General features: G+C 43.1%; 1 protein-coding gene across 3 annotated transcripts; it reads left to right on the forward strand.

Moving 5' to 3' along the window:
* Positions 1–17230: 17230 nt before the first annotated feature.
* ACD11 (Glycolipid transfer protein (GLTP) family protein) lies at positions 17231–64726 on the forward strand. Of its 3 annotated transcripts, XR_015189985.1 has the most exons (6): positions 17231–17548; positions 20798–20970; positions 21062–21207; positions 28219–28332; positions 63911–64005; positions 64357–64726. XR_015189985.1 is itself a non-coding variant. In XM_086526611.1 (5 exons), exons 1-4 carry the CDS (start codon positions 17327–17329, stop codon positions 28323–28325), a joined length of 648 nt encoding a protein of 215 aa, XP_086382737.1. In that variant the 5' UTR covers positions 17231–17326; the 3' UTR covers positions 28326–28332; positions 63911–64185. The 3 variants fall into 3 exon arrangements, 2 of the variants coding, with proteins under 2 accessions (XP_086382737.1, XP_086382738.1); XM_086526611.1 differs by lacking the exon at positions 64357–64726 and having other exon boundaries at positions 63911–64185; XM_086526612.1 differs by lacking the exon at positions 63911–64005 and having other exon boundaries at positions 17232–17548.
* Positions 64727–144179: the final 79453 nt, after the last annotated feature.

Consider the following 144179-nt stretch of genomic DNA (forward strand, 5'->3'; position numbering starts at 1 on the left):
AAAAGAAAGATTTAAATTTAACTGCAAAGCGCATTGACGATTTCACACATGTTAGACTATCAAAATATCAAGGTAAAGACATGTAACACTTAAAAAATCTATCTCAAACCATAAGACATCAATTCAGATCTTGATTGCTAACACTAGTTTGCACAAACCATAATGATAACGCAAATGAAATACATCAATCGTCCGGACCATAGGACATTAGTTCACATTTTGATTGTTAACACTTTTACTAAACTAGGTTACAATTAGGTGAGATGAATGGAAAAATCTAGAACTAGACTTTATTTTAAGACTAATCTTTGATAAATAAAAATTAAGAATTACAACATGCACAGTTTGTGGGATGTGGCAAATTTAGATGAATTAAATGTTTCATGTAGACATCAAGATTGAATTCATAAATTTCACATATTTAATCCCAACAACTTTCTATATTTATGTTAGTCACAAAGAAAAAAATTCATGAGACAATTGCAAGAATGTTTTTTAAAAAAAGTAGTTACAATGGAGTATGCATTATCAATTGCTATCTTGCGTAGGTGGTTCTCATGAGTGTAGTTATTATTGAGGTTGCGTACAAAAGTAATGGATTATTATGAGTAATTTGGATAACATTTTATAAGTTTACAAAAGAATTTCTTGAGATGTTTTCTAGATTTCATGTATCATTTTATTTAAATTTGTGTCACAACACTAAAATGTCCTTCTTGGTACCAAACTAGTGTTAACATAATAAAGATAGTTGACAAATAATTTAAGAGATATTGTTGCATAATTATAATTTTCTTTTGTTTTTTTTATAGATACGTTATGATTTGATATGAGATACTTTGACAAAAACACTCAAAAACACTCAACACAAATATTTATAGACATTATGAAAATTTATATACAAAATATTTTTCACGACCGTGTTACCGACCAAGTTTTTCATCTACATAATACTCAAACAAAGACTATATATACATGCACATACAATTTATACGGCATTCATAAAGTAGGGTCAACGACCTGAACACTGCATTATGCATAAATACATGCTTCTAACAAACAACACACATTAGCTTTTTTACCGACCAAGTGCCACTCGAATCCAAAGAGTAAAAATAGTTTAAATACAAGCATCATATGGCCGTGTTATTGACCGATGCCTGAATGTTTCTTTTGCATGTGGAAGGGAAGTTGACTCACCATAATGATACTCGTATCGCTGCATTACCAACGTAGTACCCATGCGATGAGCCAATATTTACCACAATGACATCATATTCTTTGTGTAATCGAGGTGGTGCCCCCGTGGTAAGCACCATTATGTAGAACGACTAACGCAGGCATGCACATTGTGTGGTAAGGTACCTTGCTATTGTCGTACAATATGACACAAGGCATGCTACCACACAACACACACACACACACACACACACACACACACACACAACACAAACACATGAGTCGTGGCTAGGTACTATGCTCTACTGCCGCGCATTGTGATGCAAAGCACGCTCCCACACGACCCCCTCACTCCCCTCTCTTCTTCACGTTGCCGTGATGCTCCACATCCATAATGAGAAATTCAAAGAGAGAGTCATTTTTTGAACAGTATTAACACTTAGATGAATTACTGGTATACTTTTAATCTACTTGGATGCATGCTACTGAAAGAAATTGACATGATTATTGATGTAGTTGTTTATGCTTTGGTAAATGTGGTGCTCTTGCAAAAGCATTAAGAGTTCTTGATGAGCACGGGAATGAGAATTTTCTTCTGAAGGTCATTACTTGGAGTACAGTGATTGAGAGTTTAGATTGTGTAGAGTTTAAGCTCCTCCTACTTCTCAATAGTAATGGAGCATTGCAACTGGGTTGAGCCTCATTGGCCCCCAGATGATCACTTTATGAGATATCAGTACATTTAAGACTTTTTCAATGCATTGGCATATTTCTCTATACCCTTGGAGCTTAACCGTCTTTCCATACAAATGGGTATCAATACAATTTGGGACCAATGTTGTTCTGTGTGTTACTATACATCTTATAAGTCTATGAAATTTTACTATTCATTCTCGTATAGTTGCTTTGGTGATAATGGTTACAAAAGCTTTGACTGCAGTTGTTTCATGTGCAATTGTGCTTATGCTTGTTCATATAATTCCTAATTTTCTAAGTGTCAAGACAAGGGAACTGTTTTTGAAGAACAAAGCAGTAGAGTTTGATTGCAAGATGGGACTCATTTGAACACATGGGAGTCACATGTGAATGCCCACTCATTGTTATAAAGAAGCCAAGTTATTTTTGTGGGGGGAAAAAGTGACGAGTTGCTAAAATAACAAAATGCGGATGATTTTATAAGAGGGGAATGAGTTGATTGCAGGACAGCATCGCTTGCAAGCGCACCATGTGAGAGCAGAGTGCTGACATGCTGGAGTTTCCTACACGGATGACACTGGAGATTTCAACTGAGGACTTCATGCTTCATGCATGCCAAAGACGAGAGAAGAATCTAGGCAAAACTCCACAAGGTCTTTCGAGAAGGGCTTCCCTTACACAACGTGGAACAATATAGTTAGACCTCAAAAGACTCCAATAACAAGCTATGCTTAGATTCTACGAGTTACTCGAGAAGGCGACACACTATACTTCTTACTCTTGGTTGCATTCTTCTTATCATAGGTTGTGATGTCTAAGGTCTTGTCTCTACTTGTTTTGTAGTGCTTGGCACAACATTTGCTTTTTGTGATAAAAGTCGATGACCAATAGTGAAAGGTCAAAGGCTAGAGAGGTTAAGTGTCACTCTCATGAATGACGCACTGTTGCAAAGAACGCGAAGGGATTCAATCAAGCCATATACCATCCTATCTTTCAATGTGCAATCAGAGAAATACATTTGGTGGTTGGGTGCTATTGAGGTGCCCAAAGAGTCCAATGGAGTACTTTCATGGATTTTTGAGAGAACTCCATGGATTACAGAAGTAATACACTCCTAACTTTTGGATGAGAAGTTGGAGGTTGGGGGTTTAGGTAGCTTTGATGCGGAGTGGCACCTCGACGGGGACTTAAAGACCGTAAAGTGTTTTCTTGGCTACAAACAAGGGGATTCTTAACTATATCCTCGTCCATTTTGCACTCGAGGGATACAAACCTAACAGACAAAAAGTACAAAACAACTCTGTAAAGGGTAGTTCAATGCTTCCATGATAAGAGGATGGACACAAAGCATTGGAAAATTTTGTTGTCAGAGATGAAGGCAGGGAACGAGAAGCCTCTGTTTTGAAATGCGCCAAACCATGCACCAAAGGACACGGCCTGGAACCCCATCTTTCCATTTCTCTATCTATATGTGAATTTATGTATTACATGCATTCATGCACATTTTTTATAGGCTATTGAATCTCCACATTGACTATGCTTTCACAATGAAGCTGTTGTAGAAGTCCCAAGAGGCGATCACCAGGGTGAAGACATCACTCAATTCCATTTGCTATCACAGTGGACCTGTATCCATTGTTGCTGCAAAGAACACATGGGAGGCCCATGAGATCGTCCAACAAGTGTCAATGAGTGGACAAAAGGCAAGACATTTCTCGAAGAAAGAAACTCTGGGAAACCCATGCCAAGATGATGCTTAAAATAGCTCCGACAGCAAGGCAACTAACCTTTGGGAGCTCTAGAAGGAATTATGCAAAGCCACTACTAACAATGACTCAAATGGCGAGCTTAAAAACAAGTGCAAGTAAGTTTGGGTAACTATGGGTCTTACCAGCATAATAGAGGAGCAACACCAATCATTTCAAGTGGTATTGGCAAATTTCACCAAGGTCTTCACCCTTGCTTGGGGTGAGAATAACATCACACATTACATGGTAAGACATATCGCATACTGAAAGTATTATAAAAGGTTTTTTTCATTTCATAACTTCTATCATTTTCTTGCATGAACAATATATCTTATTTGTGCATGGAGCATTTTTTATGCACAAATACGGTTTGCTTGAGATTTTTAGGATGCAAAGCATGGAAAAGTCCCATTATCGAGCTAGTGAGGTGTACTTTAAAAATACTTGACATGGTGGTGGTGTGCTATAGTTTAATTATTTGGAAGGGATGTTCAACTGGTTCTTCGCACGACATTTTCACATAGGCTCACCATGGAGTATGTAGGACAATCCAAGATTGCAAGGGAAGTGTGCAAATTGAGTCAGTACATCAACACGTAGCGAATGTCATAAAGCCCCGCCAAACATGCAACATGGCACCAACGCAAGGTCCTACAAAGGTTGAGGTGGATTCAATGGCGCCTATGACTATGAGCCATGTTTGTAGATATACTTTTATTAAAGTTTGGGAGCACCCTTAAAAAAAATAAAGAATTAAAGAAATTTACAATGTGAAAGGGCCCTTCAAAAATCGGCCCTTATAAATATAAGATCAAACTCACTTGTCACTTGGTTTTTCTCTCATTATCGTAAGTGAGCTTCCACCATACCCCATGGCGCCAAGCACCAAAGAGCATCCACCTGCCAACATGAACACTCTCTAAGGTTGCAAGAAGCCGATGTGTCTTAGAAACACAAGAAAACGCCTGTAAACACCTGACCATTCTTGGTGCTCTTGAAGGTCTATGCCAGGTAGTCAGGGAGAGGCCTCATCATAGACTCATGGGTAGCAAGCTCAAGAGAACCATACGTAAGAGTAGGAAGTGCAGGAGCAGGAAGCGCAACAGTCAAAACGCAAAAGATAGAAGGCCCACACCGAGTGATGGAGCCACCATGCCAACAAGCGCAAGTAGGAAGGTCACAAGCATGAGGGTGAATATGGATAGTGAGTCATGCCCATGGTAGCATGCAGAGCCACCATGTGAGCATGCTCAGATAGCATGCACATAGTGGGTGCCAGTGGTGGGGAAGACACTAACCCATGGCTAGAACCTCTTTCTACACCACGAGATCGAGAGCCAAGGAGAGAGGAGGAAAATGGTGGAACCACTAGTGGAAAAGCATTTAAACCGTTGTAAACCCAAGTTCTTTGAGAAGCACAAGTGCCTCCCACCAACAAATGTGCAAGTTCCCCCCCTCAACAACCCCAACGTCATCGCAAAATTGCAAGGGCATTTGCAAAAATCTAGCACTATTAGAAGACAACAAACTTGCTCGTTTGACGAGCCCCCTTTGCTCGCACGGGGAAGGAGGTGCTTCAAAGCTATGGAAATCAATATAGAATGCAAGCAATGGCACCGGAGGCAATTCAAGAATTTGTTGAGGCCCACATCATTTTCCTATTAGAGGATATTACCAACCTCTATGCCATACATGCAAAAGAGAGTGACTATACAACCAGAGGACATGCAACTTGCATGCCAATTGAGGCGAGACTTTGAAAATCAGCCAAGTGGAAATTATGTTTTTGTATTAGGCACCCTAATTTTGTATCTCAATATTTTGTTGATGATTAAAGCAATGGAATCAAAGCTTTATATCGTCTATGTCCAAAATCATTTAAGTTCTTCAACTTCCTAATGTTAAGAAGTTAAATAATGTGTGTTTGTTGCACAGCCTTTGGGTCCACTAATCTCAGGTGCAAGGGGGTGATGGGATGCATGGACACTTGAATTTAAGCACAATTTGTGTTTTTCTGGTGTCCTAGGGTGCACATAAGGCCAATCAAGGCAAAAGAGGGGGGGGGGGGGGGGGGGGGGCACAAGCGCACGTAGAACTACCAAATAAGGATCCTTGCTTAGCAGTTTTGTGCGCCCTTGGGGCCACCTCCCTTTTTACCTTTTTTGGCCTTGTGTGGACCCCAAGCCACCACGTTTAGGGTTCTTTAAAACTTCGAAGCGTTATTGAATAGAATGCACAAGATAGAGAGATAGCTACATATATTTCATTAATACTTAGAAGGAGGGATACTACATCATTCATTTGGGGTTCCCATAATTTTCTTAGCCATTCCTTGGCGTCTCTCTTGTGCACAAGGCAACTCCCCACCCAAGAGGGTGTGCATTGTCACCTTAGGGTCATTCAAGACAACAGAGTTATTTATACCTATCTAGGCAAGCACCTTGCCATGGAAGCCAGTGCCAAATGTAGTGCATGTATGGAATCTACGCACTAGGAATAAAAGATGAGCATTTTGGACAATGATGCTTACGCAAAAGACTTTTCTCATGGCTTTCAAATACCATGTCATGAAATGACCTTGGGAAGTGAATTCATTGTGTACAATGGCAACATCACCAGAGGGGGATTTTTGCTATGTAATATGCAAGGGAGGACTGTGGTCCAAAGGCCTTTCACTTGCAGCCCATCCGCACTATAAACTCATCAAGCTCCAGGACATCCTATCAAAAACTAATCAAGTGTAATAAAAGGAAAATTAAGGTAAGAACAAAAAACTTTAAAATTAGGATAGAATTTACCTCTTGGTCCTTGTCCTCCTTCTCTCTATTGCCCTTGGCATCCAAGTCGATGCATGACTTCACTGCATCCACTATCTTTGGCTCATTAGAGGGGGAGTTTGCACTAGAGTAGACATCCTTGTAGCCACAACCTTGGCTTGCATGGCTTGAAAATATTCCTCTGCCACACACCATTTCTCTGATGCCAGAACCTCCCCACATGACACAATTGCGATAGTTTCAGGGATAGAGTCATTGAGTTGCAGGAGCTTGCTCTCAAGGACATTTTGCATGGAGTCTAGGGAAAGTTGGGCGTTGGTGCATATCCCACTCACACACTCATCCATGCATAGACCAAACACTTTCTCCAAGCCATGCAAAAAAAAAGCTCCTCCCCATCCACTACCATTGACGATCATATGTCATTAGTGGAGCATCCTCTGGAGTGGCACTAGTGCTAGCCACAATGATGAGTTTTTTCACCACTTTCTTGAGTCCCTTGGGGTACTCAAGATGAAGTACCTAGCCTTTGGCTGAAGGGTTCATGGGGACACCTTGTGGCTCCTTGGCATCCTTGATGATGGAGCCAACCTGCAGGTGTGACAGTGGCACCTCCTCCAAATCGGGTTTCTCTTGCTGACAAGGAAGATGAAAGCAGTCAAGTGTGAAAGGTACTCCACCCCCAATTTGCGCTTCTTTAGCGTTAGCACCCTTGTGGCCTGCTTGTCCAAGAAATCGCCTCCATTGATGGCAATTTCCTAGAATCGTCTCAACCGCTTAGACAACGGGTGTTATCCTTTTTGGATGTAGCACAAGATTTTGCAAGGCACCTATATCCCTGTATGTGGGGGGGTAGTTACAACATGATATGCTCCTTTATAAATGCCAAAATATTTGCAAACGCATCCATGTAGATGGAAATTGGGGCAATAAGGTAGGGGAGACCAATGAAAAGTTTCAACTTTCCCTTGTAGTTGGTGTCCTTAAGGAAGAGGGTGAAGCGTGACAAAAGGGTGGATGTGGGTACATAGATAGAGGTTGTGGATGCATCCATATATGGTTTGGAGTGTCGATAGACAGTGGAAGAGCTCAAGGGTTGCAAAGGTGAAAAGTGAGAATGAGTTATTAAGCCCCCCCTCTTTTATAATGGTGGCCTTTTAAACAATTAGGAACTTTTTCCAAACATAGCTCAACAAAATTCCTTTTTTAATGTGGAAGCCAAATCACACTATAACAATGGACTTTTGCCTCATTGTGATGCCAAGTTTTTGAAAAATACATAAAAATGGTAATGAAACAAATTATACACAAGACCACTATTGTTGAATGAAAAATTATATTCAAATTCCAAAATGTTCCAAAGGTAAGTAAATTGATTACAGAGGGGAGTTTTTTCAAAAATGTAAGAGTAACAAAGCTATAACAATGATAGCAGAGTTCCATCTATGCGCCCCAATCATCTTGGACCTTTGTTTTGTCTTCCATTCTCTTTACAATCTGCAAACATTCAACATTAAGTGAAGCAATAAACGTTAAACATTGATGGACTAGAACTTTGGTGAAAACATTCTCACCTTGTGACCTTGGAGAATAAATTGAGCTCTTTGAAGCTTGGCATCTATAAAAAAGAGCTTCTAGCTGTCTTACATGCCTTGGATACGTGGAAGCATTACTTACTGGGACACCCTTCATCATTCAAACAAATCACCAGAGTGTCAAGTACTTCATGACACAAACCAAGCTTTCTGATAAACAAATGAGGTGGGCAAATTTCCTTCGTAATTTTATTTTCACATTGTTCGCATTTGTGAAATTCACAATCAAGTAGCCGATGCACTCTCACATAGACCTCGATGCAATGATGTGTCAATAGCCTCTCACAATGATCTAACCTCTATGGTAGATGAGTATGCTACCGAACCAAATTTTTGAGATGTTATGTCCGGTATAGCACTAGGGAAGATGCAAGAGCCATATGTGGTTCAAGATGGCTATCTTCTTTATGGCTCTTGGCTATGTGTAACTAAAATTTTAAGAGATAAGGTCATGTATGAATTGCATGTCCCACACCATATGTTGGGCATAGAGGGATTCGAGCAACAATGAATGCAATTGAGACATATTTATTTTGGCCTACAATGAAAAAGGGCATACAAGAATACGTAACTCAATGTATTACTTACCAAAATACCAAGTATGATTCTGGGAAGCAACTTGGTTTGCTCCAGCCCCTCCCAATTTGTGATTCTCCATGGAAGAGTATTGCTATGGATTTTATCGTTGGCTTACCAAAGTCTATCCATGGAAATATAGGGTTATGGACAATAGTAGATAGGTTTAACAAGCAAACTCATTTTATACCTGTCAAAAAGACTATTAAGGCTCCACATATGGCATAACTATTCATCTCTCAAATATTTAAGTATCATGGTTTTCCAACAAGTATTGTTTCCTATAGAGATCTTAGAATGACCAATAATTTTTGGAAGGGACTCTTTGAGAATCTTGGAACAAAGCTCAATTTCTCGTCAACCTATCATCCTCAAACGATGGGCAAAGTGAAATTGTGAGCTCTATTGTGATTGATTTACTCAAAGCTTGTGTAATGGAAGTAGACCAATGGAACAGATGGGAGAAGTACCTCCCTTTAGTAGAATATGCATACAACAATATTGTGCATTCTTCTATAGGTAAAGCACCTTTTGAGGTAATCGAAGGAAGGTCAAAAGATTCCTCCATTTTGAAAATGCATGGGAAGATCTTTGTTGCTAATGAGTATAGTCGTGAATTACACGATGCTTTTGCTAAGACTAAAGAAGCTATCTATATCATACAATAAAAGCACAAGGCTAGCGCTGAACAAACATAGAAGAAATCTTCAGTTCAAAGAGAATGATTGGGTTCCCTTAAAGTTTCCCAAAGCTTGCTTAAGGGAGTTTTACAATGGTAAGAGCAAACACAAAAATCGAGCAAATCCAAGTGGAACAAGAAAGAGAGAGAGAGAGAGAGAGAGAGAGAGAGAGAGAGAGAGAGACCATAGGAGAAGAAATTAGTTGTTACCATATCCAAGTCCACAATAACACTTCAGTGAACACTAACTAACATAATTTCTTAACATCACATTTCAAAACGTGATACTTTACCATGAAACACATTATTCATTGATGAAGGCATATCTTTTATCTGGAAAACAAGAGAGAGAGAGAGAGAAAGAGAGAGAGAGAGAGAGAGAGAGAGCATACGAGAATAAATTATTTGTTAAAATATCCAAGTCAAGAGTAACACTTTAGTCAACAATAACTAAAATCATTCCTTAACAACAAAGTAATTCTCACATTTGGTGTCATCAAGTATAAAACATGATACTTTAGCATGACTCATTTGTCATTGATAAAGGCATGTCCTTTACATGATTTGATGCAAGTTGGAACATTGTACAGTAGATCCCACACCATCCTTTTGTTGGGTTTTTTTCAAGCCCATTACCCATGGGAATACTCTCCTATGGCATGCAGATATAGTCCATTTCTTTGTAATCTATTGATCAATTTCAATCCATTTATATCATGTATAAGCTCATAAAAAATAATAGAATAATGTGGCTCTTTTGTGTCGAAGACTCTCTCTCTCTCTCTCTCTCTCTCTCTCTCACACACACACACACACACACACACACACACACACACACACACACCGCTTTTCAATTGCACACCCTTCTTCTCATCATGGCTCCTCATAGGCTCCACCCACCAGAGCGCTGCTCCTTTCACTTTTGGCCTCCACCTCAATGTACACTCGCAATGCACTTCAATGAAGCAAAAATTAACACATAAAAGTAAATCAACCAACCTTAAATAGTGCAAACAAAGTTTTTTCAAAATCATTCAAAACCACATCAATTTGGCTAACCACCAATAGTACTTGCTATCCATGGTGTCAGCACAAACCCATGATCGTGCAAGCAAAGTGATGATTGGAATATGTTGAATCCTCAACAAATGATAGAAGTATATTTAAAAATATTGTAGCAAATTTTTAGAACGTCACAATGAAACTCAAAAAATATAAAAATAAATATATGTAGAAGTTCAAATCAGGTTGCTCTTTGCTTCCACCAAAACAAATAAATAGAAAAAACCATAACAATTTTAAAACAATAAACTTGCACATCAAGGTTCTAATTATCTGACAAAGAGAGGGTGGTAAGAATCAAAGAGCTGAGAAGAGTTTCATACTCTTATAAAGTATACACCCATATGTTTTAGATGATCGCCGGCACAATGAGATAGATGCATTTTTTATGATGGGCAAGATTCATATGCCCATTGGAACATGGCCCTTGACCATCCCCTATATGGCCTTTAACTATCTTGTGCTGGCATGGAAACATTAAGGGTAGTGTCCAATTCTAGTGAGATTGGACATTGCTAAATACGTTAATCCACTAAAGCATGATGTACATTACATTTCTGCACCTATGCATTGCCATTAGCCATCCTATGTCAACACGAAAGAATTAAGGGGAGTGTCCCAAATCTGTTAAGATAAGACATTCACATAAAAATTTATAAATAAGGTTGTGATGCCCATTTCATGTCTGCTCCCGTTCTTGGTCCTTCAACATCCTGCACCGACGCGGAAGGATTTGGAGAAGAGTCCGGAGTCTTTTAGATTGACTCCTTGCTGAGGCTATGTTTAGTGGCAAAATGCCCAATAACCATAAAGTTATGCACTTGGACATGGTCCTTAAAGATACCGCGTCGGCGCGGAAGGTTTTATGATAGAGTCATCACCCCCGGCGAGCCAGCGCAACGAGATAAAGAGAAAACGAGCATGTATTAAACAGGCCACCAAGCTGGTTGCGCATTGCAAACATTCCTCCTATTTGGGACATTCCCTAAATCTATGCCGCGTCGGCGCGGAAGGCTCTAGGCCAGAAATGGGGCCTCGGTCCAAGGATGACCGATTAGCTCGCATCTCAGGAAATGATTAGTAGAGTCGACATTACTCTTTGAGTTTTTGTAGAACCAATCGCTCCTTTTTGTTGTATACCCTGCTGTTGCTAGTTATTGTGTAACCTGTGTTGCCAAGAACGGGTGCATACATTCAACGTGAATTTTTGGATGATTCTTTGATGAGGAAGGATCTCAGAAGACTTCGGACTTTGTTTCTTGCCCTCTAGCTCTGCCGCGGGATGTTGGAGGGCCAAGAATGGGTGCATACATTCAACGTGAATTTTTGGATGATTCCTTGATGAGACAGGTCCTCAGGAGACTTCGAACTCTGCTGCTTGGGCTTCACACCGACGGGAGATGTTGCAGGGCTAAGAACGGGTGAACGTGAATCGTATGCATTTTTTGTCAACCACGATGATGCTATAATGCACAGTCTACAACTGCTGGAGGAGTGCATGTCTGAGCATTTGCTGATGCGGCTGCTCCACTCTAGTTGTAGTAGATTTGCTTAATTTCCATTTTGTGAGTTGCAGCATGCCTAATACTAGGTTCCTAGATTTATTAGGATACTCGACATGTAGGCGCCGAGTACAACTTGGAGCAACCGAGGAGCTTCAATTGCAATGGCTATGGAGGGGACAACTAAGGACGACATGATTAGACTCCGTAGTGAAAGTGAGTGAAGGTGTATTGGCATTGTAACAAGCAATGAAGGAGACGGAATGGAGCAGAGCGGGCATCGGTAGAGCAGGGCATTAGAAAATCATAAGTTGCGAGGCTGCGATCCAAAACTTATGGTTGAGCTGGATTAGAGCAACACTACGCGAAGCAAACCTATCAACCTAATTCCCTATAATTCCTACTCTCCATGCCAACAGCTGGTTTAGAGCATTGCTAGTAGACGTTGGATTCGCTCATGATGTGCAGGTAGCAACAACAACTACAAGTATAAAAATGAGGTCACACGCATGGGTTGGGGAGGCTGATTGTGACGAGAAGATGCAAGAAGAAGAAGAAGAAGAAGAGGAAGGTGGGTAGAAGTGTACGAAGCCAATTCATGTGAGAATGCCAATGGCTGGAGTGGTTACATTATGTGTGAGTCTATACGAGGGTGACGGTGATACACACAGTCTCTCTCTCTCTCTCTCTCTCTCTCTCTCTCTCTCTCTCTCTCTCTCGCTCTCACACACACACACACACACACACACACACATTCAGTCTTCAATTTCATGTGGGCCCAATCCCTCTCCTCCCCTTCACACCAATCAACACAACACCCCCTCCCCTCAAAATAATGCAAGAGATTCCAGTTGTGTGACTAATGCTCGCTTGCTCATGAACGAGACCTTGATTTCCGCCTCCTGAGCCCTCGCACTTCAACAACACAACAACAAGGCTCTATCATACAAGTGTTCAAGTAGAGAGAGAGAGAGAGAGAGAGAGAGAGAGAGAGAGAGAGAGAGAGAGAGAGAGAGAGAGAGAGAGAGAGAGAGAGAGAGAGAGAGAGAGAGTTTAAAGCACATTTAATTTATTTTAGGGAAATATCCTTATAATTTGTGAAAATTCTTAAAATACCCCTCAAATTTGTAAATTCCCAAAGTACCCCTCATATTTGGCCAAAATTAATTCCCAAAATGCCCTTCAATTCTGCTAAAATTCCCAAAATACCCCTAATGAACCTCACAAACATCTCTAAAAAGATTGTTTTTCCAAATCCTCATAGGAAGATTGGTTTTCTCAATAGAAGATGATAGAAGTAGGATTTTAGATGGTGTTAAGGGCTCTTCAGATGAAATTGTTCATCATTTCTGAACACAGATGCCTCTATTTGTGAGCTCTAAGATGCTAAAATATAGATCTCCGTTGTCATAAACATTAGACTACACAGAAAATGGGGCAAATCTATCCCAAAGTAATGCAAGGGTAAATTGGCCGGAACTTTTCAAATTTCATGGGTATTTTGGAAATTTTCACAAATTAAAGGGGGTATTTTGGCAATTTTTCCTTTATTTTATTACCCCGCATGTTCAAGTGAAAACACGGTTTTCTCATGCGTGTCTTCTCACGTGCACCCCCAACGGTGCTTCTTAGTGCCAATGGAGGGATGTAGCGAGGAGGTGGGGCAACAATGTTGTAACAACAACATCAATCGTCCATGACCGTGTTCACACCTAGTCCGCTCCTAGAGTTGCAGCTCCACACGGTGATCTACAAAAACATGGTTTGCGGTCTGAATGTGCCCTCAGAGCTCGTTCTTCTCGTACGTACAAGCGTGGCCTCTCTAGCTAGCATGAGGATAATTGTTTTTTGGTTCCAAGGATTTGGTGAGCTGAGAGTTTCAACATAGCATCGACTTTACGAGATAAGGTTTATGGTCCTCTATGCATTGGCATTTTTTTGGATTCCCTGCAATTGCAATTGCCATTGCATGAGGGGTGCTTGGAATTTTGATAGGTTGTGTTACTTAATCAAATACAAATTTATATTGTAGCAGCAATCATCTACGGATTGACCATATTGTTGGAATTCTTGCACTTGGCATTATGGCAAGGTTAATAAAAAAAGCAATTTGTGTTACAATTCTTTTTACTTTTATTTGGAAAAATGGCATGCTTGGTTTTTTTGCTCGGTGTATGGATTTCCTCGCTTAAGGCACACTACGGGCAAAAGTTAGCATGGAGAACTCACATGTCATCAAAAGAACTATTCAAAATTAGCACGCAAATATTATGGACCATTCCACATTCCACAACCAATCAAGGAAACGACTTATCAACTTAAGTTCCCCTCTCATTGGCCAATCCATAATGCATTCCACGTAAGTCTACTAAAGGGCTATAAGGGTGATCCACCATAAGAGCCGCTAGCAATGGCAAGGTACGACGTAAAGTATCTCATTAAATTTAAAAACTACCCTTTTGAAGCTGGTAAATGGATGCAAGAGCCACATTTGAAGGATAGTATGTCACTTGTAGCTACCTCAACAAATTGCATGAAATCCTAATGTTTTTAAATCAACGTATTCGATGAAAATGCAATGAAGAAAAACATTATTCTCACTATTGAACTCTGTTTCTCAAGTTCTTCATTAATGTTTGTATGTAATGTGTGTGCATACCAAATGTTGCACACTCGCGGCATAGTTTCTCCCGAGTATCGAGTAGAATTACAATCTACTACCGGAAGGTGTTAGTGCTACTAAGGTAGACATACTTGCGACAAATTTTCTCCCAAGTACCAACTAAATTGGTTATCTGCTTTCGAACAATGTCGAATGTGTTAAAAGTGGATCTGAGCAAAAAGCCAATGGACCAAAGATATCTCTCTTAAATAGAAGCATAGGCGAGGACGACTATGATTTCAAGGGTGGGGTAATGTCACCAAATTTCATTTTCCATCTACTTAAATGAATTTTCTCTCACTAGAATTGGCCGTTCTATTGAGAGAAAATAAAAATAGTAGAAGGGTCAATTATGTACAACGGACAAATGAATGTGTTTGTGAACTAAAACTTCCAAAATTTGAATGCATTCTTCACAATTGCCAATGGAATTCAATATATAAGGATTCAATCGGGATCTTGCGGGGCAAAGATGGGATTTAGTGAGTCCAAAAGAGTCCAAAACGGATCCCGAAAGCCTCCAAAAGTAAGAAGGATAACCAAAAGCTGGGAATGCAAGCCAAGGTGTTATTATCCTCACTTGTCAGCCTAAAGCTATGTGGAGATAAAGGATGTGGTCCATAAGCCTCCCATGCAAAAGAGAAGGTGAGAAGAGTAGCTCTAAAAATTAAGAACTGCTTTTTCAAGACCTAAAGTGAGTATTTTTTGAATGACTAAAAAAAAGTGTTTTTGCCAAAAGGGCGCACAAGCTTATTGGAAACGACGAGATGAATAGCTTTGTAGTTCAGTGTTTTTTCATTTGAGGACTGCAAGAGGGAGTTTTCTTCGTTTTTTAGCGGGGCTGTACTAGAGAGAGCAGAGAAACTTCTGTCTTCCTGTCTCATGAAGCTGCATTCAATCCTCAGCCAAAAGAAGCTCTCCATGCTCTTCTCAAGGCTCATCCTCTCTCTCTCTCTCTCTCTCTCTCACACACACACACACACACACACACACACACACACACACAGAGTTGCACGAGCTGTTTTAAGTGAAAAATGTAATCACAAACTCCGTCAAATTTTAGAGCTTTCATCTCTTCAAGTTGTGTAGTTAAAACTGTGATTAGTTAATTGTATTGATCAAAAGCTCTTCTGATAAAGAAGAATTTATTAATCCAAAGTCCTTTCGGAGGAGGGGTCGGCTTCAAAAAGTCCGGCCCTCAACTAATGTCGAATTCTTCTTCTTCTTCTTCTTCTCTCTCTCTCTCTCTCCTCTCTCTCTCTCTCTCTCTCTCTCTCTCTCGCAGTTTCGGTACATGTGTGCGATATGTGATCGAATCTAAGTTAATTCATGCTCTGCAATTGTCATGCTCAAATATGCTCACTGTTAAAAAATTGATTGATTACTCTAGTTAATCTATAATTTTGTTGCACCTTGATTCCAATTCTCTGACATGAAATAAGTATTTTTCAAGCAAGAGAAATTGTACTTTGTATACACTTACTCCATGAGAAATCTCTTAGCATAGCTTAGCATAATAAAGTAGTAGAAGATGATGATGAAGAAGGAGATCTTTCAAAAGTTTGCTTTGCCACTCTTAGCACTTGAGAGCATGTGAATGAGGAAGAAGAGAGCAAAAAATCAACGAGCCCTTGCCTTAATATTCATGTAAACTTGCCACTAGTCTTCAAATGGAATGGCTACAATTTGACCAACTAGAAATGAACACTCCAAAGTGCAACTCATTCATGATTATACACTTGTCCACACTTTCTAAGATTAACCTCCCCTCCCCCCCCCTTGGATTTTTCTTTTTCTTGGCAAGTGTACAGACCGCACACTTGCTAACTTCACATAAAGTATGTGCTACTTTGGACATGTGGTCTAGCCAAGCTTAGAAAGGAAGGACTAGAGTCAACTTTACTAACAAGGAAGAGCCACTTTGATTTTAGACTTTAGATTTTCCTTTCATTTATTAAAAACCATAAACTTACCCTTTAATTTAACTAGCTCGGGTGCAAGACCTTTGTACAAACCTTTAGAGGCTTTATGAAGTTGAGTCAAGTAAAGCCTACCTGCTAAATTATGGTGGGCTTTGGTAAAAATAAAACTCATCCTTGGGCTTTAAAACTTCACCTCGTGTGCAAAACCTTAACACAATGCTTTGGAGGTGCCACCAAGCTGCTCCCAAAACCGATAAGTTAGAAATATATCTTAAGACTTCCTAAACTCCATACTTGGAGTCTAAAGAATTATTTTAATGACTTGAACTTAGCATAGCTACTTTCTTTTTTTAAACTCCTATAATTGTTCTAAGTCATCTTAACATAATTTCTGTGTTGTCATCTACTTAATTCAAGAAAGTTTGATAGTGGAGTAAGCTTGCCCAAATATGCTAATGCCTTCTCTTTCCCACGTATCCAAACCTTTATTTTAAGTGATTCAATTAATGGAATGGATCTCTAGCATGGATGGCTATGATGGATAAGTGGCTCTCATTCGTAAACAACCTTTATTTTCTATATTTAGCACAAGAGGGCCGCCTGATAAAGTGGATAACTTTTGTCATCTGTCACTCTGTCGATAAACCTCACACTCATGAATATATGAAATAAAAGAAGATATCTGCCCCCCCCCCCCCCCCCCCCCCCCCTCCCCCACGGAAATGGAAGAGATTGGAAGAGGGACGCCGCCCACTCAATAGCAATGTGTTATCTTGTGACTACGCCCATGTTAGCCAAATTGGGGTTATTTTTCTGCTAAAAAATAGACGTAGCTGCCGGCTGGCAGCAGGTAGCTTATGTGCTACGTGTATCATCAAACCGGCAGCGGATTTGCACGCATGAATGAGGTGGAGAGGAGAAGAGGAGTATGGGACAGACCAGAGAAGGAAGTGAGCGGCCGCTCCAGCAGATCGCCATTGCCTTCTCGGAGCTGGCCACTCATATCAAAAGCCAGCATCAGCTGAAGCACGATGAGCAAGAGAACAATGTGCTGGTTGCCTCCTTTGCTGGCGCATCTTCACATGTCTCTGTTCTTTTTGGCTGCCTTGGTATCGCATTCAAGTTTGCAGAGAGGGACTACGTTGCCAAAGTAAGTGTTCTGTTGGCTGCTCCGTGTAACATGTGTCTGCAACATGTTTTTGTCTCAATTTGCCTGCCCGTGTCTCTTTGTGTACTTGAACTTAGCGAAATCAGCGTTGAACTCCTCATAAGGAAAGTGCCAACCTCCGTTCCTGCTGCTCCTCCATGCTATCAAAGGCTCCTCCATGCTATGATCCACCTTCATTGCAGCAAAGAAGGCGAGAGTGTGGGTCATGGTGAATGTGGAAGGTTGATCTGGCTCATGTTGCAATGTATTCCAGTTAGCCGCATGCTTATAAGAAAGTTTTAGACTCGCATTCTTTGGTATAATTGTTTTGGGGAAATCTTTGCTGGTGTCACTTCCATTGCCGCTGTCACTTCTTTAAAAACTTGCTTTTACACTGGGCATTGATGCTTCCCTAGGTTTGTCGGACCCTTGGACAAACTATCATCTGATTCCCTCTCATCTTAGGAATCCTCTGATGAACTTCATCTGGTTCGCCTGATCTATTCTCGTCACTAGAAGACTCTTGCCTTGTAGAGGTGGACACTGTCCTGTCTGTAGGATAAGTCAATGAGCCGGCATGCCTTCCAAAACCTTGCTTGGATGTCTCATAAGTCTCTCAATAGAGTCAGACTTCTGTTGCAGACAATATTGTTGGATCTCTTTTGGCAAACCACAACAAAACCTTGCAATCTGATTTCTCAAAGTGATCCTCTGAAACAAGGACACTGGCAAAAAGGTCATCCAATGTATCTTTCTTAGTCATTCCAAGATGATACCAGGTTGTGATGACATCTTCTTCATATTCTTCTAATATCTAGGTTGACGTGAATTTTTTTTTAAATTTTACCCACGTCGTAGGTGCTTCTCTACGTACCAACAGATTAGACCACCATGTGTGTGCATTTCCTTTCAAGTAAGATGCCGCCCTTTGCACCTTGGAGCTTTTCGAGAACCGACCTCTCAAGAAGGCGACATCGAACTGCTGTATAAACTCAAGGGCTCGATGGGCGTCCTTGTAGCCCGAAAATGTGTCAAACCTGATGGCCTGATCCCCTTCCTTGAACTCCTTGCTCATCTACTCACTGTCAGAAGAGGACGAGCTCTCCTCCTCTAACTGCTAGATGGCCTCCCATGCCTTCTAGACTTTTTTTTTAGAAATCTAGTTTTCTTGCTTTTTCTTCGCTTCTTTCGCCTTTTCTCATCCTCACTGGAACTAGAAGACGACGAACTGTCGGAACTTTCTAAAGACGAAGAAAAATCTAGGTCATCCTCAAAAGTCGACTTCTGACCCAAATAATCGGGGAAATCCGCCGATTCTTATCGTGAGAGTGCTTTAAGCCTTTCTTTAACTAGTTTATCTTCTTTTCAAGAGCTTTGTCCAGCTCTCTCTAAGAGTAAGAGTACAATTTCTCTTTTCTGTACTCATCTGTCCTTTCAACTTTCTTCCCGACGTGAGTGGAGAGTCTATGGCCTCACGCCATCTCGAGTGAATCTCATCAATCGGATAGCTCTTCAAGTGTTTTTGCAAATTTCGGGTCCCTGGAGTACTTGATCAATCTTTTCACACGGGTATCAACTTGTAGTTGATGTTTGTACTCCACTCTGGCAAACTCCCCCGCTGGAAATTTGCTCAAATCTTCATTGGTTTCTGAGAGCCAACAGAGCAGCCATTACAGCAGATCTCAGAACCTACTCATACTAGAGGTACACTACTTGACCGAGCCACTGAGCTTGGCAGATCGAGACGTCCACGACCTAGGGGTCTCCCACTACCGACGAAGGCTGCAACAGAAGATACAGATCACTCTAGCTCGACATGCAAGACGCCCAACCAGAGTACTGACCATGGAGGAGGTCGATGCGATCCGACAACGACCGATGAGAGATTTCATCTGAACCCACAAAACCCCCCCTCCCTCAAAAGGGTTTTTTAGTGTCTTAGTGTTAGTTCTTTGTAACTTTGTAATTTCCGTACTCAGACATGGTATCAGATTCACCAATTGTAACTTTTTGGTCTCATAGGTCATTTTGGCCTCTTGAAGACGTTAATATAACATTTCATTTCATTTCATTTCTCTCTCTCTCTCTCTCTCTCTGCCTCTTTCTTTCATTGTGTTCAGTTCAGTTCAATTCAATTTTCTCAAGTGAAGTAAAGTAACCTTGTGTTTGTGGGAAGTACTAGATTTGAGTTAAAATCCTGCACATGACATTGCAGTGAAAGGTTGGGTTTTGTGTCAAATGAATGTGAAGAATACGTTCTTGCATGTTGACTTGAAAGAAGAGGCGAATATGGAGCAGCCACAAGGATATGAGGATACGAGACATCTCGAGTATATATGTAAGCTAAGGAAAGCACTTTTATGGGCTGAAGGAAGCACCTAGACTTTGGCATGAGAGGATTGCAGTCTATTTGATTACTATTGGTTTTTTAATGGGGGCTGATATGGATCATTGCTTGTGTGTGTGTGGGGGCTGGTGTGGCTTAGAGGCAGCTCATACAGCTTGCAGCAAAGGTGGCAGCCGTAAAACAGTACTTGGTGGATTGGTCTCCCCTTGTTGATAGAGAGTGTCACATTGTGCTGCTGGCAGTACAGCCACCGATTCAGCTCTTCTCATTTCCCATTTTATGATATTGCCTTCTGAGTGCATTGCTGTATTTGATGAGGTAGCTCAGACAGTGTGCAGCAACAGCGGTGGCCTTTATCAGTACCTAGCGGGTTGTTCCCTTTTTCTCAACGGAGGCTGGCACATTACTTGCAGGTCAGGCTGCCAGTGTGGCTCCACACCCCTCATTGCATGATATAGAGTTCTCATGCTCATTGTAGTAACTGACTGCTGTATTATAGAAGTCTCCAAGGCCCCCTTATATAAGAACATAATTTTTTCCCTTTCAGAGTCTGATCAATGAATAGAAGTAACCTTTGCTTTAAAAGAAAAACCTTCGGATTACTTGCGTAAGCATTCAAAAGATGAAATGTTTTATTTGGATTTTTCATGATAGTTGATAAGAAAGCAGGTAAACGCTAAATTTTAATTGGAGTGTTGTGTGTGTTATTGATTTCTCTAACGGACTTTTCCTGTTACTGTCTCTCTGTTACAATTGCGTTTTGTGAAAGGAAAATTTTGCTCTCAATTGGTTGTTGTTTAGTCCATAATCTCTGTTTTTGCAGCTCATGAGCACGTCTTTGTAGCTTTATAGGCGGACTTGGTGTGAATCAGAACTTTACCTGTGTATACCTGCCTTGTGTGCAGGTCCACGATCTAACAAAAGTGGCAAGTAATATACCCACTTTGCAATCGCTACTCGAGTTTGATCTTGAAAGAGATTCTGTAAAAGTTCGTGGTAGTCATTCGCGCAATCTTTTGAGAGTGAAACGTGGATTGGACATGGTGAGAGTACTGTTTCAAGGCATCTTGAACTCAAAGTAAGGTCTACTCACCGAGCTCCATATATCTTTCTGCAGGTACCTGCTCTATAAATTTTATTAAGTACTTTCACAAATGTATTATTTTCAGTGAGGAATCATTGAGAGACTGTGCCTCGCAAGCATATGCAGAAGTCTTTGCTCCCCACCACAGTTTCCCTATCAGAGCAGCAGTGACTGCAGGGTTTTATGCTCTTCCAACAAGATCACAGCTAATGAACAAGCTTAATGAGGATGGTATGCTCTATTTAATGCACTTTCGCTGAGTTCTTTATAAAGAGCAAGATGAAACAGCTTTTATGCTCGATGGTATGCATTGGCTAGCTGAGAGACTTTCAGAGAGTCATTTGCATCTGTTGGTCGGTTCGTTCATGCTGGTCTTTGTGGTTATGTATTTATTTCAAGGATAGAGCCGCTATTTTAATAGGCAGGCTGATGAGGTTGACCCTTAATATCTTGTGATAAAGGCTTAACAGATACTATTTGAAGGAAAGCTGCCCTGATCATGTGGGAAATCAGCAGAGAAATGTGGAGGTGCATAAAAAATAGGTGGTGGTGATGAAAAAATATAAACAGTGCGGAGCTTGTGTATGCAGGGTATAGGACTAGTGCGTAGCAAAAGTGCATCTGGTTTAAGTGAGCTGATTCCATTAGACCAGCTCATTTTTTGCTTCACATACTTGGTAGCAGATGAGAGTGGGGTCAGGGAATCATGACTGTTGGTTATTAAGATAGTGATGGTGAAGGAGTACGAGCGGAAGTGCGACGCGAGAGAGAGTGCGAGAAGAAGAGCACGACGATATGGTGAACTCGCTCTACTATAATGTGTAGAGCATAGTGAGTTCTTATTAGGTTTTTACAAAAGAATATGTGTACATACCTGGCGGCCCGCCCACTCACCTGGGCGACCACATTGGGCTTTATACCCCAACAACCTCCCACTTAAAGTCCAATGTGGTACTTTAAGTGTGAGAGAAGCTACTATACAAGCTAATATACAAGAGATGTAGAGAAGTGATGTACTACCCTACACCTAACTGCTTGCGAAAATGCGCAAAGCTCTCTGAGGGAAGTCCTTTTGTAAGTAGATCAGTAGGATTTTCTGTGGTGTGAACTTTGACAAGCTGAAGTTGCTTATCCTCGAGCATTTTCCTAATGAAATGATACTTCACATCCACATGCTTTGTCTTTGAGTGATAAACTGGATTGCGAGCCAATTGTATAGCACTTTGACTATCACAATATAACACAGGCATCTCTTCTTTGATTCCCAAATCTATTAATAGTCGATTAAGCCAAATTGATTCTTTGCATGCCTTTGATGCTGCAACATATTCAGCCTCTGTAGTAGACTGAGTAACACAATCTTGTAATCTAGAACGCCATGATACTGCTCCACCAGCCAATGTAAAGACATACCCTGACGTAGACCTTCGGTTGTCTAAGTCACCTGCATAATCTGAGTCTGTAAAACCCTTTACACTTAGCTCCTGACTCCCATAGCATATACGCATACTCTTTGTAGCTTTCAGGTATCTCAATATTCCTTTCACTACCTCCCAATGTTTCTTGCCTGGGTTTGACATGTATCGACTTACTACTCCCACTGCAAATGCAATGTCTGGGCGAGTATAATCATTGCATACATCAAACTACCCACTGCAGACGCATATGGAATCTTATCCATTTCAGCGTGTTCTTCCTCAGACACAGGATAATCTTGTTTGCTAAGTTTCACATATGGTGGCAATGGAACACTCAATGCCTTTCCCTTCTCCATATTGAAACGTTGCAAAACCTTGTCAATATACTCTGTTTGAGACAACCAAATCAACTTCTTTGATCTATCTCTTTCAATGCGCATACCAAGTATATGACTTGCCTCACCCATGTCTTTCATGTCAAACGATTTTGCCATCTTTGACTTCAAAGCTGAAATTTCTTCCAAGTGCTTGCCAGCAATCAACATGTCATCCACATACAAAATAAGGATCAGCCAACTGCCATCCTTAGCCTTCTTTGTATATAGACAGTGATCGAACTCACTACGTTTGTAGCCTTGAGAAAGCATAAACTTGTGGAACTTATGGTACCATGCCCTCGGTGATTGTTTTAAGCCATAAAGACTCTTTAACATTTGGCATACCCAATCTTCCTTGCCTTTCTCAACAAACCCTTCTGGCTGCTGCATGTAAATTTCCACATCTAAATCACCATGCAAGAACGTTGTCTTGACATCCATTTGGTGCAACACCAAATCTAATATGGCAACCAATGCAAGAAAGCATCTCAATGTAGTCATCTTGACCACCAGAGAGAAGACTTCATCAAAGTCAATGCCTTGTTCTTGCTTAAAGCCCTTGGCAACAAGCCTTGCTTTGTACTTTGGCTGACTATCATGAGCGGTGATCTTATGTAAACCCATTTACAATATAGAGCCTTTTTGCCTTGTGGTAATTTAACTAGCTTCCATGTCTGGTTTTTATGCAGAGCTGTCATCTCTGACTGCATGGCCAATTGCCAATTCCCGGAGTCCTTCATTTGCACTGCTTCCTTGTAACATGAAGGCTCATTGCAATCAGTCAACATGACATAGTTCATAGATGGAACAAACCTATCAGGAGGTCGCGTGATACGTCCAGATCTACGCACAATAGGTGGCTCAGGCTCAGTCACAACCTGTGGTTCCAATCTATCCTGTCGTTGCTCCTCTTGAGCCCTGACATTTTGTCTTGCACGTGCAGGTCCATCTTCTTGGAAGACAACTCTTCTAATCTCCTCAACCCTCTTTGGTTTAGAATGATATTTGGATTCATTAAAGTGAACATCATTGCTGCGGACAACCTTTCTGGATTCGGGATCCCAAAGTCTGTACCCCATCTCACCAGAATTACCATAGCCTAGAAAGATGCACTTTCTACTCTTTGGCTCAAGTTTGTTCCTAAATTCCTTTGGAACGTGAGTATATGTCTCACAGCCAAAGACTCTGAGATGCTTGTATGAGGGCATTTTGCCTGACCATACCATCTCTGGCAGTGAATCCTTCTGCAAAACCTTGCTAGGAGATCTATTTACAAGATGAACAGCTGTTGATATAGCTTCAGCCCAAAACCCATTTGGCAGCTGTGCATTAGACAACATACTTCTGACCTTCTCTTGTATGGTCCTATTCATCCTCTCAGCAACACCATTTTGAGGAGGATTGTAAGGAGCAGTAAGTTCACGTTTTATACCTTTTGACTCACAAAAGTCCTGAAAGGCCTTTGAAACATACTCTCCACCATTGTCAGTGCGTAAGCATTTAAGCTTCTTGCCACTCTGATTCTCCACAAGTGTCACAAACGTTTTGAAAACACTAAACGCTTCATCTTTGTGCTTGAGAAAGTAAACCCATACTTTCCTCGAGTAATCATCTATAAATGTCATAAAGTAAGAAGCTCCCCCTAGAGATAGGTTAGGCATAGGTCCACACAAATCACTATGAACAAGTGCCAACTGTGTATCTCTTCTGCTGCTTCTATGCTTATGTGGCTGCTGTGTTTGCTTACCGTATAGACAATGTTCACAGAATTCAAAATCATTAAATGAAAAGCCAAGCAAATAACCAGAACGAGACAAGATTTCCATTCCCTTCTTGGACATATGTCCTAACCGGCTATGCCACAAAGAAACGTTCGGCTGCTCGGTTACATTGATTACATTTTTAGAGACATTTGATACATAAATCATGTAAAGTCCTCCAGACTTTACTCCATGTGCTACTGTCATAGAACCCTTGGATATCTTCCACATGTTCTGTCCAAAAGTGGTGACGTAGCCAACATCATCAAGTAAACCTGTGCTGATCAAGCTCTTTGTAATTGCGGGAACATGTCTCACATTCTTCAGCGTGAAAGAAGAGCCATTCTGAAACTTCAATTGAACATCTCCAACACCTAAGATCTCACATGTCTGCCCATTGCCTAGCCGAACATGATCTTTAGTGGTCACATAAGAGGTAAACCACTCCTTGTTTGGAGACACATGAAGTGATGCCCCTGAGTCTATAATCCAGTCACTCAGTGCATTTCCATTAGATGCTGTAAGAAGAGCTGAGTCCATAGTATTCTTCAAAAAATAGATGTCTCCTGACACTAGACTGTCATCCTCTGCAACAGTGTTTGTCACATTTATTTCTTGAATCTTCACTGAGGATTTGTTCTTCTCACCATGGTCTTCAGCTTTCTCTTTGCCTTTTTCTGCTTTCCATTCTCTGCAGTCTCTTTTCATGTGACCCTTCTTGCCACAATGGTAGCATTCTATGTCACTCTTACCTTTAGCACTGCGGGACTTGCTACGAGACTGATTCCTCTTTCCACCTTTGTACTTTTCTTTGGTCCTTCCCCTGACAACTAAGGCTGGTCCTTTGCCTTTGTCCATTGTCTTTCTATTGGTTTCTTCAGTAAGCAGACTTCCTTCTACACCTGCTATGTTCAAACCATCTGGAGGTGCAGAATTACTCAAAGCTGTGCGAAAAGTGTCCCAACTTTCCGGCAATGTGATCAACAGGAACATAGCTCTAACAGGTTCATCAAGCTTGACACCTTGAGCTGACAACTGACTATAGATTGTGTTGAATTCATTCAGATGATTGGACATAGGTGTCCCTTCTTTCATCTTCAAGTCAACAAGCTTCTTAAGCCAGTATACCTGTGAAGCTGCACTCTGCTTCTCATAAAGATCACTTAGCTTTAACCATGCTTGATAAGCCGACATCTCATCTGCTACATTGAAGTAAACGCTTTCTGCCAAAGTCAGCATAATGGTAGAAAGTGCCAATTCATCCATTTCGTTCCATTCATCTTCGTCCATATCTTCTGGTTTTATCCCCTTGAGCTTTATAGGTTTTATCTGCTTCTTTTGTACCAACACGTGCCAAATCTGCTTCTTCCACAATGGGAAATTGGTTCCATCCAGCTTCTTGATATTGTAAAGAGTAGTGTTCTGTGATCCAGTCATAGCTACGCTTCACAGTAGTTTACTTTCCTGGGAAAAATTCTGCAGAGTTTCGCCTGTAAACTGACCTCTGCTTTCCTGGGAAAAATTCTGCAGAGTTTCGCCTGTAAACTGACCTCTGAACCAATATCAACCTGTCAAATGAACCAAGAAAGCTTCAGATTCTGCAGAAATTTTGGCAGAGTCTCCTTTGTAAAATGGCTCTGGTGTACTCAAAAACAGACCAAAAACAGCTCAAAAAACACTGTCTCTTTGACACTGTAAGCTACGGGTAAACCTGTCCTGCACCTGCACTGTCTCTCACTGTCCTGTCACTGTCCTGTAAGCATAGACTGTGACAATGCCTCAACGGCAGTAAAGCAAAGATGCAATCCCAATTGTCTAACTCACAGTCAATACATCCTAGCTGCCTATCTAAGGGTGCTCGAGGGGTCGCTCCAAGACCTGTATCACCAAAAGGATCTCAACATTCGAGAATCCCCCAGCTCAATAAAACCTCACTCGACCCTCCACAGCCAGCAAACCCTCAACAGACATACATCATCTCTGACAATACATCCCATGTGACATCCCATGTGGAAGTACCTGCAATGTCAGGATGAAATCTGGAATATCAAGCAGCAAACACAAGCTACCTGATGAACTAGTGAATGTCGCCTACAGTCCGTGTATAGATGCGCCCGTGTCGTATGTGACACGCCTCCAAGAACTGTGAGCCGTCCTTCGATGTGTAGACAGCCACAAATCAACACTTTGGGAGTGTCGATATCCTCAGCACCTGCAATCGTAGGCCGAAAATCCCAAATTTGCAGAGTCAAATCTGCACCTGCTGAGACCACGTAGTCGAAAATGGCCTGCGCAGAACTTTGTCGAAGCCGAACGGTGGCCGAGATGACCTCAGAATGAAATTCTGAGCCTCAGAATGAAATTCTGAGCACACCAAGCCCTTCCGGATCTCACACAAGATTTGGGGCCGTGTCTTTGCCTGTCGAATTTCACTCCAATCTGAGTTGGTGACTCTAGCCTCCTGCAGTGCTGCCCCGAGCCTCAATCTGAGCGCTGATACCAGTTGAAGGAGTACGAGCTGAAGTGCGACGCGAGAGAGAGTGCGAGAAGAAGAGCACGACGATATGGTGAGCTCGCTCTACTGTAATGTGTAGAGCATAGTGAGTTCTTATTAGGTTTTTACAAAAGAATATGTGTACATACCTGGCGGCCCGCCCACTCACCTGGGCGACCACATTGGGCTTTATACCCCAACAGATGGCAGAGGGTTGCACTAGGCGTCGTAAGTTAGAGACAACGGCAGTTGGTGAAGGTTTAACAGCTACTGTTTGAAGGAGAGCTGCCTTATTCATGGGGGGAACCAGCACATCTGTAGCTGCATAAAATTAGTTGGTCTTGTTGAAAATGCAAGTGGTGAGGATATGGGACGCAATAGTGTTTCTGTATTATCTGAGTTGATTTCATTAGCCCAGCTCAATTTAATGCTTCACTTACTTGTTAGCAAACGAAAGTGGGGTTCGGGGAAAATGGCAGTTGGTTACTAATTGATAGGAGAAGATTGTGCTATGCATCAGAAGACAAAGACAATGGCAGCTGGTTGCTATGGCAGAGGATTGCCAAGGGGTCATAAGTTAGATACGATAGCAGTTGGTTGCTATCTGAGAGGATCGCTTCCAGGCATGCAAGACCACCCAATTTATCAAGGGAAAAATTCAGCAGAATCTTTCGTCGTCAGACATCAGATATTTCTCATAGGACTTGACTGGCACGAGTATTGTGCTGCACATCTGTCATTATGAATTTGGTGCCGTTGGCATTATAATATGCCTTTAGCTATCTTGGGAGCCTTGCATATGCTTGTATATAGGTACTTAGCATACTGGCTAGTTTTAGTAGCATTTGGTGCATGTGCTGTGCCTGATGAAATGAGCTTTGGTCAGCCTAGAGGACAGTATACACCTACATGGTGGCTTTGATCAAACATTCCTAGGCTCTCCCATATGATGCTTGTACTGACTGAAGTGCGATGTGCTTTTACACGGTTTTGGATTGTGCTCAGAAATGTTCCCTTTCTAAACTTGTAGAGTGTTTCCGTGACTTTTTGCGACTTGCTTATATTTAGACCATGAGAAGAAGAGAACTTGTTTCTCATGCATTTTCTTGTTTAGTGTGGTCTTAATTTGACAAGGTATCCTTTTTCTACAAAATGGTTTATTTGTTAAATGCTTTTTTTGTTATTTCCTACAGAAATTTCAGCACGAGAACTTATGCAGGAATACATTACTGCTGTGGATCCTGTGATTAATTATGTAGAGGGGATTTTCTTATCAAGAGGCTTGGGCATTGACTGGTAAAAGGCAGGTGAGATTGTGCAGCTTGCGCACCTTCAAACCTTCGAACATGTTTTATGGATGGCAATCATCTCTCTCTCTCTCTCTCTCTCTCTCTCTCTCTCTCTCTCTCTCTCTCTCTCTCTCTCTGACTTTGTATCAGATTCACCACATTGTAACTTTCTGGTCTCATAGGTCATTCTGGCCTTCTGAAGACGTTAATATAACATTTCATTTTATTTCATTTCATGTCTCTCTCTCTCTCTCTCTCTCTCTCTCTCTCTCTCTCTCTCTCTCTCTCTCTAATTTGTTGTCTATCCAATCACGAAAAAGTTATGTAACAATGGTTTGAGTACCAACATGAAACACACAAAGCAGATGTAAGAGACAACTACGGAGCAATAGATCTGGCTCACTCTAGATTATGCAGAGAATCATGAAATCATTAAGAATCCTTGGGTCCTTTGCTTGTAAGGTTTGGTAAGTTTAAGGAATGAGGCGAAAAAATGAATAAGTACACAGGGAAATCATGACATCATTAAGAATCCTTGGGTCCTTGGCTTGTAAGGTTTGATAATTTCAAGGAATGAGGGGCTAATTGTTGTCAATCAAGGGGAGAAAGTGAATAAGTACACTGTATCTCTTACCTTTTTACTAGCCCTCCTTGCTAAGAACACTAGCCCTCTAGGCGAAGAATGTTAGACATGACATGGGTTATAAGTACCGACTTGCCAACTAAGCAAAAACCTAGGTGAAGGGGACCTAAAAATTGACACTTCTTCAAAATTACTATTGAAGATATCATCGATAGGAATCTTGTATGGTTGCAAAAACGTTTTTTTTGAAACACTTCGTGGAGTATTAAAGCTTGTGTGCACTATTGACGGGAGTGAGAATAGCTCTTACCATTCTCGTTTGACAACCAAAATGACCAACAGAGAAATACCATAGAGCAACAAAACTTGTCAGCACGCTGCACTACCATTCGGTAGCTAGAACAATTGAAGAGCATGGCCGAATCATGAACTACCATACGATATAAGAAACCAACCCTAAAGTTTGAGATAGACAAAACAAAGGGTAGATATACACACACGTGCGCGCGCACACACACACACACAGAGAGAGAGAGAGAGAGAGAGAGAGAGAGAGAGAGAGAGAGAGAGAGAGAGAGAGAGAGAGAGAGAGAGAGAGAGAGAGAGAGAGAGAGAGAGAGAAAAGAAAGAAAGAAAGAAAGATTTTTAACGTCTATGTCAGGCCGAAATCGGCCTATGAGACAAATCAAATGTACATTGTGTGTATGTCATCCGTCTATCGGAAAGACAAATGAAACAAAATTGATACAAAACTGAACTGAATGTAGGTAGTGGAGTATCTGAGGAGGGATGGAGCTCTATCTCTAGGGGTATATGCATGTTTGTATGCTCAAGGTAGTACAATCATGAGAATGCATCAAGCTATCTAGCTCCATCCTGTACTAATGGGGGGATGTAAGATGTGGTACATGGGTGGGTCTGGTGCCAAGGCTACCCGGATGAAAGCTGTCGGGTCAGCCCTCATCTGAGCCACTCGCTCCTCAGTGGCACGGCGCTCTTGGGCTCGGATCTCCTCGATCTGTCGGTGGTGGGAGCTCGCGCCCCTGTAGCCTGTGACTCGTGGTCGTCATCTAGCTCGGTTCACCTCCGCCTGTGGGAGTGTCACTCCCCTCTGAGTGTCTGGTGAGGGGGGGGCGGAAATCCTCTGAAAGAAGTCTGTGAGCTGCGATTGTCTCCCCTCTGTCTGTGTAGCTGTGTGTGGCTGTAGTAGTGTGTCCCGGTGGCTCTGTATCTCTAGTAAGAAACGTCCGAGCTATCTCTGATCTCGAGATTCCATGATCTCTCGGAGAGTGGGCTGTCCTCTAAATAGGGCCTCATACCTGCCTCTGATCTCAGTGTATGCTCTGCATCTACATACAAAGTGCTCCTCACTCTCCACCTCCTCTGTGCAGGCTCTACAGATTCGCTCCTCCCTGGGAACACCAGTATGTCTCCCGATCTCAATCTCTAACCTGTGTGAAGCCACTCTCAGCTGACCAATCGCCACCCGTGAGCTATGTGGCATATATGTGTCCATGTAGCGTGGTCTCTGTATGAACCCCCCAGACAATATGGTGAGAAACTGGTCTCTGTAATCTGACATCCTCGTCCCCAAGCTAGGTGCCTCCCAGACTCTCCTAGTGTATAGCTGCCACAGATCCTGTCTCAATACCAAGTTCCTCTCACTGCGAGAGAGGTGAACATATGGTGAGTGGGGGTCGTACTGGAATGGTGGTAGGCTCTCCATGTCAAGACGTGTCCCTCAAACCATGCTCTGACCTGTGAGTACCATGCTCTCTCATGCCCACTCTCTGATAGCTGTATAGTTGCCTCAAATGCTCTACGGGTAAGTCTGTCAGGAGGTAGCTCTCTCATCCTCTGGATGAAGCAAACTGTCTAGAATAGTGCCTCTACAACCATAGGTGGTGTGGCGAGCTCGGCTCTAATAATGTCATGTGGCACTGTCTTCTTGCTGCGGAGCAAGCGTGAGATCATATATACCTGTGGTCTCTCAAGTTGTGTCCACTGGTCAGCTGTCAATTCTGGTGCCCATACTGCCGCCGAGTACATCAAGGCCGGGGTGACTAAGGTGTCGAAAAGCCACCCCTTCGTGCGGGGCTCCTGAAAGTATGCCTGGTGGCACGTCCGCTCTAGCATGGCCAGAGCTGCATATCCTCGGGTGAGCCTGTCAACAGCAGCCTGCCTCATAGTGAAGGGTCTTGGTAGGTTGGTGAATGTGATGCCAAGGTAGACATAGGAGGTGACTACATCAACCTGTCCTCCTGCTGCTGTGAAGGTGGCGGCGCTCCTCACTGCACTGGATGTGTGAAAGATCATAACCTTGGTTTTGCCAAGGTTCACAGTCAACCCCCTGTGTGTGCTGAATTCGTCCAAGGCCTCAAGATGGCGTTGCAAGCCCTCGGGTGACTCTGAAATCAACACAATATCATCAGCATATAACATGATGTGGACCGGAGTACTTGCCAAGTCGCTCCCCTCTCCCCCTGCTCGCAGTATGTAGTCGGAGATCTCGTCGATGTATAGCCCAAAGAGTGTCGGGGAGAGTGGGCATCCTTGCTTAACACCAATGGCGCTAGCAATGGTCTCTGAAAAACCGCCTGGGCAGCGAACCCGACCCGTCACCCTCTCATAGAGAGCATATATGGCCCAAATCATCTCTGTTGGTACCCCAATGCTGTGAAGGCGCTGGAAGAGTCTCTCGCGTGGGACTGTGTCAAAGGCCTTGCGGAAGTCCACAAAGCAGCAGTAAAGCCTCTTCTTCCGCGCCTTTGCCCCATCAATGAGGCAGCGCAGAACGAAGATGTGGTCAATGGTGGAGAAAGCTCGTCTGAAACCTGCCTGGCCTGGAGCTCGTAAACCCTCGATCTCCGCGTAGCAGCTGAGCTGTGCCTCAAGTACTGCTCCATATAGCTTGGCCATCGTGTGGCCAATCATGATAGTCCTGTAGTTCCCTGGGTCCAGGGTGTCGCCAGATTTGTGGATAGGCACTATGGTGTGCTGTGTCCACTCCTCTGGGAAGCCCTCCCCTATAGCTCGGTTGAAGACATGTGCAATCAACGGGGCTATAGTGGAGGCCGCATAAATGATGTGCTCACTCTGTAATCCAGTATGGTCAGCTGATCGTCTGTGCTGCATGCGACGTATGGCCCTCTCTACCATCTCTGCTGTAAAGAAGGAGGAGCACGTGGGGCGAGGCTCGTGTGGTTGTGGAATAGGAGGCTGCCCTGGCACTTCATAAAGTCGCTTTGCATAATCATGCCATATCTGTGGATCCTCAATAGCTGTAGTCGGATGTGGCTCGCGCAGGGTGCGCCATGCCGTCGCGCTATCCATGCTCATGAATAGGTGGTATAGCTCAAGCTCCTGTGCCTCTTCGAATGCTCGCCGCTTTTGGCGTGTCAGTGTCTTCATATGCCGTCTGGCCTCTCTCTCTGTGATCTCTCCTAAGGCTCGCCGTGCATGGAGGCGTCGGTATAGCTCTCTGCACTCATCATCATACCAACGGTTCTGAGGCATAGCCCCGGGGGGGGGGAGTGCGTCCTGTGTGAGTGGTGTGTGGAAAAGAGCTAATAGCTGAAGTGTGGAGAACGGAAGAGATATGTGATGTGAGAATTGAGAGTGGTGTGGATGGGTGGAGGAGACATAGGCCATGTTCGACCTTGGCCGAGTAAATAGAGGCTAGCTCATGTGTGAAATGGATGGTGGTGTGTGGAGTGTGTGTAGTGGAGCTGGGTGTGATGGTATCTCCGGTGATGGAGAAAGAGAGGTATGTGTGGTCGGCTCCGATGGGTATGGGTGGAATGGTGAAGGATGTGATAAGGTGTGTAGCCTCCCTGGGTCCCAGAATATAGTCGACTGTACTCCCCCCTCCCTCTGCAACTCCATGTGGTATGCAAGTCAGGCCCCCTGAGGTGGGCCACTGGACCATCCCGTTATAGATAATGAGACGGTGCTGGGAGCCAAGTCGAAGTAGATGTCGGCCGTAAGCTGTGACTGGAGCTCTGTCTGCTGTGTCTCTCATAGTAGCCTCCTCATCTAGAGTGTGTAGTGTCTCTGGGTCCTCATGGTCATATGTCTCACACTGCTCACTGCGTGTACGAGCATTGAAGTCTCCCATAAGGAAGACTTCACCCAGTGTGGAGTACTCCATAATCTCCTCCGTGAGGCATGCGTACGGTGACTCCTGCTCAATAGGGGCGAATCTGGAGCCTGTGGGAGCAAAGTAGCAAAGGGCAATGTAGACGATCCTGTCTCGTGAGAGCTCGAGGCGAATCCACATGTAGCGGGCCTGTGGGTCCCGGGCAACAATCTGTAGTCTGCTGTGAAGCCCCTGTCTAAAGAGTATGGCCACTCCTCCTGAGCCGCGAGTGGTGTGCTGGCGCATACATCCTCGATGTAGAGAAGATGGGCCTCGTCACAAAACCGTTTTCCGTAAGCTGGAGAAGATGCTCTTTGTAGAAAGCCATCTTCGTGTCTAGCTCCTATACTGGCTGTATCCATGTCCTTGTGTCTAGCTGAGTCAAGTCCTGGCGGATGAGCCCTGTGATCTCGGACTGTGTAAGAGTCAGAGAGGGTGCATCCAGTGAGTACTGGAAGGGGGGCAATCTGTCTATGCTGAACCCATGCGCCTGAAACCATGAGAGAGAGAGAGAGAGAGAGAGAGAGAGAGAGAGAGAGAGAGAGAGAGAGAGAGAGAGAGAGAGAGAGAGAGAGAAATGAAATGAAATGATATATTAACGTCTACAAAAGGCCAAAATGACCTATGAGACCAACTGATTACAATGATGAGTCTAGTACCAAGTCTGGGTACAAACAAAGAAAACTACAAACAAAAGAAATTGATAGGAGTGCTACCGACTCCTATGGGTGGCTGGTAGGCTGATCAATGGTATCATGCCATAAAGGTACAAAGTGGGGATAAGTGTCACCATGATACAATATAGCAGTAGCATGAAGCCTATCCTGATCGACACTCTGGGTGTCGTGCTAGAATCCTGTGGATCCTCTGCCGCAATCTCCGCCGGTGCTGCGTGGCTCCCCTCCTCAGTCGCGGTCGTCTCGATCTCCCTAACTCTATAGCTCGATCAATGAGAGTACCGCTGGTGTGTGTATGGGTGGGAACCGAGCTCTGTGATGGTGGTGTCCCCTCCGCCTCTGTGGTACTTAGGCTGAAGAAATCTGAGATGCGTCTCTGGGAGTGTCTCTGTCTTTGCCCACTCAATAGAGCGTCTCTATGTCTCTGTATCTCAAGTAGGAATAATCCAAGACATCTTTGATCCTGATATCTCATGACTCTATCTAACGAGTCAAAACCATCTTTGAATAAACAATGAAAGCGTCCCCGTATCTCATAGTAGACTGTGCAGCGACATATGTAGTGAAACTCTGTCTCTGGCTCTGCATGGCATAACTGACATATCCTACTGTCTGCTGGGATGCCTCTGAATCTACCTGCCTCAATCCCAAGCTGGTGTGAAGATGTGCGAATCTGGCCTATAGCACATCGTAACCCATGAGATAGATGTGTGTCCATGTAACTGGGCCGTGTGACAAATCCGTTTGTCGTGAGTTGGAGAAGATGCTCTCTATAGAAAACCCTCTTCGTACCCAACTCCCGTGATGGCTCTATCCATGTCCTCTTGCTATCAAGCTGGATAAGATCGTGCCGAATAAGTCTAGTAGTCTCCATCCGTGTAAGAGCCAAAGATGGTGCATCAAGAGAATACTGGAAAGGGGGTAGCCTGTCCATGCTGAAACCATGCCTCTGAAACCATGAGCTCATCTGTGCATACCAACATGATGTATCTCCCTGTAATGCCAGCTGTCTAGATGACTCAAGAGCAAGCCTGGCATACCTGTCCCTGGTGGTGTCCCATAAGCTGTGTACAAATGATACTGATCTGGTGAGAGCCTCAACCTCCATAGGTGAGGCAGCCAGCTCCGCTCGTATGATGTCATGTGGGACTGAGGCCTTGGCTCTAATCAGCCTAGAAATCATAGATATCAAGGGTCTCTCCATATTACTCCATCCAGCACTGTCAACAGACGGTCCCCAAACCTGAACCCCGTAGTGCATAACTGAAGCGACCAAAGTGTCGAAAAGCCAGAGCTTTGTTCGAGGTTCCTGGAACTGAACCTGCGAACAAATCCTCTCTAAACCGCCTAGGGCTGCATAGGCACGAGTCAATCTAGTGTTTGCTGCCACTTTCAGTGTGAACCTCGGTCCACTAAAGACCACCCCAAGATATGTGTATGCATTAGTGTACTCCATATTGTCCTCCACTCGCGCAAACTGCACCCTCCCTCACGCTGCGCATCCGCTCCCCCCCGCCTGCTGCTGTGATTCACGCATACAACCCTCCTCACGCTGCGCATCCTCCCCTCCCTCCCCACCTGCTACTGTGACAGCGAGCCCAACTTCCCCCCCCCCCCCTCCCCCGCCTATTGCTGTGACATAGCGCCCGTAGGTACATACATCAAACCCCCCATTCCCCCCCCCCCCCCTTCAGCCCGCAGGTACATACACCCGGCAAAATTCAAAAAATTCCAGGAGGAATTTCCACAGTCTCGGCTTTTCCGGATTTTCCAAACTTTCGAATTTTCAAAATCCTGCATTTTTCAGACCTGCAGGGATTTTTACAAGGAATTTGGAAACTGCAGAACTCACAGAAATTGCACAGTGACACGTACAGAAAGAAAATATATGCCATGTAGGCTGAATGTGGAAATACATGTATGCATAATGCGGTGCGTATAGGTCGCTCTCTCCTCTCTCTTAGAAAGTGAATCAGATAAGTGAAACAAATAAGGCAAGAAGGATGGCGGCGCACTACATGGTCACAAGCAAGAGGATGACAGCCATTGAAAAGGAGTTGAAAGAATGCAAAGCCCACATGGATGAGTGGAAGAAAGAGAAGAATTTAATTCTTGAATGGAAAAAGAAGGAGGAACAGGCGAGGGAACTAGAACGCAAGGAGTTCCGGGATGAAATTCAAGCTTTAAAAGGTAGCATCTCAGCCCTTAGGAAGGAACTCGACGAAACCAAAGAGGGAGGACGCCTTGAAGATGGAGAAATTCAGCCATCAATGATCAATGAGCTGAATAGTATACGAGCACAAGTCAAAGAAATAAAGGAGGAAGGAGAAAAGAAGACCTCATGGGTGGAGGTTCTCTCCAAAACGCAAAAGAAAATGGATGAGGTTGAAAAACGGATTGAAGTTGTCAAGAAGGGAAAGGGCAAGGAAATCCCGACTACACCCGACATCATCAACAAGACACTTGAAGAGGAACAACGAAGAACGGTGCGTGCTCTACACGTGAGAGTGACCGGCCTAAAAGATTCAGATAAGGTGGACCAAGAGGTGAAGAGCCTCATGTCCATGATGGGGGTGGAGAAGCCCTCGCACACACAAGCTTGGAGAGTGGGCAAGAAGAGTGAAGGTAATGGGGGAGTTCAAAAGAACGGGCTCTCATTGTGCGCTTTCCCTCCATGGAAGAAAAGAAAGACTTTTTAAAGAAGAGGCCAACCCTCAAGAAAACAGGTATCTTTTTAGGAGATGATCTTACGCTCTCACAGCTTGCACATATGAGAGAGGTCATGCCAAAGATTACAGCAGCAAGGGAGAAGGGAAAGTTAGCTTTCTACAGAAACGGACGAGTAGGGATTACATAGCACCGCTCTACATGACGGTGCGAGACCTATGGGACCTCTCTCAGGATGGCGGTTTGGAACTGTAATGGTTCGTATAGACTTGATGTGGGGGCCTTTGAGGACAGCTTTAGAGACAGAGACATTGTTTTCTACTCAGAGACTCATCAAGCTCCAGGATAGTTGATGCCGCACATATCAGGATACAGATGGGAGACAGCTTGCCGGACATGCACCAGATCTGCGCATGGGACTAGAGGATCAGGAGGTGTAGCAGTTCTTTTCAGAGAGTAGCTCCAACCACTACTGCACATAGTTCGAAGAGATGATCAGGCCAGATACTTGTGGGTGAGGCTGAGGCAGATGCTTAGAGAGTTAGAGCCAGAGGAGATGGGACTTGAGAGATGCTCACACGATAGAGAGCATACAGAGTATGGGAGATACCTGAGGGAGATGACGACTACTCACAGTTTAGCCATACTGAATGGCTTACCGACCTTCCCATTGTCTACAGGTTTTACTTGTTTTCCACATAGACATGGGTCCAACACTGTGGACTATGTTCTGACACATCCGAGCTTTATCTCTCACATTCAGGATTTCACAGTGGGGCCCAGGCCTGTAGGGATAGCAGTAGATCATGCACTTTTGACATTATCAGGCTCCTATGAGTACAGTACATCTCAGGCCTCACGGGGTGGTAGACATCCACGCTATACTTTTACACCAGAGACTGACTCAGTCTATGCAGAGGAGATACGTAGGCTTTTATGCACATCAGAGCCAGTATACACAGTGGAGGGGAGAGAGAGAGAGAGAGAAATGAAATGAAAATGAAATGTTATATTAACGTCTTCAAAAGGCCAAAATGACCTATGAGACCAATCAGTTACAAAATAGTGAATCTAATACCATGTCTGGGTACAAAAGAACTAGAAAAGAACTAGAAGTGGAACAAAATACTACTACTACTACTACAATCTAAAACTACGTGGGTGTAGCAGCTGATACAATAGGTACCCGGTAAACTGGATGTAACAGTGTGTGAAACAAAGATGGAAGAAATGGTGAGGATCCATCCTCATCTGCACTCTGGATGTCGAGAGAGTATGGCTCGAATCTTCTGTTGTAGTCTCCGTCGATGCTGTGTAGCTCCTCTCCTCAGTCGCGGTCGTCTGCATCTCTGTAGCTCCAATGCTCGGTCGATGAGAGTGCCAGTAGTGGTCGAATGAGTGTGGGACGAGCTCTGCAGTGGTGGCTGCTCCTCTGGCTGTCCCATATCTAGTGAAAAGAAATCTGTAATGTGTCTCTGGGACTGCCTCTCTCTAGCTCTCCCTAGTAAAGTGTCTCTATACCTGTGTAACTCAAGTAGATATAGTCCAAGACATCTCTGATCCTCATAACTCATGACCCTAGATAGAGGACCAAAACCCTCTCTGAATAAGCAGTGGAAACGCCCCCGTATCTCATAGAACACTGTGCAATGACATATGTAGTGCAACTCTGTCTCTGGCTCTCTCTGGCATAATCGGCATATCCTGCTGTCTGCTGGTATCCCTCTGAATCTACCAGTCTCAATCTCGAGCTGATGTGAGGATGTGCGTATCTGACCAATGGCACAACGCAAACCATGAGACATATGTGTGTCCATGTAGCTGGGTCGAATCACAAACCCATCTCCTGTGAGGTGGAGAAGATGCTCTCTATAGAAAGCCATCTTCGTGCTCAACTCCTGAGGCGGCTCTATCCATGTCCTCCTGGTGTCGAGCTGGATCAGGTCCTGACGAATGAGTCTAGTGATCTCCACCCGTGTAAGAGACAGCGAGGGTGCCTGAAGAGAATACTGGAAAGGGGGCAACCTGTCCATGGTGAAGCCATGCGTCTGAAACCATGAAGTCATCTGTGCATACCAGCATGAAGTGTCCCCCTGTAGAGCTAACTGTCTGGAAGACTCAAGGGCCAGTCTAGCATATCTGTCTCTAGTAGTATCCCATAGGCTGTGCACAAAGGACACTGATCTGGTAAGCGCCTCAATCTCCATGGGGGGGGCAGCTAGCTCTGCTCGAATGATCGCGTGAGGTACGGAGGCCTTGGCTCTAATCAATCGGGAGATCATAGATACCAAGGGCCTCTCCATACGTCTCCAACCATCCTGGCCTACAGAAGGTCCCCAAACCTGTACCCCATACATCATAGCTGAGGCTACTAAAGTATCAAAGAGCCATAACTTTGTCCGAGGTTCCTGGAACTGAATCTGCGAACACATCCTCTCCAAGCCTCCCAAGGCCGCATAAGCTCTGGTCAGTCTAGTCTCTGCTGCTCTCCCCAAAGAAAACCTCGGCCCAGTGAAGACTATCCCAAGGTAAGTGTATGCATCTGTATACTCCACAATCTCTTGACCATACATGAAGGTCGGTGCCGATCTCCTGATCCACTGCGGTGTGGTGTTAAACACCATGACCTTGGTTTTACCAAGGTTTACAGACAATCCACTATCCTCTGCAAAACTGTGTAATGCATCCAACTGTCGCTGCATACCCTCTGGTGAGTCAGAGATCAAGACAATATCATCAGCATATAACAACAATGGGATCCACGTCCCTGCCAGCTGGGCACCTCTATCACCCTCTCTGTCAATGTAATCAGACACCTCATCAACATACATACCAAATAGAGTAGGAGACAATGGGCAACCCTGTTTCACCCCGATAGTGGAGTGAACTAAGTCAGATATCCCCTCTGGGGTGCGTACATGTCCCATCACTGATCTGTATAAAGCCATAATCCCCCAAATCAACACTGTGGGCACCCCCATCTCCTGCAGTCTGCGCATCAGTCGAGCTCTCGGTACCATGTCAAATGCTTTGCGGAAATCCACAAAGCTACAATAAATCCGTCTCCCATGTGACCTGCCCTCCTCAATGATAGCTCTGAGTGCCAGAATATGGTCAAGAGTGGAGAAACCCCTCCTGAAACCTGCCTGTCCCTTTGCCCGTACACCCTCACCCTCTGCCCAGTTACTCAACTGCTGCTCAATAATGGATGCATACAATCGTGCCAGTGTGTGTCCAACCATAATAGTGCGGTAATTTCCAGGCTCTGTAGGATCACCTGCCTTGAATATAGGCACAATAGTAGACAACCTCCAAGTCTCAGGTAATCCCTCACACATGGCACGATTGAACAACACTGCAAGAACCTCCATCAGCATATCCCTAGCATGTATAAAGTGCTCCGCTACTAGACCGTCATGATCGTAAGCCCTCCTGGTCCTCATCCTGTCAATGGCTCTCTTTACCATCTCAGTGGTAAAGAAGGTGCTCGTAGGTGGACATGGCTCTGTAGGATCTGGAAGGGGATCCTGCCCAGGAACCGTATATAACGATGTCGCATACTGGCCCCACACATCAGGAGAAGTAATCACTGGGGGAGGGGAGTGCTCATGGAAGAGTCGCCATGCCTCGCCTGAGTCTCTACTCAAGAACAACTGATACAAGTCTCGCTCCATCTGGGCCAGGTAAGCTCGTTTCTTCTTTCGCACAAGGCGCCGGGAAGCAATCCGCGATTGTCTGTAGGTGATGACTCCTAAATGAAGATCCCTCTGAAGCTGGGCTCTCATCTCTCTGCACTCCTCATCATACCAACTATTCTGGGGCATGCTCCCAGAATGTCGCCTCCGATCCGGTTGAGTGTGTGGGTATGCCTCTGATGCTGCATCATGTAGTGTCTCAGTCAGTAAAGTAGTGCACTCCTCTACTGAGAGGCCTGGAGCAACTGTGCATAGACGATCCCAGATCGCCTCTGTATAAACCGAGTCAGTCTCTGGTGTAAATGTATAACGGGTGTGTGACCTGCCTCCTGATTTCTGGGCTGTACTAAACTGAAAAGATACGGACAGTGTCAAGAGAGCATGATCCACTGCTACGCCCACTGGTCTGGCTCCCACTGTGAAATCCTGAATACAAGGAATAAAGCTCGGCTGTGTCATAACATAGTCCACTGTACTGGCCCCATGTCTGTGTGGAAAGCATGTGAAGCCTGCTGCTCCAGGAAACCGCTGTAAGCCATTAAGTATGGCTAGCCCATGTGTAGTCGTCATCTCCGTGAGGTATCTCCCATACTCAGTCTGCTCTCTGTCATGTGAACATCTGTCAAACCCCAGCTCACCCACATCCAACTCTCTAAGCATCTCATCTGAAGTGTCGTAGAAGACTGTCTGACAGTTGCCCGTTCGAGCATTGAAGTCTCCTAGGAGGATGATATCACCATCCCTAGAAAACTCCCATATATCATCATCTAGAATTGAGAAAGGCGACTGCCCTCTGGATACAGCATATACTGACGTACTGGGGGGGAAGTAACATATAGCAATATATAGAAATCGACCTGTGTCAGCTCTCAGCCTCACCCACATGTATCTAGCCTGATCATCTCTCCGTACAATATGTAGTAGTGGCTGTAGCTCCTCCCTAAACAACACCGCTACTCCTCCTGAACCTCTACTCCCATGCTCAGATCTCGTGACTGTTCTGTGGGCTGTCTCCCATTTGTAATCCACCACATGTGGCAACAGTTGGCCAGGGGCCTGGTGAGTCTCTGAAAAGAAAACAATGTCCTTGTCTCTGAAACTGTCCTCAAAGGCACCAACATCCAACCTCATAGACCCATTACAATTCCAAGTCGCCATCCTCAATGTGGTCCCATAGGTCTCGCACCGTCATGTAGAGCGCCGCTCTACAATCACCACCCGACCATCTCTGTAAAAGGCCATCTTCCCCTTCTCCCTTGCCGCTTGAATCTCGGGCATTACTTCTCTCATATGCGCAAGTTGTGAGAGAGTGAGGTCATCGCCTAAGAAAATACCTGTCTTCTTGAGAGTAGGTCTCTTCCTCAAGAATTCCTTCTTCTCTTCCAATGAAGGGAAGCGTAGTATGAGAGCTCTTTCCTTTGAAGATTCTCCGGGGACCTCACTCTTCTTGCCCACTCTCCATGCCTTTGTGTGTGAAGGCTTCTCCACCCCCATCATTGATGTGAGGCTTGTGACCTCTTTTTCCACATTGTTTATGTCCTTGAGGCCGGTTACCCTCACATGTAGAGCCCGCACCCTCCTTCTTTGTTCCTCTTCGAGGGTCATGTTGATAAGAGTGGGTGTACAAGGAGCTTCCTTACCTTTCCCTTTCTTGGCAACCTCAATCCATTTTTCGGCCTCCTCTACTTTCTTTTGCGTTTCGGATATGACCGCGGCCCATGACTTCTTCTCCTCATTGATGTTGTCAATTTCTTCCCTCAAAGAGGGCTGAAATTCCCCCTCTTCAAGCCCATTTTTTGACCGTGTTTCCAACACTTCTTTGTGGAGGTCCAAAATGCTATTCTCCAACGTGGCGATCTTGTTGAGAAGATGATCCTTCTCGTCCTTCCACCTCTTCTCTTTTTCTTCATTTTCTCGGAGGAAAACGGTCTTCGCGTTCCTCCAATCTTCCATCTCTTTTCTCCATGCTTTCATTTCCAATTCAATGATGGAAATTCATTTGGAGTGAAGCATATATTTGAGTTTGCTTGTTGCCATAGGTGAGGTTGGGGTTGACATGAGAGAGAGAGAGAGAGAGAGAGAGAGAGAGGATTGATGTTTCTAAAGTGCAGAAAATGCAGCAAACCCTAAAACGCAGATCTGTCCAACAACCCAAAAAAAAAAAAAAAAAAAAAAAAAAAAAGGTCGCGAACCCTAAAATACAGGTCGCGAGCCCTAAAAACAGGTCGCGAACCCTAAAATACAACAGCGAACCCTAAACGAAAGCATGGTAAAGAGAGAGAGAGATGGCGTGATGAGAGAGAGAGAGAGAGAGAGAGAGAGAGAGAGAGAGAGAGGACCATTGTGACAAAGGTACAACGAACTCAAAAGAGAAGTGTGAAGTGTGAAGAGAGAGAGAGAGAGAGAGAGAGAGAGAGAGAGAGAGAGAGAGAGAGAAATGAAAATGAAGGCCTAAAAGCATAGTCACAAGGGACGCATTCCGGGAATGGGAACGGGGCTCAAATGGATTTTTAGTGTAAAAAAGAGGGCGGGACGGCAAGTGGGGACGGAAAGCCCGAAAAAGGGCGTCCCTTGTGACTATGCCTAAAAGACCTATGAGACCAATACATCACATCCTCATCAAGTGTGTCCAAGTGCCTAATACAAAAATAAAGTACTGAAGTAAAGGCTAAACATATGAAAAGGAGGGGGGTGTGAGTGGTTGGCATAGGAGCAACCTGCTGAAGCTCCAAGCAGCTGGTGTAGGGGTGTCCTTTTGGGCCTGGTTTTGTCCTCTGTCATCCCATGAACTCTCTCATGGGTCTCTCTAGCATGATATCAATCTCCTGCTCTGTGAAGAACCTCGTAGGAGTCGCTCTGTATCTCTCAATGATAGTCTGAATACGTTGGTGGTATATGGAGCGGCGGCGTGACCTGCGGGGAGGTCGTGGGCGTCGGGATCTGTTTATCTCTGCGGCTCTCTCAAGCAGAATCCCACGTGGTGTGGGTCGAGCTGTCGTGTAGTCTCCTGCTTGGGGGCGGCCGCTCGGGAAGTAGTCTGTAACTGTCCTCTGGATGGGCCCCCGCCTAGAACACCTCACCCTCTGTAATAGGTCCTCTCTGTGTCGCTGTAGTTCGAGCAGGAAGAGCCCAAGGCACCTCTGATCAGTGTAATCCATCACCCTAGTCAAAGGCCCGAAGCCATCTCTGAAAAGATAGTGGAAGCGTCCCCTGATCTCATAATACACCGGACACCGGCAGATATAGTGCTCCTCTGTCTCTGGTGCTATGTCACATAGCTCACAAATCCGCTCCTCTGCGGTGTATATCGCCCAGTTGTTGAGGTCTCTATTTTCTGTTTGTTATGAGAGCTGTCTCTATATGTAGCTGATGGGAGGAGCGGCGGAGCTGACCTACCACTGAGCGGAGTCCATGTGAGAGGTGTGAATCCATGTATCGCGTCCGCAAGACATATCCATCCTTGGAATTGTGAAGAAAATGCTCTCTATAAAAAGCCATATTCTTTCCCAGTTCTTGAGGGGGGCTCTACCATGTCCTCTGTGTGTCAAGTTGTGTGAGATCCTGTCTGACTGTCCTGCTGATCTCCGGGCGAGCCAGTACGAGCGATGGTGCGTCCAGGGAGTATTGAAAAGGTGGCAGCCTGTCCATCGTGAAACCATGTAGCTGAAACCATACTGACATCTGTGCATACCAGCATTTGGAGTCACCTCCCAAAGCTAGTTGGCGGGATGATTCAAGGGCCACTCTAGCATATCGGTGAGATGGCAGATCCCACAGTCCATGTACATACATAACTGACCTGGTAAGTGCCTCAACCACCATCGGAGCAGCTGCCAGTTCTGCCCTAAAAATCTCATGGGGCACTGCTGCCTTGCATCGAATCAGCTTGGAGATCATAGTGACAAGAGTTTTCTGCATCCCTCTTCACCCGTCAGAGGTTTCTCCGGACCGCTTACGGTGGTCAAGACTCGGTCCCCAAATCTGAACTCCATACAATAGGGTGGATGTCACGAGCATATCAAACAACCGCAGCTTAGTACGTGGGTCTTGGAACTGTACTAGTGAACACATCTGCTCCAAGCGTGCTAAAGCTGCATATCCTCGTGTAAGCCTAGAGGTTGCTGCCTCTCTCATGGTGAAAACAACCCCCAAGTAAGTGTAATTCTCAGCCAGCTACACCTCTTCCTCGCCGAAGAGAAACGTTGGTGCTGATGCCCTCACCCATTGTGCCGTGGTATTAAAAATCATCACCTTGGTCTTGCTGAGGTTCACAGACAAGTCTCTTATCATGTGCATCTCTCTCCAATGTATCCAGCTGGCTCTGTAATCCTTCTGCTGATTCGGAAATGAGCACGAGATCATCTGCATACAACAACAAGGGTATCCAAGTCCCTGATAACTATGCACCTCTGTCTCTATCTCTGTCAATATAATCTGAAACCTTGTCAATATACATGCCAAAAAGAGTGGGAGAAAGTGGACAGCCCTGTTTCACTCCAATGTTAGATTCAATAATCTCTGATAGCCCCTCAGGTGTGCGCACTCTACCTGTTATATAGTGCAAGGATAGCCCATGTGATCTCACCTTGGACCCCGAGATCGTACAATCTGCACATCAATCTTGTTCTAGGCACTATGTCAAAAGCTTTCCAGAAGTCAACAAAGCAACAAAAGATGCACTGCCCGCGTGTTCGGCCCTCCTCGATGATGGCTCGAAGAGTAAATATGTGATCAAGGGTAGCAAAGCCTCTTCTGAAACCAGCTTGCCCACGTGCTCTTACACCCTCTTTCTCTGCCCAACTACCGAGCTCGTGTTCAAGCACCGAAGCATAAAGCTTAGCCAATGTATGGCATATCATGATTGTGCGATAGTTACCAGGTAGAGTAGGTCACCCGACTTGAATATTGGCACAATGATGTTAGAACTCCAACTCTCAGGAAAGCCCTCCACTCCAGCTCTGTTAAACATATTTGCCAGCAAACGTGCTAACGTACCTTGAGCATGCCGCAAATGCTCAGCAACCAACCCCTCATGATCAGATGCCTTGCCCATATGCAATCTATCAATGGCTGAATGTATCACGCTCTCAGTAAAGAGCGTACAACATTGAGGACGGCCCCCCGAAGGTAATGGTGGAGGTGGCTGATCTCGTATCGTATATAAACTAGTCGCATGTTGCCCCCAAGTGTCTGTGGAGGTAATGGATATGGGAGCTCGCTGACCTTCAAAGAGTCGCCATGCTTCTTTGGAGTCCTTACTTAAAAATAACTCATATAGCTCCTGCTCAAGTTGGGCTAAAAATCTTCGCTTCTTTTGCCTTACAAGGCGCCGGAAAGCTATTTGGGACTGTATGTGCAATGATCCCTGTTGCTACCTCTTTGCGAAGTTTAATTCTCATCTCTCGACATTCATCATCATACCAGCTATTTCGTGGTCTAGTAACCTTATTTTCTCCCTCTATGACTCGAGAGTGGGGAAAAGCTGTATTTGCAGCTGTATGAAGAGCATGTGTAAGTTGTTGCGTGAGCACTGTCAATGGAACTTTCAGGTCTACTAACGATAACAATCTGAAAATTTCAGATGCGTATACCTCTTCAGTTTTCTTTGTAAAATGATACCTGGGCTATGAATGGCCCTGCTGGGTAGCCATGGGTTGCATAGAGTAGCGACAGTCTAGTGTAAAGGACAAGTATGCATGATCAATAGCAGCCCCAATTAGTCTCTGAGACACTGAAAGCTCCCGAATGCGTGGGATGACATCAAGCGGTGCAAGTACATAGTCCACCGTGTTGGTACCATTGCGGTGTGTATAGCATGTAAATCCTCCTGAATGTGGCCATCTGGCTATGCCATTAAGTATGGCTATCCCATGCGTGGATCCCATCTCCAAAAGATATCTGCCATATGTTGTGCATTTGCCTGTGTCATGGGAGACTATCTCAATCCCGAGATCCACATTATCACGTTCTCAAAAATCAGCTGCTGAGGTATCAAAAAAGGAGGTTTGCAACGATTCAGTCCTTGCATTAAAATCCCCAGCAAGCAAGACATCTCCCATTTGAGAATAATGTGCTATATCATCATCCAAGATTATATATGGGGACAGCCCATTCGGACCAGCATAGGCAGAGTTTGGTGGTGCGAAGTAGCATATTGCAATGTACAATGGACGGTGGTCCTCAGCTTGCACTCTAATCCACATATAACGGGCATGTTCGTCCTTCCCCATAACCTGTACGATACGGTGCAGCTCCTCTCTATAAAGTACAGCCACTCCTCCGGATCCTCTCGAGGTATTTCCACGAGGCTTCTTCCTTGCTACTGACTCCCACCTGTAACCTGGTATTGCGGGTAGGATGCTTCTCCCATACTGATGTGTTTCTGTGTCCAAAATGATATCCCGTCCTTTGTACATCTGCTCAAAAGCACCAACATCTGTACGTAGTGATCCATTACAATTCCATACAGCAAAACTAAGCATGGTCCCATAGGTCGCACACCGTCATAAGCTTCGTTTCTCACTAATCACTACTTTTCCATCCCTATAAACAGCCCACTTGCTTGCCTTTCGAGCCTCCATCACACGTGGCATGCATTCTTTCCTATGCGTGATCTGGGCATGGGTAAGATCCTCTTCTAGGAATATTTTCTCTCCTTTCAAGGCACGTCTATGCGAAAGAAAGTCCTTTTTCTCAAAATCAGCAAATTTCAGTATTAGTGGTCTCACTCTTGATGCATCTTTCCCCACTCTCCATGCCTCTACTGGCGTTTTCCCATCTGCCCCCATTTTCGTGCATAAGGCAAGAGCATCATCCTTGGGGGTCTTGTCTTCTTTCCAACCCACGACACGGACATCAAAGCTCGTACCTTCCTCCTCTTCTCTTCCTCCAATGTATCATTTATGATACTTAACCATTTTGTGTTCTCCTCACTACGTCGGTCCATGCCTTCATGCCGTTCTCTACATGTGATTTCAGCTCTTTTACCTCCTCATGTAAATGTGGGTCAGCTCTACCAATTTGGCATGCATCACTTGCATCCAATTTGCCTTTGCATGTTGTGAGCTGTCCCTTGAGTTCCTCAATCAGTGCGTCCTTTGCACTCAGGCGCTTTTCTACTTCTAGTTTCCACGATTCAAAAAGTGGCAAGCATGCCGTCTAGTTTCCCTTGCATTACACACTCCATTACATTGACCTCTACCTTTACAAAGCCCTGCATTTCCGCTTTAAGGCCCATGGACATTTCAGCCCGAGTCACATTGAGCATCTTTGCCTGAACATCTGTCCTCATTTTTTCATACATCTCAGCTTTGGATACAAACCCCTTCTATCCATAGCCTATAGGTCAACGTTTGTTTGCTCAGCAACTCTTCGATGTCTTTCACCAGAGCCATTGGCCCTTGAGCATTTTATTACATTGGTGTATACTCCTTCCGCAAACAAAAGCATACGTCCATGTTTAGAGATGAACAAGATGATTGCGGTAGATTGATGATGTTGTTTAGCTCCATGTGAAAGACACACGATGAGTGAAACAATTCATCCCCAAAATGTTTTGTTCCAAAAGGCGGAGTTTTAGTACGAGACATTTCACCCCATAGGAGAGAGAGAGAGAACAAAATTTTTGACTGACACCTCAATATGTAAAAAATCAAGAGGTAAAATGGCTCAACTTCATGAGCCACAGCAAAAAAACAAGGGGAGTGTCACGACTCAACCTAGGTTTCAACTAGGGCATTTCACCACCACCAAAGACGTTTCAAGTTTCACCCCTGTCGAGACGAGTTTCATGGTAACCATAATTAGGGGCAAGGGCAAGCTTGATTCTTGATTGGACATGATTTTAAAGTCAATGGCTTCTAAATTAGGTGGGGGGAAATCCAAGTAGATGTTTTTTCAAAAGTTAACAATCATTAGTTGAGAATAGAATCTACAAATAATTCGATCTCTAAGGATTGAGATGGTAAGCATGCTCTCTCTCTCTCTCTCTCTCTCTCTCTCTCTCTCTCTCTCTCTCTCTATATATATATATATATATATATATATATATATATATATATATATATATATATATATATATATATATATATATATATATATATATATATATATATATACACACACACATATATTTATATAGATATATATATATATATATTATATAAATATATATTATATAATATATATATCTAAATAAATAAATAAATTATAATATATATATATTTGTCTACGTCATTATCCAAAATTCTTGAGATCGAGAATCACCTTTCAGCTCCAAACACCCCACATGATATGTTTCTTTTGGTCCCATAGGTCATATTTGACCTTCAACGATGATAATCAAATCTCTCTCTCTCTCTCTCTCTCTCTCTCTCTCTCTCTCTCTCTCTCTCTGCTGACGAGCTGCTCCTGTTGCTGACGAGCTGCTCCTACTGGTGATGACAAGCGGCTGCTGATGAGCTGCTCGTGCTACTGATGATGAGCTGGCTGAAGCAGTCCCTCTCGCTGACTGAGCAGGCCCCCTCTCCTCATGTTGGTAACAAGTCCCCCTGCCCCCTCCCCCCCCCAACACCTCGTGCTGGCTGAACGCACCCCCCCCCCCCCTCCTTGTGCCGGCCTGAACAGCCCCTACCCCTCTCGTGCTGGCTGAACTGAGAGCATGTGAGAGCAGGGCTTTTAGGACGCAGAGGTCTCGGGACCGAGGATTGAGGCAGCTGAACTTGTCCCTTTTTTCCGTCCACATCACTCCCGGCGATGGATGTACCTCTTGATCCCCCAGATGACAACATCTACCATACTCGGCCAAAAGCCAAAAACACCTTTCGAAGGAGGTTACGAGAAAGCACACTGTCCCCAGGATCATCTAGAGCAGGAAAATTATCCAAGCACGAACTTGTGTACGAGAAAGTCCAGGTGATGATTAAGGCTGAGCTCAGCCTTATGAGGAAGGAGATTGAAAGCGAGATGCATGCAGCTATGGAGGTTCACTAATGAGTACGCCTCCTCCATTTACAAATCTCTCTACATTTCTACAATGTGTCAATAAGAGAGATCGAGGGCTCCTTGTCTATTGCAAGTGGCCGTCAACGTAAGAGGAAAGCAAAACACGATTTATCATGCGCCATTGCCAAGCATAAATTGTAGTTTGCTTGAGCTCCAACAACAAAGACTATTGCAATTCAACAACGAGCCTTATCAAGTGATGGCCAAGGTTGAAGAGAAAGATGTCGTAATTGCCAAGCAAGAGGAAAAACTTTTGCACATGGGGCGGTATGAAACCAAAGTGAAGCCTTAATGCTATTTAGACACTTGCGACTCCTTGGAGGGCTTACAAAAGGAGGGTCACCACAACAAGGTAATTTTTCAAGCTGTTAGCCTTGAATAGTATAATTAGAATTGCTTTTATGTGTTTGTTGTGAAAGGGACTCCATCTAAGAGCTGCGTGGAAGTGGTAGCGTCCAATATAATGCAAGTCTATTGGGTAGTTGTCTCAATAAAGAGGATATCATGATCATTCTTGATACACCTCAAGCGAGGGCAATGAAGAAGGGGGTCACTAAGCGCATCTTGCACACATTCTTTAATCTAGGGACAAATCTTGACATGCAAAGATGAGTTTGACATAAGTTCAAAGATTATCAAACCACCCACCATCTCATTAAGTGAAACCTTTCTGTATGTTAAGAACAAATGGTGAATCACAATAGCAGACACTTCAACTTGATGAGAGAGAGAGAGAGAGAGAGAGAGAGAGAGAGAGAGAGAGAGAGAGAGAACAAACACAAGAGACACAGGACGGCGTAGTTCTTTGCCTAGAAATGTTGGCCCTCAAGACGAGCGCCCCCGAAGGATATTTCTTTTATATTGCAAAAGATGGCCAACACAAGTTGTCACAAGTGCTTTTCTTGATTTTCACAAGTGCTCAAACCTTCGTCGTCTTTAAGAAAGTGTCACGTGACACATCCAGCCTTATGTGTTCGTGGACAAGCTACAACATGATCAGGGTTCTGTCAGTCCAGTCAGTCTAGATTTAGAAGTGATCTGGCACTTTTGTGAGTCTATTTGTAGACCGTGCATGCCCAGTCACTCAGTGTAGATGCATATCCTCTGGTTGCACACAACATGATCATAAGCATTCCTATCAAAATCCATCAGAATCAGTCAGGGGAATTTCCCGGTGCATTTAGCCTATTTTTCCTATTTTTGACATTTTTCACTTATTATTTTTAAGTGACTTTCCAACAAAAGTAGGTAGGGCAATTTTGCTAAGTTTGTATATAAGCAAACTAGAGCTAGCACTATTTGGCAGAAGAGGCAACAAGAGCCAAGCTCAGCAGGCAACTTCTCAAGCAAGAACTTGGTGGTCTCCCCTCCAAGCAAGAAGGACTCATTCCTAGCATTTTCCATTTGCATCATTGCCAAGCAAGTCCCAGCCCTGGCGTTTTTGCAACAGGTAGTCACCGCAAGCAGATCTTCACCGCAAGAGTCCCATGCCTAGCGTTTTTGATCCCAGCATACCTAGTGTTTTTGGAGATCCCTGACGTAGTGTTTTCAGCAGATGAACCCTCAGCCATGCAGCGTTTTTCAGCCATAAGAAACCTACAGATTCAGCCCTAGAAGAGTAGCAGATTCAGCCCCAAGAAACCTTAGTTTTCAGCTTAAGACCTGCAGATTTTCAGCGACAAAGATCATTAGAAAACAGCCCCAAAATCAGAGTTTTTTGGACTTGTCGTAGATTTCAGCCATAGTGTTTTGGGACAGCAGATAAAAGATTGCAGATTTCAGTCCTTAGGTCGGTCTTGTCATCCCCGTCGTCATCGCCGACATAGCCTAGACTTGCATCAGTCACATGCATACAGTTTGTACCAGTTTGTGCAATCATAAGTAGACCACTCTCACCGATGAGAGTGGGGCCTTCGGAGGAGGGTTTTACAACAGGAGAGAGAGAGAGAGAGAGAGAGAGAGAGAGAGAGAGAGAGAGAGAGAGAGAGAGAGAGAGAGAGAGAAACAAACACAAGAGACATAGGACGGCGTAGTTCCTTGCCTAGAAATGTTGGCCCTCAAGACGAGCGCTCCCGAAGGATATTTCTTTTATATTGCAAAAGATGGCCAACACAAGTTGTCACAAGTGCTTTTCTTGATTTTCACAAGTGCTCGAACCTTCGTCGTCTTTAAGAAAGCTCAAAGCCTTGGTCGCCTTCATAAATTCTCAAAGAGAGAGAACCGATGATCCTTACAAATGCCCCCCAAGAGGTCTTTATATAGGTACTAACCTAGCCTTTTGGGTGCATCCGACCCTTGGCTTTTCATTTGTCCGACCTTTGGCTTCTCAATTATCCAATCCCTTGGTTTATAAAAAAAAGGGTGCCCCGCTTTTAGGGTTGATTTCTGTTAGGCGCCTAACGTTTAGGGCTGATTTGTGACCTACTCCCCCTTCTCCAGATCTCCTTACAAGGATCTCACACGATTCTTCTTCTATTTCTTTTTCAAAATGTGTAAGACCTACCCCTCGTTGAGAAAATAATAATCGTCCTCGATTACATCTGCAAAACAGAACAAGGGTAATGCAACAATATTTGTCAATTAATCAATCAATCATTGACATGCATCAATGATACAAACCACATGGCATGCATCACATGTATTTGTCTTGAACAAGTCTAGGCATAATTATCCCATAGTCACACGGGGACGAGGACATGGCAAAACAGGGGATGGGGGACGGGCCAAGGGACGCGTGTAGAAAAAGCGTATTGGACAACACTACGAGTACAAGATTGTAAGGAAAAAGTGGGTTTTGTAGACATAATATCAAAATATGACCTGTGGTACGGACGCGGTGCGCGCACTGTGCACGTTGACAGGGTGGAATTGTGCTCAATCATCATATCAAAGGGCAAAAAGTAATGATGTACAAGTGAAAAGCAGATAACTAGAGTCTAGTGGGCAACATTGGCTTAAATGGGATCCTATCTTCTCGCAAAATTCAAACCTGCTCGTCCCCTGTCCGCGTCCCGTCCACTTGTGTCACCGGGGACCCACGTCCTGGGACGCGTCCCCTCTGTGTCCCATGTGAAGGAACTCTTTGCTGTCCCGTCCCCCCGTCTTGCCCCGTGTCCCTGCGGCCCGCGTCTCGTGCCCGCCAAAAAGCATCCCGTCCCCGGGTCCCCTGTGACTATGAATTATCCAGCTCAATCTCGAACTCTTAGATGCTCCATATGCACTAGAATCAATTAGATTTAGCCAACTTATCCTCATCAGAACTTTTAATATCTTGGAGTAGCAATATTAGCCATCACAACCGAATCTGACCGATCTCTAACGGATGTCTTGATGTACTAAAATCACATACCGAGTTTATCTCATCCAAATTGGAACTTTAGATGCACTAGATTTATTCACACTAATTATCACATCCAGTTCTAACTCGAACTCCACGAATATCTCTAATGAATTAGTACATCATCAATATAGAAGGCTGCAGTCATTCCATCCAATCATACTCAATCAAATAGTAAGACATCAATCAAAATGAGAGAGTAAATTATTCTTGTTGCAACTTTCATCAAAATACATAGTGATGGCAGAGTGCCATCAGTTCAACACCCTTGAAAAGATAACAACGAGTTAGTAAAAACTACTATCAATCATTTGTGTTGATGTGTGACAAGAGAGTGGAGTAGCTCTCTTCTATGCAGTAGGTCCTGCACAAGACTTAACCCTTGAATCATCCTGAATTCTTGGTGGCTATGTAGGAGCCAATCTAGAAGCCTCAAGGTAAAGCTCTAATAATTGAGGAGTATTTGCCAAGTTCTCCTCCTCCATCCATTTGGCATCCAAGGCTAGATAATTCTAAAACTTGACCAAATTTTTCTGGATTAGCTTTCCTTTAATCTTTCTCCTTGTGTGCCATTATCTATTCGGGTTGAAGGATTTCCTTTGTTTCTTTAACTTCAGATTGCTCATCAGCAATCATATCCTTTGGCACTTGTCCTTTAAAAGGACGTAGAAGACTCACATGAAAAGCATTATGAATCTTCTAATGACCTGGGAGCTTCAATGTGAAAGCAACATCATTGATTTGCTCACTGGTCTGGAAAGGACCATAATATCACATATTCAGCTTTGGCTAAAGCCTCTCTTTGCCCTTTTTCTTTCTGAGGCGTGCTTTCTCAAACTTGAGTAGCACCCAATCATTTTCTTTAAGCTGCATGTCTTTGCGATGCGTATTTGCTCCCTTTCTGTGTTTTTCTCGAGACTTTTTGCACAGCCTCCTTCATCTTGCAAAATGAGGTATCAAGATCCTCCACAAAGCAATCTGTGTCAAAAATCTTATGTGTGGTGCACAAGATAGGCGGAACTTTCTTGCCACCTTCAACAATCTCAAATGGGGCCTTGTCGATGTATGGACTGTGTTGTTGTAGGTGAACTCCACCAATGGCAACTATCTGTTCCACAATGGTGTGTGGTCTAAACATAACACTTTAACAAATCCAGTACAACTGTATTTGTGATCTCTGATTGCCCATCGGTTTCTTCCTTGTCGATGTATGGACTGTGTTGTTGTAGGCGAACTCCACCAATGGCAGCTATCTGTCCCACAATGGTGTGTGCTCTAAACATAACACTTTAACAAATCTAGTACAAATGTATTTGTGATCTTTGATTGCCCATTGGTTTGTGGATGAAAAGAAGAAGAGAACTGTAGCGGGGCTACAATGTCACTTGCATTGGCAGTTAACAGTTGGTCGTAAATTCCCTTGGTGGACTCTCGCCTAGGCAGTGACATGTGGCAGAGATACGAGTGGTGGTCTAGTGGACACCGTGGCCAGATCACCACCACCACAGTTTGGAGATAGACGCAGTTGGACTGGGATATTTTGCTAGCTGTTGGTGGCTCTTTATGATTGTATATATGTGTAGTTGGTTCTAGTTGTCGTATGCTTCATCTACTTGCCATAGTCTAGTGTCTTGAGCCTCGTGTTTGTGTCCAACACCGCACACCTGCATACTCTTTGGAGTTTGCACATTGGAGCCTAGACACCCCCATTGTACTTGTGAGTCTTGGGCGTGGAGTTGAGTGTGCTGCCAGTAAGAGTCTGTATGGGTTCCATGAGTTGGTCAAGTTCCATCTGTTCGTGGATGAAAAGAAGAAGAGCACTGTAGCAGGGCTACAATGTCACTTGAATTGGTGGACAAGCAATTAACAATTGGTCTTGAATTCACGCTTGGTGGACTTTCGCTTGGGCAGTGACATGTGGTAGAGATACGAGTGGTGGTCTAGTGGACACCGTGGCCAGATCACCACCACCACAATTTGGAGATAGACGCAGTTGGACTGGGATATTTTGCTAGCCCTTGGTGACTCTTTATGATTGTATATATGTGTAGTTGGTTCTAGTTGTCATATGCTTCATCTACTTTTCATAGTGTAGTGTCTTGAGCCTCGTGTCTTGTGTCCAACACCGCACACCTACATACTCTTTGGAGTTTGCACATTGGAGCCTAGACACCCCCATTGTACTTGTGAGTCCTGGGCGTGGAGCTGACTGAGTGTGCTGTCGGTAAGAGTCTGTATTGGTTCCATGAGTTAGTCAAGTTCCATTTGTTTGTGGATGAAAAGAAGAAGAGAACTGTAGCAGGGTTACAATGTCACTTGCATTGGTGGACAGGCAATTAACAGCTGGTCTTGAATTCACACTTTCGCCTGGGCAGTGACATGTGGCAGAGATATGAGTGGTGGTCTAGTGGACACCGTGGCCAGCTCACCACCACCACAATTTGGAGATAGACGCAGCTGGATTGGGATATTTTGTTAGCCCTTGGTGATTCTTTATGATTGCATATATGTGTAGTTGGTTCTAGTTGTCGTATGCTTCATCTACTTTCCATAGTCTAGTGTCTTGAGCCTCGTGTCTTGTGTCCAACACCTCACATCTGCATACTCTTTGGAGTTTGCACATTGGAGCCTAGACACCCCCATTGTACTTGTGAGTCCTGGGCGTGGAGCTGACTGTGATGCCAGTAAGAGTTTGTATTGGTTCCATGAGTTAGTTGAGTTCCATCTGTTTGTGGATGAAAAGAAGAAGAGAACTCTAGGAGCGCTACAATGTCACTTGCATTGGTGGACAGACAATTAACAGTTGGTCTTGAATTCACACTTGGTGGACTTTCGCCTGGGGAGTGACATGTGGCATAGATAGGAGTGGTGGTCTAGTGGACAGCGTGGCCAGATCACCACCACCACAATTTGGAGATAGACGCAGTTGGACTGGATATTTTGCTAGCCCTTGGTGACTCTTTATGATTGTATATATGTGAAGTTGGTTCTAGTTGTCGTATGCTTCATGTATTTTCCATAGTCTAGTGTCTTGAGCCTCGTGTCTTGTGTCCAACACCGCACACTTGCATACTCTTTGGAGTTTGCACATTGGAGCCTAGACACCCCCATTGTACTTGTGAGTCCTGGGCGTGGAGCAAAGTGTGCTGCCAGTAAGAGTCTGTATTGGTTCCATGAGTTAGTCGAGTTCCATCTGTTTGTGGATGAACAGAAGAAGAGAATTGTAGCAGGGCTACAATGTCACTTGCATTGGTGGACAGGCAATTAACAGTTGGTCTTGAATTCACACTTGGTGGACTTTCGCCTGGGCAGTGACATGTGGCAGAGATACGAGTGGTGGTCTAGTGGACACCGTAGCTAGATCACCACCACCACAATTTGGAGATAGACGCAGCTGGACTGGGATATTTTTCTAGCCCTTGGTGACTCTTTATGATTGTATATACGTGTAGTTGGTTCTAGTTGTCGTATGCTTCATCTACTTTCCATAGTCTAGTGTCTTTAGCCTCGTGTCTTGTGTCCAACACCGCACACCTGCATAGTCTTTGGAGTCTGCACATTGGAACCTAGACACCCCCATTGTACTTGTGAGTCCTGGGCTTGGAGCTGAGTGTGCTGCCAGCCAGAGTTTGTATTGGTTCCATGAGTTAGTCGAGTTCCATGGTGTTTTGAGTCTATTGCTGTGTCTTTTGAGTTCCTGGTTGTCACAAACTGCTGACGTGTCAAAACCCTAAAGAATGGAGCCAACTTGCAGATGCTAGTTGAGGGGCTTAAACCCTAAGAGAACAAGTAACAGAAGAAGAAGTCCTACCAACTTATGGGGACCCCGTCGGATGGGGCCCGAGTGACATAAAGGAAGTAAAATAAAGTAGGACCCACATACACACTCACGCAAAATTGATGACGTGGCAACTGTACGGTAGATTTTCGAAAATTGCGCTGACATGATGACGTGGTAGGCAGTACGGATTTCCACGTTTTGCGTTGGCAGCTGTACGGATTTTCGAAAATTACGTTGGCAACTTTTTGGCATTGCTTTTGGACAAGAAGCTTTTGAGTTTTGAAGGCTTTTCACTGTAAACTGCTTTTTGGGCCTAGGGCCTTTAAATATGAGGTTAGGGCTCATTCTCTGGAATGCTTCCTGGAGAAAGTGTAGAGTCTGGAGTAGCGGCTTGTACTGTGTTGATGCAATATAAAGAAATGCCGAAAGGGGTGCCAAGGTTTGGGGCTAATACTCTCTGGGGTGGAATTCCGCCACTTTGTGTCGTGTGTCGTCTCTCTCTTTCAATTTAGTTGTTAATGAAGTGCTAAAAGTCTGTTCAGTCTGTTCTTTTTCATTGGCACGTGGTGCCCGTCTTTGTGACAATGGTATTAGAGCATCAGGCGTGTGCTTTTCTGGAAGCATACTGGTCTTGCAAAAGAGCGGACAGAGCTATTGGAGAATTTTATTTGAGGTATCTTCGCCCTCCAACCCGAACTTATGAAAGCATACCGGTCCTGCAAAAGAGCAGACAAAGCTATTGGAGAATTTTATTTGAGGTATCTTCGCCCTCCAACCCGAACTTATTAGCCACTCCCACCCTTACTTCATCGCGCATCAGGCGTGCTCCCGTCTTCACCGCTCATGTCTTACAGGGCATAAGCCATAAAGATCACTTGCAAGAGAAGGATCCAGATTTGTTTCAAGTCATTGTTTTTCTCAGAAGCAGTGCCATGCAGATGTTGATGTCTATAGCTACCAAGCCGCACACTTCCAAGGACTTGGCAAGCTTTCAAGAAAATTTTTGCCCGAAGCTATATGGTTTCTGACATCTTCTTTCGGAGTGCAACTTCTGGCAGAGTGGGGTATCCTGAAATGCTTGCCATGGAAACCCTAACAGTTTATAACTTGAAATTTCTCGACATCTCTCAGTAGATGTCTCTTCACGAATTAATAACCTTGGAGGTTCGGTGCGATTGTTATGTCTTGGGACTACCATCGTCGCCAGACGAACACTGTCGGCCCAATAGCTGATGGACCATGCTCTGGTTGGCTACGACCTTATGGAAGGAACCTAACCCTAATTTTTGATGCAGGTTTCGGGATGGAAAGTTAGTCGACTTTTCGAGCTCGACTTATGTCGAGATTCCTTTTTAAGTTTGAAATCTGTTTGAGACTTGTTTGGTGATCCTGTTTGGAATTTGTTTGAAATGGATGGTATCTGTTTTGAACCTGTCTTGGTACTTTGGTTTTAATTCTGGTTTCAATGATTGTTGATTTTACTCCCGGGTGGAGAAGTGAGAAATACTGTTTTGGTATTGTTTGAACCTCGAACGACGTAGACCGCCTGGGGAGCGTTTTGTTGTATGTTTGACAACCTCCGAACGACGCAGGCCGATGCCTGGGGAGCGTTTGGTTGTATGGTTGTATGCTTGTAAAATAATTGTTGTTGTGACTCCCGGCCCGGACCTGGATGGTTATGCGGGAGGAGTATTAAGAAGTCTGAGTAGTGGTTACTCTCAGCACCTCCAAACGACGCAGGCTGCGGTTTGAGGGGCGTTTGGTTGTAAAAGGCCTCTATATCTCCCGGCCCAACCTTTTTAGGTTATGTGGGAGAGTGATGAGGGAGTCGTTGAATATCTCCTGGCCCGGACCTTGTTAGGTTATGCGAGAGGAGTCTTCATCGGCGGCTTTATGTTTCTATGTCTTGTAACATGCATTTGTGCTGCATTGTGATGTGCCAACCACTGAATATTCCTAATTGGATGAGATTGATTGGGTATGTAATTTTAGTGCATCAAGACACCCGTGTGCATTGTGATGTGCCAACCACTGAATATTCCTAATTGGATGAGATTGCCTGGGTATGTAATTTTAGTGCATCAAGACACCCGTGGAAGATCAGTACGGTCTGGGTGTGATGGCTAATTTTACTACGCCAGAATATCAAGAGTTCCAATCTGGACGAAAGGAGAAGCTAACTCCTTGATCAAAAGAGCCGAAAGGAGAAGCTAACTCCTTAACAAAAAGAGCAAACTGAATGTTCCTCGGAATGACCCTTGGAAAATTTTTGAGCTAACTTGAGTTGTTTTGCAGATATGTTGTAATCGTGGACGATTACAGCATATCGTGGACGATTACTCTCTTTCAAGAAGGGGAGATGTCACAAACTGTTGACGTGTCAAAACCCTAAATAATGGAGCTAACTTGCAGATGCTGGCCGAGGGGCCTAAACCCTAAGAGAACAAGTAATAGAAGAGGAAGTCCTACCAACTTATGGGGACCCCGTCCGATGGGGCCCCAGTGACATAAAGGAAGTAAAATAAAGCAAGACCCACATATACACTCACACAAAACTGATGATGTGGCAGTTGTACGATAGATTTTTGAAAATTGTGTTGACATGATGACGTGGCAGGTTGTACGGATTTCCGTGTTTTGCGCAAGGTTTGGGGGCGCCAAGGTTTGGGGGCAATACTCTCTGGGGTGGAATTCCGCCACTCCGTGTCGTGTGTCGTCTCTCTCTTTCAATTCAGTTGTTATTGAAGTGCTAAAAGTCTGTTCAGTCTGTTCTTTTCTATTGGCACGTGGTGCCCGTCTTTGTGACACTGGTTCCATTGCTGTGTTGTGTTTTTCTTCTGTTGGAGTGAGGTTTCACGCATATTGCATGAGGAGCACCCATAGTAAAGAGCACGACACACTTTTCCTGCTACTACAGGTGCTCTCATTTTTGGCACGCTCGGTGGGACCTCAACTGAAGTCTCACTCACACTCCACTAAGCATATAGGGTTGAGGAGCTAGCTGGTTCAGCCCCTCGCTTGGTCTAGTTTGCTTGTGTGGTCCAGCTTGGTCTAGACCAGCTTCGCCCTCGTCCAACTTGGTGTAGTCCATCTTCGCCTCGTCCAACTTGGTCTAGCTGGTCCTGTCTCTCTTGCCCGTCTAGCAGGAGTGGTCTAGTCGAGTCTAGCCTGATCTAGTTGGGTCTGGTCCTGTGGGTCTAGGCTATCCAACAGGTTCAAGGGTCTCCGCACCTAGAGCTTGGGTGGGTTGTTGCTACTACATGACACATACAAGGGAGTTTTGTCTCCCTCTGCAGGGGTCGTGGCCTCAACAGAGAAGTCGCCTACCTCGTGCTCTTCTCGTCAACCTTGGATAGCATAGCAGATAAATAGTACAGTCAGTTTGCTGAGAACCACTTTACTACGAGGGCAACATTAACGCAACAATTCTGTGAAGCTTTCACTAGTTGGACCAGGCGGCTTTCATGAGAAGGTTCTAGATGAGTTGGCAAACCTAGTGCTCCAGCCAAATGAGACTTTTGCAGAACTCATGACAAGATCAAAGTCTCTGGTCGCCAAGCTTCCCTAGCAACGAGGAGAATTCACGGTCAAGAAGTGGGTGGAGAAGGCGCTCTCCAAGACTTCTCAGCAAAAACTCTGAGAGAGTCTCCAACCTGAAGCCACTTTGGAGGAGTTTGTCGCTGTTGCGTCTAGGATAGAAGGGGCAAGGAAGCTATTCGCTCCTTAGGTAGAGACTGCCTCAGTACTCTTGGAAAGTCCATCTGACCCCTTGATTTCTTTATGCAAGGAACTAGAAGCACTAAAGTTACAACGAGCTCCTCAAGAGGAGAGATCCTTCTCTCTTCGACAGAAGAAGCCTCCACATCAAGAGGCTTTGGACCATATCAAGAGCTCAGGGCTCAACAAGAGTCTTAAGGGTGTGGTCTGGTGTAGCTCATGTCGCTCTGAGGTAGAGACTGCCTTAGTACTCTTGGAAAGTCCATCTGATCCCTTGATTTCTTTACGCAGGGAACTAGAAGCACTGAAGTTACAACGAGCTCTTCAAGAGGAGAGATCCTTCTCTCTTCGGCAAAAGAAGCCGCCACATCAAGAGGCTTTGGACCAGATCAAGCGGGAGCTAGAAGAGCTCAGGGCTCAACATGAGTCTAAGGGTGTGGTCTGGTGTAGCTTATGTCGCTCTCCAGGGCATCCTCCACACGAATGCCTCCTTCAGGCTTATTGCCACCTTTGTGAAAAACGTGGACATGAAGACAAGGATTGTTACTACCTAAAGGAATTGCGGCAACTACAACAAAGCCTTGCTCCTACTCTTCAATAAGGTTTAGCACCTGCATCTAACATGGTTGCCCCCAATGGCCATCCAAACTACATGCCACCCTTGCCGAATACACCCTCCTATGCAATGTATGCGAAGCAATTTTCCATCTCAAAGCTTTCATCATGCTAATGCTCCCTCAGACCCTCAGAACTTCTACACGTCAGTGTCCTCCTCCATGCAGAAGGAGAAGACCCCAAGACCACCTGGCCCATCCAATCGACCCATTTTGTGCTACAGGTGCAAAGACTATGGGCATTACCAAAGAAAATGCCCTTTGCTAGAAGGTTCTCCTTCGTGCCTTCATTGTCACGAGGCTAAGGATCACTACAGTAAGGATTGTCGCAGACAACGCGCATCCACGTTTTCGAGCCCAAGTCCAAACCAACCTGAATTCACATTTTCTAAAATTAATCTGATAGCAGTTAGCACAATCCCTCAACCGTCACCTTCTACTCATGTGGTGGCCCCTCATGACAAGTTCCAACAAGTAGAGGAGTCCACTGGTGTCCTCACTCGGGCCTAGAGGGCTTCCAGCAAGTTCCACTCTTCCACTCACTATCTTACGATGAATATCCCACTTCCAGCAGTTGACAAGTCATCCCCTAGTGCCAAGAGAGGATCTTCATCTTTGCTCTCTGATATTGATGGGGCTTTCTTGGAAGCAGTAGTTGACCTACAACAGATCAAGGTTCCAAAGAAAACACTAGTAGAAAAAGAAAAGCTTACAACAGAGACTATCTTGAAGAACACATTCCAACAAGTGTCGCTCTATGACATGCTTCGGCTAGATGTGGGTTTTCGAAGTGACACCCCTGCCGCACTTTACCCTGGAGCAAGTCCTATGGCGGGCACCTTTCAATGCAATCATCAGAGTCCTATATGATATCCTACCCCGTTGCTCCCCTCATTGATTATAGAAGCCCTCATCTCACCGTGTCCATCTTGGGGTGGCAATTCTTAGGAGTAATAGTGGATGGTGGATCTGACATCGACCCGATGCTTGAGTTCACCATGTTGGCATTAGGTCTACAACCTACCGGACCCGCCCCCTTCACAATTACTTTAGCCGACCAGAGGACAGTTTACCCACTGGACGTAGTGGACAAGGTGCCTCTGCAGGTACAAGACTTCACCTTTAGCTTGGATTTTGTTGTGGTTCGTCTTTCCCAGGTTGAGGGAGGATTTCCTTTGCTCATCGGTTAACCATGGCTGCAGCACACTAAAGCGCTACATGATTGGGACAATGACGCCATGTCTATATATACCCCTGGCTCCTCAATGAAACCCATTCCCCTTGAAGGAGGAATGGATCGAGTGGTGCAACATAGTTCTTTGTCTGTGGAGTCCAACCCCGAATTGGAACAGCCTATTCCATCTGACAGGCCAGAGGAAGACCCGCTTGAGTGGTTGGAAGCTACGAAGTCTATGCCTTGTTATGGGGTCTCTATTCAATCTTTGTGTGAAAATGCCCCATCCACCAATATCCTTACAATAGCTGGCTATCTTGTACCGCCTAGCCCAAAAGTAGGTCTCGAGGTCATTGAGGCCGATGACTCAGATGCTGCTACAGTACTAGCCTTTGGGCATGGTGAGCCTATAAACAATAGAGGAGGAAACAAATGTCCTTTACGGGAGTTAGCCCAGCCCTCAACCTCCTCTATGTCTAAGGCACTACCATTCACCGAGCTTCCCCAAAGATGGCCACAAGAAGTAGCTCAGGATGTCTATATGCCCCAAAAAGTGGCAACCTCTACACCTACAAAACATCTTCTTCAGTTGTGCCATCTCCAAACCCAATAAAAGAACTAAACTTGGTAGATGCTCACAATCCCCAGCCCATTCTTTTGGCTGCATGGCTATGGGATCCCTGAGTGCTTCTCAACCAGGTATATTTATCAAAGTGGGAAATCGAAGATCCATATGATAGATTCGTCCTTGAGTTTTACATTCAAAGTGTGATCCTTTCCTTTGTGTTGAAGTAAAATCTTCTTTGCCTTATTATCAATCATTGCACTACTCTTGTAGTTCCATGGTGTTCCCAATAGGACATCACATCCCACAAGGGGCATAATGAAAAAGTCTGTTATCAAAGCATCCATTTGGGGACCCATCTCCTCAGGCTTCACTCCCAATCTAGCTGCCAACTTTGTTGAAATGAAGTTAGCCTTGGCTACGTTGTTGAAAAGGATAAGGACCTCCTTAACTCTGACCTTCCCCAAGCTCTGCAAAGCTCAGAGGACTCATTTTCTACTTGCACTCCCATCAGATCTACTACCAAACCACCAGGTGTCTTTCCTTTCTTCTTTTTTTGTTGTCATTTGTTTGGTCATCAATTTTGTTAAGGCAATTTATTGCCATATGTCCCTGAACCCATTTGAAGCACCTTCTCTCTTTGCTTCATTGCTTTCTCTGTTCTTCACTAACTTTGTAAGTGAAGTTAGTTTGGTGAAATTTTTGTTTGTAGTTCCCCTTGGAGAAGTTCTTGTTAAACTTCCTAGAACTTTCTTCATCAGAGAAAGTCATCGTGTCTTTTAGAGTAGCGAAACCATCTGTTGCATGTCGCATCGTCTCTTGAATGCTTCGACTTTTATGCTTCAAGCAGTAGTGACTAAGCTCCGTAGGAAATCCACAACAATACTTTTCAATCTGTTCTGCAAGCGGAACTTGTTCAAAACATGCCATTGGATAGTACGCCTCCTAGTATCTTAGATTGCATATGACCAAACTTACCACATCAAAAGCAGGAATTTGCAAATTTTCCCCATTTAAGTTTAAATGGAGGCTTGCCCACCCATGGATCTCTTGAGTCAACCATAATCCCTTCAGGGGTTTGTTTGTCAGTGTCCCAAAGGACGCAAAACCTATTGGTGTTCACATGCAACTTCGGAGGGCAAATTACCTTACCAAGTTGCGCAGCCAACAATGGCAGGAAATGTCTCCACGTACAAGGGAAATCAACAATTTCCACCCACACAGGACATTTGTGATGAGTAAGACTCTGATAATCTTTAGTAAGTGCCCACGGCAAAACATGCGTCATCTACGTATTAAAGAAGAGGGGAGACATCTCAAGAAAAAGATTTCTGGCTTCCGTATCTGGCTAGTGCGAGAGTGTGGGCTGCGGGCAATGGGTGCAAACATGCCGAGGGAGGCGAAGGGGTCGATGCAGGGCTATGCAAGGCAAGTCGGTTTGGTTGAATAGGGCTGATAAACAACCCCCCCCCCCCCCCCCCCCCCCCCCCCCCCCCGGCCGCCGCCGCCAAACACCGGCAGCATCATGCACACACAAAATGCATATTGAATATTTTGGTGGATTTTGGTTATCAATTGAGGTGAAATATAATCATCTGTTTTTATGTTGAATTTCTCTTCTGGTGTCAAATGTACATTGTTGCAGCTATTTGGTTACTCATATTCTATTGAGAGTCATGGAGAACTTGAAGATGGCCGCAAGCCGACAGCTAAACGAAGTTTGAGATCCTGAATCTTGAGGTGGAACTCAATGCGTGAGCAAATGATATATTCATGTGTTGTATAGAGATTCTGAATTCCTCCTTGAATTCCATCATCATTTAAGTTAATGCATGGATACTCTTTGGTGCTACCACAAAATATTTCCAGTGTCTCTTGAACATTTGAAAAGAAAAGCAGTTAAATGCCCTTTTTGCGATACTGAAACAATTTTTTTTGATAAGTGCCTTAGCTGCAATCGAGCCATTCTGTTCTTTCACTAAAAGCTCTTTTAAATATCTTGAGCTGAATTTTTTGTGTGAGAGAGCTTACGCGAACTCATAAACTTCGACAATGTGATAACACTTGTTGATGTGCAATTTTGTTGTGAAGGTGAGGAATAAATAGCATGGGTACTCTCTACAGCTATCCTTTGTTGATGATTGGTGTGTCCCGAACTCTGAATTGCCTACTATTCCTGGAGAACTTGAAGATGGCTGTAACTCGACAGCTAAACGAAGTTTGAGATCCTGAATCTTGAGGTGGAAGTCAATGCGTGGGCAAATGATATATTCATGCGTTGTATTGAGATTCTGAATTCCTCCTTGAATTCTATCATCATTTAAGTTAATGCATGGAAACTCTTTGGTGCTACCACAAAATATTTTGTGCCTCATGAACATTTGATAAGAAGAGCAGTTAATGCCCGTTTGCGATATTGAAACATTCTTTTTGAAAAAGTGCCTTAGCCGCAATTGAGCCATTCTGTTCTTTCGCTAAAAGCTCTTCTAAATATCTGAGCTTAATTTTTTGTGTGAGAAAGAGCTTATGCGAACTCATAAACTTGGTCAATGTGATAACACTTGTTGATGTGCACTACATTCTGATTTTGTTGTGAACAAAGGTGAGGAATGAATAGAATGGGTACCCTCTCCAGCTGTCCTTTGTTGATGATTAATGTGTCCCGAACTCTTAAGTGCCTACTGTTCCTGGCTGCTGCAGTCTATCATTTGTTTTTTGAGGTGGTAATATCACAATTCTTTTTGGCCTACGGGAGGCCTTAGTAAAGCATTGATCATTTGGGAGCAATTGTGGACCGTTGGATAAAGCTTACCGATTAGAGCCACATAGGCTACTTGTGAGAGACAGATGCCATTTTTTTTCCCAATAAAAAGATCCTTGCATTATTTAAGAAAACTGCCCAATGGGCTACAACCTTCCCTTGCTAGAGAGGGCTACATCAAAATGTGGGGAGACTCTCCCATGAAAAGGTAAGATATGTACAATGATGGCTAAATTAGAATATGGGAGGAGGAAACAACCACATTGGTGGACGGTAGTGCCATCTAGGTGTGCCATGAACCATGGTGAAGTAGGGCCCTGGTCGCCAAAGTCGCAAGGCCTTGCAGCGCTCCTTGCGGTCGGAACTGCCCAAAAGTCTCTCAAACTGGCCTCTGAGATGTACGAATCAGCTCGCCAAATGTCACGTATAGTCTCTGCCGGTGGGACGGGTCTATCGTCGAAGATGCGGAAGCAACGGACTCTCCAGATGAACCACAATGTCAGGCTGCAAATGAACAACACTCTCTGCTCCAATCCTGAGGAACAAGTTGTGTGGCCGGCCCTCGTGTATCACAATCATCTTGCTGACTGAAGCCGTCTCACAGCGAAGTGCCTGGCCCATGAGTGTGGCCCAAGCTGTAGCACCCCAAGTGTACTGGTTGGCTGTAGAAAGTGCAGGCATCAGCCAAAGAATCCGAAACCAAACCTGCTGTGCCATGGGGCAGTCCAACAGACAGTGATGCTGGGTCTCAAGTGGATGGTCACAAGCAGCACAAATCGCCGAGAGGCCATTGTGCACCAACCAACTCCCGATTGCTGTAGCTCGATGGGTAGCTAGCCACTGGAACATGGTGACTCTCCTCGGCTGTCTGCTATCCCACAAGCGCTCCCAAAAACTTGCCAAGAACTCGGACGTAAGGCCAACTAGCCACTGGAACATGGTGACTCTCCTTGGCTATCCCCACAAGCGCTTTCAAAAACTTGCCAAGAACTCAGACGTAAGACCCTCCTCTTGCCAGTGATCCGTTGCAGTAGGACGAGCCTCTCTTTGCGCTGTCAGTATGTGGCGACCCTATCGAGCTGTGTACTGGCAGAAGGGGTCCCCCCGGGTGATCAACTGGAGTAAAAGGATCCTGCGAGAACCGCTTTCCCGGGTCCCACTGCACTCGCATTAGAGGGCAGCTTTCCCAAGCCCATAGCCGGTCTCGCCTTGACCACAAAAAGTTCCCTATCAACCTCTCTTGCTGGCTGATGCAGAACTCGAGAACATCCAGCAAGACGTGATGTATCACATAGTAGCCAAAAGCACCTGGTTAGCCACTAGAACCGTGCCAGCAAGAGAAAGCCGTGCTGAACTCCAATGGAGCAAACCTGACAGCCCAAGTACTGTACTTGTGTCCTTCGGGGGATCCACCTAAAGCCCTCTCCAGGCGACCAATCGGGCATGGGAGCACTACCAACCCAGAAAGACACTGTCTTCCGCCAATTAATTGTGATGCCCGCGACACACAACGGAACACCTCAAGAGACTGCTCACACCTGTGCAAGTTGGCCTCTCGGCCCTCTAGAAACATTCCTGAGTCATCAGCAAACTCAGTGTCCAAAAGCTCATCTCCTCGGATAGGTAGCTGCAGTCCACACAAATCAACCTCCCGTGAGGTCAAAAATCTGCTCATTGCCTCAGCATAGAAAAGGAACAGGAAGGGGCCTTTAGGGCAGCCTTGTCGTACTGACCGTGTGAGCATGAAGCATTCCCCTCTTCCCCCAGCCGACAACATTTGATTGTGCGCACATATGTAGAGAGCTGACAGTCCTCTAATCCGTGCATTTGAAAAGCCCATCCGGCACATAGAGCCCTTAGGGAAGCCCTAGTCTGCCTTCTCTAAATCGAGGAGTACCACAAGATCCTCTCCTTGGAGATGAATGAGAGTAGTCGTCTCCCAAAATGTGAAAATGTTGTCAAGGATGCTACGCTCCTCGACAAAACCCTTTTGTGTCTCATATATGATGCTCTCAAGTAGCGGCTAAATTCTCAAACTTAAAGCCTTTACTAAAAAGGGTGAGTTGAGAATGGTGATGGGTCGCCACTGCTGAATCTTGTCCAAGGAGCCTCCCTCCTTGGAGATAAGATAGGTCGCCATTGCTGAATCTCGTCCTTGGGAGCCTCCCTCCTTGGGGATAAGATAGATCAAACCCTCACTCATGCTATCTTGCATTTTTCCAGTGTGCAAAATGTGCTGGTAAGCACTACAAAGGTCTCAACTAAGAACATCCGAGCACTTCAAGAAGAAACTGGAAATCAGATTATCCTCTCATGGGCACCTACCTCGGGAAAGTGCCGCGAGAGCCTTGTGAAACTCCTTTGGCTGGAAAGGGATCTTTGGCGCGTCTCCTCAGTGACTAAACAAGGTATCTGTGTCCACACCTGCTCTTTGCATGCATCCCAACGCTTTGACGGTGGCCCGACTATAAGCAACTCATGGTAAAAGTCCGTAGCAACTGTATGCATATCCTCGGGCTCTGTAGCAATAGACTTATCGGGCCTCCTCAGTTGGTAGACACTCGTGTGCGCATGACGATGACCTACAATCTCAAAGAACCCACTAGTAACACTGTTGCCCGCCTGAGTCCCCCTGAGATGCCTGATGATGGTGATCAGCTCCTGCCAAGCCTGCTACATCTGTTCCTCCATCCAAGGACTGCGTGGGTGACAGTCCTTATCCGTTGTAAGGAAGCAATGCCCCGTGGGAGCCGCTTTTCCTCCTCTCTAGTCGCAGCCAATGAAGTTGCAGAGTCTTGGAGGAAGAAACGACTAAGCTCCACAAGGCCAGTGGCCGCTCTAGCAGTAAGGTCCCCGTGTGTGTCCATACTCTGTCCAAATTGCGACAACTTGCTCTCTGAGCTGTGTATCCAACAAAATCCTCTCTGGGATGCATAGCATGACAATGCCACTCCTTTCTATCTGACATAGTAACAATCACTGGCGCATGATAGGAAAAAGTAGTCCCTTTCAAAATGCCTATTGAACCGCCCGTGTCACATATCACTAGCGTAAAAATGATCTATCCTGGATAGATTCATGCCTCCTTTGCGGTCAGACCGAGAGAAAGAGAGGCTATCTGAGGGCTGTACAAAGCCTGCATGCTGCCGTACATCCAAAATTCTCAAAGTCATACATAGGCGCAGCCAACTCAGCTCCGTGAACAATAGCATGGCTTGCCCCAATCCTATCCGAGGGTTCCTCCAACCTGTCGAAGTCCCCCCCGATGCACCATTGCTCTACATGAGGCAAGGACTCCACAATATGTGACCAAAACTTAGCCCGTGCACTCGCATGGTTGGGTATATATTCAAGAAGCCCACAAGGCTACCTGAACTTGCAAGGTGATCCACTGAGCCCTACCTAGCACAATACTACCTCTATCCACAATGGCCTATTTCCACGAGTCCGCAATAGTCATACATACACCTCCCTAAATGCCTCCAGGCCCAAAAGAAGGTGATAAAAAAGTCTCATAGTGGCCACGCAAGATCTGTCCACAACGCCAAATACGACTCTCACAAAGGTGATGCTCGTGAAGCATAAGAACATCTATCATGTCTCCCACAAGGCATCTTCGAAGCTCTTTTCTCAAACGACCCCTCTGGCGTAGGAAGTGGGGTCCACCTAGACTGTGCACATTCCATGAGACACTCCTCATAGTATTAGTGAGAGAATCGATGCTGCTGTGGCAACCAACCTTGCAATGTTCGAGGCCAGCTTGGATGTGGAGTATTTTGCATCCGAATGACCCCGAGAGGCGTGCTTGAAGTGACTATCCAACCCATGCCTGAGACAAGCTTGCAATCCGTAGGGCATTACCCTCTGTCCAAGAATCCTCATGTACAATACATAACAAGGAGCACTTTGGGTGTCTGCAAAAAAGTATATCATAATGTGTCTACAACCAGCTGCATCAGGCGGGCATCACACTGAACTTGGTGAGCGGCCAAAGTGTCTGAATCAAGTCTGTCACTCCTACGTCGCACCGTGTGGTGCGACAATTCAGGAGCTTGGACATGAAGCCAATCTAGTATTGTATGCAGAGTCCACTCTATGTGATCCATGCCACACAACAAAAAGAGAAGCAAACCGCTATATCCAAGTCCTCGGCACCTCTGGCTGCCAGAAAGAGAACATGTACTTTGAAACAAATTGCCTCGAGGTCAGAAGATGGGTCGCCTAGAAAATGTGTAAAATCATAGTCAAAGAAATCCCTTCGTCGGTGAATGTCAAAGGTCGGCCTCCAAGGGGGTTTGTATGGTGAGCCCCTCCCCGACGGCGGCAGCCATGTACTTGCTGCCAGCCATCACTGACTGGCCACCCATTTGTGAAGAGGTGCTATCGTGTGCACCCTGGGGCTTTGTTTGCTATGCGTGATTAGCCTTGGGAGGCTGCATGTGTGGTGCGGGTCGAGGTCTCCTGCGAGGATAGGCCTTCGCAAGATGGCCCATTTGTCTGCATATGAAGCACTGGTTCGGGAGCCTACTCCACTCTCGGGTGGAGCTGGCTGCCACTCACCCTACCTTTGGGAGAGTGTGGGTGTACATAGTACACCTGCCGTCTTGACAACCACTGAAGTTTCCGTGCGTGGGGTCTCCAAGACTGTCCCAATCTCGAAACCAACCTTGGATGGAAGTGGGAGGTACTCTCTCCTAAGGCGGGGAAAGCAGATTGAGATGGGCAAAACTGCTTCCTTCACAAGAACAGCAGCTGGGTCGAAACCATGGCGCCACTGTCGAAAATGTGCCTTGACTGTTCGGATGACCAGTGGGCTGAAGTCTCAAACTCTATCTGGTAGTAAGCACGCCCGAGGAGTTGTATGCCAATGATCTTCCCGACCTCTACAAGAAGGCGGATCTGGAGGAGGTCACACATCTCGCCTCTGCTAGGCCGGGTGCCGAGAATCTTGTAGATGACAGAGGTGGCCTGAAGGTGCTCCATCTTTGCTGCATGGCTTGCTTGCTCTGTTGGCGATAGAGCAAGTCGGATGGTGGGCTCTGCAGGGTAGGTGAGGGGGCTTCATTAGAGTCCCTTTGGGGCGGAACAGAAGACTGCATCTGTGTCTGTGCTGTGGAGAAGAAGAGGCGAGTCGAAGTCGAGGAAGGCGAGCTGAGAGGGAGGGGGAGGTAGCGAGCGATGGGGACACAGCAGCAGCGAGCACATACTACGACTTGCAAATTGCAGACATTATGAGACAGACGCCATTTGTTTTCTGTTTCTATAAAGGGGGGCTTTGGGTAGTAGATCACACACACTCTTTTTCATTGAGGTATCTCAAACAGTGAGCACGTGTGAATGAGCCATTAGAAAAACGAGTAGTGTAACAAATTGCCTGAATTAAATAGCAGTTTGTTGCCCACCTCACACATTTAAAGAGATACACACTTGACAGGGGGGCTTTGGTAAGCTCTTGCTATTGGATCATTCCAATAGTTAATGGTACTTGCAATGTATTTATATTTCTATTTTGCAGACAACGATATATAAAAGAGGCATGGTGATGGATTTGGCAAGATTCCCTAGTTTTGCCTGTATTGGCAGCAAGCGGCTTTGCTTTATAGTGGTGCTCACATTGGGCATGACATGGCAATATTGCTACACTCAGATGGGTTTCATATAAGTCCATCAAATCAAGAAAATGTCAAATGCCATCCCGCTCAGTTTTTCTAAAAGCTTCAATGACTAGTAGTGTAGACATTGTATAAGTTGGGTTTTAGAGCCTTGGCCCATTGGGTGCATGTAAGGGCTATTGAAGTCATATGCACTCGGTGCGTCGATCTCACCTCGACTCTACAACGCATAGAGGGTTTGGATTGTCACAATCCAGCCCCTTGAAAATGTTGATCCAAGCTGGATCTCTACGGTCTTCACTTGGAAAACATTTTTCTTAGTGTTGGCTGGGTTGTGCAATTGCAAGTGCAGACCTTCTGTAAGAGACTCATGTTACCATAGGAATTGTTTATGAAGAATGAGATCTTTTCCATTCAGTCACTTGGAGAGGTTGTGGCGAGCCCCCTATTGCAGTGTGTAACGTTGGTGGACGTACTGCGAAAGGCTTTCCTGTCCTTGATACAAATTGTTCTTCTAGTATAGGGTGTTTTCAACATACTTGCTCAAAAGGAATCTTCAAGGAGAATTATCCTATTCAAAAAGCTTGTGTGTGTGTGTGTGTGTGTGTGTGCGCGTGCGTGCGTGTCTATAACCAACATCCTGGCAAGGATCATTTTCCCTTTACATATTGCTTGTATGAGTTTGTATGAATTCTGTCATTCTATGTGATAGTCATGTAGTGTTTTTTGAGTTTGCACATACCTGGAGCTTGCACTCCTTATCACCCTACCGATGAATGATAGTTTGGTATGTGCACTAAGGCCTCTCTCTCTCTCTCTCTCTCTGGTACGCCCGTGCACAAACACTCATGTTGTTTTCAAATTGGGGCAAAGCTTCGAACCTATTCACTTGGAACTATCTGAGGCGGCCACCCTGACTTAGAACTAAATAAGTCCTAACTTTGTCGACACTCCCTTTTGGTAAAAAGGGAGTGTAAATATGAGGGAATTTCAGCCCGTGTACAACGGAGCACCCTTCCAACTTTTTGGAAGGTATGTTTTATTTTTCTCCTCTTTAATGTATAGTCTAACTTCTTCTTTGTTTCCTTCTCTCTCGGGTGTCCCCCCCCCCCCCCCCCCCCCCCCCCCCCCTCTCTCTCTCTCTCTCTCTCTCGCGTCAGAGTGAAAGGCAGTGCCAACATTTGTCTCCAGACACCTTGTTTTTAAATGGGTTGAAGCTTTAGAACTTATTTACATGGAATTATCTGAGGCACTTTCCCCTTTGACTTGGAACTAACGAAGTCCTACCTCAGACCCAATGAGATGGGCAACCTTTTTTTCAAAGTATTTTTAATAACACTCCTTTGAATTAGATATAATTCACAAAGAAGGTAGAATTGATAGATATCATGAGCATTGAGCTTGTACTCTTAGCATAGACGTTTGTATACTTTGAAAAGTTGGGTTTTGAAGATGAATAAGTATCACTCGTTTCTTGCTTTCCACTGACACATGCGGTTGTTGCTCCTCCTTGCTTTTGATACCCAAGTGGAGCATATTGTGGTGTATATGTTTGACCATCCAGCGTGGGAAGACGCTAAGTTGGTAAATCTTGGCTTAAAGCCCTTGATGTAACAACCTCTCATAAAGGTGGTGCCTAGACTCATGAAGGGCACACTCATCTTCGCTCTAGTCTGGACACACAACAATATTCCATTATTAGAACTTTAACGGGTACCCATCTATGCCATTTGACATAGCTGTTATCAATGTTGAAAATAAGGTTGTATAAATGCACACCAATCTCAAAGATGAAGAAGGAGAAGCTCAAGGGTACACAACATAAGAACTAGTATTATTTGAGTATTCAATACAAAGATAGTGAGGGAAAATAGTGCCTCAATGGTTTTGAGAGAGTTCACATACATCAGTACCCTATCATGATAACAAGCCTCCCCTAGGAGTGATGTAGTAAACATGAGCTAGGATTCATGTGTTGGGAAGTGCCAAGTTCTAATGCAATCAATCCACAAAGTAGAATAGGCCCAAAGCTTTGCAAAAAGATTGGGACTTCTCACGAGATAGAGGGTTTTGTGATCTACAAGGTTATCCTACGTAATTTCTTGCAAAGAGTCTCTCCTTGACATGCTGTTAATTCACCTCAATGTGCTTTGTGAAAACATGAAACATGTGGTTCCTTGCAAGTGCCATTTAAGCTTTGACTTGACAATGAAGAGAGTGGTGACCCAACACCCAAATCAACCATGAAGCTGGTTTCCAAGAATGAAGCAAACTCCACTTGTGGATATAGGAATAGTATCCAGCAATATGAGCCCAAAAAAGAATGTATATCTTGCGATAATGATCTTCCCTTGGGACAAAATATTCTAAGATGTATATGGTCAAACAAGTAGCGGAAGATTTGCTTCACAATCTGCCAATGCATAGACTTTGGGCTATGCATGTGTGTGTGTGTGTGTGTGTGTGTGAGAGAGAGAGAGAGAGAGAGAGAGAGAGAGAGAGAGAGAGAGAGAACGTCTTTAAAAAGCCAAAGTGACCTATGAGACAAAAGAGTTTACAAATGGTGAATCTGATACAATGTTTGTGTTAAAGACTAAAAACTGAAAACTGAAACATTGACATTGAACTAAGCTAAAGTGAAATGGAGCGAAATGAAATGAAATGAAAGGATGAGATACTTGAATCAAGATCCTATCCTATGATATCCAGCATCGGTCTTTGGTGAAGTTCATCAATGTCCTCCTCAGTGAGTACTCTCACTGGGCGTCTCCCATGTCGTGCCAGAACAGTCTGGACCCTCTGATGCAGCTTCCATCGATGGCCCGATGACCCTCGCAGTCGTTGGCATCTTGATCTCCCAAGCTCAGTGGCCTTATCAGTCAATGTACCTCTGGTACAAGTAGACGTTGAAGTCTGCTATGATGCTTGCTCATCTGAATGTCACGCATGTAGTATGAAGAAATCAGTGATCTCCCTTTGTGAGTGTCTCCTATTGTTTGGTCACCTCAAGAGGTTCTCCCTATGTCTGCGCAGCTCCGATAAAAATAGCTCAAGGCATCTTTGATCTAGATACCTCAAAACTTTGGCCAGTGGTCCAAAACCCTCTCTGAATAGGCAGTGGAAACGGCCTCGTATCTCATAGTAGATTGGGCAGTGACGTATGTGATGTAACTCTGTCTCTGGCTCTATATGACATAGCTGACAAATCCTAGACTTTGATGGTACTCCTCTATATCTACCAACCTCAATCTCTAACTGAGGTGATGATGTGCGCATTTGTCCAATAGTACATCGTAATCCATGGGATAGATGAGTGTCCATGTAGGTGGGTCTGGTCACAAAACCATCCTCTATAAGCTCAAGGAGATGCTCTCTGTAGAAATCCATCTTCGTGCCAAGCACACGTATAGGCTGTATCCATGTCCTCCTAGTGTCTAACTATGATGTGCGCATTTGTCCAATAGCACATCGTAATCCATGGGATAGATGAGTGTCCATGTAGGTGGGTATGGTCACAAAACCATCCTCTGTAAGCTCAAGGAGATGCTCTCTGTAGAAATCCATCTTCGTGCCAAGCACACGTATAGGCTGTATCCATGTCCTCCTCATGTCTAACTAAATCAAGTCCTTTCTGATGAGCTGAGTGATCTCAGTCCGTGTGAGAGACAAGGAGGGTGCGTCAAGCAAATACTGGAAAGGGGGTAATCTATCCATGTCAAAACCATGCAGCTTGAATCAAGCTGTCATGTGTGCATACCAACAAGAGGTGACTCCCTGTGAGGCAAGCTGTCGAGAAGACTCCAAAGCTAGATGGACATATCTGTCTCTGGGAGATCCCAAATACTGTGTATGAAAAAAACGGATCTAGTAAGTGCCTTGATGATTAGTGGAGGAGTAGCGAGCTCTGCACAGATAATCTCATGCGATACAGAGGCCTTGGCCCTAATCATCCGAGAAATCATAGAGACTAGAGACCTTTCCATGCACTTCCGTCCATCAATACTGCCAGCCCATCTACGACAATCCATTAATAGCCCCATATTTGCACCCCATAAAACACAACTGATGTGACCAAAGTTTCGAAAAGCCATAGTTTCGTTCGAGGTTCCTGAAACTAAACCTACGAACACATCCTCTCCATCTTCCCTAATGCTGCATACGCTCTTGTTAGCCTAGTCTCTGCTGCTCTCCTAAAAGAAAACACTGTGCCACTAAAGACCACACCAAGGTAAGTGTATGCATCAGTATACTCGACCGTCTCATGACCATATACAAAGGTAGGTGCAGATCGCATGACCCATTGTGGTATGGTGTTGAACACCATAACCTTGGTCTTACCAAGGTTCACTAATAAGCTGCTACTATCACTAGCAAATGTGTGCAATGTATCCAAATGTCAGTGCATTCCCTCTGGTAAATATAATATCAACACAATATCGTTTGTATATAGTAGCAATGAGATCCAAGTCCCTGCTAATTGTGCTCCTCTGTCACCTCTCCTCTCAATGTAATCTGAAACCTCATCTACATAAGTACCAAATAAAGCAGGGGAGAGTGGACTACCTTGTTTCACCCCAATAGTGGAGTGAAAAAGCTCAGACACCCCCTCGGGAGTGCAGACCTGACCCACAATTGTCTTGTAGAGGGCCACGATCCCCCAAATCAGCTTTGTCGGTACACCCATCTCTTGTAACCTGCGCACCATTCGAGCTCTACTATGTCAAATGCTTTGCGGAAGTCCACAAAAGTACAGTAAATCCTCCTACCATGTGATCTGCCCTCCTCAATAATAGCTATGAGTGTCAATATGTGATCAACATTAGAAAAACCTCTCTTGAAACTTGCCTGTCCTGATGCTCGTATGCCTAATTGAGATGCTATAGAGAAAACAAATATGCCATAAACTGTGCATATAAGCTGCCACACAAGCTTCAACCTTGAAGGCACCATATAAGATCCCACATAGTGTGCATTGTGGACCATGTGAAACACAACCCTCCTCCATTTCATGAGCTAGTTTCATTTAATTATTACTTGTGGGCTTTCCATTCCTCCTATTTAAGAGGCGTTTTTTGGTTGTGCTCACAACCACTCCAAGTGAAATATATATAGATGCAGGAGTGCATAGCTTAAAGCCTAAGTGCATTTTTGATACAAGGGACCAAGTTTAAGGTGCAACAAGCACCATCAAGGACATTATGATGTGCCATTACAGACATTTTGCTACAAGCACCATCTTCACACACAAGAGACCAAGACGATAGTGCAAAGAGCATCATTGGGGCCACTATAAATGTATATTTAAAGACCAAATTTGCAACACAAATAAATGCCTTGTTCTCAACATAAAATTAACACTCATGCTTACATTAAAATGAACTTTCAATTTTATGTCGTTAGTGGTCAAATTCAAGCATGTGTCTTGGCCAAATTTGAGTGTTTGCATTTGTTTTGAAAACATTGTCTAATGGGGAACAACAAGCATAGACGATACGTATGGCTGAAAATAGGTACACTAAACGGCATGCCTACTTTTGTAGCCACTTGTTACCTCTCTTGTGCAACTCTCATGGTGTTAATAAAGGGTGCTTGCTTTCAACAACTCTCTTTTGGACTATGCATTGATAAGTTGGAGCACATGGCTAATGATTATATGCATGAAAAAGGAACTGAAGAAGTTCTTATTGGTAATGTTGTGATCATACTTTTGTTGTATGCCAATGATGGTGTTTTTGGATCATAGCCAAGAAGATGTACGAAAGCTCATTGACCAGCCATGAAAACTTCTGCTTGCATAGAAGTTTAATGGTGATTGCCCCAAAGACAAAGGTTATGCTTGTGAAAACTCTCAACTAGGAGAAACCATGCATTGTCTATAATCAAGAGCCAATAGAAGTAGTAAAATATTCATGCACCTTGGCCTTGAGGTTCCAACCAACCACAATAGCATAAATGTTCTATGGATAGTTTGAAAACATTTTTAGAGAGGGGATATTAAATGACGGATTCCTAAGAAATATTTTTCGACACCTTGGTGACACCTGCACTTATGTATGGGATTGAAGAATGGTGTTGGTGGCATCATGGAGAGAGAGAGAGAGTTTTTATTATCATCCTCAGAGGTCAAATATGACCTATGGGACCAAAGTTTCATGTGATGTAGTAAGTGCATGGATGATGAGTGATTCTCGGTGATCCATAATTGCGGTGATGAAGTCGCAATGGAGAGCCCACACTGTGGCTGGGAGAGGAAAGTGCGTAGGTCTAAGTCACGGCTAAAAATGTGAGGGAAGCAAGTTCGGATGTGACCAAAATCTGAGCACTCTAGTAGTGTGTGGTACTCAAACTCTTTAACTTGCAATGAGCATAATGTGCACAATTGATTTGACTCTTCTCCATTGTCCCAACTCCCTATCTCGTATCGAAGAGAGTGAGAGCTAAGCTGAATGGATGTGGTAGTGCGTATCGCTGACAAGGGGATAGGCTCAAGCATAAAGCGTGAGTACGGTTTCCTCTTTCAACGGAGAACATGGTTTTGTAGTTAGGGGGCAATATGGGTGGTGTAATGTACGAAGCGTGACCCATTGAATTTCTCCTAAGCTGTACTACATTGGCATTGTAAAAAAGCTTCATCTACTTGGGAGTCTATCGAGGCATCATGTAGCAAGTGTAATGCATCCCATCTTGCAATGTGTGTGTGTGTGTGTGTGTGTGTGTGTGTGTGTGAGAGAGAGAGAGAGAGAGAGAGAGAGAGAGGGAGAGAGAGAACGATTAAATTATCGTCTACAGAGGTTAGATATGACCTATGGGACCGAAAAGCAAAACATTATAGAGGACATGTTCTTTGTAGGTGAAGGAGTTGTTAGATACATCTCAGTTAAGGACAATGGCTTTGGAGTGTGAAACTCCTGGACAATGGCTTTACCTCCTCGGTGAGCTGCCCATTTTCTTGTTATGCGTGCTTCACACAACTTTTGGAGTTCTGTCTTCTTTTGTTTGAGTTGGGCGGGTCTGAGATCTTCTACAGCCAAAGTGTGGTGTCTTTGAGAAGCCTCTATTGCTCAAGGAATGTGATTTGTTCCACCTTAGCCTTGAAAATGAGGATCGCATGGTTGGTGCAATGTTCATGCGCGAGGGTGGTTGCTGCTTGATTCCATTCCACTCCCATAGGGATTATCGTCTGAAGTCGGGCAAAGGACTCCTTGAACTTGAGTTCCCCCTCCCCTTTCCAATCACCTGGAAGACCACCAATGCGAACATTGAGAGCTATATCTTCTTGCGGTTTTCTTTCGCGTAGTGTGGATGCCACACCACCTTCAATCTTGCGAGAGATCTCCTCATGTACTTGAATCTTGAACTCCTTTGTGAGTGTCGCTGCTACTTCCCCTTTCGCTTTAAAGAGCATGGTTTCCTTCTAGTTCGTTTCATTTTTCCTTTCCTCCATTGCAGTGAGATGGGCTTCGATTGTATAGCAAGTCTCGCTTTTAGCTCCTTGTTTGAAACTTCGTTTTGAAGGTGGACATTGCTGTCAAGCTTTGGGGGTGTTGCCACTACCCCGGCAAAAGTGAGCTTGCCTCGGGTAGAGGCTTTGGTGGCCATAGTCATTGCTCGTGTGAGTGACCGACTAGTAGTGGGCAGGCCTGTAGTTGAGCAGAACCGGGGTCAGTGAGCTAGGGTTGGACCTGAGAAAAACTAGGGTTGCACCTAGGTAGAACATAGGCTGTACTCAGTTGGATCTGGATTGCAAGGAGCAGGTTGTCGAGCAGATCACCAACAAATGGTGTAGGGTGTGAGCACCACGTGCGGATCGTCACAAGTAGCATGGAGTTGAGCAGATCCAAGTCAGTGAGAACCTTGTGCAAGAGTGCTAGTGTGCATTTGGCTTGGTGGGGGAACTTTGGGTCTAAACCAAAACACACACACACACAACAAACCCCACCCCCCCCCCCCCCCCCCCCCCCCCAAACCCCACCAAAAAAAAAAAAGGAGTGCACAATGAGACACGATTTCCAAGCCAAATAGTTTGATAACTCGTGGTGTGGATGGCACATTTTTAGGACACTAATGCTAGTACACTAGGTAAGCATAATGTAGGCCAAATAGGTAAAATATGGTTTTGTTGATAGTCTATTAGGCTTTGAGATTTCATTTTTCAAATACCTCCTTCCATGCATATTGCACATGACCTTCCATACCCAACATATAGGTCTTATTGTATTCACACATCATTTTGCACCGCATTTTGGAATGTGTCATTTATGGCCTCGTAAAGAGAGATGTTCAGACAAAAGTCGAGGATTTTCAAATGCTATGTTTTTGGCGGGGTGTATTTTGAATATTTGAGAGAGAGAGAGAGAGAGGGAGAAGGAGAAGGCGACCCTCTCTCTCTCTCTCTCTCACACACACACACATTTTCTTTTTTCATCATTGAAGGTCAAATATGACCTATAACCAATTATATGTATTGAGTTGGTCAATGACTCCCGATGTTTGCCATTGTGGAAATGAGGGTAGTGATTGAGATTTTACAAAATGAATCGAAGAGAAAGGTATGTAGGGAGTTGTCTAGGCAATGAATATGAGTATAGCAACCTCGTGTGTGGTCAAAAGCGAAGCATTCAAGTAGGGTATGATACTTAGAGTTTCAGGTTTTGAAAGGAGCATAGTGTGTATATACAAAGGGACTCTATACCCAAGTTTTGTAGAGATTGGGAGCTTATTTGGATTGGGTGTTGTATATGAATAAGGGGATAAGCTCAAACATGTATGTGTAAGTCCTAGGAAAGAATTCGCTTTTTTAAATGGGGGCAATGTGATGGTGTAATGCATAAAGCAAAATCCTTCAGATTTTTCATACGTTGTAATATATAACCATTGTTGTAGGAAAGCATCACAGACTAGAGGGCCTAGATGAAGCAAATGCATTGCATTCCATCTTCCAATCTATTTCTTGATGTCTTGCATATATCCTAAGCTTGTTATATATAATTCTTTATCCTCGGACTCTTCTTCGTTTTATTATTGTGTGTGTGTATGCACACACACACATACATATGAAGAATAATAATAATTACACGTGTGCACGCGATGACACCAAGTACACCATAATCATGGCTTTTGTTGTTGTTAATGATGTTTTTTGCATTGGGATCCATAACATTTGGGGTCATTTTCACCATGTGTACAGATCTCATTGATGAAGAAGCCCCTCGTGAGTTACGTTAGACATCACGAACAAAATGCCTGACACAAGCATATGTTATAATAAACTACTCAATTCTGAAATGCTATTGCAAAAAAGCTTTTCATTGTTGCGAGAATTTCTGTTTTACATGGGCACATAGAGAGAACTATCCTCTTTGGTTGAGACCAAATATTTCCCAAATCGGAGTTGATATGAAAAAGTTATGGTTCGAATAGTGGAATGCTATCTATTAGGTCGAAAACGAGGCGTGTGTGTGTAGTAAATGTAGGATTTGTAGCATAGTGCCATGGATAGAGGACAACCAAGAGGTAAAAGAGGTAGAGCTAGGCCTTTGTCTGGTCATTGCTACAACTATGGGAAAGAGGGGCACTATGCTTCTAATGCTTCTGATTGTATGTACCCACCCAAGGAAAGAGGTGGCATGCATTTGTTGTTTGGAAAAGGTAGAGGGAAGTAGCCATGCAATGGTCCAAGAGAGCAATCAATAGATAATTCGGCACCACTCCCCCTCTACAGAATGAAGAGACTCCCCGTGTTAACATTATTGGAGTTGACAAGCAGGATGTGGATGTATTGACCAATAAGACAGCTCACGAAGAAAGAGAAACAAAGACAGAGCAAGAGAGTCGTAGCCGTAAAGGGAAGTAGAAAGTAGATGCGAGTAGGGAGAAAGCAAAGACCAGCAAGATAAGAAGACACTACAAGATCAAGCAAGCATATTTCCAGCTTGGGCGTGGCCATCCAGAATATCATCAGGTGAGTGATGTAAAAAGTCAGAGAGAAAATATTACTTTTGGTCAATTGTTGGTACTAAATCCTAGATTGAGGAAAGAGTGGTCTACTAGTCTTAGTACCAAGCTTCCACAAACCAAGAAATTGCATGTTGTGCAAAATATGGCGTTAAGGGTGGAAATTCCACTAATGTGGCTTCCTCTTATTGATGGCCTTATTGAGAAGAAGATACCAATACATGCCTACATAGACGGTGATGCTCATATATGTGTCGTGACAGAGGAAACAATGAGAGATGTAGGTGTTAAAGTGGTTTCTAAATCAAATGTGTGCATGAGGATGGAAAATCATGCGAAGGAAAGGTGCTTGGGCATAACTCAAGAAGTAAAGGTAAAGGTTATGGGAATTGAATGATGCCTCGTCGATTTATTTTTTAAGAAAGTAGGTGATAATGCTTATCCTATCATTTTGGAGAGTCGATGGTTACTCACCATGGGAGCTAAGTAGGATTGGGGAAGTGGGGTGTTTATTTTGCTAGATAAAGAGAACGACACACAGGTAGTATTGGACTTGAAGACGAAAGAAAGCCACTTTTATCCAATGGAAGTTGAAGAAGAAGGAGATTTGACAATGAGCTATGAGTATGAAATAGAGCCTACGTATGACGAATTCTACACAAGTAGTGAAGAAGAAGAGAGTGATGATGATAGTTTGAAGATAAAAAAGAATTCGTTATCGGTTTCCATAGACACGTTGGAGAGGGGGAATGTTCCTTCACTTTACTCAAGAGGATCCAATACAACCGGCTCCGTCGGCACAACCTCGACGAGCACCCCAAAAAAACCAGAGACGACGACCTTTGTTGACACCATCTTGATAGTAGAGATTCTTCCTTTGCTTCCTTGCCGCCATGCACAGGCGAGAGCTTTTCTCCTTGAATTTTCTTCCCTCCTCAATGAGTCGAAAAACCCTTTCGCCTCCCCAAGAAAAAAAAACCCCCTTCTTCGTAAAAGAAACCCCAGTCCTTCCTTTTCTTTTTTCCGTGTTGATCCTTTTTTCCCCAAGGGGCAACGACGGTGCCGTCGTTGCTCCCTTCTCTCTTTGGCTAAAAAAATTGCCCTCTCTTTTTTTAAAACTTGAGCCAAACCCTTCAACTTTCTTTTTCCCAAAAATGGTTTCACATCGACAACTGGGCTCGGTTACATACCTTTGTGAACCCACTTAAGCTTTTTTTATTTCCCTTTACTTTTTAACTTTGGAGCTCCACCCCCTTATTTTTAGCCTTTACAAATAATAACCAACTGGGCTCGGTTACATACCTTTGTGAACCCACTTAAGCTTTTTTTATTTCCCTTTACTTTTTAACTTTGGAGCTCCACCCCCTTATTTTTAGCCTTTACAAATAATAACCAAGGGGTTTTTTAGACCCTCGTTCCCCACATTGCCGGTGTCTTGTGCACTTATTCTCGAGTTGCAAAAATATACTAAAGGTTGCCGACCTGGAGTCCGAACTTGCCATCCTAAGCCACACTTGAACCTTGCCGAGGTCGTAAATCGGGGTTGCAAAAATCAAGAAAATCACCTGGTGCTGCCTTGCCGGTAATTGTCGTCAAATTCCCACCTAGTGAAACTCGATCACCGCAACTCCGATTGTTGAGCCGATAATATTTCATAAACTTCACGTAACATGATCCACCCTCCAGAACCTGGTCGAAGCTCAAAACCCATCGGATGGCGTGTCTTTTGATGCTGCCAAGTGGGCACACACTCGACCCCTGGCTCATTTTCAACTGGCCATAACTTGCCCGTCTGAGCTCCAAAGGCCAATCCGAAAAGACCGGCATGCTCCACAGTTCTAGCTTTACGCGTGTTTCTAGTGATTCCAATTTTCACCACTTGTCTGTACCTACCCTGCTTGTCGGAGATCTGCAAAGCATTCCTTCGAACAATCATAACTTTCACACCGGGACTCCGTTTGACGAGCCGTCTAGACGGGCCCATAGAGCATCTCAAAGACCACATTTTAGAACATTGACTCAGTATTCCGGGCACCTTTACCTGCTATTCCACCTGGAACATTCTGGGGCCTTTTTGGCCTTAAAAACCGCATTAGACATACACTTCTGCCTCGACATGCTCTCCCAAGGCCTTTGTTCCTGCTTCAGCCCTTTGCCATGCGCGTGCTAGCACCCATAGCTCGCCATAGAGCACTTCCCTTCATAGACCAACTTTGGTTGCACCAACGTCCCACAAAAAAAACACAACAAAGGTATGGCATCTCATGTTCATGGTGGACCTAAGCTATTCTCCATGGAGTACATCGAACTTGTTTTTTGGTGATAATTATCTTGTATTCATAACATTTACGGTGACATGGTTGTTTGTTTCCACAAATCCCGCTTAAGGGGCTGCGTTAGCTTGCCAGGAAGGGACTCAAAGAACAAAAAACCACGTAACGAGAAGAAGCAGTAAACAACCAAAGCTAGCAACACCGAGATAACAATGAATAACAAGCAGGTTACTCTAAATGCTTGCTTACAGAGAGAAAAGGGGATTGAGCACAAGAGCTGGCTCAAAGAAGGGAGCAAACCAAAGGCAAATAAACTACAAAGACTGGGAGAGATTTAGCAAGAGGCCTTTTGGAAAGAGGTAAACAGGTTATTAGTGTTGAAGTTTAGGCATCTTAAGTGAACTGCCCAATGTGATCCCATTATTTAGTTTGGATTTTAGGTATTTATTTTACTTATTTGTCAAAGTCTTGGGTTGCAAAAATTTACTAGGATTGCTATATAAGCAACCCCTTGCCTCCATTATATATACATTCAGCTATCATTGCCATTGCGGAATCTCTTACAAAGGACCTAACTCCAGCTATTCAGACCTTGCAAAATGCCAACAAAATGTGGTTCAAGCTCGTAGGTATGTTTGATTGGGATTCTACGATGCGAGCAGTCACCCTTCTGGGACATTTGTTTGCCATCCACTTTCCCCAAGGAAGTTCCATGCAATCATTTCTTATGGAGACTAAAGTTATTCATGAGCAAATATTGGCTATGAAGAGTGCATTGACGAGTACCAAGTTAGCTGCTTTGGTTCTTAGGAAGTTGCCTCAAGAGTATGAAACAGTGGCTAGGACCCTTCGGCTACAAGTCACAAAGGAAAAACTAGAATTTGATGATCTTAGCTCTTTTCTCATTGAGGAGGAAGCCGTGTTGGTAACTCAAGGCAGAATTCAGATTTCTGAGACAGTGGAAGCACATGGTGAAGCACTTGCTGCTTCAGATTCTAGAAAGAGGCCAAACTACCTTTGTTACAAATGTGGAAAGCGTGGTCATTTGGCCAATGATTTCAAATCCAAAGGCAAAGACCTCCTACAAGGAAAAAGGTAAAAGCAAGCAACATGAGGAAATTAGTGATAGTGACTTAGGGAAGGTCGACAAGGAGGCTGCTAGTGTGGTGGTGACTACATTGGCACGGACTCCCGCCTTCTAGTCATATGAAGATTGGTGTCACCACTAGATTCAGCCAGAGAGAGGCTTGTGAGTGGAAGAGAGGGGAAAGCAATGCTCCCTATAATTAATTTGGACCCTTGTGTTGGAGTTCAAGTTATTGGTGTTTGGAACCGTAGGTTGGAGTTTAATGCACATGCATCTGGCAGGGAACCAATCAGACGTCTAAAACACTATGGATGGGCTAGCCAATTCATTGTTGTTGGTCACAGATCATGGACATGATGTGTTCCAACAGTTCATTACTTGGAGTTTTATATTTTGGACGTGATGTGTTCGCAGTTCACGAATGAGGATTATTGGACGTAGTATGGTCTACAGTTCAAAGTTTCTACAAAGGAAACCGATGCTCAAGATGGCATTACTTTCAGGTTCAAAGTTGAGGAGAACAACACCGAGGTGTATACAGTAGTCCAAGGATTTCTATTGTGGTATCCATGGTAGCTTCTTCATCGACTTGGTCTCACTATTGATGTCCACTATGAGCTACACAGAGGGTCTTAAAGTTTAGGCATCTCAAGTGAATTACCCAATCTGATCCCATTATTTAGTCTGGCTTTTAGGTATTTATTTTACTTATTTGTCAAAGTCTAGGGCAATTTACTAGGATTGCTATATAAGCAACCCCTTGCCTCCATTGTATATACATTCATTTATTCATTGCGAAGGTTGATTGGTTCAGAAGACTCTCTCTCTCTCTCTCTCTCTCTCTCTCTCTCTCTCTCTCTCTCTCTCTTTCTTTCTCTCTCTCACTCCTCTTGGTCTCTACGGTTTCGCATCATCAACTTCGACAATTAGAAGCAGGTTTTATTTACTCCATGCACAAGCCAGAACGGGTTTCCTTGGTGAAGGGTGTGTGTTGATTACAAGCCACTTAATGCTGTCACTAATAACTAATTACTCTTTGCCATTTCAAGACGAAATTTCTAAACTAGGTTGTTGGTCATGAGAGGTCTTCAATTATAGATAGGTTCTCAAGGTATTTTAGATTGGCATAGCTCTAGAGGATCAACTGAAGAGTACTCTTATCACTCCTTGGGGATGCTTTTCCTACCGCAAGATGCCATTTGGTTTGATTAATGCATATGATACTTTCCAAAATTAGATCATTAGAAAAAGTTTGGACTCAAATTTGGGCCTTGTAAGAAATACCATGTTAGCGTAGATAGAAATAATAGAAAATTCATTTTAACCCTTTTTTATACATGTTATCTAAAATTTGGATATCTTATTCATGCAAGGTACGTTTATTAGAAAACCCAAAAAGTATTATAGTCATGATAACACTTCATTGTGCACAATGACTACTGAATTCAATGTGAATATCTCAATTTTCCACGTTTTTGAAAACTAAGCTTTGTTTTCTCTCCTCCTTCTTCCCCCTCATTCCCTCCTGCGTTCTCTCAAGTGCACGCGATATTCAAACTGCCATTCTTCTATTGTTCCCACCTCCTTCTGCACACAGTTTCGATCAGTCATGTCTCAGTCGGCACTTGTAGATTCTCCACAAAAAACTTCTACGAGGAATAGGAGAGATGTGTATTACATGCACATAGAGCTCTCACGAGAGTATGAACCCCTCTGCAAGAAAAACAAACAGTAGACGCTTTCTGAAGCTTCAAAGGAGAACTTAAGATCACAGGGCATGAAAAATGTGGACCTTTGGCTAGACGGCAGAACGTATTCAAAACATCCCATCACAAACTCCACTCCACCTTTTAAGGATATTACATCCTTAATGAACTATGTCGGAGATGGCCCCTCATGGCTATACTAAGCAGTTGACTGCAAGAAATGACATTTTGCAACAAGAGAGAGATATTGTATACAACGAGAATGTCCGCTTACACCAAAAAGTTGTGCAATGTGCTAAACAAGTTGAAGACAGCAAGGAGACCATCAAGGAGATTACACACCAACTCGAAGGAAAAAAATAGTGCTAGGTCTTCGCCAAAGAGAAAGAAAACTAAGAGACATCGAGGACTTGAAAGTTGGCTCGGGAGGAATCAAGAAAAGAGTGCAAGTCATCAAGTGAGTGCATCTATCCTTCTTAAGTTTATATTCATAAACTCTGACATCTCTTACCGCTAACATGCTTGTGCAGATCTTTGCTTCACCCTGACAAGGAAGTGGAGCGTAGCACAACCACCTCCTCGGCCCATTATGGGCTCATATTGAATCGCAAAAATGTAGCTGGCCTCTTGGATGATAAGTGCTATGGTAAGATCGTTGCTAAATAGTTTGACAACCTTTTACAGGAGAACCAACTCTCTACATGGGACATTCAATCAATTTTGGATGAAGCTGGTATATCCAATAAGGGATATGTTGCTATTTTCAATTATGTAGCATCATTTGCAGTGCTGTTCCACCAGAAAAGGGTTTTGATTCCTAACTCCTCTTACTCAGGTCTGTGCAAAGACAAGTCAAAAAGTTCCGCATCAAGCACATGATACTTCCAAACCCTTTCTCTATTCAAAAAACAAGACAGGAAGTCAACAAGGAGGTGCTTCAAAAGCTAGGAAGTCCTTTCCACATTGAATTGACATATAGATTGCCAAAAGGAGAAGAAATGGTCTATGAAAATTATAATAATATTTTTTATGATATGATCACATTGCAATCATACATTGTGCAGTTGTTCGATGTTACTCCTGAAGAGTGCAACTGTGTCCTGAAGTTTGTCATCAAGCTAGATGAGTGCAAGCTTGTAAAGGAGATAAAAGGTTGAGTGAGTCACAATCACACTTATGAATAGAGATCTGGATGCAAGTATTGAATTAGGGTTGCAGAGAAACGCACACAGCTTGGAGAAGACGAAGGAAGCTCAAGGCACACAAATTGAGAGTGTGTTACTTAGTGTGCAATGGAAAGATAGATAGCCCTAGAGTGATGGGCGTATATACAATGCACGGGGGAAAAAACCTGCTAAAGAGGGAAAAAATGCCCCGACGGTCCTAGTGTGTTCACACACATCACTACCACATGTATATGGTTAAAAATCCCCCTGGAGTGATGCGGTGAACAAGAGCTAGCACATGAGTAAAGGGAAGTGTCATGCCCTGAGGACATGATCAATCCACAGAGGGGAGTAAGCCCAAAGCTTTGTGGAAAGCTTTGAGCTTCTCACTAGACAATGCCTTTGTGAAAATATGTGCAAGGTTGTCTTGTGTTGGCACATAAGCCAAGATGATCTCTCCTGCTGAGAGCCTCTCCTTGACATAGTGGTAATTCACCTCAATGTGATTTGTGCGAGCATGAAAAACTGGGTTCCTCGCAACTGCCAATGCGCTCTGACTGTTAGTGTAGATAGTATTGGCGGTGTCCTGTCTAACACCCAAATCAACCATAAGGCGTTTGAGCCATACACACTCAACCGTAGCTGTGAAGACTGCCCTGTACTCAGCCTCACAACTCAAAGTGGCCACAGAAGGTTTCTTCTTGTTCAACCATGATATACATGAACTGCCAAGCATGAAACAAAAACCACTTGTGGACACTCGCGTGTCAAAACAACTAGCCCAATCTGAGTTTGAAAAAGCATGTAAGTCTGGCGATAATGATCCCCCCTTGAGATAAAACAAGCCAAGATGTAAAGTGCCATTAAGGTAGCGAAAAATCCTCTTGACAACCTGCCAATGCTTAGACCCTGGGCTACACATAAATCTGCTGACCTATGAAACTGCAAACTGAATATCTGGTCTTGTGTTGCATACATAAATGAGGTAGCCAACAACAGTTTGGTAAAGAGTGACATTAGCAGGATCGCAAGCATCATGTAGACTCAACTTCAACCTGTTTCCATGGGAGTGGCAATAGGTTTGCAATCCTCAAGTCCAAACTTACATAGCAATGTCTCTATGTAAATTTTCTAACACAAGGCAATACCACCATCACACTGCTTAAACTGTATACCCAAGTAATGATGCAACAGTCCCAAATCTTTCCTCTTGAAAGTAGCATTCAAATCAGTCTTAAATTCAATAATATGTCTCTCATTTGGTCCAGTGATCAGCAAATCATCTACATAAAGAACCACAATGAGAAGTACATCACCCTCACGCTTTACATACAATGTGCTTTCTGCTGGATTGTTATGAAAGCCTCATTTAACCAAATGAGTGTCACATTTCTCATACCAAGCACGAGGAGATTGCTTCAACCCATACAAAGCCTTCTTACATCTGCACACTTTGTCCTGTTGTCCTTTTATGACAAAACCGCGAGGCTGGGTTACATAAACTTCCTCAAATATGTCACCATTCAAAAAGCAGTAACAATGTCTGATTGATGTACATCCCAACCAAAATGAGCTGCCAATGCACATAGAAAATGCACAATAGTCATACAACAAGTGGGAGAAAAAGTCTCTTCATAATCTATGTCTTTTTGCTGTGCATAACCCTTTGCAACAAGTCGAGCCTTATGGCGATCGATCTCACCATCCGGCTTGCATTTTAACTTGTAAACCCACTTCGTACCAATGGCCTTTTTGCCAGGAGGCAAATCACATAAAGTCCATGTTTTATTTTCTATAAGTGCATCATATTTTGATTGCATGTTAGCCATCCAAGTTTTTGAATTCTGTGCTTCATCAAAAGACAGAGGTTCCTCAACATCATGTAAGCTAGACACAGCCAAAGCATAACAATTTGACGCATAAGATGCATGGCCAGAGCCTGAACGAGTACGACTAGACAAAGGTGCATTCAATTTACTGTCACACAATGTATGCACCAGTCATTTTGGCATACCTCTAGCCTGCTCATTTTCAGCCCTTTCCTCATCAAGTACATCATGTACATCTGCATCAGTAATAGGCTGATCTGTAACATTTTCAGAGACCCCCATAGGATGTACATTTGCCTCATTGGAATTTACATTCGTATTTCCACCACTGAAAACAGGCAACAAAGTATCATAAATGTCTTGTGAGCTTACATTACTGTCTCTAGTACATGACAACAAGGGCTGAACAGAATCTTCCACAAACACTACATCCCGTGAAACCAGAATACGCTTTGTTTGCCGAACAACCAAAAACACGCATGTGCTCAATAGAAGGCTTTCTATCATGCCATGCTTCATATGGAGTAATAGACTGCAAAGCTTTCGTAGGACACCTGTTAAGTATATAAGCGGCATACATGATGGCCGCAAGCCAAAAAGAAAGCGGCAAAGCTTGACTTTTGACCATACATCGTGCCATTTCTGTAAGTGAGTTGTTTTTCCTCTCAGCTACACCATTTTGTTGAGGCGTATAAGGCACTGTACATTTATCCCACGACTAGCCAGAAATGCATTAAATTCATGAGACATATATTCCCCCCCTCGATCGGAACGGAGGGTGCCCATAGTACATTTTAAGACATTTTCACCCATAGCCAGAAATTGTTTGAAGCACATAAAACTTCCAACTTTGCTTTACACGGAAATACCCATGCACGCCTGGAGTAATCATCAATGAAAGTCACGAAGTACAAGTAATTGCCCAAGGAAGGAGTTTGCATGGGCCCACAAACATCACTATGCACAAGCTAAAACCTGCATGTGGCCCTAACTGAACTATCCTTTGGAAACTTTGAACGTTGAATCTTACCCAAAATACAGCCTTCACAAACATGTTTGACATGTGCTTCAAGAGATGGCAAAGAAGCAACCATATCAGATTTCTACAAACATAGAAAACTGGAAAAATTCAGATGCCCAAAACGTGTATGCCATAGTTTTGCATCTGAAACAGCCCTTGAATCTGCAACTGCATTTGCAAGATTTTTTTCACCCTTGTCATACAAAGTGAGCTTATACAGCCCACGACACAAAAGACCAGATGCAACAATTTCATCACCAAAACTGAGGTCATGAACTGTACATTTGACATCCACAAATTTGACTACAAGTCCAAGTCTAGCAAGTGCAGATACAGACAAAAGTTTCTTCTTGATCCTTGGTACATAAAGTGCATCAAGAAGTGTGAAAGAGCTATTTGCAGCAGTAAGCACAATCTTTCCAAGCCCATGAACCGGATAAGAGGCATTGTTGGCACACGTGACTGAATTCCCATGAGGGACAAACTCGAGAGAGGTGAACAATTCACGATGTGAGGTAATGTGATTTGTAGCACCACTGTCGAAATACCACACATGTGAATCTGTAGCAAAACTGACATGCATGCATCATGGATAGCAAGATTGTAAGTGGACTCTACACTAAAAGCCCATTCTGTATCAACATCAGCATCACAGTCTCCTTTCATAGAAGACTCAACAATGACTGCAGTTGTAGTGGAACCAACATTTGTAGTGGAACCACCCTCTTTCTTCTTAGCCTCTTTGGCTTTCAACTTAGGACACTGCTTGATCAAGTGATCATTAGCTTTACAATAATGGCAACGCATCTTCTTTTTTCCCTTATTGCAAGAATTTTCAGACGAACTGCTACCAGCAGAAGCATTAGGAACAGAAGTTTTGCCCCTCGCAACAAAACCATAAGAAGTGGCTGCATTGCTATTACCACCCTTTCTTTGAGAAGCAATAAAAGCATATTCAGCTGCACACTGCCTAGTCTTGTTTTTTTATGAAAAGTGACTCTTGCAACAGTAATGTGCATAATGCATCAAACTTGACAACTTCATAATCTCCTTGGGTCATAAGTCTTCAAGTACTAGCAAAAGTCTACAAAGAATCTGGTAAGACATCAAGAACAGTCTGCACAAGGGAATTGTCTGAAATGACTTCACCTGCAGAAATAAGTTGTTCATTGATATCCTTGACACCATCAAGGAAAGTGTCCATATCATCTTCCTCATGCATAATCTTCGATTCTAGCTCTTAACGTAGCAAAGCAATTTTAGCCTCATTGCGGCTTACATAAAGACCTGCACAAGCCTATTTTGCAGATTTTGTTGAACGAATGTGAGGAGTAAGGGAGCCCTTCACAGACAACACAATCAATGCATGAGATTGTGCATCCTTTACATCCCAACGAGCTTGTTTTTTCGTAGGCAAAACAACTCTAATAGCAGCAATTCTTGTACCAAGACCTGTAACATCCTCAACACCACCTACATCCTTAGAACCAGGATGTACATCAATGCCCTGCACAATATTCCAGACACCCTTGGACACAAGAGCATGTTGCATCATGTAAGCCCACATACGGTAATTGTCCCCATCCAACCTGTCCTCAGCAACAAACATCTTGAACACATCTGTTTTGTTGTCAGCCATGGAAAATGTTTGCAGAGCTGATGTGAAAACCACCCAAAATGAGGAGAAACTCAGTGAGACTAGCACGTGCTATATAGCACAACCCGCAGCAGACTGTATAGAACTTGTTATTTAGGAAATGGAATTGACAGAAATTATGCACAAAATGATGAAATTGCCTATGCAGACCTGCTTGTAGTGGAAACAGAGGCCAAAATGAGTCCGAATCAGAAATCTGAGCAGACTAAGCTCTACGAGCCATCTTGAAATTTTTGTCGACTTGCGACCGCCCGCCAAAGCTCACAAAAATAAAAAAAAGTGAGCAAGCGTGTGCTGGAGCTGATGGCGACTAAGCCCAGGAGGACGCAATCTGCTCTGATACCAATTGTTGGAATTAGGGTTGCAGAGAAACGCACACATCTTGGAGAAGACGATGGACCACTCAATCTCTCTCTACAAGCAAAGGGCAATCTCAGCCTTAGAGACGGCCTTCTCAGAAATGGGTTTGCAGGGAGGACATGTTAAGATACAGCAGGATGAGAAGAGATCAAAAAATGGCCGGGATGTTCCAAAGAAGCTGCCCATTGGTGGTGTGAAAGCTTGAATCTTCCTTTCAGTGTCCACAACTGGACGACAACGCGAAAGCCAAAGTGCACAAGAAAGACGATACAACATGTGGAAAAATCTGCACAATATTTAGTTGACCATGTAGACAATGGTGCAACAAGGACTCGGAAAGGGAAGGTATGGAAAACCTTGGATGCAATATTCAAGTTCTGTGAATTGAACTCATGGACTGATGGAGACTATACAAAATTCCAAGAAGCTATGGAGACCTTCCACAAGTCATTCATAAGTGCGTGGACAAATCAACATATTACTCACTACATGGTACTGTAATTGGTTTGATGACATGATAATCTTTTGAATTGTGAATACTCATCCTTATAATGTATGCATTCTTGTGCAGCACATTATCTGTAGTCACATGCCTTGGTTTGCAAGGCAATATCGCAGCTTGGGTGTTTGGTCTACACAGGGCATGGAAAAAACCCACTACTAAGCTCGTACTGGTTATTTCAGTCACACTCAACATGGAGGTGGTGCAGACAAAGAAAATAGCTTAGAGAAGCTACACCAATGGACGTATCAAAAACTAATGCATAGGTCACATCACAAGGAACAAGTCAAACAAAGTCAGATTGGCCATGTGATGAGATTAGCCAAAAAACGGCAAAGAAAGGAGATATGGGAGTTATTGTCTGCGGCTAAACAACATGCAGATTGGCGGCTATAAAAATAGCGCGTGGGAAGGGTTTGGACAACACCGTTGTAAGTTATGCCATAACTCTCAGCCATAGCAAGATCCAAACACCGAACTTAATGTATCTAGAAGAATTGATGTAATTTTAGCTTTTCATATTGTGAATGATAGCTGCAACAAAATTAAAAATGCGACAAGACATTGATACTCTATCATTTCAACTTTTCATAATGTGAATGATGGTTGCAACAAAAAAAGTACATTGCAAGACACTGTTACATAATCAATCTAACTTCGATGCATAAAAAAAATACATTCTATTTATTTTTAGTCATCTAGAAATGATACAAAATATTTTGGCCTCTTGCCTTTATCTGAAGGACCCTCTTCCTCCTGCCTTGGTCTCTTTAAATGACGCGTTTCGTCATCAACATTCATCGCAAGCACGTTGAGGTCAGCAATTCGATCTCCTCAGATGCCTCAACCTGCGGGGCCTCTTCTACAAGTTGAATGATTGGATGCTTTTGTTTCAGCAAATCATGTTTTCCATATTGTGGCAATTGGCGTGGGTCTGTGATTCCACAAGCTAGACCATATGCAGCATGTGACAAAAAGTAGCGATTGTGCAGGCCATACATTCCAGGCCCTACACCAAAAATTGAGACCGTTGCTTGCTTGTCTAGCAGCATCACCTTGTTTGCGTTCCATCTAATGACCGCGCCTCCTAGATATGTTGAGAGTGTCTTCAATACTAAACGAGGAAATTCAGCCTTGTCCTTGGAGAAGCTATAATGGAAGCAGAGAAAGTTTGGAGCGTTCAAATTCTCCAAGTATTGACCAAGGGAGGAATTCTTTCCCAAGTCTCCTTTACCTCGTACAGGGACATGAGGAATAAACTTATCATCATAGACTACAAGCTACAAGAAATAAAAGCCAAGTGTTGGTATATACACATGAAACTCTCATACACGGAAGCAAAAAAATATTTACACAGTAGTATACCTTCTAATTTTCATCTTCTTCGTGTAATGCAACATTCCATAAGTCAAGTGTACTCTCATTTGTAGAGGATGAGGAAGGCATCGATGTTGTTGATGGAGAAATTTTCCCCATCTTTATGATTCCAAGCCTATCCTGTATCACCTTGAACTCTAACTCCGTTAGAAGCATCACGGTACATGCAGCTGCATCCTTATATATATCATTGCTAGTGCCTCTGTTGGTTCGATAAACTCACCCGTTGTTACATAAGCATCCATGACAGAATACTTGACATTGAGAGGGTCGATTATGTTAAGTATGGAGCCTGATTTACCCTTGTAATTTTCTGTGGTAAAAGCGCACATTTGTAAGGCCCCCATTATGAGGAGAAGCCATCGTGCGTGAAGGAAAATCACTCACCGGAAACCAAAATTTTCACGGACAAGAATCAGGGGCAACTTTAAAGGCCTCGGGGGCGGAGGTCCCCGAGACTTTTTTTTTCGCTGGTGGCCGCATCCAACGGCTGGTGGCCGGTGGCCGCATTTAATGGCCGGTGGCCGGTGGCCGCATTCAATGGCTGGTGGCCGAATTCAAAAGCGGACTTGTCTTCTCAAGGGCGGCCACACATGGGCGGATTGGAGGGTCCGATTTGGACTTATTCGCACAAGGGCGGCTACACATGGCTGTCTCTCATAAGAGAGGGCAGCCCTTTTGGCCTATAAAAGGAGGCCATTTCTACACACATTTCATAGTGTGAAGTTGATGCAACAAAGTGAGTGTGAGGTGGTGAGAGTGAAGCAAGGCGGGAGCTCCATTAAGGGTATAATCCCTTTGTAAACTACTTCTTGTTTTGAAGTACTAAAGCCATTGAGTGGCTGCTTTCCCGTGGACGTAGCCCACATTGGGTGAACCACATATATCGTGTGTACTCTCTCTCTCTACTCTATAATCTCGTGTATATAAATCTGTCTCTCTCCATTAAGTAATCTACTCAATTATCTATTTAGCTACGTCTTATTTCCTAACAGATTATATTGTCATCCTCTTGTAGATTTTGAGAAACTATAGCAAGGCAGTAGTCCTATCTCAAGTAAACAGTTCCGTGATGTCATTAAGCATTACATAATGATGATCACTGATGGGGACATTAGGGAGCACATTTTTTTGGCAAAGCTCCCTTTGGAAATTAAACACCTTCTGAAACACACAAAGCACCACTTGGTGGTTGCACCAACTTGTCCCCAGTGACCAAATGGTGACTGCTCTTGGTCTCCTCCTGTATCCCGGTGATCGTCTAGATTAACATTCAAAAAGAGTATGAACCCAACATAGTATTCTACAACTCGACACTTTTGATTATGTACGGGACATCTGATGTCATTCCTGCAAGACTGCAATGGCAACTTGCGGCTACTCTTGTAGAACATATCTTTCTTTAAACGATCAAAATTGATATCCTTCATATCAACATAATGTCAACCCTCAAACTCAAATGTGCTGTTGATCATCTGTTGCTCGTATGTCTGATGAAACTCTGCAAGGAATAGCGACGCAGAAGCCAAAAACTCTTGCAATGAGAAGGCAGGGTTGAAAACACGCTTGAATTCCTGCTCCCGCTTTGCTGAAGCCCAATCCTATAAAGAAAATGGTACAACTTGTCTTTGGGTGGCTCGTTAGATCAAGGCAGCTCCTCCTCTATCTCGATTTGAAAGGGATCCATTTGTGGAGAGAGGTAAGAAAACTTGGGTTGTTGGTTAGGATAAAGGTAGGAAGGCACCGGATAACAATAGGGAGTACGAAGGGAGGACTGACGGGCCTTCCATATATAGACTCCTCAGGAATTCGACTAGGTCAGTACAACCACCCTTATGATTGCATTAGTAACGATGCAATGAATGCAACACAAAGACTGAGGCAAGCTCAACCATCCCTATGACACGTGTCCTAGTTAGGTGAGTACCATAGCTATATAAACAAAGCACCTTGACTGCACACTATAGAACTCGCTCACATCTACACAACGTAGCTATGGAGGACAAGAAGAGAGGAAAGTCGAAGCTTTCCCAAAAGATGATCTGGCGGAAATGAAGGAGGTCGAGAAAATGCTAGCTGAGGCAAAATCTCTTCAAAAGGAGCTGAAGAAGAGAAACAAAGGAAACCAGAAGGCAAAGGCTTAGGAAACCAGCACTGCAAAGACCAAGGATAAGAAACCACCAACGATAAAGGAGGAAGAAGAATAATTGTAATGGACAAACAAGATAGTGCATCTATCACCTCTTTGTCTTGTGTAATGGAGTCTTGATGATAATACAAATGTCTTCATATCTTGCTCCTTTGTCTCTGCCTCTTTGTTTCTTTTTTTGATTATTACGGATTATGAAGGAAGAGCTTTTATCAAAATGTATCGCACCACAATCCGAGTGGGAGGTTTATGTCACACATCCGTTGATATGCTCGTGCTCTGGAGTGACATAAAAATGTCACACCACAATGCGATAGAAAGCTCTCTTCACGATATGGGTGGTCCCTATCACGTTGTGACGTGACAACCAAATGTCGCACAACAATGTGATAGGGAGGCACATCCACGATATGGGTGGTCCCTATCGCATTGTGATGCGACATCCAAATATCGTGCCACAACATGATAGGGAGACACATCCACGATATGAGTGGTCCCTATTGCGTTGTGATGCGACATCCAAATGTCACACCAGAACGCGATAGGGAGGCGAGTCCATGATATGGGTAGTCCCTATCGTGTTGTGGAGCGACATCCAAATATCACGCCACAATGCGATAGGGAGTATCTCCACGATATGGGTGGTTCCTATCGCGTTGTTATGTGACATCTAAATATTGTGCCACAACGCGATAGGAAGGCATCTTGACAACATGGTTGGTCACTATCGCGTTTTGGCGTGCCATCAAGAATGTCATGCGATCAAGAGTGTCGCACCACAACGTGATAAGGAGGTCTAGCTTCGGTACACTCCTCCTTTTTGCATTGTGCCGTGACATTTTTCTTTGTCGCGACACAATACGAGGAGGGGGTTTGGTTGGTCAAGGCCCATCCATTATGCCACAACAACACACACTGTTGACATGCAGTATGCCATGTGTCCTTCATACGATGATGCACTCTTCCCAATGATGATGAGCAACTCAATTAATTGTGTCCGCTGCCACATGCATATCCCACGTTTAGTAATGATGATGATATCCATGGCGCTTATATAGAGTTTCTATTTTCGTATACCCCACTGCTGTTTGACCTCTATCCTCACCTCTTAAAAGTTAGCTTTTGCGACCTACCCTTCTCATTGCTCAATCTTCTTCTTATTCTTCCCCACAACGCTTTCCAGAGCAAACACTTGTTTCCATGGCTCGCACGAAGCAGACCGCAAGGAAGGTTTACCCGCAAGAAAACCAACCTTCATCCTTAAGAGTTGCAGGCAAAACCCTGCCTAATCTTCGAGAAACAATGCGTAGTCGGAGGTATGAGCAGAACCAAAGTGTTCTGCTTGAGCTGCGTAAAATCCAGAGGCATATCTCTCTGGCTATTCCTAAGTTATCCTTCCAAAGAGTAGCTCGACAAATTTGTGAGAGTGCAAATTTGGATTTTTGGTAGGCTAGAAGTGCGATGGGTTGCCTTCACGAGGCAGCCGAGGACTTTCTGATCAAGCTGTTCCAAGACAGCTACGTGCTCATAGCTCATGCTCACAAAGTGAGAGTGATGCCTTGAGATATCAATTCTCTTAGGCTATTATGGTTTAGGTACGATAAGACACTTGCGTCAATCCATCTATTTGATAAGGGAATGGACAACATTTTTACAATCCCTCTAGTCACCAAAGTGAAGGTGTATGATGTGAACACCACACAACACACATATGCCACACATTTGAATGTGGAGCGAACCCAAGAGATACTTGTGGAAGAACCTTTAAGTGAGTCAAATGAACGAGAGATGTGAGAAGCAATTGACTAAGCTAACATTGAGACCCTAGGTTTTCTCGGTCCAACTTTTGACGTAGCACTTTTGGTATAGGGCCACAATTTGTATTTTCGCTTCACCCCTCATGAGATAGCTGTTTTTTGAAATAGTGAGAGGGAGCTTACGAACCAAATTATAAATTTCAATCTCTAGTATGTTATATTATCTTTGCAGAGGTATTTATTTGATTCTGGCTTATTGGAGATCCTCATCAATTAATTTTTTCAATTTGCAGCATGCTGGTTTCCAACCTTTCATGGACTCAACAATCTGAGGTAGCCGTTTTGGACTCACAGCTGTCAGTGGTGCTTACCTCGAAGTCCACTTCCATGATAGAAGTCATTGATTGGTTTCAAGGAGTCAACATGGACACGGAAAAAGTTTTACTCTTAGCTTACAACAAAAAGTAAGCGTTTTTTATCTCGCTATTCTTCAATATTTTGTATACTATGAATAGCAAACTAATTCCTTGTTTTGTACAATCAATTCACATTGGAGCCTTGTTGGACTAAACATTGAGCACAAGTGTTGTTATCCTACAAACTTTGTGCATGGTGTTTAAGGGAATGTCCGATGGTACGTAGTTACTTGTTGCTTGATTCTGCGATTTTGATGCAACGTGTGGTCACCATATGCTATGTCTTGCAGGTCTATTCAAAAACTTGCTGCTGCATGGGAAGCATTGACCTAAGACAATGCTTGGGAAGATATTCTAATTTTGAGTTGCAAGGTCCCAAAACAAGACAACAGACATTCTTCTGGATGGAGAGTTCTTGCAAATGTGGAGCTTCTTCTGGAACGCATTTATGCTGAGGAGCATAGAAGTGTAAGTGTAATGTTTTTCTTTAGTAATCCTTGCACACATGATTTCTTTGAATTACATATAAAAGCTAGGGAGTTCATTTGGTGGAAAGGAACCTGGGAAATTATTTGAACGTCCATGTGGAGGCATTCATGACGACGATGATCCAGAATATGATCAATCTTGTGGAGACACATCCTCAAGAATTCGCCAATGCATTTGTTGTGCCATCACCATGACCACAACCTCGGCTTCCTCCTTGGAGGTACAAAGCAGCACCTCAACCAATGACAGACCAAGCACTTGGACCTACCTCCCCTTGTGTTTCTCGCCACTCAACCTCTAGTCTTTGTTTGATACCCAATTTTACCAAGGAAGATGAGACCACTGCACAATCTTTTCCTCAACCCCAAACCCCTCACTCAACCCCCAGACCGTCTCCCGAGCCTTTACATTCCAATCATAATAATGAAGCTTGGGAGAGCTCCCCTCAATTGTAAATTAGGCAGCTATTAATCAATGTATTAATTGGACATTACAATGTACATTATTAAACCCAATATAAAGACAAATTGAGTCAATTTTTAAAAAGATAATTGTTCTCATACTTTATTTGCAAAAAATTCCTTAACAATTGATTTTTGCATGAATATAGATTGCAAGCTTGCTGTCAACAACTTTCTTTGATATTCGCAATTCATAGCAATATGATATACTGTGTGAGCCGCCTTCTTCAATCAAGAGTTGAATTGCACTAGAAACAGTCAGTCATTCTTTATCTCTGCGCACAATGTCTTCTTATCCTTTCTCTGAGGCACCTGTACAACAATTAATCAAATAGTTAAACTAGACCTGGTCCAATATTTGGTGATGATAACCCGCACAGGGAAATAACTAATGCAACATTGATGTTTACATACAAAACGTACTACCTTTTGCATGTTGCATTGGAAAAGAAATTTTGGAGGCAGACTAAGGTCAACCTCGTTCTCCAAATCCTCGCCCACTTGTAGTAGTGTCACATTGCCTCAAATGCTAAGAAGAGTTAGCATATTAGATCCACACCATACCTCAAGTATTCTCAAAGGAGTGTTCAAGTCATCGGTTAAATCTTGGTCCAAAGCTACCAGATGACCATTCACTCGATGCCACCTCATGTAGTGAAAGCAAGCTATGAAATTTTGAGAAGCTAGCATGCACTTACACACAATAGACTTATTATTTACCTTGCATAAGATGGACATCCCAAGATTCATTCAAAAAATTGAGGCATTTCTCTGTCTTGCAGAGTAGCATAGTTCCAGTCTTCCTAATCTCTCCATCATAGAAAAAGTCGATGAACACATGCATGGGCATGAAGATTGAAAGATGTAGCATCCGACTAGCAATATTTGGTCTTAAGAACTTTTGTATTTCCTGATGGAGCTTTAGTCTGAAACACTCAGAGGTTTCAGATGAAGGGACATGCCACTCTCGATTGTTCTTCAAAGGAAACGAGAGATATTATGGAGTGCCAAAGCCAAGCGCAGAACGCGGAGCATTATAAAAGTGGCCGAAGAAGAAAACCCCCCTTTCACCCAACGCTCTTCTGGTGCTAGTGTTATAGAGTAGCTCTCCCACAGTTGCATCGAATGCATAAAAAATGTCAATAATACAATCCACCGATTGCCAGTCTTCTTTGTCAGAAGGATAAATACCTGCAACAACTGGCACGTTAAACACACAGTACACGAGTGAAGAGTAAAATCTATTATGGATGTAAGAAAACTTACAATTTGGTTGGTTTGTTGAAAATCCTATCGATGTTGTTCGTAGACGCAAATCTGAGTGCATATATGCGTGTTCAATGAGAACCTCTTTGAGTATTTTGCCCGTTTGTGACAAGCGAAAGTTTTTTACCCTACCTTTGTAACTGTTCACAAACTCGTTGCTCGTGCGCTTTCTCTTTGTGCTCGGCAGGAGAACCCAGCTTCCAACTATAATAGTGGTGAAAAGCCATCGACCATTGTCCAAATAGAAGCTGTTGAAAATTTTGACAGACTTAATACTTGCGGATGGTCGTCGAGTTCTTCTGTTCTATATTAGTGATTCTTCTATGGCAAGATGCACAACACAAATGTGAGAGGGGTAGTGTTTCTGAGCGCAAACACAATACAGTCAAATGCGAGCAGAATAGTTAGTTGAGAGCAAATAAATGAGAATGAGTGGGAATACTATGAAGTCTCTCCTATCGAAAAAGTGCGTACAACTGCATTGAGTGTGAGTTATGGTACATTTGTCCTATATTTGGTCCTGACAAGAAAGATTCGAGTAAATCATAACGTATATTAGTGTTAAATTCTCTAATGCAACTAAAAATTATTTTTTGAAAATGCTGAAATTTGAGATAAAAACAAGGAAAATCCGAGCTACCGTTACGGTAGCCCGCCATCCATTGATCACATTGCATTCTCTCTCTAGCGCTAAAAGGACTAAATTTGAGTCCAAACTTTTCATAATCTAAAGAGTGTGTTTGGTCCTTATCTAGGTAGGTTCATCAGTGTTTATGGATGATATTGGGTGTTATACTTCTATGTTGTAGCATTTGTTGAAGTTAAAGCTGTGCTTTCAAAGGCTGGATAAAAAAGGTAGCCAATTGAGCCCAAAGAAGTGTAAGTTGTTACAACCTCAAGTTAATCTGTTAGGGTATTTGGTCTCCCAAAATGGTATAGAGGTTGATCTAGAGAATGTGAAGGCTCGTGTTGATGGAACCCCCATCAACTACTAACATTTGGCATTGTTTGTACATACATTAAAGTATTTTTCAAGGTTTTTTTGGATGCTTTTTTGATAAGTATATCCTCTTTGAAGATGGGGTAGTAGGTCCATGGTTTTCAGTGGACTAAAGATGCATGAGAAGCTTTTGATAGGGTTTAAGAGATTCTTTGTCAGTTGCCTACGATTTATCCTGCAAACTGAGAGGATGATTTTGATGTGACTATGACGGTGGGTACAACTATTATTATACCTTTTTTATTGCAAAAAATGGGTAAGTGCTATAGGGTGATGATAAGATGCCCTATACAAAGGCTAAGCAAAAGGTGACGACTGGGTGTTTTCATGCTGGAAATTGAAAGTGTGCCTTTTTGTTAATAAATTTTATGTTCTCACTTTTAATAAATTATTGCTTGAAGTGAATCTGAATTTGAATCTAGGGAAGCATGTTATTAAGTGTGTGTTGGAATTGTATTAGTTCAAGGTTGAGTTCAAAATTGATCATACTAGTAGGTCTATTTGGCAGATACTTTGGTGAAGCAGATTTGCATGTGTATCCAAGGGCAATGTGGGAAGAAGAAGGTGAAGAGCTAGAGATAAAAAGATCCTTTGTAATGTGGTTCAATGGTGCTTACAAGATTGGTGCAGAAAACTAGCGGAGAGGTGTTCATTCAAGATCCTTAAGGTAAAGTGTTAACACTAACAATGAAGCAGAGTATTTGTCTCTCCACTTGGAGTTGAAGTAGTGCATCTAGTTTGACACTTCCAAGATCATAATGAAAGGTGATGCTCTTTTGGTCATCATGCAACTTTTGGGGCAATGGTAGAGATTCTCTCAAGCACTGGTTTACTCCATCAAAACGAAGTTGAAGTTTTTTGAAGCGATACAATTCAAGTAGTCTAGGAGAGAGCAAAATCAGATGGCTGATCAGTTGGCCTGTAAATGTTTGCAGATGCATGTAGCAGCTTTGTATGTGGCACCAATCATGTATGCAAGAGGGGAGACCTTGAAAGATGTTGATGATTTTTTTAGTGCAGTTTAGTGTTCATCAACCATGTTAAGAGAAGAACTGTCCAAAAGGCACACATGTTCACTCTTGTGGGAGATGATCTTATGGTTTATGGTCACAATGGGTTGCGGATCTAGGAGTCCTCTACAATGAGGATATTGGAATGATTTTGGAGAAATTTCATGAAGAGAGTGAGCATCAATGCAAGGGTCATGTACTTTTCCCTATTCTTAGAGCAATTTTTTGCTGGCCTTCTATTGTATGAGATGTCCATTATTGGTGCAAGGCTTGCCACGAGTGCCAATCTAGGGGAGAACAAAGGTTGGTAGTAGAGTCACAGGGGGCTATTATTGCTCATTTTTTATTATAAAAAATTGAATTTGGATGCTATTGGTATTCTTCCCAAATCATCAAGTGGCAAGAAGTACATTACCATCACCATTGATTGTAATACTAAGCGGGTCAAAGCGAAGGTGATCAAAGAGTAAAATGCTCACATAGTGGCAGAGTTTGTATTTGACTATATTTATTGTCGTTTTGTAGTATCCTGGGTTCTTATTTTTGACAGAGATCAAGGGTTTCATAGAAACTTAGTGCGGGCTTTGGTTGAGAAATTGGGCATTTAACATAGATTTTCCTCACTCCACCAACTTTAATGCAATGGTTTGGTTGTGAAGGAAAATGGGTAGATCATCAAAGTGCTCACAAAGTATGTATACAAATAGGTAGAAGAGTGGGAAGTTAATCTCATAAAGTGTTTATGGGCTTACAAGGCCTCATACAAGGTTGCTTTCACCCCATTTGAATTGGTTTATGGAAAAGAGGCGGCAATGCCCACACATGCACAATTGGGCGCCTTAAAAGGTATATGGCAAGTTAACATGACTCAAAAGATCTTTGAAAAAACAATATGGTTGAATTTGTTGTGTGGTGACACCGAAAGATCAATGCTCTCTTCTTGGAAGTCTCCCCATTTCCTTCTCTCCTCTTCCCCACTCTCCATGCCTTTGTGTAAAATAAAAAACAATCAAAGTAGAGCTCATAATGGCTAGAGGAGAGCTCATCCAAGTCATATGCAAATTTAAGAGACTATCAAAGAGACGTTTGGAAGAAGGAGACACACTCCACTTGAATATTCTAAAATATGAGAAAATGTGTGAATCTCCACACCGTCCATAATACCCAAAATATAACTATGATTGAAGTAGTGGTGGCGGAAACACTCCAAAAAGCCAGAAAAATAAAGATGCATCCTAGGGAAACGCATGCAAAGAGATGTAGAGAAACTATTGCATATGAGAATAAGACCACAATAAATGTGGAATATTCTCAGCGTCCACACCACAACGAACACATTGCAAAATCCGATCCCCGTGGAGGGCGTACCTCGTACTCGGGGAGCGTAACCACCCTTGCGACGGGGGTCGTCGCACGGTGCCATCGATGCATTTCAATCGACCGCGGTGACGCGCTCGCCCCTCGGCCGTCGCCCCATCCCGCTCCCGGGATGGTAGGGGGCGTGCGGCGGAGATGGCCGTTCGAGGGCGCCTCCCCTGACGCGTCGCCCCCTGTGATTTATCAAGATTCTTACTTTCAAAAGCAATAGATCTTCCATCTTGAATCAAAACAGCTCCACTAGCCCTATCACTGGCATCTGTTTCAACTACAAAGGGTTTTGTAGGGTCGACAATAGGCAATATAGGAGCTATAACAAGAGCTGTTTTAAGTTTGTCAAATCTGCAATGTTGCTCATCACCCAATGGAAAGACTTACCTTGGCCTTTCAATTGATCCATCATGGGGATAGAAATGTGCCTCTTCAATTGGATTGCGCACATATGTTTTGATTTTAAATTTCCTCACAAATAAAAATACCACCCTCTTCCTTTGCAATCTCTCCATACGAAGGGCTCAAAAATTTACTACTTGATGACGCATCTCCTTCCCAAAGCAGAATTCAAGAGCCCCCACCAAAAGAACAAAAAAGAAGTGAGTCTCCTACCACCTCGGTGGAGATGGCTCTACGAAGACGGCGGGCAAAACGCTCGCCAACACCCCCTAAACGGAGAAAACCATCGCACACTTCTCCACACCATAATGAAAGAGGGATGACAGAAAATAAGAGAAGAAAAAGGCGAGAAAGAGGTCACCCTCTTCTCCATCTTCTTCATCCTCTTCCTCTTATGAAGAAAGTGATGGTGCAGACAACGAGGACCAAGGGAAGAAGAAGGCGAGAAAGAGGTCACCCTCTTCTCCATCCTCCTCAAATTCTTTCTCCTATGAAGAAAGTGATGGTGCAACTTTCAAACCACCAAAAATAGGAGGCCATAGGAAATCCTATGCCGCATGGAAGAGGTCGTCCAAGCTCATTAGTTCAAAGAGGGAGGAAAGAACGTCTCTTTCCTTACCTACAATTTGATGTGGCATTTGGAGATAAAGTGCGTTTTTCTTATAAGAGATTCAGTATTTAGGTCACATTATCTCTCAAGATGGAATCCAAATGGATCCATCAAAGCTAGAGGTAATAAAAGGATGGCCTAATCCAAGGAATCTTCATGAACTAAGAATCTTTATAGGTATGTGTGCATACTATAGACGCTTCATAGAAAAGTTCTTACTAATAGCAGAACCATTACATGACCTAACAAAGAAAAACGTAGGGTATACATGGTCTGCCAAGGAGAACAATGCTTTCAAAAAGCTTATCTCTCAACCTGTGCTTACACTGCTGGATCTCTCAAAAGCCATTTGAGGTCCAATGTGACGCTTGTGGTGATTGCATGGGAGCTGTTTTTCTCCAAGAAGGGCACGCTATAGCCTATGAAAGTCGAAGGTTCGACCCTGTTGAGCAAGATCTAGGCATATATGAATAGGAACTCCTCGCAGTTCTACATGCCTTAGACTCGTGGAAGCACTATTTACTGGAGATTCGTTTCATTCTGCAGATGGATCACCAAAGCTTTAAGCACTTCATGACATAGACCAAGCTCTCCGACAAACAAATGAGGTGTGCAAATTTTCTTTCGCAATTTCATTTTCATATTGCTCACATTAGTTGCAAGCATAATCAAGTAGCCGATGCACTCTCAAGACGGTCGAGAGTGAATGCGGTTTCCATAGCAACTCACAATGATCTATTTTCTATGATAGATGAGTACGCTATTGATCCCGATTTAGAGATGCGATTTCACCCCTTGCACTAGGGAAGAAAGAAGAACCATTTACCCTACAAGATGGTTATCTTCTCTATGGTAATAGACTATGTGTTACTAGCTGCTCATTGCTTGAGAAAGTAATGTATGAATCTCATGCTCCTCCTTATGCGGGCATAGAGGCATTCAGTCTACCCTAAAAGGGATTGAAACATATTTCTATTGGCCTGCCATGAAAGCAAACATACAAGAGTATGCTTCTAAATGTGTGGTATGCCAAAAGACAGTTTGATAGAGGAAAGCAACCTGGATTGCTTCAACCTTTGCCAATCCCTAATTCACCATGGGAGAGCATATCCATGGATTTTATCTTTGGATTGCCCAAGTCTCTATCCATAGGAAGATGGGAATATGGACAATAGTAGACACGTTCAACAAAAAAGATCATTTTATATCTGTCAAAAAGACTATCAAAGCCCATCAAATGGCAATCCTCTTCATCTCACAAATCTTCAAGTACCATGGCTTGCCAGTGTCCATATTGTCGGATAGAGATCCCAGAATGACCAGTAATTTTTGGAAGGGTCCCTTTGAGAATTTAGGGACAAGGCTAAACTTCTCTTTGGCCTATCACTCGCAAACGGATGGCCAAAGTGAAATAGCTAACCTAACAATTCTTGATCTACTAAAAGCCTACGTAACGGAAGTAGATCAAAGGTCCCAATGGGAGAAGTACTTACCCATAGTGGAGTATGCCTACAATAATACTGTACATACCTCCACGAAAAATGAGGGAAGATAAAAAAGTCCCCTGCTACTTAAGGTACACGGGAAGATCTTCGTTGCAGATGAGTATAGCCGAGACCTACAAGAATCTTTTCAAAAGATTAAGGATTCTATCTCTATCTCACAACAAAGAAAAGAGGCTACTGCTGATAAGCACAGAAGATTCCAAGCCTTTAAACAAAGTGATTGGGTCTTACTTAAATTTCCCAAGGCTCGATTAAGGCACACAACAGGCAAAAATCCTACTGGACACCAAAAGTACTATGCTAAGTTAGAAAAAAGGTACTATGGTCCCTTACAGATTCTTAGACCAATCAATGGCATGGCCTATCAACTCAAGTTGCCCGGTCATTGGCTCATACACCATGCTTTCCATGTGAGTCTACTAAAGCCTTACAAAGGAGACCCACCTCAAGAACCAACTTTTGAAGACCCACCGAAGATCAAGGACCAAGAAGAGGTGCTGCATCCCGAGTCCATTCTCCGACATGAAGACAAGGTATTGAGAGGCGGTAAGATTATCCGCCGACGATATCTTATTAAGTTTAAGAGCTATCCTTTTGAAGATGCTAGATGGATGCAAGGCATAAAATTAAAGGATAACCTAAACCTTGTCAATGCTTACGATGGTTCCCTAGAGTAAGCAAATGTACAAATGTTTAAAATGAACAAAGTTTTTGTCTTATAAGACTCTCTTTTTCTTTATTGTGCACAAATGTTAAGTAGTATGCATGCTTAGAATCAAGTTTGCGGAGACGATGTCTCCCAAACACCAAGTAGAGCTTGTCACTCTACTATGGAAGATTGATAGGACTAATGTGCAGACATGCTTGCGGTAGCCTTAGGCTCTCAAGCACCAAATGGATTAGTCAGCTATTCTGGAACGATGTTGTAGGGGGTAAGATAGGGATCCTCTACCCACTAGAAAAAGGACTAATGAATAGGCTTTATCTTCTCTACCCCATAGTCGAGGACGACTATGATTTCAAGAGAGAGGTAATGTCATAATAACTAATATCTAATTCTCCTAATGGTTTTCTCATGTTAAATGATCATTTAATTTGGGGAAGTACCAGGGGAGAAAAAGCTAGATTATTGGTAAGGCTAGCAGACTGGTCATAGTAGGGATCCAAAGGAGGGAAAATAGGGATCCAAAGGGGGACCATCTACAGAAGAGCAATGTGCAAGCAATGGGGTTCAAAGACCTAAGGTTCAGTCCATTAAGACTTCCAAAATTCTAAGGCTCCAAAATTCAAAGGCTAATTCCAATGGTCATTCCTTAGGAAAGTTGGATTCTTTGTAGTGTGCAAAAAGTATTCAAAGACTCCTAAAGAGGAGGAAGGGGCCGAGCCTTTTTAAGTAGCGGATGAGAGAGAAACACACACACACACACACACACACACACACACACACACACACACACACACACACACACACACACTCATGCAAGCCCCTTTACACAAAGGGGCATAGTGGACACATGTCAGGTTCATAGCCTGGACTCGTGACCATAGAGGTGGACCAATGAGAATTAGGCTTGAGTAAATTTAGTCTAATTAATTTATAAACAATTTATCAAAATAACCAATGAAAATTAAGTCTCCTGGATGATTATTGGACAACCTACCAAGGGGTCCAATAGGAATTAAGCAGCCCAATGGCTTGCTTAATTCCTATTGGCCAAAAGGGGAAAGGTCCAATGGAGATTTAATAGAATTAATCCAATTAATTAATCTCTCACTAAAGAGGAAAGAGGGACACATGTCACAAGGCTCTTCTTTTGACCACTTAATCCCTATTGGCTAAGCTTGGAGAGGTCCAATGGGAAGCCAGCAAGAGGAATTAGCAAGAGGGGTCGACCAAGATGAGAGAGGCGGCTGATTTGTGAGGCATTATTCCACACACACTCACACTATATCATGTGTGAAGCAAGGAAAGTATATCTCCTTCTTAAGCTTTAATGGAAAGCTCATCATCTACTCCAAGCTTGTGAGAAAGAAGGCCTACACCAACAACTCTTGGCTTTGTGATGCAAATCCAACCTAGAGACAAGCTTCAATGCATGCTCATCCCCTCTACCATGCTTATTACTAAGCTATGCTAAGATTCTATGAGTGATTATATGAGGAGATATACTTCTTTCTCGTAAAACTACTCCTTCTTCCTCTCAATCTACTCTCATACCCCGCTAGCTCTCACCATCTTGGAAGGTGTGTGAGGTCTTGGCTCTAAGACCGTGAGGGAATTGATGTTGTGTTTTATACGTGTGTGCATGGTGCTTGTAGCTTCCGTCTTCATTGCACCATCAAGTTATTGAAGGAGCACAAAGTATTTTATTGTAAAATGTCTCCCTTGATGGGGAAAACCTATAATACAAAGCCTTTTGGAGGGGGGACCTGCTCCATGTAAATCCGGTCCTCAATTGTTGTCAATAGCTTAATTTCTCTCTCTTTTGAAGTATGGTTCATGCCTATCTAACTAGGTGTTATGCTTTTTGTTGATCTTTCTATCCAAGCACTCTTGCTATGCTCGTTAGGAATCTATTCTAATGAAATGCTCACTATGTTTATGCTATTTTCCGCTACACACAAGTTACTATGCCATTAAATGTTACACAAAGGGTAATGAGGCTCCATACTTAACAATATCCCACTTGGAGACTGACCTCCACACCAAACCTATGGCTGCTTTCCATCTTTGCTTCTTATCATTGAATGCCGAAGATGAGCAAAAGCTCAACTTAACATGTTTTGTGTACCTTAGTTGTCTCCCTTCCAAAAGAGTATGTATGGAGTGATATCTCATCTTAATGTGCTTTGTCCTTGCATGAAAGGTTGAATTCTTTATAAGATGAGTGGCACTTTGATTTTCACTGTACAAAGACACAATTGTCTTGCTTGTATCCAAGCTCCTCCAAGAATTTTTTAAGCCACATAATCTTTTTGCTTGCCTCCATCATTGCATATTCTGCTTTTGTGGTAGAAAGAGAGACCACTTTTTGCAGCTTTGAAGCCCAACTTACTGTTGTGTCTCCAATTGTGAAGACGTAGCCAATAGTGCTCCTTCGAGTGTCTTTATCACGTGCCATATCTGCATCAACATAAATTTGCAAGAAATGTCAGTGCCTCCAAAATACAAAGCATTTGTAGTTGTCCCCTTTAGATACCAAAGTATCCACTTCACAGCTTGCCAATGCTCTTTATCTAGATTACCCATTAACCTAATCACAAATCCCACTGCATATGCAAATCTGTTCCTGTCCAGACTATAGCATACATCTAAGAGAACCTACCGCTGCAGCATATGGAACTTTAGACATATAGATTATCTCCTCTTGTGTCTTTGGACACATATCCTTGGTTAGTTTAAAGTGACTTGTCAAAGATGTAGAAACCAATTTTGCATCTTGCATTGCAAACCTTTCTAGTATCTTCTTGATTAATCCTCTTGAGATATATTTACTTCTTCGTCTTGTCCCTTGATATCTTGTAATGGAATATGGCTATAACATTGACTGTAACGGAAATTGAAATATTAATATTAGCTTGGTATGAACAATACTTGTAAAAGATAGAGAGATAAGGGTTAGAGAAATTGACAACAATTGAGGACCGGATTTATGTGGAGCTGGTCCCCCCTCCAAAAGGCTTTTGTATTATAGTTTCCCTCATAAAGAGAGACTTGGTACAATATAAGATTGTGTTCCTTACATATCCCCTGCCTCAATCACAAGACCTTAAACACCTTCAAAGGTGGAGAGAGCTAGGAGGGAGTGAAGGAAGAGAAGAGGAAGAAGAAGTATCATACGAGAAAGAAATAGACTCCTCACTTGTATTACACTTGTATCTTAGCATAGCATAGTAGCATAGTAATGGAGATGAAGAAGATGGATGGAATAGCATTGAAGCATGGCTCTTGATTGGATTTTCATTCCATAGCCAAGAGTGTTGGTGTAGGCTCTCAACTTCTTAAGCTTGGAGAAGGAGATGAACTCTTGCACTTTCACAAAGTGAGAATGAGAGGAAGTGTGTGTGTGTGAGAGGGAGTATAACCCCCAAGCACCCCCCTTGATTTCTTTGGTTGACCCCTACTTGTAGCTCAAGCTTGAAGCTCATTGGACCCCTCTAAGCCTACTAGCCAATCACATGCACAATGCATTTCAAGCAACATGGGTAGTCTTTGGACAAATGTCCTCCTTACCCCTTTGAGAGAGAGGGCTTGATAATACCTAGATTATTAATTAATTCAACTAAATTCTCATTACCTCTCTCAAAGCCATACAATAGGCTTTAGGCACACTATGGGGGCAACCTAGCTAGGGGCTTGACATGTGTCCTATTTGCCTCTTTGAGCAAGGGGTGTCCCTTGTGTGAGGGAAAGACCATTCAGCCCCACCCTCTACTCTTGAGGCTCTCCCCCTCCTTTGTAGGCCATGGTTTTTTGACTTCAAGCAACTCAAGCTTCTTGGCCAGCAAACAAAACAATCACCTTAGTCAACAAGCATGACAAGCACCTCAAGTACCTTAGTCAACAAGCATGATAAGCATCTTAGTCAGCACAAGCACGACAAGCACCTCAAGCTTTGGCCAGGTTCCCACCTCAATCTCAGACCTAGCTTGCCTATTGTCCTAGGTCTAAGGACTTTTAACATTAACCTTTGGAGGTCTTTAATGAAGCTAACCCTAAGGTCTTTTAAGCTCCATTAGCTAGCATTGCTCTTTTTTAGAATATCTCCCATTTGGATCCATTGCGGTTTCGTGCTGAGATAAATCTAAAAGCACATGTCTATATTCTAACTCTTGTTCCCATTTATTCTCCCACATTAAATGATCTTTTCAATATGAGAAATTCATTTGGATTAGTTAGATATTAGATTTTATGACATTACCTCTCTCTTGAAATCATAGTCGTCCTCGACAATAAGATAGAGAAGATAAAGCCTTAGTTATTAGTCTATGTTTCTTAGTCGGGTAGAGGATCCCTTTTTATCCTATGACATCATTCCAAAATGGATGACCAATCCATTTGGGGCTTGGGAGACTTAGCTGCCGCAAGCATGTCTGCTCTTGAGTCCATATCATACTCTTAAAGTAGAGTGACAAATTCTACTTGGTGTTTGAGAGACGTGGTCATCACAGACATGATTCTAAGCATGCATACTACTTAAATTTGTGCACAAAAATAGAAACTGGTCTTATAAGAGAAAACATTTTTCATTCAAAAGGTATTTACATTTGCTTACTCTAATGTAGCATTAGAAGCATTGACAAGGTTCATACTATCCTTAAGCTGTGTTCCTTACATCCATCTACATCTTCAAAAGGAAATTTTTTGAACTTAATAAGATACGGTCAAATAATATTACCACGTCTTAGTACCTTGTCTTCATGCCGAAGAATCGATTCGGGTTGAGTCACCTCTTCTTGATCTTTGATCTCGGGAGTTGTGAGTAGAGCTAGGATCAAATAAAATGAAGGCATCATGCTCCCTCACCTTCCCCAAGCATAGGAAAGGGATGACCCTTTGCAATGAGCATCCTCTTTTGGAGCTTCGATCGTGGAAGGTCTAGGAGTCTCATTGCGGGCATTTCTTTTAGCGTAAGAACAATAACCATGTCCTTGCTCCCCACACTTAAAGCATTTGTGATCTTTGCAAAAAGCCTCTAGATCTTCAGGAGAGAGGTAATTTTTACTTGTATAGACTCTCTTCTCCTTGGTCTTGTTGTTGTTGTTGGAATTGCCTTGGGAAGAACTTTGAGCATTGTTCTTCCCCTTTGAATCATTTCAATCTATGTTTTCCATGGGCTTGGAATTCCTCTTAGCTCCTTGTTGGAAATTAATAGAGAAGCAACCATAGTGTGGTGGATGACTTCACTGATAGAACGAGGCCATTGTGAGTTGACATACTTGGCCATTTCTTCAGGTAATCCCACACAAAATTGTTGCTTTTTCTCGGTAAAGTCTATTTTTTGAAAGATTGTAGCTTTTGAGATGAAAATCCCAAAACTTGTCTACATATTTGTGGATAGACTCATTGGAGAGTAACTTTAAACTGCACCATTTGGTGAGCAGTTTATCTTTGGCGTTGCTTGCAAGGAATTGCTTCATGATGGAAACTTGTAGAGTTTTCCATGTCTTTGGAGCTTAATTGTTGCCACAAAGGCTAGCCCACCATTGAAGAGAATATTTTTGAAAGTGCATAGATACATGACGTATCTTGGAGGATTCAGTGAAGCCTTTGTCTCTAAAGACCACATCAAATTGCTAGATGAAGGCCAATACTTTGTCAGTAGCAACAAAAGTGCCATCATAGGTGAGGCAAGAGATAATCTTTCCTCCAATCTTTAAACTTCTTAAGCTTGTGGGACCTTTTCCAAGCAAGGTAGGATTTGAAATGTCCTCTCCTCTTGTATTCTCTAGGAGAATAGCCGTTGCTTTTGTCAAAAGATAAGGAAGGTGAAGAAGGAGAAGAGTGTGACCTCTTCCTCACCTTTTTCTTACTTTGTTTTCTCTCTTCCCTTTCAAAGTGATGAGGAGAAGGAATATAGGATGATCTTTTCCTCTTGGGAGGATTTGGAAATCGTCAAGACCCTCGTCTTTGTAGAGCCACATCTTCAGAGGAATTTGGAGATTCACTTCTTTATCGTCCATTGGATTCCTCCTCTTCTCTTATTGGAGAGAGTCTTCTTTTGGAAGTCTCAACAAGAGGCTTCCTAAGCTCTCTCTCTTCTTGTAGGGAAATCCCATAAGCATGTAACTTTGGCTTGCAAGGCAGGCTTGCCCATAGCCCATAGCTTGTTGCAACTTAGTAACAAGATAGTTCACAAACATTGGGGCATCATCAGTAGCACCTTCATGTACAAAATCAAAGTTGTCAATATTCATTCTACTCTCTTTATTATTGTCAGTCATGCTAACTAAACTTATGTGTATGCTACTTTGTGCTTTGATACCCTCAAAAAACTTAGTTGCTACTTTTCTTTACCTTTGAAAAATAGCAACCACACCCATGGTTTAGAGAGTATTGATTGCAAAGAGTAGTGGAGAGGGCTAACATTGCTCGGTTAATTATGGTTCCTACTAAGTTTGCTAGTACCTCAATAATGGTTAAGCCAAAGGCAAGCCCCGAAAGACTCCATTATTAAGTCTATAGTTCTCAATGGTGTACCTCAAACTAAGTCCTTTTTAACCAAGGTAATAGATCTCTGTCCCACTTACCCTCTTGCAATGAAGAGGCCCAACCTTTCATGGAAAACTTAAGAACCTCTCTTCTAAAGCAAGAAAATAGAAACAAATAGCTCTAATGCCAATGTAATGGAATATGGCTATAACATTGACTGTAATGGAAATTGAAATATTGATATTGAGCATTTCCCTTAAGAGAATTCTTAAAGAGCATAAGAAGAGTAATTGATTCAAGGTAGAAAAATGAACATTTCACCTAATTAGCTTGGCATGAATATTACTTGTAAAAGAGAGAGAGAAAGGGTTAGAGAAATTGACAACAGTTGAGGACCGGATTTATGTGGAGCCGATCCCCCCTCCAAAAGGCTTTTGTATTATAGTTTCCCCCATAAAGAGAGACTTGGTACAATACAAGATTGTGTTCCTTAAGACCTCGTTGGTGCAATGAAGATGGTAGAATTCATACACCAAAATGACTCCCTTAATTAACTTGCAAAAGCATTAACATATCCCCAATCTCAATCCCAATACCTCAAACACCTTCAAAGGTAAAGAGGGCTAGTAGGGAGTGAGGGAAGGCAAGAGGAAGAAGAAGTATCATACGAGAAAGAAATAGACTCCTCACTTGTATTAACCTTGTAGCTTAGCATAGCATAGTAGCATAGTAATGGAGATGAAGAATATGGCTACCATAGCATTGAAGCATGGCTCTTGGTTGGATTTGCATTCCATAGCCAAAAGTGTTGGTGTAGGCTCTCAACTTCTCAATCTTGGAGAAGGACATGAACTCTTGCACTTTCACAAAGTGAGAATGAGAGGAAGTGTGTGTGTGTGTGTGTGTGTGTGTGTGTGTAACCCCTAAGCACCTCCCTTTTCTTGCTTTGGTTGACCCCTCCTTGTAGCTCAAACTTGAAGCTCATTGTACCCCTCTAAGCCTAGCCAATCACATGCACAATGCATTTCAAGCAACATGGGTAGTCTTTGAACAAGTTTCCTCCTTACCCCTTTGAGAGAGAGGGCTTGCTAATACCTAGACAATTAATTAATTCAGCTAAATCTCATTGGACCTCTCTCAAAGCCATCCAATAGGATCTAGGCACGCTATGGGGGCAACCTAGCTAGGGGCTTGACATGTGTCCTATTTTTCTCTTTGAGCAAGGGGTGTCCCTTGTGTGAGGGAAAGACCATTCAACCCCACCCCCTACTCTTAGGGATCTCCCCCTCATTTGTAGTCCATGGTTTGACTTCAAGCACCTTAAGCTTCTTGGTCACTAAGAATGACAAGGACTTTAAGAACCTTAAACACCAAGCACGACAAGCACCTCAAGCTTGGGCTAGGTTTCCACCTCAATCTCAGCCCTAGCTTGCCTAAGGTCCCAAGTCTAAGGACTTTTAACATTAACCTTTTGAGGTCTTTAATGAAGCTAAACCTAAGGCCTTTTAAGCTCCATTAGTTGGCATTGCTCTTTGCTAGACCATCTTACATTTGGACCCATTGCCTTTGGTCCCATGCGGAGGTAAATCTAAAAGCACATGTCTTTATTCTAACTCTTGTTCCCATTTATTCTCCCACATTAAATGATCAGTTCAATATGAGAAAGTCATTTGGGTTAGTTAGATATTAGATTTTATGACATATCTTCATACCAACTATCCTCTTTGCAGCACCTAAATCTTTCATTGAAAAAGATTTAGACAGATCCTCTTTTAGGTCTTTGATATCACGCATGTTAGCACTTGTAATCAACATGTAATCAACATACAACATTAGAAGGATGACCTTCCCATCTCCCAAATTCTTCGTGTAGACGCAATGATGTGAGTTGCATCTTTTGAATCCGTGATCCAAAATCTATCAATCAAACCAAGAGATGGTTGAAGGAAGGAACAAACCTTATGGAAGGTCTGCTTGCTCTTGTAGATCTTTGGGACATAGGTTGAGGCTTCTCATTTGATTGACATTGTTGCACATTGTCACCACTTGCACTCCTTGAATCTTCACCATCCTCAAGCTCCATGAACTCATCACCTGTATCTTTTATTTGTTTCCAAGTAATCTTATTACATATTTTGTTGTTGAAAATTACATCCCTACTCCTAAAGATTTTACCATCTTCGGGATTCCATAGGTGATACCCAAAGTTCGCTTCTCCATAGCCAATGAAGAAACAGTTTTTGGACTTTGCATCTATCTTTGACCTCAAGCTTCTATCTATGTGCATAAAAGCCTCGCACCCAAACACTCTGAGAAATGCATAATTCACCGGTTTACTAGTCTACACCTCTTCTAGAACTCCCCCATCCAATGCCGTTGAGGGTGACCGATTGATTAAGTACACATACGTACTTACTGCTTCCGCCCAAAGCTCAAGCGATAGGCCTGCATGTAGCCTCATGCTTTATGCTCGCTCCATGATTTTTATGTTCATCCTTTCCAAAATTTCATTTTGTTGAGGTGTCCCTGGGGTTGTCCTTTGCCTCCGAATACCCTTGCTAGCACAAAAGCTTGGCTGTAATATTCGCCTCCATTTTTGGATCTGAGGCATTTAAGCTTGGTACCTGTTTCATTCTTCACAAAGGCTTTTCCACCTTTGAAATATGGAAAACACATCGGATTTATATTTAATTAAATAAACCTATGTTTTCCTAGTTGCATCGTCTATGAACGTCACATCTACAATGAGCCACCAAGGGATGGTGTACTTGCAGGACCCCAAACATCAGAATGAATCAATTCAAGTTTGTTATTTTTTATTTCATTTCCTGTCTTTTGAAATTTTACCCCCTTTTGTTTACTGTAAACACAATCTTCACAGAACTCTAAGTCCAATTATTTCAAACCTGGTAGAAGCTTCTTCAATTGAAGGATTTGCATTCCTTTGGCACTCATATGCCCAAGCCGATAGTGCCACACCGCACTGTCAACTTCTGTAGATGTTGACCAAGTTGAAGATTTTGCATGTTGACAATACACAAGTAAACTATACCAACCTTTTTTCCTTTGGAAACCACCAAAGATTCCTTTGAGATCTTCCAAAGTTTGTTTCTGAATACAATGTTGTGACCTTCATCGTCCAATTATCCTATAGAGATCAAATTTTTATGAAGAGAAGAAACATGTCTAACATCTTTAAGCCATTAGGAGATTTCGGAGGTCTTTTGGAGGGCCTTTTGGAAGAGAGAGGAAAATAAGCTCCTCCAATGAGAGAAGAGCCTACGTTACGTAGAAAAATAGATTGATATTAACAAAAATATAAAAGGTGTCTCTCTCCACATTTAATAATCTAGTGGTCCTTGAAGACGATCACTCTCTTTCATTTACTACGAGCACCTTTTTCAGAAGGTAGATGCGGTGCATTTAATACGGCTTACGTCATCACTAGAACTCAAAAAGTCACAAAACTATCAAGTGGTGGAAGATTTTGAAACTTTTGACTTTCAGTGCGTCCGGAACGCTCAAATATCCTAGAAATGAATGTCTAATTGCCTCGCTCCGACATCCGAAGAGGCAAAAAATGTCAAAAATCCCTAAAAGAACATTTTACTAACGGCGCGCGAGGGGGCATTCCAAAATTTTGGAATGCCTCCTCGCACGCCGTTAGTAAAAAGGCCCTTTTTTTCTCTTTTTAGGGAGCTTTTTGAGAGGAAAATGTCAAAAACCCTCTAAACAGGGGCTTTTTTGAAAGATAAGTGTCCAAAAACCACTAAAAGGAGCTTTGTACTAACGGCGCACAGGGGGGGCATTCTAGACTTTTAGAATGTCTCCTCGCGCGCCTTAAGTAAAAAGCCCATTTTTTGGGGTTTTTTGATATTTTTTGCCTCTCCGGATGTCGGAACGAGACAAGTAGACATTCGTTTTTAGGGTATTTTGGCGTTTCGGACACATTGGTGGTGTCAAAAGCCTCAAAATTTAGCACTATTTGATAGTTTTTGACTTTTCAAGTTTCAATGATGACGTAAACTGCATTGAATGCGCCACACCTGCCTCCTGAAAAAGACGCTTGCATTAAATAAAAAAGTGACCGTTTTCAAGGACGATTGGGAATATAAATCTACTTTTTAGAGTGTCTGGTTGTCCTTTTGGACGTACTCATAAGTGCAAGCATATTTTAAAAAAAGTTTCTAGAGAGAGAAATACAATTTCTTACAAGGCCCTCCAAATGATCTCCGAAATTTTCTAATGTTCCATTCATTTCCATTAGCAATTTTGGCACAATTGTACCTTTGCCAACAATTTCACAAGCTTCATCATCTCCCAAGTATACATATCCAAAATTATCTTTGGTGTAATCTTGGAAATGCTGCTGCCCCGAAGTCTACTATCCAGGAATTAGACACATTGTCTAATGAGAGAATTAGAGCATCTTGCTCTACTTTACGTACCACATTGGCCGCCGTTGATGTTGGATTATTGTCTTGAGACTCCGACTCCTTCTTCTTCTTGGACCAGAAATCCTTCTTGACGTGACCCTTCTTGCTGCAATTCCAACATTCAAGAAATGACTTTGTGTGTGACTTGCTCTGCCTTGAGCGATCACGGCCCTTTTGGTTTTTTAATCTCTCCTTCAAGCTTCCCCTTGTTTTCGCTAATAGTGCAACACTTGATGATTCACATGTGCTTCTCCTTCCCATTTCCTCACTTAAGAGAACACCCAAAACATCATCAAACTTAAGAGTCTTTGTGTTGGAGACAAACTTACTTACAATCATCACAAGGTTATCCCAACTATCCGATACAGATGATAGTATAAGGAGGGCTCACACTTCGTCAAAATTGACCATCATCGATCAAAGTTGACTTTTGTTGGTTTAAAATTTGTTTAAGTGTTCTATAAATGAACCACTCTTTGTCATTTTTAGATTGAACAAGCACTTCATGAGAAATACCTTATAGGATGTCAACGATTTCTCGTAGAGGCCATCAAGTGACTTCATTAAGTCCTCCGTGGTCGTCATCTCCAAAACTTTGAAGGCCATCGTTGATGCCAAGCTTAGCCGGATTGTTCCTAATGCCTTTTGCTCAATAAAAATCCATGCTTCATCTACCATTGTTGCACGCTTCTTTGCAAGACCGCCTAGTGGCAAATATGATCCTTTTGGTAGAGATAGTCTTCAATCTGCATCTTTCAGTGTTGGTAGTTTTTGCCGTTGAACTTCTCGATCTTGAGCTTACCTTCCTCCACCATTACTCCCACTCAATTCAAGGAAATATTTCCTTTTGCTCTGATACCACTTGTTAGGAAATAGGACATAGCTAAGTAGATATTAGAGTAGTTTACTTAATGGAGAGAGATAATTTTCACACATGAGAGATTATAGAGTAGAGAGAGAGAGAGAGAGAGAGAGAGAGAGAGAGAGAGAGAGAGAGAGAGAGAGAGAGAGAGAGAGAGAGAGAGCACACTATATCCATGGTTCACCCAATGTGGACATCCACAAGAAAGCAACCACTCTATAGCTTTGGTACTTTAAACAAGAAGTCGGTTACAAAGGGATTATACCCTTAATGGAACTTTCACCTTGCTTCACTCTCACCGCTTCACCCTCAACTTCACAATGCATTTCGTGTGTAGAAGGGTCCTCCTTTTATAGGGCAAAAGGGATCCGTGTGTAGACGCCCTTGTGTAGACAAGTCCGTGTTGAATTCTCTCATGCACCCATGTGTGGCTGCCATTGAGAAGACAAGTCCGCATAGAAATTGACCAATGGCCATTAAATTCGACCACTGGCCAAAGACTTCTAGTCACCAGCCAATCGACCAACCAGAAGGCCTTTTTTCAATCACTTTTTGGTCATAATATTTCGGCAAAAATATTCCGGCGGTGAAGTTTTGGTTTTTTGGCAAGTGATTTTTCTTATGCACAATGGCTTCTCCTCATAATTGAGGCCTTAACAATATTTTCATGAAGATCCTTTGAGCGGAAAAGCTATGGAATTTTAAGGGATGCTTGGCATATGGGAGATGGCGTTGAGCTTAAGAAGGAGTGTTGAGATGTCAAGCTCAACATGTATCTCCTAGATGACTATCACCGATAGTCATCATCACTTGTGTGCCTTGGTGTATATGTATATCTTCACTAGTGATCCTATAGTTGTACTACACCGAGTTGGTTTACTTACCGGAGTGATGGCACACTTATCCATTCACCTCACTCACTATCAGTTCATTCTAGACTGTTATATTAGCTCCCTTTTATATTGTTTATTTTTCCTTATGTTTTGTAGTCTACCTTTTATCTCGACTTAGTGAAGAAGAAGAAGAAGAACAAGAATTTTCCTCCATCATTGTGTGTGTGTGTGCTTGCAAGAGCTCAAGCTTTCTCCTTCTCTCTCTCTCTCTCTAAACAATCTCTCTACCAGAGAATGATTTGTTTGACCCTCATAATGGTCAAGAGAGGTTATCTTAGGAGGAAAGGTCTTCCGCCACTTTGGAGCCACACTAGGGGTAGAAGTATCTCACAAACAAAGGTGGAAATGGGCCATGGACAACGTCAAGAGCAAGATGCGAAAATTGAAATACGTGCTCCTCCCTTTTTGTAATAGGGTGAAGGTAATCATTTTGTTTATGATCCATATATCTATCCTTTGTTGGGCCTCTCCTCAAAATAGAAAAATGCAACTGGATAGAATTCTTGAAACTAGTGAAAATATTCCTATGGAAAAATAACACCAAAGATACAGTACCCTAGTAGTGGGGTCAATGGGAGTGTGTTGCTAGACCCAAGGAGCGAGGTGGTATTGGGATCCTTGACCCTACAGTTCATGTTGAAGCTCAATGTGCTAAATTTATGGGCTCAATCGCTAAACAAGATCAGGCATGGACCATCATGACATGGGATATGTTTGACATGGTGAAGCTAATCTCCGAGGGAGGCTTGTGAAAAGAGGTCGGGTTCCATGTCAAATCATTGTGGCACCTTGATGGGCAAACTTGAAGATGGGTAGTAATATGGGCAAGTTGGTACAAAAGTGTACCAAAGCATCAGGAACACTAGAGTGGGGAGAGGCAGCTAGATATTTCAAAAACTCCATAACACATTAGTCCCCTTGGCTTTGAAAAGTGGGAAGTGATCTATTAAATCCATTTTGGAGAGAAGTTGCAAGAAAATTCAACAACAAGAGACTCGTACATTTGACCCACTTTTGGGATCAATGCAGTAAGAGATGCAAAGAAGTAGAGCACTCGGCTTCCCTGTATAAACTCAACAGAACTAAATACCTTCTAATCAATAGGGTTGTCCAAGGTCTTAGCAAGGTGCCAATTTGTGACACTGATCACATTGGAAAGCTTGTTGGTAGTGACCCAAGCACAAAAACTCTATAGAACTAAACAACTTCTAATCAATAGGGCCGTCCAAGGTCTTAGCAAGGTGCCAATTTGTGACATTGATCAGATTGGACAGCTTGGTAGTGGCCCGAGCACAGAAACTTCATCATATCACAAACCAAGTCAATCTACTACAAACTATGTTCAACGTAGAGTAGTTCTCCCCACTAAATAAGTAGTGGAGGAAGCATTGCTTAGAATCCAAAGAGGCATTGGTAGCAAACAATGTTTGGGATCTTCTTATGGAAGCTTCTATGCGGAGTCAAGCCTATCAGGGATATAATACTAACGAGAGGGATAGGCTCTGATAGATGTTCAAGGTGCAAAGCGGCTAGCGAGGATTCCCTTCACGAATCACCTGCTCCAACAATGTCCAGCTACAAGAGATGATACACTAAAAAAAGAAGAGACGATATTGATATTTTAGCAATGGCTCACAAAACCAATTTCAATATACTTACTAATCCTTTATGCTCATTAACCTATGCGGTTGAAAGAATTTTCTTTGAGAGTATTTCTCAAATTTTGAGGTAAAATATGTTGGTGGGATTCAACTTATTTTGGTTTTTGTTTGTTGGTAGGATGTAAGTATGTTGTAGGTAGGACCTATCTTTATGATCCAAATTTAGCGTTCAAACATAAAAATAAATCAGGATATAATCATAACTTTTTTTATTGTGCCTTTCATGATCGCAAGCATACAAAATTTACAGGCGAGAAAAACATGAACAAAACTATCACCCAGACCGAGGATCCTACAATTGAGAGAAGGATGGTGAATATATTGAACAATATACTTCAAAACAAACCGTCAACAACCTATGCACAACCATTTTGGTTACAACAAGAGATCACATTTAGAATGTTCATCGAGAAAAAGTCTACAAATAATTATTCACTATTTCAACCTGTACTAGGTGGTTGAATTTCGATTTTGGTCTTATTAGGGAATGCCCACATGAAGGGGGTTGTAACAGTCATGAGTTACCTCCTCCCTCGTCCACTAATTGCACCTCAAAAGGGTGCAATTAGAGTTTGGGCATCTTACCCCCCTCAGCACTATATGACATGGTATATTAAAGGGAGCACACGCGGTGGGATCAATGGAGAGGAAGTTGGGCGTTGACTCTAGCGCGATTTGGGCCATCCATGCAAGCAAAAGAAATAAACATGGACGCCGTGCCTACGTGGAGTAGTCGGACGGGAAAGTTGGGCCATGGTGGCAAAAATGGATGGGTTCTAGATGAACAAGAACAAGCAAATGAAGGTAGCCACGTGCCACTATGCTGCCTTGAGGACCATTGCATGGCCTTGAGGATGGCTTTGAATAAACAAGGGTAAGAAAATGGAGGTAGCCACAGACCTTGAGGACATCTTTGAATAAGCAAGACCTTGCGAGGTGTTAAGTATGGAGCCTGATTTACCCTTGTAATTTTCTGTGGTAAAAGCGCACATTTGTAAGGCCCCCATTATGAGGAGAAGCCATCGTGCGTGAAGGAAAATCACTCGCCGGAAACCAAAATTTTCACGATCAAAAATCAGGGGCAACTTTATACTTTTTTTTCCCTCGCCGGAATATTCCTTTTCGCCGGAATATTATGGCCCTCCGGCGGCTGGAAAGTGGTCGAAAAACAACCGTCGGTTGGCCGGTGGCCGAATTCAAAAGCGGACTTGTCTTCTCAAGGGTGGCCACACATGGGCGGATTGGAGGGTCCGATTTGGACTTATCTACACAAGGGCGGCTACACATGGCTGCCTCTCATGAGAGAGGGCAGCCCTTTTGGCCTATAAAAGGAGGCCATTTCTACACACATTTCATAGTGTGAAGTTGATAACAAGGTGAGTGTGAGGTGGTGAGAGTGAAGCAAGGCGGGAGCTCCATTAAGGGTATAATCCCTTTGTAAACTACTTCTTGTTTTGAAGTACTAAAGCCATTGAGTGGCTGCATTCTCGTGGATGTAGCCCACATTGGGTGAACCACGTATATCGTGTGTACTCTCCCTCTCTCCCTCTCTCTCTCTCTCTCTCTGTGGACTCTATAATCTCGTGTATGTAAATCTGTCTCTCTCCATTAAGTAATCTACTCAATTATCTATTTAGCTACGTCTTATTTCTTAACACGAGGGTCATACGTGTTCAAGTGAACACAGACTTGTGTGCGGCCTTTAGTGTCTTTATTTCGGAGGATTACTTGAGAGACGAGATTGATCAGTTTTGCCAAAAGAGATTCGAGAGCATTGTCTGTAATAGAAGTCTAACTCTATTTAGAGACTTATGGGACATGCTAATCAACGGTTTGGGATGCATGCTGGCTCATTGACTTATCTTATAGACAAGACAATATCCACCCCATCACGACCAAAGTCTTCCAATTAAGGAAATGAATCGGAGGAACCAGATGACATATGGTTCCTCAGGATTTTGGAGCAATATGGGAATCAGATGATAGTGCATCCAGGGGTTCTGACAAACTAAGGGAACGTGATACAAGGTCGTCAGAGGTTTTTTTAGAGGAAAGAGGAAAATTATGAACCCAGTGAAAGAGCTTCTAGGGAAGGGTCTCATTCAACACCAGTTCATCACCTTATTGTTTGCAGTGCTGTTGGTTTTAAAGAAATATGGATCTTAAAGAATGTGCATTGGTTGTAGAGCTCTTAAAAAAATCAATATCACGAATGGATTCCCTTTTTCGAGGATCGATGATATACTAGACAGACTTCAAGTTTACATGGTATGCATGAGTCCATTGTTTTTTTATTACATGGTATGCCTCAATGTGAACTAAGTGTGTGATTTGCATGCTCCCTCTTGCCCAGCCAATGTGATGCATCAGAAGCACCTCTTCTTAGTGGCCTTACAGACATTCCTGTCCACAGTGCTTCGTCATTATAACTATGAATGAGACACTAGAAATATATGTACTTGGATGTCTCTAGTGAGAACAAGTAGACATGGGCTGCTCCACAGACAAAGGAAAGGACAGGCAAAGATCAAGGAACATGGGTATTTATGTAAACATGGATGGCAGACAGGAGCCACGGACACGTAGACACGGGCTGCTCCAAGGAAATAGACAAGGTGCAGCAAATGTAGGTGCTCAAATAGACAAGGACGAGCATGCGGTGCTGGCGTCGACGCTAAGAACACAAGGACAACCACAAGCCACAGACAAGTAGACACAAGGACGAGCATGCGAGTGTTGGCGTCGACGCTAAGAACACAAGGACAGGCACAACATCATACCCAACGTGGAACCCAAGGGCTTCCTATGCGCCAAGCCCGATGCCAATACCTACTCCACATATAGTCTCTGGAGCACGTCCACCCACGATGCCTGCTCACTTAGGTGACTTGGCAACATTTGCTCAAGCTATCGGTCGATCTATTGCTGAGAATATGCGTAACGCACCTGATAGAGAGCCTAGAAGTAAGGCAGTACAAATAGCCAAGCTCACACAAAAATTTAGTGGAGACGGGGATGTGAGAAAGCATATCGAAGTGTTTGAACAAATATGTGATTCTCTAGGAGAACACAATGACCTACATAAGAGCAATGCTTTAAGCCTAACCTTAAGTGGAAAGGCTGGGGATTGGTATAGAACCCTAAGGGTGGAGGAAAAACGATTTACCCTACTCTTGGGAGATTGTTCTTAAAAGAATACATACGAGAGGGAGACGTACTTTGGGGTGTAGCCTCTCAGCTCCAGAAAGCCCAACGAGAGGAAGGAAAGTCAGTGAGAGAAGTCTCTTGAAGCATTTGAATTCTCGTTGTAACCCAAATGAACGCTTCAACAATAACCAATTGCTCGATAGATTCATTTGGGGATTACGACATGAGGATATCTACAATGGCCTAGTCATTAGAGGTATCACCACTTGGGAAGCAGTCACCACCAATGCGATCCAATTGGAGGATAATTTAATGATTCAAGGAGAAAGAGTGTCTGTTGAGACTAAATCTATTAGCTTGCAAGCATCAGGGTATCAACCTATGACCCTAAAGCCTATTGCTAAGGAGCCAAAGATATCTGAGATGACTTTAGCAGATCTCACCAAGGCTATTCAAGAGAGTCTTAGAGACAATAGTGCTCCGCAAAACAATCATATGTATCCAAGAAGGGAGCAACAATGGTGCTCAGTATGCTATGGACCGCATAGTACAAGTGAATGCCCTACTTTTAGAGTAAAATTCAATGGGAATTGCAATGCCTGTGGGAGGTATGGTCATCAAGCTAAGGATTGCATAGTATTTAAGTGCACGATGTGGCCAATAGACCAACCTTAGCATGGACATACACACCTCGAGTGCCTGCATTGATGCCGGCCCCACCTCTTGAACAAACAGCACAACACATGGTACCTAGGACCCAAAATGTTGTTCAAACAACACCTGTACCACCTCCAATGCTAGGACCGCAACCACCACATCCAAGAATCACTTCTGTGAATCAAGTGGATTGTGAGTCATCTATTTCTTGTTTGGAAGGCTGTGAGGAAGATATAGATCCTAATATCGCCTATGGGATGGATGTGCTTGAAGAAAGTCCACAATACTACATGGAGGACTATTGGGGACAAGTCAAACCTGTATATCAAGTAGCTGCTCTTGCGGCACGAGGCCAAAATATCAATTACACTGCTAAGAGACCACCTCTTCAATGCTATGAATGTGGAGGTCCACATCGTGCAACCGAGTGTCCTATTAGGCTACAAAAAAATGCCACACTAATGCAAACCAATCAAGCAAGCACGCCTACAATGCCGATACTCATGTGTAATCGATGTGGCATAGATCATTTGATTGCCCAATGTCCAAATAATCCAAATGCACCGAAGGTCACGCCATTAAACTTGATTGAAGTTACCAAGGAGCCATCACAAAGTACACATGTGGTACCAGTAAACGTACTCACACGATCAATGCTCCAAAAACAAAATTATATTCTTGAGGAAAGAGACACGGCATCAATTGCCCAATCTCAAAAAAAGAAGAAAACACGAAGGAAGAGATCGCAAAAAGCAGCGAAGTCAAACCGCAGTTCAAAGACCAACATACGGACTGGTGACGACCCCGTATATATGAATGACGTTGAAGAGGATTCTGATTCAGGAGAAACCATGGAGACCAAAACGACCACTAAGATAGAAACCAACAAGGAAGATCTTCATGAGCCACAATGGTAGGGATCCAAGAAGAAGATAGGAACTTTTCCAAACCCTACAGAGGAGATTGAGCGAGTCAAGCAATTAAGGAGTTTGGTAGAAGATACCCAAAGGGATCTAGAACCAGCACCTAGGTAGATCCAGATTACACACACCGTGTTCCCTACACAACATCAACCTCACCAAGTCCATAGACCCTTAGCCATACCTAGTGTCATCCAAGAAGAAAGTGACTTAAAGTCATGGGAAAGTGGGCGTACTCACTTCTTGATGGAAAGAATGTTTACAGAGGGACTACTTGATCCTATCAAAGAAATGGAGATCCCATCTTCCCCACGTCAAGGGACTGAAGTCCAAAAGGTGCCGTTAAACATTGCCAAATTGATGGATTTCATGTCTTCAGAAGTTAGAACCACCATCATGTCCAAACTATATAAAGACCCTGAGCTAGTCTCAGCTCTTCGAGCCTTCCTCAATGGAGAACTAAAGTTTGGGCTACCACAATTTTCACAGATGGATGGAGTTGGGGAGATGCCAATAGAGGAGGAACACTTAGATCCACAACCCAACCTAGATGAGAACCTTGTTATAGAAATACCTGTTAACAAGTTGGGACAATACTTTGAGGGTGATGAATCCAATGCGACCATACCAATAACTACTAAGGGATTAACTGTGAAGGGAATCCTTGATTTTTGGCGCTAGAATTAGCATTGTGACTAAAAATTGATGGAAAACTATGGGAAGACCTCACCTTGCAACCACAACCATTGTAGTGAAGATGGCCAATGGGTCTATTGTTAAACCTATTGGGATGCTAGAAGAGCTCAAGATCAAGGTCTTTGGACATAAAATAAGGATTACCTTCATTGTTATGGATTTCTCCAAACACACTATGGCATCGGAGATGATCTTAGGACGTCCTTTCATGAGGGAAGCAAAAATGGTGCATGACTGGTCTAAAAACCATGTCTACTTGCAGTTCCAAGATTTTGTCATTCGAGTGAATCTTGTTACTGGTCAAGCACATCCTCTAGGAAACAGGTTTATAATTGATCATAGATCTGATACAACAATTCACTCGGCCCCATTGCAGTATTGTTACACGTGTAAAGCGGACACTGATGTTGGGGAAGATTCTCCTTATATGGATGTACTACCTGGGATGACTGAGTCGGACAATGTGGATTGGGTCCACCTAGCAGGTACCATAGACACTTGGGGAAACAAGGGGATGACCTGGGTAACAACTGAGGGGGATGAAATGCCCGTACCCTTAAGTATGCTACAAGAAATGCACATAGCTTATGACAAGACTCATCATAATATAGCAAAGAAAAGATACAAGTGGGTCCCTAAAGCTTCTTTAGCGACCATAACTAGTGCTAAAAAAACAGAATCCTCATAAGAAACGTCCCACTTGATCCAAGAAAAGTAAGAAAACGTGGCGTTAAATTCCTAAACGACTATTGGAAGCCCAAGGCTACTATCAAGGAAATGATCAAATCTGGGTGCCAAAACGTAGATTGTGTTCTTACTTGTCACCTGACCCATGTGAGCCCAATCCTGTAGCTCCAAAATGAATTGACGATCGCGGAAAAAAAAATACGGAATGCTACACACCTGCTCCAGAGCTAGTTTGGGTACCAAAGAAAGAACCTAGCTCAGGAAGGGGGGAGTCCCATGAAGCTTCTAGCTCCTCATGTAATGCATCCATAGAGGTAAACGCTTCTCCACAGCCTCCACCTACAATAGTGGAACTCCATGAAGCTACAAAGGAATAACACCTCCTAGTGTTCAAGAATCACCTGATGAACCACTTCAAGTTCGATCCTGGGAGAGTACCTTGCCACCCTTGCAACTCGACGAGGCGCCTAAGGTAATAGAAAACTATTGGAAAAAATCCTCACCTATTACCAACTGGAATGATCTACCCAATGAAGGGGGGAGTGTTTGCTGACATCCATCATTCACTTGCTTCCCTCTCAACCTTTCTCCCTGACCTCTCAATATCCCAATCTTAGGGAATGTATATATATAGCCTTATACTCACAAAAAACAAAAATAATAAAGAGAAAGAGCAATTAGCAAACGAGTGCACAATAAAAGTCAAAACATTGATCAGACCGACACATTCACATCCGGTACACTGAAACAGAAACCTATGTCATAAACACCTTTGACCCTCATCAGTCGAGTGATGGAGGGTAGGTAGAATTAGTACCATAGGAGTGTTTCTATTTTAGAGTTGAGTGATTAGCAAAGTTCCTTTTTCCCACTGATGTGCCTCCTAGAGGTATTCTTGTGTTTCATAGTGTGTACAGGAACATGTTGCTATGGTTAGAATTTCGACCTTCATGGAATCTTTCTCTCATCCACTTTTCAAATCAAGCACAATCATCAACACAAACAGGTGTTTCTTGTCCATTAGCATTGTCCTTTATCTTTTTTGCATCTATGTTTGTCTGCTTTAATTGTGATTGATAGCATAATATCTAGCACATTGGCTTAGTATCAAACATTTAATTCAATGTCATTTTTTATCATAATCACTTGTATAGGTTTAAACATCAAGCAAGTCCGACTAAGCTAGTTTGACCAAGTTAGGTGTTAGAGATCTTCTCTTAATACCATGGGGAATGCCTTCCTAATAATCAATGGTTACTTAGGTTCTTAATCCGATTTAGGCAGCATTGTGTGAAATGTACTAGGGCTTTCTAGTGGGCTTGACCCTATTGACTTTTAGCTTAAGTATTATAAAGGGAGTTTACTAGTGTGATGAGCCTGGGGAGGTGTAACAGTGTTATATGACCCCCCAAAGTTACAAAATTAAAATGCTGAAAATGGAAAAACAAAAAATCAAAGTGCCAAAATGTAAAATCTTAAGCTGGAAGAGAAATCTCAGCTTGATTTGGTACTTCACTCACAGGTATCGCCTATGGTACTAGAGCCCTAGAGGTTCCCAATGTGGGCGCTTTTCCTTGAAAAGCAAAAAACCCAAGGCATACAAAATAAGCACACACATCAAAAGTAAATCAATGAGAAAAGACTTTTGGGGGGTCAAAGAAAAGGTAATCACTTAGGCGATGATTTCATGAGAAATTCCTTTTATTGTAGCTTAACTACAAGGTCTTCTAGGTATAGCCTCTAGTCAACCCTCGAACATGAAATACTTGGCTCTCGCGATTAAACAACTTAATTGACCAGAGAAAATTAAGAAGCTTACCCATGGTATTAATAGTCGATCTCTAGTGCCTTTCGACTGTTAAATTAGCGACCCCAGACTTCTTTAATTTCTTACCTTTACATATGTTTATGCATTTGATTGTATTGCAATTTAATCTTTATTGCTGACAAATGGGTTAAAATTCTGTTACCAATCACATTATCTGTTACCTTTACATATGTTTATGCATTTGATTATATTGCAATTTAATCTTTATTGTTGACAAATGGGTTAAAATTCTGTATCACATTGTCTGCCTACAACTGCATATGCTTTTTAATTCTATATGAGAATGCAATTACTGTGCCAATGTTGTTTGATTTTTCAGTGACTGAAGAAGGCTAAGGACATTCATCTCAAATGCTCTCATCTCAAATGCTCTTCCACCTCGACAAACGAGCTTCAACTCAATAGCTTCCGAGGACGGAATTTACATCAGGAAGGGGGGCATGTTAACCCTCATGGCTCACGGACACGCTATCACCTACGATGGACGTATTATTTACTTGTAGAGCCAAGTACCGGGCTTGTCGTTCCAATAGAAAAAGGGTAAGAGTGATCATTGATGAGAGGCGCACTCTAACTAGAACATTTAAGGGATTAGTTGGCTAAGCATGGGCGCCCAAGTGTGAATGGGGTGAGCTCATATAAAAGTCAACTAAACCTAAAATTCACTCATTCTCTCATTTGTGCAATTGAAGAGTGCTCTTGCTCCATCTCCATCTTCTTCTTCTTCATCTCCTTGTGTGTGTGTGTGTGTGTGTGTGTATGCGTGAGAGAGAGAGAGAGAGAGAGAGAGAGAGAGAGAGAGAGAGAGAGAGAGAGAGAGAGAGAGAGAGAGAGAGAGAGAGAGAGAGAGTGCGATCGAGCATTGGGACGGTGGTACGGCTGCGGCGAAGCGGTTGAACGTGGCGCAGCGGCAGCTCCTTCTTCTTCGTGGCGAGGAATCCTCCACGACAGGAAGCGTAGAGCTGTGAGTGACACACCAACACCATCTTTGAGCTTGCTAGTTTAGGCTTGTTGTGTGCTTGGAGCCATTTGTGGCTTGCACACAGTGTATTGGCAAGTTTCTTGCATTGACATGTGGGACATATGCGCACACGCATGCAGGCAAACAGAGGTAGCCATGGACCACTCCATGGCCTTGAGGATGGATTGGAAAATGGAGGTAGCCACAAACCACTACACGGCCTTGATGGCGGCTTTGAATAAACAAAGACCTCTAGAGGGACATATGTATCCAAGTAGACACACACCAAGCCAATAACTCTTCAATGGCTTAGGGTGTGAACACGGGTAGAGCGAACAAAGGTAGCCATGGACCACTGCACAACCTTGAGGATGGGCAAGGATTGAGGGGAAACACACAACTAGAAGATCCTAGCAAGCTCAAAGGGGCAGGGGTGTGTCACTCACCTCTCAATGCTTTCGTCACAAAGGATCCTATGCTGCGAAGAAGAAGGAGCCGCCATCGATGCCACCACAATGCTCTCTCTCTCTCTCTCTCTCTCTCTCTCTCTCAATCGCGCACACACACACACACACACACACATTTGTGAGCACATGAAGAAGAAGGAGATAGAGATGGAGCAAGAGCACTTCTTAGCTTACACCTCAGAGAATGAGGATTTTTAGGTCAAATGGACCTTTTATAAGAGTTTGGCCCATTCACACATGGGTGCCCACAGTGATCGGTCATTGCAAAACTCCTGTAAAAATAAGATAAGTGGTGCGGCTCTCATCGACGATCAGCTACACACCTATTGGGCCGACAAGCCCGGTCCATGACTCAATCAAATAATAATATGCATCCATTGAAGGTGACAGGGTGTCCGTGAGGGTTAACATGCCCCCCTTCCTGATGTAGATTCTCTCGTCAAAAGCAATTGAGATGAAGCCCGTTCATCGAGGTGAAAGAGCATCCAAGATTGAATGTCCTTAGCCTTCTTTAATCACTGCAAAATCAACCAAAATTGGCATAATAAGTGCATTCTCATGTACAATTAAAAAGCATATGCACTTGTAAGCACACAAATTGATTGGTAACAAAATATTAAACAATTTGTGAGCACATTAAAGTGTAATATAATGAAATGCATAAAAAATTATAAAGGTAAAAAACTAAACAAGTCTCGGGTCACTAATCTAACGGTCGAAAGACACTAGAGGTTAACTATTAATACCATGTGCAAGCTTCTCAATTTTCTCTGGCCAATTAAGCTATTTGATTGCGAGAGCTAAGTATTTCATGTCCGAGGATTGACTAGAGGTTATAACTAGAAGACCTTGTAGTTAATCTACGATAAAAGGAATTACTCATGAAATCATCACCTGAATTATTCCCATTTATTTGACCCCCCAAAGTCTTTTCACATTGATTCAATTTTGATGTGTGTGCTTATTTTGTATGCCTTGGGTTTTTTGCTTTTCAAGGAAAAGCACCCACACTGGAAACCTCTAGGGCTCTAGTACCATTGGCAATACATGCGAATGAAGTACCAAATTAAGATTTTACATTGTGGAACTTTTGATTTTTCTTGTTTGTTTGTTTTTAGCATTTTAATTTTGTAACTTTTGGGGGATCATATGACACTATTACCCTCCCCAGGCTCATCACACTAGTAAACTCACTTTATAATACTTAAGCTAAATGTTAATACGGACTAAGCCCACTAGAAAGCCATAGTACATTGCACACAATGCTTCTTAAACTGGATTAAGAGCCTAAAGCAACCATTGATTATTAGGAAGGCATTAAGAGAAGATCTCCAACTCCTAACTTGGTCAAACTAGCTTAGTTAGACTGCTTGATTCTGAAACCTAGACAAGGGATTATGGTAGAAAATTATATAGAATCTAAGAAAATGTGATGAATATTGTGCTACCAATCTATTTAAAGCAAAAAAACATCGATGCAAAAAAAGACAAGAGGCAATGCTAATGGACAATAAACACCTATTCATGGTGATGATCACGCTCGATTAGAAGAGTGAACAAGAGAAATATTCCATGAAGTTTAAAATCCTAACAACAGCAACATGTTCCTATACACACTAGGAAACAGATAGAGTACCTCTAGCAGGCACATCAGTGGGAAGAGGCACCAACCCTTATTGAACACAATCAAGCAACATAAGGAACCCTAACCTAATTATTTGCACACACCCCCCACAACCCCCCCCCCCCTTCCGAGAATCAAGGGAACAGGATATGTAGAGATGGGGAAATAACCCTAAGGCTAAACCCCTATCCTTGACCTCATTGAGAAAAACAAAGTCATCATCCGTGAGACCATATGTTCCATCCGTGTAATCATGTAACTCTTCCTCATCATTAGAGGCACAAATGTTCACTAAGAACATCGCTAGATGTCTATAGTCATCTTAGTCAAGAGGGTAAGTATTTGCAATCGGAGAGAAATCCTCTACCAAGTATGGATCAATAGTGGTCAACAGATATATCAACCATTCTAACTGCTCAAAATTACTCTCACACGCTAGCATATCTACCTAATCCCATTCACATGTAAGCACCGGGTAGACTATGTGAAACACTTGTGCAAAGTAAAGAGGGTACCTCTCACCCAAGGTAGGAGTGGATGACTCTATCATACTAGCCATATCTGTATACACAGATAGATGATGGTTAGTGTGCAAATATTATGAGGATCATGTCAAAAGATTGTGTCCTTGTGCATAATGTGTTTTTATGATTTTGGGTCATGTACTAGACCGCGTAGTTCCAAATTTTTAATTGGTGGCTCTTGCTCTTTTACTTTTTTATTTTTGTTTTTGTAAGTATAAGGCTATTTATATACGTTCCCTAAGATTGGAAGATTGAGAGGTCAGGAAGGAAGGTTAAGAGGGGAGCAAGTGAATGATGGATGTAAGCAAACACTCCCCCCTTCCTTGGGTAGATTATACCTTTGGGAACGATGTCATCACCTTTTGAAACCAATAGTCCTAAGTTTTCATGGGTGAAGACTTTGACCAATAATTGTTGACCGCCCTAGGCATTTCATCTAGTTGCAAGTGTGGTAAGGTACTCTCCCATGACAATGAGAGGTGCAAACTCTTTCTTGTTTGTATGGATATGTACAATGGTAGGCGGAGGTTGTGTCAAAGCTTCTATTTCCATATATGAACTACATGAAGGGAAAGAAGATTCATTCATTTTTTCTATGGTTGAGCTACGACAAGCCTTTCTTGCTTGGGTACCCAAACTAGCTCCGAATCAGGTGTATAACATTCTGTGATCTTTCCTTTCCCACGATCTTCAATCAGCTTTATCGTCATAGGATTTGACTCACATGGGTCAGGTGACAGGTAAGAACACAATTATGTTTTGACACCCATATTTGATCATTTCCTTGATAGTAGCCTTGGCTTTCCAATAGTCATTTAGGAATCCAACGCAACATTTTTCTACATTTTTGGGAGAGAGTGGGGTGTTTCTTACAAGGCTCCTGTTTTGTAGCATCAGCCATGGTCGCTAAAGAAGCTTTAGGGACCCACTAGTATGTTTTCTTAGCTATATTGCAATCGGTCTTGTGTGTCTCATTTTCTATTTCAACTATAGAAGTTGAAGCTTTAGAGAGTTGGGCTATAGGGACATATTCAACCTCCTAGACATGCACTGTTTTTAGTTTTATTTTATTAGGGAGTAATATCTCAAGGACTATGGCTTGAGTGACAAGGCTAAGAGTTGGTTTCCGCATTACGACACTCCCTGTCCCCCAATCAATAGTGCATTTGGTCACTATCATCCACGTGCATCCTAGGTTTATATTACCTTCCATAGTTCCAATAGGAATGACCAAAAAGTCTTGAGCTACAACCCCGTTGTCATAACTGACAGAAGTGCGCCAGATACCAAAAACCGTAGTTTTTTTTGTATTGACACCCTTGATTTGGATAGTACTCTCAGAAATGGCTTTCCCAATTGACACCACACTCCATATGACAACAGATTATATTTAGCACCCGTGTTTAACAAGGCATTATATAGCACTTTCCCATAGGTGCTATTTAGTTCACTAGGGTATCATAGAGGTGTGTTAGAGTCCACCAACCAATCATCCTCTATTTGAACGTGGAATGCATGTGTAACTCCAAGGTTGGCCTCTCGTGGCATCTTATGCGTTGTTGTCGCTCCTTAGCCTCAGCTTGGGTTTGTATCTTCTTCAATTCTGTTTGTGCCTTGGCTGCCTTTTCTTGATGGATGGCACCTAGCTCCTCTTGGCTTAAAATCTCATAGTATCTTTTAAATTTTCTCCCATTGAGGAATTCAATGGTTTCAACTCCATCAAGAGTCTCCACACGAATGGTACCTTGTGGGGTGATTTCACATAGTCTATATGGTCCTTTTTCCGCATATTTCTACTTTTTGTTTTCATTACGCACTCCATACATAAGGACTTTATCACCGATATTGATATCTTTGTTCTTTAGATGACGATCAAACCATTTCTTCCTCCTATCTTTCTCCACAAGTTCATTTTTCACAGTCAAGTGTCTTTCTTTGTTTAACCTTTCAAGGATATATAAACGCTCAACTAAAGGGTTACCATCCCAACCTACTTGTGAAGCTACGTGCAGACTAGGAATTACAAACTCCCATGGCATAACTGCTTCTTGGCCATATACCATTTTGAATGGTGTACATTTAATAGCTACTTTGTAAGAAGTATAGTAAGCCCGTAGAGCTGATGCCAGCTTCAAATCCCAATCTGTGCGAAGAGCTTCCACTATTTTGATCAAGATAGAAATTAAGGTCTTGTTAGTGCTCTCATCTTGGCCATTTGATTGTGAATAATAATTCGTGGACTTATGGTGGGCTATCATGAAGTTTGTTGTGAGTTCCATTATCACTCCATTTATGAACCGAGTACCATTGTCACTCACAATTTCAAAGGGGCAACCAAATCTTGTAATAATGTTCTCAACGACAAACTTGGTAGCAATTGACCTTGCATTAGCCTTGCGTGTCCCCCTGGCTTTCGCCCACTTTGGCACATAGTCAGTGGGGCAACGATAATAGACGAGATTGAGTGTTACGAGCTGCCGGACTAATTGGGCCTACAAAGTCTAAACCTCATTTTTCAAATGGTTGAATCACTTTAACATGATGTAAGGGCATCATATCCTTTTGTTGTGTGATCTTGTAATGTTGGCATTCATCACATCCTTTTGCAAAAAGTGATGCATCCTTGAAGAAGGTAGGCCTCCAATAGCCTGATTGAAACAACTTTCTAGCAGTTAGTTCCCGTGAGAAATGTCCTTCGGCTATATCCATGTGGGCTGGCTTCTTGCAGTATGTATAAATACTCATCCTCACGAGCACAATGTCTAAGAATAGCCTCCTTCCCTAGATTGTAGAGAATTCCTGCAATGAGAGAATAAGGTTCACATTATTTTAACAGTTTTTGAGCTATATCCTTACGAAGCTCCTTGGGTGGAAAACCATTAAGTAGAAAGTTCACAATCTTCTCACTCCATTCAGACATTGATTCAACTAGGAATAGGGAAGTATCAAGCAATTCATCATCGACTCCAGTAGGGACTTCACCATTGGGTATGCAAGACAAATGATCCACCATGACATTTCTTTTACGAGGTCTCACCACAACGGTGAAATAAAACTCAAGAAAAATTAACAATCATCGTGTAATTCCACCCATGAAACAAGGTTTATTTACTAGATACAACAAGGCTTGATGATCCACATAGAAAAAAAACTTGTGGGCAAGAAGGTAGTAGAAAAATTTCTTTACTGCATAAATCATAGCTAAACCTTCCCGCTCTGTAGTGGTATAGTTTCTCTCAGCATCATTCAATTGACAACTTGCAAAGCTAATGGGGTAGTCCAATTTATGTTCTCCTGGTTGAGCTAGAACACACCCAATAGCAAAGTTCGATGCATCAATATGCACATGGAAAATTACATTCCAATCGGGCACTCATAGAATGGGAGCGCTTTTCAAGGTCTTTTTCAATGACTCATAAGCATGGTCACACTCCACGGTTCAGTGGAACTCAATAAGAAGTTTGTATAATGGACGGGCTATCTCAACAAAGTTTAAAATAAACCATCGGTAATAACCAACATGGACCATGAACCTTTGAACTCCTTTATAGTTTGTAGGTGGTGGCAATTTAGCAATGGATTTAATTTTGCTCTCATCTGTGGAAATCCCATTTTTGGACACTATATGCCCTAAAATGACTCCATGTTTAACCCAAAATTGACATTTGAAAGGGTTTACGGAGATGCGATACAATCTGCACTTTTTAAACACTTTTTGTAAACGTGATAGATGTTCTTTCTAAACGGAATAAACACACAAAGTTCATCTAAGAAATCTTCACAAAACTCTCTCAAATATTCTCTAAAAGGAGTGTTTATTAATCTTTAGAAGGTAGCAGGAGCATTGGTTAAGCCAAAAGCCATATCATGAAATGTGAACGCTCCAAATTTGGTTATAAAAGTCATTTTAGCTTGGTATTCTAGTGCAATCATGATTTGATTGTATCCAGTGTACCCATCTAAAAAGCTATAAGCTTCTTTCCTGCAACTGTTTCAAGCACATGTTTTGAATATGGTAAGGGGTAATGGTCCCTCCTAGTGGCGGCATTGACCTTCTTGAGATCCACGCACACTCTGAGCTTCCCATTATTTTTTGGCACAATAACTATTGGAGACACCCATTTTGAGTGCTCAATAGGGTATATGAATCCACATTTGACAAGCTTTTCAATCTCTTCTTGAACAATCTTTGCATACTTAGGATTCATTGGGTAGGGTCGTTGTTGGACCGGTTTAGCCATGCTATTCATGGGAATTGTGTGTTGCACCATGGAAGGTGGAACACCTTTCATATCATGATATGTCCAAGAAAATATATCCTTGAATTCCTTGAGAAGTTCTTTAAGTACATACTCCTCAGTCTCTGTCATATCTTGGGCAATGAAAACAGGTTTGGACTCTTCTCTTGGGTCTGCTAACTCTATTTGCTTAACTATCAATGGACCGTCATAAACTCCATTACTTCCATTGATAGGTGTTCTCTATGACTTTGTATACACAACCTTATGTTCCTCTGTGGTGTAGGATTTGAAATGTTCAGGTGTAGGGTGTAAGTCTGTGGGGTCTTGTTGTTCTATGGATTCTCTTCCGCTTCCTTTTGTTGTTGAGCTAACTCTTGATTTTGTTGTCTTCTTAGAGTACGGCTCAACTTCGGCTTCTCTGTAGCCTCTAGATGTGTGATGTCAATGGGTTGTGGACTACACCACATAACGCTTTGAAGGTATTCACCCCAGTTATTTACCAACTTCCGATGAGCATCACATGTCCTTATATAATTAAGCCATTCTATGGTAGATTTATTTTCATTTATTCTAGCACGCACATTTTCTCGATATCATCACCTCTTATATCTCTTACTCTTCTTATCTAGTTTCGATTACATTCGATCTCTAGTGAAGAGTCACTAGATAAATTGCTACTTCTGTCTTCTACTCCCCTAGATAGGGTACCACTGGGCCCTGAATGGTTTTGTCCCAAGATTTGTACCAAGGTTTAACTTAGATTCTTCGTCTTCAGAGTCAACTCCAATTGATGATTCTGACTCCAAATCATGTGGGCTATAGTCTTGTGAGATTCTACTAGTTCTAATGTCAGTCAAATCTTCATCTTGTAGGTCATCATAAGTTATATGCATTGCTCCTATCATATTCAAGGGTACGAGTTGTGGCATTCCATCCCCCTCAGTTGTTACCCAGGTCGTCCCCCTATTTTTCCACGTGTCTATGGTTGCTGCTAGGTGGACCCAATCCACATTGTGACTCATTCATCCCAATTAGAACATCCATATAAGGAGAATCTTCCCCAACATCAATGTCCATTTTACATGTGTAACAATACTGCAATGGGGCCGAATGAACTGTGGTGTTAGATCTATGATCAATTATAAATTTGTTTCCTAGAGGATGTGCTTGACCAGTAACAAGATCCACTCGAATGACAGAATCTTGGAACTGCAAGTAGACATGGTTTTTAGACCACGCATGCACCATTTTTGCTTCCCTCATGACAGGATGGCCTAAGATCATCTCAGATGACGTAGTGTGCTTGGAGAAATCCATAACAATGAAGGTATTCCTTATTTTGTGTCCAAAGATCTTGATCTTGAGATCCTCTGGCATTCCAATAGGTTTAACAATAGTCCCATTGGCCATCTTTACCACTATGTTTGTGGTCCCAAGGTGAGGTCTTCCCATAGTTTCCCAGCAATTTTTAATCACAATGCTAACCCCAGTGCCACCATCAAGGATTCCCTTCATAGTTAATCCCTTGGTAGTGATTGGCATGGTCGCATTGGATTCATCACCCTCAAAGTATTGTCCCAACTTGTTAACAGGTATTTCTATAACAAGGTTCTCATCTAGGTTGGGTTGTGGATCTAAGCGTTCCTCCTCTATTGGCATCTCCCTAGCTCCATCCATCTGTTGAAATTGTGGTAGCCTGACTTTCAGTTCTCCATTGAGGAAAGCTCAAAGAGCTAAGAATAGCTCGGGGTCTCCATATAGTTTGGACATGATGGTGGTTCTAACTTCTGAAGCCATGAAATCCATCAATTTGGAAATATTTAACGGGACCTTTTGGGCTTCAGTCTCTTGACGTGGGAAAGATGGGATCTCCATTTCTTCAATAGGGTCAAGTAGTCCCTCTGTAAACATTTTTTCCAACAAGATGTGAGTACGCCCACTTTCCCATGACTTTAAGTCACTTTCTTCTTGGATGACACTAGGTAAGATAAGGTCGGGTTCGGGGTTCGGGTTTTGAGGAATGATCCTGATCCTTCCTTTTAAGATAAGGATTTTTTAATTTTTGTTTTGAGTTTTATTTTTAGTCCCAAATATCCCAAGTGTTTTTTTATTTTTTATTTTTTCAATTTATTTTAATCAGTTAATTTTTTTTCTCAAAGGATAACGTGGCCGTGTGGACGCTGAGCTACCACGCACACACAACAGCTCTTGCGAGCTCTGTCTAACCTCTTTTCAACTAACACAGCTAATTCACAGCTAATTAAAGCTAACTACCTCTTCTAACACACTGTCAAACACGATACACTGCACACTCACAGACAATCAACTCTAGTGCTCACTACCTACTCTACTTCTCACTATCTACACTCACTAACAGATCTACTAACACTTGCTCATTACAGATCTTGCAAAACTAACAAAAAAAGTACAATGCAGCACTAAAATAGAGCTTACAACCACTTAACAAAAGCTGACAAAAACCTGTTAATCTGCCCTTTACGGTCACTTAGCAGAAGCTGACAAAAGACTTCTAATCTGCCCATTGTATCCACTTAACAGTTCTCACACAACACAACAAAAACCAGAAAACAAATGGAAGAAAGGCTTTTGAAGGAAGCATTGAGTGCTCCTCAAGCTTAATGTAAGGCATTCCCCGGCAGTGGCCCCAAAAATGTACGCTTTGCCGTACATGTCGAAAGCTGGGAACTTGCCTGTGCACTGTATGCGAGCCTCAAAAGGTTGCAAACACACAACTAGAAGAACCTAGCAAGCTCAAAGGGACAGGGGTCTGTCACTCACCACTCGATGCTTCCATCATCAAGGATCATGTGCTGCAAAGAAGAAGGGGCCACCGCCAATGCCGCTGCTAAGCTCGATCACTCTCACTCTCTCTCTCTCTCTCTCTCTCAAGCATACACACACACACACACACACACACACACACACACACACACACACACACACACACACACACACACACACACACACACACACGAAGGAGAAGTAGACAGAGGTGGATCAAGAGCACTTCTTAGCTTACACCTCAAAGAATGAGGATTTTTAGGTCAAATGGACCTTTTATAAGAGTTTGGTCCATTCACACATGGGCGCCCACAGTGGCCGATCGTTGCAAAACTAATGTAAAAATAAGATAAGTGGTGCGTCTCTCATCGGCAATCACCTACACACCTATTGGACCGACAAGCCCAGTCAATGACTCAATCAAATAAATAATATGGGTCCGTCGAAGGTGATAGGGTGTCCGTAAGGGTTAACATAAGAAGACAAGATCGGGCACAAGCCACGAACAAGTAGACATGAGCCACTCTAAGGGAATAGACAAGTTCAGACAAATGTAGGCATCCAAGTAGACACAGACCACTATGTTGCCTCCTCAATGGATCTGAATGAACACAGTCGTGCATGCAAACGAAGGTAGCCATGGTGCACTGCTTGGTCTTGAGGATGGATAGGAAAATGGAGGTAGCCACAAACCACTACGCGGCCTTGAGGATGGCTTTGAATAAACAGAGACCTCTAGAGGGATCCATGGACCATGCCATTAACTCTTCAACTGCTCAAGGTGTGAACAAGGGTAGAGCGAACGAAGGTAGCCATGGACCATTGCACGGCCTTGAGTGCATGCAAAGATCTAGGGGACATAGGCATTGAAGTAGACAAGGAGGAGCATGCGAGTGCTAGCGTTGACGCTAATAAGACAAGGACAAGCACAAGCCACAGATAAGTAGACATGAGCCACTCCAAGGAAATAGAAAAGGTGAGACATATGTAGTCATTCAAGTAGACGTAGACCATAGTATGGCCTCCTTAACTACTCTAGATGAACACCGGGAGGCGGACGGAGGTATCCACGGACCACTATATTTCCTTGAGGATAGATATGCAAATAGAGGTATCCATGAACCACTATGAAGCCTTGAGGACGGATTTGAATAAACATAGACCTTTAGAGGGCCAAAGGTATCCAAGTAGACACAGACTAGTGTGATGCCTCCTCAATGGATTTGAATGAACACGGCCATGCAAGAAAATGGAGGTAGCTACATACCACTACTTTTCCTTGAGGATGGATAGGCAAAGGGAGGTAGCCACTAACCACTATGGTCCCTTGAGGATGGCTTTCAATAAACAAAGACCTCTACAAGGCCCCATGAACCACGCCAAGAACTCTTCAACGGCTTAGGGTGTGAACACGGATAGAGGAAACGAAGGTAGCCATGGACCAATGTGCGGCCTTGAGGACATGCAAAGACGGAGGGGACATAGGCACTCAAGAAGACAAGGAAGAGCCTGTGAGTGATGTAATCAATGCTAAGAAGGCAAGGACGGGCACAAGCCACGAACAAGTAGACAAGAGACTCTCCAAGGAAATAGACAAGGTTAGACAAATGTAGTCATCCAAGTAGACATAGACCACTGTATGGCCTCATCAACGGCTCAGAATGAACAGGGGAAGGTGAATGGAGGTTTCCACGGACCAACGCCTAGTCTTGAGGATGGATAGGAAAACGGAGGTAGCCACAAACCACTAGCGGCGGCCTTACAGACAACTTTGAATAAACAAAGATCTCTAGAGGGCCATAGGTATCCAAGTAGACATAGACCACGTCGAGAACTCTTCAATAGCTCAGGGTGTCAACATGGGAAAAGCAAATGAAGGTAGCCAACCACTACGCGGCCTTGAGGACATGCCAAGATCGAGGGGAGATAGGCACTCAAATAGACAAGGACAAGCATGCGAGTGCTGGCATCAATGCTAATAAGACAAGTATGGGCACAAGACATGGACAAGGAGACACAAGCCGCTCCGAGGAAATAGACAAGGTCAGACAAATGTAAGAATCCAAGTAGACACACACCACTGTGTTGCCTCCTCAATGGCTTTGAATGAACATGGCTGTACAGCCAAATAGAGGTAGCCACGGACCACTGCTTGGCCCTTAGGATAGATAGGCAGACGGAGGTAGCCATGAACCACTACATGTCCTTGAGGACTTCTTTGAATAAACAAATACATCTAGAGGGCCCCATGGACCACGCCGATAACTCTTCAATGGCTCAAGGTGTGAACAAGGGTAGAGAAAATGAAGGAATCCATGGACCACTGCGCGGCCTTGAGGACATGCAAAGATCGAGGGGACATTGGCATTGAAGTAGACAAGGACAAGAATGAGAGTGTTGGCATTGATGCCAATAACACAAGGATGGGCATAAGCCATGGATATCTAGACACAAGCCGCTCTGAGGAAATAGACAAGGTGAGACAAATGTAGTCATTCAAGTAGACACAAACCACTACGTGGCCTCCTCAATGTCTCTCGATGAAAACGGGGAGGCAAATGGAGGTAGCCACAAACCACTATCTTGCCTTGAGGACGGATGTAAGGCCTAGGGTAACTGGACATAGGATCCTCCTCCCTACCGCCCCTTATATAGGCTAGCTCCTAGCACTTGCCCTAAGCGGATCCCCAGTCCGCACTGGTCCAGCCGGCCCTTGGCCTAGGTCCCCGACCCCCTAGGTTGGGCCTTGCCCCGTAGGACCCGTGTCCTGACATTACTCCCCCCTTTGGAAGAGTTTTCGTCCTCGAAAACACAAGTGGTGATATCTTCATAAGAACACTAATGTTTTCCACCGTGGCATCCCACATGGATCCAACGGTTTATTTGAGCGGAACCCGGTTCAGTAGGAGGTTCAATAAAACCAAGAGTAACATCTTGATTTTTTACATTGTTGTCCATTTGTAACCATCTGATGGTACCGGTTCCTATCCAAACGTAGTGTGTAGACTCCATTTAGAATGCTCATGAGCATGGTAAACGAGTTTATCACAACACAAGTGTACCAAAAAGAGTACCTCTTGTCACTTTCCCTGAAAGTAACTTGCTGACATAACTCATCAGCCAATTTTAAGTCCTTGACTTGGTCCCAATTTTCATCATCAGTAAACAACCCCACCCTAACCAGTGTTCAAGGTTGAGAACCTGAGTTATACATGAAGAGACTACCTAGTCGCAACATGCGTTAACTGATAGTAAGTAAACTCCAAAAAGAGTAATAAATGCTTATGAATTGGATTGCTTGGTGCTAATGTACGCACTTTGCATATCCTTTAGCCCAAGATTACACTTTGTAATCTGTCAATCCCTTTGGATACTGACAGTACTGAGGAGTGTTTCCCCCACGTTTACAGATAGTCTTCCCAGACGACTGGTAAACGGGAAATCACAATAGCGGATAACATTGTTGAGGAATCAACAATGTGCGAAATAACCATCGTGATTTAAAAAAATCCACAACCACTCAAACCGAGCCATGACCTCTATTGGTAATTAGTAGACTCAAAAGTAATCTCATAGAGATAGTGTACATAAAGTGCAAAATGCTTCATAAGCAACAATCTATGGAATATGCATGCCGTTCCAAATCAGCCCTTGCTAAACACTAGGGCCCATAACACCTAGTGTGCATGCATTTAGAAAAAACTAACCGAACCTGTATATCCATAATGATGCTTGCCAATACTTATGGCAAATGTGATGCGCCTAGCACACATTAAAGAGGAATGTAAAGAGTTCTGAAAAGAAACTAAATACTTTCAGTTGCAACCTTTTTGCAAGCCTTGCGGAAACGTATGAACCATAATAGAAGGTGAAACGATGATCACTTCTAGGTACAAACAATGAAACTTTTTCATTTTCTATATGTGTCTAGAAAACACATGTGACCACTTAGGGACTTTGTCGTGACACATATTTGAAATAGGTGGCGCTAGTGTCAGTCCTAGAGACTCATATTCGCCACATGTGGAATATGTCTCAACTAAGGATGTCTGAAAAAGAACATCCTACAAGTACAAGATGTACTTATGTGTGGAGGTAGCTCTAAACACTTTACGACAGGAGTGAGAGGGACCCTCATTCATTGCTCCACACTGGCTAAACCGAACTCCTTGAGTTCCAGACCATGTTCTATCCCATGTGACAACATGTGCCAAATTGAACCCTACAAGTAGGTTCGTAACAACATAAGGCAGAAAAATAGATTGGAGACTTGGTCCAAAATACTTTGTGTCGACATGCCCTTGGCATGACTCTGTAACATTCAAGCGTACTTATACGTCTTGAAAAACCAAGCAAAGCATACTAAAAATGGAATAACACCAAATCAATAGATGCATACCTGGAGATTTGAACGTAATGTTCACTTACCCGTATGCAAATGGAGAGGAGCACGTCCCCTACCTGAAAAAACAAACAACATTGCACTGGGAACTCTGGGTGTTGCCTTTGCAATCCAAGCCCATGGATTAGAATCTACGTAGTCAAACCCCTTGGGAAGACTCTTTGTAGAAACTGTTCAACTAGCAGATAACAGTAACCAACATAGTCAATCGTGTG

Source organism: Adiantum capillus-veneris, chromosome 13 (genome assembly GCF_014529385.1).
Source record: "Adiantum capillus-veneris isolate H3 chromosome 13, ASM1452938v2, whole genome shotgun sequence".
NCBI classification, from domain to species: Eukaryota; Viridiplantae; Streptophyta; class Polypodiopsida; order Polypodiales; family Pteridaceae; genus Adiantum; species Adiantum capillus-veneris.

Bases quoted from the DNA above. Each gene is read 5' to 3' on its own strand.
- ACD11 (XM_086526611.1), top strand. From the start codon at position 17,327: ATGGGACAGACCAGAGAAGGAAGTGAGCGGCCGCTCCAGCAGATCGCC. The intron at 17,549-20,797 runs GTAAGTGTTCTG...CCTTGTGTGCAG, and splicing joins AGAGGGACTACGTTGCCAAA to GTCCACGATCTAACAAAAGT. The intron at 20,971-21,061 runs GTAAGGTCTACT...TATTATTTTCAG, and splicing joins CAAGGCATCTTGAACTCAAA to TGAGGAATCATTGAGAGACT.